At 31.8% G+C, this 126,178-nt stretch overlaps 5 protein-coding genes across 11 annotated transcripts; all 5 read right to left on the bottom strand.

The window, feature by feature from the left end:
- Positions 1 to 3,275: 3,275 nt before the first annotated feature.
- On the bottom strand, positions 3,276 to 23,300 carry LOC143054031 (uncharacterized). 3 transcript variants are annotated; one of them, XM_076226880.1, is made up of 2 exons: positions 23,134 to 23,300; positions 3,276 to 4,502 (listed from the first exon to the last, which is right to left on the bottom strand). In XM_076226880.1, exon 2 carries the CDS (start codon positions 4,474 to 4,476, stop codon positions 3,520 to 3,522), a length of 957 nt encoding a protein of 318 aa, XP_076082995.1. In that variant the 5' UTR covers positions 4,477 to 4,502; positions 23,134 to 23,300; the 3' UTR covers positions 3,276 to 3,519. The 3 variants fall into 3 exon arrangements, with proteins under 3 accessions (XP_076082995.1, XP_076082996.1, XP_076082997.1); XM_076226881.1 differs by lacking the exon at positions 23,134 to 23,300 and adding an exon at positions 10,354 to 10,377; XM_076226882.1 differs by lacking the exon at positions 23,134 to 23,300 and adding an exon at positions 7,118 to 7,199.
- A 2,876-nt stretch (positions 23,301 to 26,176) lies between these two features.
- LOC143055392 (fat-like cadherin-related tumor suppressor homolog) lies at positions 26,177 to 42,787 on the bottom strand. The gene is made up of 13 exons (XM_076228522.1): positions 42,632 to 42,787; positions 41,737 to 41,931; positions 41,057 to 41,200; positions 40,785 to 40,907; positions 40,102 to 40,296; positions 39,126 to 39,316; positions 37,959 to 38,210; positions 36,214 to 36,456; positions 35,635 to 35,960; positions 33,511 to 33,543; positions 30,981 to 31,027; positions 27,948 to 27,993; positions 26,177 to 26,705 (listed from the first exon to the last, which is right to left on the bottom strand). The coding sequence occupies exons 2-13, from the start codon at positions 41,873 to 41,875 to the stop codon at positions 26,567 to 26,569; spliced, it is 1,878 nt and encodes a 625-aa protein (XP_076084637.1). The 5' UTR covers positions 41,876 to 41,931; positions 42,632 to 42,787; the 3' UTR covers positions 26,177 to 26,566.
- A 17,519-nt stretch (positions 42,788 to 60,306) lies between these two features.
- On the bottom strand, positions 60,307 to 73,442 carry LOC143054030 (cadherin EGF LAG seven-pass G-type receptor 3-like). 5 transcript variants are annotated; one of them, XM_076226875.1, is made up of 14 exons: positions 73,307 to 73,442; positions 71,164 to 71,341; positions 70,204 to 70,362; positions 69,530 to 69,664; positions 68,535 to 68,657; positions 67,278 to 67,466; positions 65,998 to 66,185; positions 65,605 to 65,702; positions 64,646 to 64,796; positions 63,557 to 64,113; positions 62,733 to 62,771; positions 62,245 to 62,282; positions 61,356 to 61,428; positions 60,307 to 60,964 (listed from the first exon to the last, which is right to left on the bottom strand). In XM_076226875.1, exons 1-14 carry the CDS (start codon positions 73,370 to 73,372, stop codon positions 60,823 to 60,825), a joined length of 2,136 nt encoding a protein of 711 aa, XP_076082990.1. In that variant the 5' UTR covers positions 73,373 to 73,442; the 3' UTR covers positions 60,307 to 60,822. The 5 variants fall into 5 exon arrangements, with proteins under 5 accessions (XP_076082990.1, XP_076082991.1, XP_076082992.1 ...); XM_076226876.1 differs by having other exon boundaries at positions 60,307 to 60,961; XM_076226877.1 differs by lacking the exon at positions 61,356 to 61,428.
- A 9,637-nt stretch (positions 73,443 to 83,079) lies between these two features.
- Positions 83,080 to 102,167, bottom strand: LOC143053693 (uncharacterized). Its single transcript, XM_076226481.1, has 16 exons — positions 102,149 to 102,167; positions 100,599 to 100,901; positions 99,958 to 100,251; positions 98,332 to 98,622; positions 97,290 to 97,580; positions 96,284 to 96,604; positions 92,851 to 93,021; positions 92,177 to 92,314; positions 91,433 to 91,555; positions 89,471 to 89,662; positions 88,680 to 88,867; positions 86,370 to 86,595; positions 85,153 to 85,684; positions 84,874 to 84,915; positions 84,237 to 84,280; positions 83,080 to 83,799 (listed from the first exon to the last, which is right to left on the bottom strand). The coding sequence occupies exons 1-16, from the start codon at positions 102,165 to 102,167 to the stop codon at positions 83,723 to 83,725; spliced, it is 3,252 nt and encodes a 1,083-aa protein (XP_076082596.1). The 3' UTR covers positions 83,080 to 83,722.
- A 6,567-nt stretch (positions 102,168 to 108,734) lies between these two features.
- LOC143054029 (enoyl-CoA hydratase domain-containing protein 3, mitochondrial-like) lies at positions 108,735 to 122,599 on the bottom strand. Its single transcript, XM_076226874.1, has 10 exons — positions 122,506 to 122,599; positions 120,361 to 120,479; positions 119,746 to 119,875; positions 119,098 to 119,169; positions 118,455 to 118,488; positions 117,634 to 117,718; positions 112,975 to 113,084; positions 112,235 to 112,293; positions 111,609 to 111,715; positions 108,735 to 108,926 (listed from the first exon to the last, which is right to left on the bottom strand). The coding sequence occupies exons 1-10, from the start codon at positions 122,545 to 122,547 to the stop codon at positions 108,809 to 108,811; spliced, it is 876 nt and encodes a 291-aa protein (XP_076082989.1). The 5' UTR covers positions 122,548 to 122,599; the 3' UTR covers positions 108,735 to 108,808.
- Positions 122,600 to 126,178: the final 3,579 nt, after the last annotated feature.

Here is a 126,178-nt window from a genome sequence, read left to right as displayed (position 1 = left end):
AACAAAATATTTAGACGAATCTACCTATTTAAAGTTATTGTTTATTTGTTCTCGTCCTGAATATTTTTGAAACATTTGCACTCTGCAGTAAGCAAACAACTATCAATCGATCAATCGCAAATGAAACTTATTATAAGAGGCTTTAAATAGCACGTGTCCTTATCTGAGTCTATGCGTTTCTTCAATAATGAGCACTCTTCAAAATTATAGACTATAATATAATTCTTAAATAGAATCCTATTTTTTTGGCTGATAATTTTTTGTTGTTTACAGATTATCTACTTTGTTGACTTGTCTTGCTGATTTATTTTGCTACTTTTACATAGTCTCTCATTTACAGTTCTCATGAAAATAGGAAAAACACCCCCCAAAAAAAATGATTAAAATCGCCATTTCAATGCAACAATAAAGAGTCGATTGGCAATTTATAGCCATGTCAGCTTATTTTTACATCATCTTTGCTATAAAAAGTTTCTCTATTCATACATTTTTCAAGATAATTATATAAAAAAACACCAAATTTTCGTTTAAGGGCAAATACTTATTAAAGGAGTTGAGTGACAATTAAACTCTCATGTTTGCTAAAGCTTGGGGAGGCTGGATCATCGGACGATTTTTTAAAAACTAAATACCAAAGGGATGATTGAGGATAATTTTTGTTTTATTTGGTCCTGTTGCAAAAGTTAACGAATGAAATTCAAAACAAGAGAAGGGGGAAGGAGGGGGGGGGGGGGGGGGGGCTTGATTTAATTCGTAATGCCATGGTTGTAACATCAAATGTTTTAATGATGATTCACGGAATGCTTATTTTTTTATTTTATAGGGTTGTAAAAAGTGTTGAATGTGCGCAGAATTTTTGTATGAAATGTTTAATAAAGATTTGCGGTTACATTTAAAGATAATAATTACACTATATATGCCATGTTCATTGCTGTGACGTCACACAACTTATTGCAAAGGAGAAAGGCGTATGTTTGACTCTCTTGTGTAGGTAATGTATTCAGTCATACATGTCGTTAAACTGTCGTGTAATTATTATATGTAATAAAAACTAACAAATGAACGATTGTCGTAAACTTGCTGAGCACTATGTTTAGTTTACATCAAATATAATAAACCAAAAGACACGAGAGTAACCATTATTTTTGCCCTGAACAGTTAGTGTAAATGTAAGCATATACTTGTAGTAAAACTACGATTGTCTTATGAGTATGAAGGTATTTCTTAACAAGCTAATGCATAAAATTACTCAGTATGATTATCGTCTTATATCGTTTTCTTTCACGAGTTTGCATTTGGTATGTTAAAATTAAGTTATGCAATCCATTTATCACTTTTGCCTTACAGACGATTTGAGAGCAATAGAGAAGGCAATCAAAACATGCATATTTTTAAATTATAACACGATTCCTTTGCGGAAAATTTCTTTTACTTTGTCGCACATCCGCATTTTCCCCAAAAGAATAACCCAAGGATAACTCACTGTTCGTTTATATATATCTAAAACAGAAAAATTATCTGTTAAATACTGTTGAATTTTGATTACTACTACTTCCGTTTATATTAATACTAAAAAAGATAATCAAAATAATTCCAGATATACATTATGTCCTTTTCCTTATTAAGTCCATTTGTGTAATTAATTCGTTTTAATGTTGTAATTAATTATTGTGTTATATTTATGTCTGCAAGTATTTTATGAATACAATTTATATCACGGTATATATATATTTCGTGAATGTATATTTTCTTAATTTTAAAGCAAATGTCTTTTCTTTAAGACATGTGAATGAATATACTGACTTTATAATCTAAATGGATGAGGACAGCATATATATCAAAACTGTTCAGTGACCCAAAGCAGTACCGATGTGACAGTGATACGTACATTGCACTTCAAATATAGAACTGAACTGCAATTTACCAAACATAAGGATTTAGCCCTTTTCGAATGATTTCTATTGTTTGTGTTTATGTTGTACAGTTACACGTGTACACCACTTTCCCAGGTGTGGTAATGTAAAGTACTTAGACTAACCGACCACCAGTATCAACAAATTAAAGCACAGTCTTAAAAATTTGAATAAATCCATTTGTTAATCTTTTCAAAACTTGTACACGTATACATATGGATATATGTTGAAATGTTCCCATATTCTTTTATGTACATGTATGTAATCTTAGATAAGAACGTCTCTTTCAAGTAGGTTCAACTGGTCTTCAACATAAATTAGTTGTATTTCAACATGGTTTAATAATAGTATGTGAATACAACAAGAATTCAAGAATTGTAAAAATCTGTCACGAATTAACGATTGATTGATTGTTGTTTAACGTCCAGTGGCAAATATTACATGCATATTCAAGACGAGAACAAATAAACAATAAATATAGTAGATTGGATCTATGTTATGGTAGTTCTGTTTGAAAGTATGGGGAAATTTGGTCTGCCACTGGAAAAAGGGTACTATAGTTTATTGGATAGGGTCAGACATTTTTCCTTGCAACAGGCCACATACGGTACCATCAAAGCGTTGTTGCTTGAATTCATAACAGACAACTTGATTCTTTTCTAAGTTGTTATGGGCTTTCAACTATAGCTGTCAACATTATATACCGCGAGTACTCTCATATAGATATAGGCATATCTCTGATTAGTGTTTATTTGTTGTTGGTTTTTAGGGATGAGTGATGCATAAATACCCTGCCAAGTCCGGTCCGTGTTCTTGTTTGATTCTTTTTTTGTTTGAATCGATTTGATGACTTCATAGATATAAGAAGATGTGGTATAAGTGTTAATGAGACAACTTTCTAACAAAGTCATAATTTATAAAAGTAAACAATGATAGGTCAAAGTACAGTCTTCAACACGGAGCCTTGGCTATAAAAAAGGGCCACAAAATGAAAAACCATTCAAACGGGAAACAAACGATCTATTATAATCTATTTGAGCCTTTTTAAAATGATGTTTACAGTTTGTTCTTGTGTTGTGTTGTAACACCACCGTCCATGCTTAGGAGGCGGTTGGGCACTCACAAACATGTTTTACCCCGCCATATTCGTTATGTGCTTGTCCAAAGACGGAAGCGTTTAGTTCAATGGTTGTTGTCTAGCTGTCATAAATAGTTTTACCTATAATATTATTGCTTAGATATCATCCACCGCATTATAACTTGTTGTCTCATTGAAAAAATACAATCTAATTTTGGAATGCCACTCGATTATTGTCAGCCAATCAAATAAAGGGTTCTTTAGTCAGCAATTTATACACTTCATCTCTTTTTTTTTTTTATTAAAATCTAACAAACAATTGATTAATATGTATATTTGAGAAACGTTGTATATTCGATGATACAAACACTGAGAGCGCTTAGGGTTTTGTCACAATTATAATAATAAAAAGGCTTTTTGGCAACAACATTAATATGTGTTTGTGTCTGGGTGTATCTGTGTTTTTATTCTATAATACTGTTCTTGTTTCCTAAAAATTATAAAGAAATTTTCGCAAATAAGAAAAGCTTACATTTGATGTGAAATATATGTAGATTTTGGTGTAATCCCAATATGACCAAAAGAATGTTTACGTTTAGGTTCTCGCAAGTTTAAATCGTCACTGCCGTAATCAGAGAGAAGTTCAGGAGTTCTCGGACGCGGAACATGATCTTCAACTTTCAATCCCTTTGCTTTCGCTTCTTCAGCTTTTTGTAGTATTTCAATAAAACTCATATGTCCTGCAGATGTCATTCTATTGCTTTCTGCTAATGAACTATTAACTCCACCTTTGTGAGGTGTGTTTGCACTTTCTGCTAATGAACTGTTCACTCCACTTTTGTAAGGTGTGTTTGCAGACATTTGATTTGACCGATGAGTTTCAGAGAAAACGGACTCTGTTTTTCTGTCATATCGAGCTGTAAATGTATTAAGCTTTGAATCAGTTCTGTGTTCATTTCTTGGCGTAGTACTGTCTTCGTATTTGTTCCCTAGAAGTGGCACTCTAAGTCTTTCGTTGTTTACATTTTCGATTAAGGCATCGTCGTTAATTGGTTTGACTCGTGCGGCTCTTGCTGCATTCCGACGCTGTGCCTCTTTTGCAAGAGAATACATACTTCTATCAGAAAGAGATTTGAATGTACAATTGTTTGTAATCTCTCGTGGTGTGTTATTTTTATGTTGTGCTTTTATTGTATATGACGATTTTCCATGGACGCTATAGGAGGCGATATGATTGGTGGAAATGGAATGTCGTGGTGACGTCGAAGTCATTTTAGAGCGTATTATCTGTGCTTCTTTCCCCAAGTCTTTCAATATCATTCGTTGTGCTTTGTCAAACATTTTCATCTGACCGTCCAGTCTATTATTAGCTCTGTTGTTATTACGTAGAACACCATCGTTATACTCCGATCGAATGATTGCGTCTCCATGACGTAATTTAAGTCGATTTGGTTTCTCGTTAATTTTCACTTTATCAGAATACATTATGTTGTTTAAAATCAACTACTCATCTAAAAGAAAATAAGAAAAACACGTTAATACATTGTGTACACTGAAGAAGACAGTTTATTAGAATTGTGAAATTCAATTTAATCAATGTTTAAAAAGTATAAAATATTAGACATCTTAAAAGTGTTACCATAAACTTCTGTTGTTTTTGTTATGAATCAATGTATGGTTTATGTTGTTTATTGCCTTATGTCAAAGCAGGTTCCGTGTTGGTGTCGATAAATGTGTTTCCAATTAATCGAATTTCTGATTATCTTCTTAATGCAAGTAGTTTCTTTTCAAACATCGTTTAATCCATTTAATGAAATTGCTTTTTGTGTGATGAGGTTACTTTTGTTTATGTTTAATATTTTCTGGAAGTATCTGAACAACAAATTTTATCGTTTTATGTGTGTTTGATGTGCCATAATCGTTTTAAACCGATTTAAACTTCAATTGTTCAATTACATGTTTTAATACATACTTAATGAGTTTCTTTTGACGTATTAAATTTGAAAAGGTGAAGACATTTTATTCTACCAAGCTAGTGTAATCAATCTAATGTTATCATAGTAAACAAAACAGGTCCGACAGAGTCAACGTTGACGGCAGCAGTCCTTTTGCGACAACTACTGTTTTTCAGGGGTATCAGTTACGCCAAATTTTGTTTTCCAAATGTATCATTTGCGCCAATAATTGGAACTCATTTGCGCAAATTTACCTGTACACATATCTATCATAAATATTAATGATTACTACTTATTCTTATTTTTGGCTTAAAAAGTATCATATGATCGGAGATATTACACGATGAAGATGAGCATCTTGAGAGAAATGAATTGAAATGCAGTAGACAGTCCATATACAGAGAGAGAGACTAAAACTTATTGCTTTGCTGAATATTTAATACAAGATATGCCAAAAAGAGAAGAAAACAGAAGCTTTAGCTGATTATGTTTTAGCCACATATGTTGATGACACCGTGCTTTGTTCCCACCATCCGTATGGACTGAAACTCTATCTACCGCAAGATGTACAATAAATGGAGCATTTCACGAAGAATTATTATGAACTGTCTTAGAATTTCATCCTTCATTCTTTTTTGTATTTTTGGACAATAAAATGAAGTTACAAGTTACTACATACATTAAATTAGGAAGTACCCATTCAGAAGCAATAAGAATAAAGTATGTTTCAGAAAAGGAAACATTTTCCGTGTAAACTGACGGTTCCAAGTCCGAATAAAGGAGGAGGGAAGTCATTTTTCTTTTAATTGGTGCATGCAATCGCATGTTTAATTTTTGGCGCAAATGATACCATGTAATTTTAAAACAGGTGGCGCAAACGTATCATTAGAGAAAAAAGTTGTGGCGCAAAAGGACGCATTTTTGGCGCAAACGGATCTCTCCCACGTTGACTGTCTTATCTAAGTGATGTGTGTCTGTCAAACATACTTAAGAGACCTTGGAAGACTGCTGTAGTCGGATGACACTTTTGTACTTCTTAATTATTTTAACGGATTCATCAAAGTATTTCTGAGAAATCTGTCTCTTATTTTGAAGAATTAAATGATGCTAAATAACGAAACATAAAACATAAACAAAGGGTAAAACGAACGTAACACTAATTTCAGAGGAGTAATGATTTATTAATTGATAATTTCTTGGCGACTAGATAAACATAAACACAACAAATTAAATATTGTAGCAATTGTTTCCATGCACAGAAATGTTGTTAATTCTTATATTTGCTTAAAAATAATGAATATATTTAGTTTATTAAGTTATAACCTGGAAATTTATTCATGGGTTAACAGATCATTTTAGTTGAGACAATGAGGATTTCATAAAATTAAAAGAAAAGTTCAGATTAGTCATTTTAAAATTGGTCATTAGAAAAAAAAAAAGACTGAACATCACAGTTATTCCCTTGTCCCCTCCCCCCCCCCCAAAAAAAAAAAGATACACGCGACTTTTGTTTTCTCAAATTTTGAAATTTTTACCGTTAAGGGTATACGCTTTCATGTTGTTTTTTTTTAACCCCACCACATTCTGTATTTATCTATCACACGCCAGGAACCCAAAATTCAGTGTAAATGAAACTCGCTACATTGAGGACCCATTGGTGGCCTTCGGCTGTTGTCTGCTCTATGGTCGGGTTGTTTTCACTTTGACACATTCCCCATTTCCTTTCTCAATTTTATTAAAATTAAAAAAGAACATACAAGACTTATGAAGACCAGAGGCTCCTGACTTGAAACAGGCGCACACATGTGGTGGGGTTAAACATGTTTTGTGAGATCTCAACCCTACCTAAATACTTTAGTCATTGTAGAATAAAGAAACACACAGCAATACGGACAGTAAAACTCAGTTTAAACGAAGACCGAGTCAAATGTCAGAATAGGTATCAAAAGAAACTAACCAAAATGACAATAAAACAAAGGACTACTACATGTAACATTTACTAAAAGAGGGACGAAAGATACCAAAGGGACAGTCAAACTCATAAATCTAAAACAAACTGACAACGCCATGGTAAAAAATGAAAAAGACAAACAAACAACAGCACACATGACGCAACATAGAAAACGAAAGAATAAACAACACGAACCCCAGCTAACATGTCAACTCCATACCTCAATAAAACTGATTTAAAAAGTATGTCTTCATCATATGCAATCAAGTACAATCCTTTCCGTTAGGGTTTAGTATCATACTATAATGAAATAAATGAGAAGAACATAGTCCTGTATAAAAAAAAATTATATGATAAGTAATTAATTACGTCCAACTAATTTTAAAATCATATATTGCTCTCTCTTAACACGGGTCAGTCATTTATCGTCTCAACACGGGTCAGTCATTTATCGTCTCCTTCCGACAATTTGACTGATAGTGAGCAGGTTGAATTTGCATTGTCAGTATGAAACAAAGACTTTACTAATAGACTTAGTTACTTTTAAGATTAATAAATGAATAGTATATGTATGATTTTCACGTTATCTTCAGAGAGAGATATACCAGAAATAAAAAAAAAAAATACATACACACCATCAAATTCATTCTCCTCAATAACTACTTTGATATTCATTTTCTAGAGAGACCGAATCCTGAAGTGTTCCATGTTCGGAATTTAATGTTTTCTTTTTAAATTTGATAATTCACAAGTTACCGATCAATGGTTGTCTTTTGTTATAATTTAATGTTAATGGTTCATGTGCCTGTCATCGTTCAATGGTTGTCAATAGTTTTCTTGTCTTTTGTTATATGCTAATGTTTTATTTGCCTGGTAATGGTTGTCTTTTGTTACATGGCAATGTTTCATGTTCATGTTACCGTTCAATGCAGTGGTTGTCTTTAAATTTGTTATATGCTAATGTTTCATGTGCCTGTTACCGTTCAATGCAGTGGTTGTCTTTAAATTTGTTATATGCTAATGTTTCATGTGCCTGTTACCGTTCAATGCAGTGGTTGTCTTTAAATTTGTTATATACTAATGTTTCATGTGCCTGTTACCGCTAAATGCAGTGGTTGTCTTTAAATTTGTTATCTGCTCATGTGCCTGTTACCGTTCAATGGTTGTCTTTTTGTTATATGATAATGTTTCATGTGCCTAATGCAGTGGTTGTCTTTTGTTATGTGTTAATCTTACATGTGCCTGTTACCGTTCAATAGTTGTCAGTTGCAATGTGCTAATGGTTTTGTAAGTTACAAAACCATTGCCAAATCTTTAAAAGTGTCAGTTGAATTTATTCAGAAATACCATATATTATACTTAGTACGTAGAATTCTAGATGTCTTTTGTGTTTCTTTTTATTCATAATAAGTTAAAAAAAACGTTTTAACTTGACCATAGATATTTAAAAGATTTAGTAAAAGATCGACAAATTATTTACAAAGAACTAGGGAAATTAAATAGATAAATGTTTGTTTTTAAGAAAATTCAACTAGAAGTATAAATCATTTGAAGTGTACTCTTAATTTACTTCGCATTAACATATTATAGGCCCTAAAAGATATTGACCTACCAATCGTAAATTATATGTTAATCATAATCTGTAGTTGACCTACTGATATTGCCATTTTGCGCATTTACATTTCTAATTATATACATGTATATATAAAGAGAAGGTCATCCTTATGTTAAATTCTCTTTTTAGGTACTCTGATAAATATTTGTTGTTATATGTTTAACCATAAACATTCAAGCGTTAACAAGAATGAGAGTTTCATAGATGTTAGCTGAATCAATGTCCAGTCCCATAAACTATGAAGTCTCGTTTTGAAAAAAAAAATGTTTTACGTCTTGTACTGATTGGTATATAATCAAAAGATTATTAATCTGCTTCAGATTGTTAACAATGATCGAGATTCTTTCATTAATTATAAATGATTATAATCAATCAATCGATTTTCAATATATAAGTAGAATAACTTACGTTAGAAAATATCACATCCAAACAGTGATTGTAGAATACATTAGAAATGATTATATAAATCTACAGTTAACTACTATTAATAGATTAACCAACATATGTCATGAGAAATAAAAATGCATTAATTATAAATCGTGTATATTAATTATGAATTATGTATATTAATTATAAATTGTGTATATTAATTATAAATTGTGTATATTAATTATAATCCATAATATGTATTTCATTTTTTAATTTACAAGAGTTTGATGTGTAAATAAACAAATACGTATGAGAATAATCAAACCTTTAAAACGAACTTATTTTTTGTAACATCCTCAGTTTACTACACTGATGATATATTCCAGAGAAATACAATTCTAGATGATGACAAGTCAAAACAAGAATGTAAAGTGCATAATAAACTTATCTAATATTGATTGACGTTGAAAGTTTCGTATAAATTACCAAAAACTTCGGATTTAAATAATGATGAAAATTCATTGCTATATTTTAACAAGGATTTGTATAGTAAGATACAAATCCTTGATTTTAAGAAGGCTACAACACACAATATGTAGAAACCACCCTTGATTTCATCTTATGTTGTACCAATCTAGTTATCTCACATTTTTATTTCGCTTCAATGCTTAAAAGTGTTGACTTTACATGGGAAAACTGTTGATTACTTTTTGAAAGAAATATCATGAAGTTTAGCTTTTGTAAGAACCTTGTCTTAATATGTGAAATCATTAAAAGTTGTACAATTCATATACTGTATCAACTCATTCTTTCTTATATAAACGAAATGGGTTTTTACTTTAACATCGAATTTCAATCAAACTTGATATAAATATATTAACTAATTGCATTTTAAATATATCATTATGAGGAGAGAGTAGACCGTCGTTACATTTTCTTTCATATAAAAATAGGCAATCACAGTTAAAATCTCATTAGGTATTGGGGTATACATTTTTGTACATTCACAATAGTTCAAATATTAATTTTGTGATTTTAATTTCACACGGCGAGAAGTATTTAAGATGTAACAATCATTGATAGATTACGATATACAATAGGTTTTGTTCGTGAAAAGTACAACTGTAATGAGAATGCAAACGTTATTAACGAGTATGTGGGAAAAAAATAACCGTCAAGGCAAGGAACATATACGGAAAAAAAGAAGATTTATTTTAGTTAAAATCCGAGTAGCGTATTTTGTTCTAAATATGGAAAAATTTAACTCGTTTTTCCGAAACATCAGATTCACATATAAATAATGCATCATCGTTTGTATATTATCCCATAAGATTAAACATCTATAAAGAGGAAAACAGAAATGTCGTTTGACGAAAACATTAGAAGACAATAACTTGATCCTCTGCAGATGTTACAATGACATTGAAACATATGGTATAGTTATGGGTGCAATATAGAAAAAAAACTCAAACCTGCTTCTGAGAAGAATATCCAGTAAAGAACGAATTCGTGACTTATGCATAATTTATAAGTTTACGCTTATAAGGTTTGATTACATTTTCATAGGTGTTGTTTGATTAAGAATTCATGAGCGACATTCTTGATTTTTCAAGCAGTATACTTAACCATTAGCAACGTAAAGAACACATCTTTAATTGTCTCAATATCAAGATAAAACGTACTTTTTAGAAAATAACTATAATTTATGCGGTTGAAATAATCAGCAGATAGGAAGGAAAAGTAAGGACAATTTTCTATGAATTGTTTATTTTCAAACACATCAGATTAGACATATTCACAATACATATATAATATCATGCGATGTGAGAACATTCCTTTGATTTTATTTGAAGCTGTCTTTCCCATTTAGATACTTGATTAGTCTCAGATATTTACTAGATTGAACTAGATTTTTCCTATTTTTCAAAACAGCAAATTTTTTTTTATTATTATCCATTTATTTTTTTCGATATACAGCTTATCGATATGACACGACGTTCGAGATTGTCTGTTTAATGTCTCACAAAACATTTGATCCATTTTGATTAACATGATACAGTTTTATCATATTGTTTTATTTAAAATGACACGAAAATGTTTAATAATTCCTTATTTTATTACGATTTGAAATGAAATAATTCCACAGTTTTTCAGTTTTGAATTTTCGAATGATGTAACCGTTTCATTTGAATTCAGTTGACATAACTGCAAACGCAGACGTGAAGTATAAAAAAAGTTAATATAAGAATAAGGACATGTGGTAGGATTACTAATGATACAACTACAACGTACCAGCGAACAAAAGAAGTTGATTTACAAATGTAAGTTACTATAAATCAACTTAACGGCCTTCTACAAAAGCAAAGTCAAACCGTAGATATAACTGTTTAGGCCTCAACATCACACTGTTATGATAATGCTTATGTCGGCGCGGGACATTTGCGCTTTTTACATAGGACATTTGAGCTTTTGCAATATTTGGAATAATCACTTACCTCCTCTTTTATACCGGCTTTGGACCGGCAGGCTTGACCTGGCAGTTTAAAAATATTTTACAGTGTATTTCATAGTACATTCAGATACATTCAGGTCATAGCACTTTGCTATATGTTTAAAAGCTTATATATACAGCTAAAAGTAAACATTCTAAAGACTTAAAACACGCCCAGTCATCACAGGTCAGTTTTCGCTAAATATATGAAGCCTAAGGAGTGAAAATATTTCGCTCTTGTTATCTCTTCTGACTGTTTTGTCGTCAACATTTCAAATACAAAAATCAAGTTTCTCTTTCTCAGTTGTTGAATAGGGTGCCTGTTTATCAATATAACGTAATTCACCGACTGTCGTTCAATGATACTCTTCAAAAAAGATGAACATAGCAGTAAGAGTCAAGTAAATCGTGATTCAATTGTCAAATTTTCTGTCAGATAGTCTGCAAGTTTTGAACATCTAAGTTCTCTTATATATAGGTAAAAAGCGCAAATGTCCATAGAATTTGAAGTGCAATTGTCCTATCGTTTTACAGGTAAAAAAGCGCAAAAGTCCTGTAGTATTTGTTCAAGTACACGGGATGGATATCAGAAACCTACTCGACTGACCAAAAGTGCATAAGAAAAGAGAAGTTTCTGTATGAATAACAGTTAATTTCTTGGTTGACTTAGACTTACAATAAATTGTTAAAGGTGCTATGAATGGACTCTTTCTGTGTCGATAATATCACGTACCAAAACCGGTACAGCTAACCTCAAATCTTTTTAAGAACAATTAAGAACTAAGAATTCGTGATATAAGGCCATTATTAATCGTGTACTGTGCAAAATGATAGACATGTACTGTTTAACCCTTAAACTTTCTTTTTTATATTTATCGTCAAATTACTCTAGTCATTAAACTGTTGTACATCTTAGTGCCCGCTCTTCTAAAAATTAAACGAAAACCATAGACACATGAGTACACAAGCTTCTGGTACGTCCTTTGTCATTGTTTTATTTTAACTTAACTTGTAACCTTTCATGCAAAAAATATTAACTTAAGTCTTTAATCGTTATACTGCTTTAAGACAAATCTCTCAAACTTGTTTAGTATTTCCTTTCTTTGATCTGTGGGGTTTCTGAGGCAGACAGATTTTAGATACTTATCTTATCTCAATATGCATACGGAAATCCTTTCTGTTAATTGGGTCTGTGGGGTGGCTGATGAAGATAAATTTTAAATGTTTATTCTAACATGCCTAAGGAATTAGATATATTGATATTACTAAGACGACATGCCTCATATGCACGATATAATACTGTCACGCAATTATTCCACTTTTTAGATTACGGGAAATATCGAACTTGGGATAAATATCACATGGACATAATTTTTGCAGTAAACTAGATTTGAGATACGAGGTGAATATATGTTGTCGAAATATCTTTCCTTTCTGAACTTGTAGTGCACATTGTTGTTTAAAGATTCCAAATACAGACTGAAAAAAACGTAAAAAAAATACTATATGGAGAAAAGTGCAGACGTTTCGATAAAATACTTATGGCTTGAAGACACAAGACATAATCTCAGACAGAAACATAGATTAAAGGTATACATATATTTTTACTGTGCTTTTCAAATGTAACTCAATAAAACATAGTAACTTAGAAACCAAAGGTGCTCATTCATGTCACTTTTGTAGATTTAACACTTAACTGGTAACATGAATTTATAAATGCGAAAAAACCCCTGTATTTAAAGAAGAATATACAATCTAGTAATGCACAGACATATGTGGCCTAGAATAATATACAATCTAGTAATGCATAGACATATGTTGCCTAGAATAATATACAATCTAGTAATGCACAGACATATGTTGCGGAGAATATGCAATCTAGTAATACACAGACCTAGCTATGTTGCCTAGAATAATATACAATCTAGTAATGCACAGACATATGTTGCCGAGAAGAATATACAATCTAGTAATGCACCGACATATGTTGCGAAGAATATGCAATCTAGTAATGCACAGACCTATGTTGCCTAGAATAATATACAATCTAGTAATGCACAGACATATGTTGCCTAGAATAATATACAATCTAGTAATGCAAAGACATATGTTGCCTAGAAGAATATGCAATCTAGTAATGCACAGACATATGTTGCCTAGAATAATATAAAATCTAGTAATGCACAGACATATGTTGCCTAGAAGAATATGCAATCTAGTAATACACATACCTATGTTGCCTAGAATAATATACAATCTAGGAAATGCACAGACATATGTTGCCTAGAAGAATATACAATCTAGTAATGCACAGACATATGTTGCTCAGAAGAATATACAATCTAGTAATGCACAGACATATGTTGCCTAGAAGAATATACAATCTAGTAATGCACAGACATATGTTGCCTAGAATGAAATACAATCTAGTAATGCACAGACATATGTTGCGAAGAATATGCAATCTAGTAATGCATAGACATATGTTGCCTAGAATAATATACAATCTAGTAATGCACAGACATATGTTGCCTAGAATAATATACAATCTAGTAATGCACAGACATATGTTGCCTAGAATAATATACAATCTAGGAAATGCACAGACATATGTTGCTCAGAAGAATATACAATCTAGTAATGCAAAGACATATGTTGCCTAGAATAATATACAATCTAGTAATGCACATACAAATGTTGCCTAGAATAATAAACAGTCTAGGAAATGCACAGACATATGTTGCCTAAAAGAATATACAATCTAGTAATGTACAGACATATGTTGCCTAGAAGAATATACAATCTAGTAATGCAAAGACCTATGTTTCACTCTCTAGCAGTAATGGTCTGCACTACTCTGTATCTCAGCTCTGTTTATACACCACTGATAACTTTGCACAATAACAGATGTACTTGTTTTATTACTAAATTGTATTTTCTTTTATTACTTATTGTCATACTTTTATTATTGTTTGTCAGTCATTGACTTATTTTTACTATATAAAGATTACTATTTACTCATTCTTCAATATTAAATTGATTTTTGACAATTAGCTTTCTGTGTCTGTCAAATCCATTAAAATCTGGACTAAATATTTTTGATAAGAAATGATTTATCATTATAAGACACGATGACACTAAATAACATCCAACCTAACAATGATGATTTAAACGTATACCTGTTCAAAAGCCACTTCAAACTATCAGTTAAACTCTCTGTACTCTTCGTCTGTTAATTTTAAAGTTGTCAAATATGTTTCACATTACAATTGAACGTTCAACTTTAATTAGTTTATTTATTTTGGTAAGTAATGGCAATCTTTGACACAACAAGTTATCATAACGTTCACTCCTTGGAAACAGATCAATATAACGGTTAAAGAAGTTCTAAGTATTTCATTAAAACAACTTCCCAAATGAGAATACTAGAAGCAAAGTGTGAAATGATTACCCAGCAACAGATAAGACAACGTACAAGTATATCAAAATATAATAACAGCATAACAAGAGATACATTCGATAAATGTTTGATAAAGATTTTTGTTTTTGTAAACTGTACAAATAGCATTTTCATCTAAACTTTCCAGATTTAGTAACTTCATCTTAGTGATGTCGTGTATATATGTCTGATTTGATTTTTACCAATTCTGTATCAAGACAATTGATTTATTGATTAATTAAAGTTTAAATCCATGCATATGTGTACACAGTCATCTTTCTAGCTCTCATTCTTTGTATTGTTTTCTGTATTTCGCATGATCACAGTTTTTTTTAATGAAATACACAAAAACACAGTTTATGAAATATGGCCAAGTCAGTTTTTATGAAATATACCCCAAAACTCAGTTTTATGAAATATACCCCAAAACTCAGTTTTATTAAATACTCACAAGCACAGATTTTATGAAATATCCATAAACAAAGATTTTATGAAATGTCCATAAACTCAGGTTTTATAAAAAAAACTCACAAGCACAGTTTTAATGAAATACCAACAAGCGCAGTTTTTATGAAATACCAACAAGCACAGATTTTAGGAAATACCCCAAAACTCAGTTAAATGAAATACTCACAAGCACAGTTTTTATAAAATACCCCAAAAACTCAGTTTTATGAAATACTCACAAGCACAGTTTTTATGAAACACCATAAAAACTCAGTTTTATGAAATACCCACAAGCATAGTTAATGATATACCGACAAGCACAGATTTTATTAAATACCCCAATACTCAGTTTAATGAAATACTCATAAGCACATTTTTTATGAAAAACCCAAATACTCAGTTTTATGAAATGCTCACAAGCACAGTTTCTATGAAATACCAACAAGCACAGTTTTTAAGAAACACCCCAAATAAATCAGTTTTATGAAACACCCAAAAAACTTTTATGAAATACCCACAAGCATAGTTAATGATATACTGACAAGCACAGATTTTATGAAACACCCCAAAAACTCAGTTTTATGAAATACCCACAAGCATAGTTAATGATATACCAACAAGTACAGTTTTTATGAATCACCCCAATTACTCAGTTTTATGAAATACTGACAAGCACAGTTTTATGAAACATCCCAAAAAGACAGTTTTATGAAATACCCACAAGAATAGTTAATGATATACTGACAAGCACAGATTTTATGAAACACCCCAAAAACGTAAATTTTAAATGGTGCAAATTTACTCGTTATATGAAAATAAAATAAAATTGAGAATGGAAATATGGAATGTGTCAAAGCGACAACAACCCGACCATGAAGCACACAACAGCCGAAGACCACCAATGGGTCTTCAATGTTGCTAAAAACTCCCGCACCCGGAGGCGTCCTTCAGCTGACCCTTAAACAAATATGCATACTAGTTCAGTGATAATGGACGTCATAATAAACTCCGAATTATACACAAGAAACTAAATGTAAAAATCGTACCAGACTAACAAAGTCCAGAGACTCCTTTTGGGACATTTGAAAAACTGCGGCGGGGTTTAACATGTTTTTTTTTAGATTTCAACCCCCCCCCCCCCCGGGCCCCTCCCTTTTACCTCTAGCCAATGTAGAAAAACAAACTCACAACAATACGCACAGTAAAACTCAGTTTAATACCCCAGTCCCACTAGGCCACGATCGCACTACGATCTGTGAAAAAAATGCAAATTTTGATGATCGTAGTACGATCGTGTAGATCGCAGTAAGGTCGTATCACGGTCGTGGTGAGCTTTTCAAGATCGTGATGATCATGGCCAACTTTGAACATGTTCAAAACAATCGTGGTGCGGTCGTAGTGAAATCAGGTCGTAGTAGAGGCGTAGTGAGAGCGCAGTAAGGTCGTGTTAAGATCGCAAAGGTCGCTGTACCATCGTAGCGAGAGCGTAGTGAAAGCGTGATTCTATTCGGAGAGACTGCGCTACGATCTCACAGCGACGTTATTACGACCTCACTACGACCATTACGTTCTCACCGCGACCCAACTACGCTTCCACTACGACCATACCACGTTTACACCACGCTATTCAAGACCACAGTTACGATTCTAGCACGCCCTTGCCGTCCTCATCACGCTCTTCTTACGACCTCACTACGTTCATACTACGACCATCATTCTCATTGTCATTTTCACATAAAATATATCAAATCTCTCCAGGTTTTGTTTCTCTGTATGTAATTAGTACTTCTAGCCATTTCTCTAACGGCTCAACCATGCTTCTCGTTTTTATATAGATTAGACCGTTGGTTTTCCCGTTTGAATGGTTTTACACTAGTAAAACTACTAGTTTGGGGCCCTTTATATAGCTTGCTGTTCGGTGTGAGCCTAGGCTACATGTTGAAGACCGTACCTTGACCTATAATGGTTTACTTTTATAAATTGTGACTTGGATGGAAAGTTGTCTCATTGGCACTCATACCACATCTTCCTATATCTATTGACACATCTGTTTCATCTCTGCTATCGTTAACTAAAATATCGTCATTTGAGCTTGATGGACCAGCAAAGGTTGTAATTTAGGTTTTGATTGGTCGGTCCGACATCTCTGCTGGATCAGGATTCGTTACTATCAGAGCTCCATTTGCCTATCATCAACTCCTACCACCACACCCACGTGTTCTAGTAGATTTTGATGGCATGGCTAGCGTTGTTTTGTTTCATAGAAATCTACGTATTAATCAGAAATATAAGGAATGGAACTTTATTAATATGGAACACGATGTTGACGTTATTGCTGAAAACGTAGAGAGATTGCGGTATGAACGAAGTATAATCGTGGTAAGAACGTGCTATAATCGCAGTAGAAGCGTGGTAAGATCGTGTTGCAATCGGTTAACTCGGGGTCGTAGTGAGAACGTGATGAGCGTAGAAAGATCTTGATAAGCGTAGTGAGGTCGCAGAATAAGCGCAGTGAGAACGTCATATAGTCGTAGCGGGATCGTTGTAGAAGCGTAATGAGGACGTAGTAGCATCGTGAAAGCAACGAAAATTTATATTTTCATGCCGCTCATACCGCGACCTCACCACGATCTGAATTTATTTTAGATCGCGGTGAGTGTGGTGTGATCGTGGTCTAGTGGGACTGGGGCTTTAGATAAGTCCGAGTCCGATGTCAGAATATGAAACAAGAGAAAATGAACAAAATGACAATCATACATAAATAACAACAGACTACTAGCAGTTACTGACATGCCAGCTCCAGACCTCAATTAAACTGATTGAAAGATTATGACTTCATCATATGAATATCAAGCACAATCCCTGCTGTTAGGGGTTCAGTATTATACCATCATGAAATATATTAGAGGAACATAACGTATGTATTGAATTAATTATTTCCCGCAAGTTAGATGTTTTCTTTGATAACGTATTCCTTTAAAATTGTTCCTTAAAATTTGTAATTCAGCTTATGCATTGGTTTGGCAACATTCATAAATTGCGAATTTTGATTTTACTTAATTTAAGACTTTATAATGGCTTAATGAATTATAGCTGTATTTCAAGGCTTTGGTCTATCATCATACATATGACGTCACACATTATAATTTGTTTACAACCTTGAGTAACATATTATGTATTAGAATATTTGCATTTTAATCGGTCTTAAGATTAAAAAAATAAAATGAACGTAAACAATAAACAGTGAAATCAAGTGATTTAATACTAGACGAGGTCACGAGTATTGATATTGATTATTGACCACTTCATATGGTCATCAATTTTAAGGATTTTAATATCAAGGATGTTCGCTCGTCATATTTTGGAGATTTTGTCAGATTTTCGGAATCCTTTGGTTTTATCCATTTGAATGCCTTAAAAAAATTTGCGCATTAACCCCCATTTTTCTTTTCATCAATCTTTTACATATTTAATTGTAAACCATCTATAAAAGTTTTCTAAAATCTTTGTTACTTTTTGATAGTTTTTGAGAACTTAAACTTTTCAATGATAAAGGTATAAAAAAATCCAGAGAGAATATTTTCCCGTCCAAATTTCACTTGCTAATATCTCGAAAACAAGCAAACTGGCCTATCTTTTTTCTCTCGCTCTTCTGGTTTCTTTATTAATCACCCATCTATATATAATGATATTATGAAAAGCTTTTTATTTTGAAACTGAGTAGCGAACTGATGGCTTATTTAAATAACTTATTATAGATGTAGAGCTGTATTTCATCATGACGTCTCACTGAAATAATTTTTTATAGCTCCGGGTATTCTTCCGTACAATTTTGATACAGTCGCCTTAAATGTTCAAATTTTGAAGAAAGAAGAAGTATAAATGGACCAAAAGGAACCTTTTAAAGAAGACAAAGAGGTGCATTAATGATACGTTTATCATGTTAGTATCGTCTCGTGTATTACATTCACCTGGTTTATTTTGTATAGCAGACGATATTTGAACGTTTATTGTTCACACTGTATATATTATATAACATCATAAAGCTGCTTGATTTGGATTTTTAGAAAAAAAATTCTCAAATCGCTGTACGATTACGTCTATTAATACACTACTAAATTTCTCTAGAAATGTTTATAAAAAAAAAGGTTTAAACTCATGCCTTAAATAACCAAGATTTCAAAAGAAAACAAAACTTAACTTAAATATCTTCTATATAACGGAGCAAAATCTACTGGAATAGTTGACTTTAATGCCCCAATTTTGATCGAAACTAACAACCATTAAAGTGCCACTTTAACCTCTTCAAACTATTAAAGTATGATTGCTTTTTAATTCGAATATGAATCAAAATTAGTAAAAACATAATTTTTAAATCTTCTTAATTCGATTTAAAAGTTCACACAGAATGTTATTTGTTGAATGATATAATTTTTAATACTACTCCACATACGTTCATGCAACGGATAAGTACTTTTAGTATTTAGTTGGAATTTGCAGAATTAAATGTCCAGAAGCACCTGTTCAACCTTAAAATTTTTTGTATCGTTCACGGTTTTTCTTTTCGTTGTTTGTTTGTCCATTGTGATGTATAATTTTCTTGTAGATAAAACATGCTTAATATATTATATGTATGCTAAGGCCTCGTGTTGAAGCTTTTACAATCCTTCTAAGCGAGTAAAGAAATACGGCTTTAGGTATAAACAATGTCTTGGAAGATAAGTTTTAATAAGACGAGACATATTCAAAAAAGTTTTTTTTTTAAATTAAAATTAGAGATACTTAACTTAAAAAAAAAGAATAAACGCTTTTCAAAATTAGCCAAAATTATTGTTGATTATGTTCGGGTAACCTCGGACCATTGGTACATGTGTTATAAATATAACAGACAACATTTCGGATAAATTTGTATCACACCAGTAGTAAAACCGAGCAAGGTATTTGACTCCCTATCAATATAGGTAAATCGTTTCGTCGAAAGTCTTAAAGATTGTTTACAGTACATGTAGCGGCGGTTCCCCCGCTAGAATCCAACCATAAGTGGTCCCAGGATAATGTCGTATTCTTACTACTGTTAAAACCTATTTTTTTTAATACCCGAAAGGTTGATGATGAATTAGTTGATTTTTAAATGCTTGCTTCTAAATCAGTAACTTAATATATCCCGTTCATTATTTATCAATTTTAAAACCAAAAACCAATTTACAAAAGACACCAAAGCTATTTAAGCATACTTTACTTTTCAAACAAAGACCCATAGTTTTACTAGATGAGTTGGCATATCTCACAAGATGATTTATGTTAGTTAAGTAAATTTACTTATTCAGATAATGTAGTGTCAACGAAATAGAATGAATCCTTGTGATTTATCAGTGCCCTCGATAAGACGGCGGTATTTTGGTACAACCCTGTATTTCATTTTTACAAATAGACTTGAAAAAAAACTACAAAATTAAAAAGTTTGTTTATGCACTAATTTTTTTTATGTCTTCCAACATCCTTCATATTAAATCATACAATAACAGTTTCTTTTAAGTATTTTTGTAAACTCACACTTATCCGATTAGCACAAAGTGTTAACCTCTAACAATACTTGCTTCATCATAACCACAAATATTCAAACAAGTATTTAAAAATTACATTCATGAAAACACCTGTAGCAAAGTATAGGCTGTATAACTAAGGTAACAAGTATTTTAATTACAGAAAGTTGACTTTTAAAAGTTTGTTTTGGCTTTTCGGTTAAGACCTTTTGTAGTAGATAGTCCAACATATTATACGAGTTTGTCTATTTTCAATACGACAGAGAAAGGCAATGTATACTGAAAGATACTTTTTTTTATTATTATAAATAACAAATGAAGCATAGTAGAAGGGTATCTTAGTGGGGTAAAATTATTCAGATGTCTATCTCTAATGAAGGTGAATCATATAGATGAGCTCAGCCTCAATACTTTGTCCAGCGTCACATAAATTGAGGTGTCTATAAAACATTATAAATGAACAGTCAAATCAGAATGATTTCAAATTCAAAGTTTCTGAGCTTGAACTGAAAGTTATCATAGTTTCTATTCATCTGAGGAAATGTTTTCATCGTTACTAGTAAAGAAAATTATACGCTACAACTGACAGTCAAGTAGGCAAATTCGTTTGCGCTATGAATTTCAGATATGTACGAAAAACAAGCATACCTGGCATACTTAAGATCATCCCTTATCCATATACCTGAGAGAGGATATTATGCAATTAACCAATAACCTTCTCTGTAAAACATCAAACGAATAGGGAAATAAGTACACGGAGATGTAAATTAGTCAATGAAACATACACTGTTGAAATAAAACTGTATTTTCTATATACCATAAGTTTTAGACTCATGTATGAAGTAGATTCTATTTTCTTTTGTGCAACTGTACTACATATTATTTTTATTGAGAAAAAATCGTTTTGAAAAATGACTAAAAAAATGTATTGCTTTAACGAATAAGCTTTCTACTGCATTTGTAACTCGACAATGTTTGCCATTATGTCGTAATGTTCTTCTAGTGAAGTTTGATGAGCAGCCAATTTCTTCTGAAATACTTTAAATGTCTTTTTGCTATTTTATACTGAGCAGAAATACAATTATTACAACTAAGTATGTGAGTAGAGACTTATCTTTGTGTTCTCTTGTATAGATGTGGATCATGGCGACCGTGTCTTTCATCAAAAACATAATATATTAATATGATAAAGATAAAAGAATTTAGAATATGAACAATTCGTCGCCAGATTAAGAAAAATCTTGCTTTTTCTTATGATAGAAAACATCTTACAAAAACACAAAATGAATGATGTAAGATTATCTTAATATCATATTAATATTTTAGGATATATTAATACTTTTAAATTAGTGACACAAACTATTTTTGTTAACCCAACTAGAACCGTTCAAGTATTATTTATAATAAGATAAAGTTCCAACATTTAAGGGTGCAACCACAAATTTTTCAGTAATAATCTCAATTCGGTACAGTTGATATCATAGAACAATTTTTAAGAATACGGTAAGTTGAAACAAAACAAAAAAAAAAAAAAAAAAAAAACTTCAACGACCGTCGATGCATCACTAGACGAAAAAGGGATATGAGGTCATTTACTTCTTAAAATCAAATGTAAATACAGTCACAATGTGTCATTTGAATATAATTAAAAGAAATACTTTTAAAAGGTTAGTGTAGTAACGTTAGAAGATTTCTTTACGATCGAGTGCAGTACAAATTAAGTTGTCACTTATGGTCCTTACATCGGGTTGTCGTAATATACCAATAAAGGGCTCAATTGTCAATTTCAAGTTATATATATATATCTTTACTTCAAATTTATTTATAATAAAAACATTATATGCTTTAGACAGCTGAAGATACAGGATCAAGAAAAAGGAGAACATGATGTAAAGGACACGTGTTTCGCATCAACTGTTGGTCAGTTTTGCAAATATATTATACAGAAAGCACAATATACAATCAAACGAGGGAGAAAACTAATAAAATATCAAAACATATGAGTTATCATGTTTACTGAAAATTAATAACAAACATTTAGCACTTTTTCTCCCTAATATTGGAATTTAGATGATATATAATGCTGATGAAACGTTGCACTAGAGAACTTGATTCCAAAAAATGCATATGATATATCAAATAACAAAACTGTAAGAATTTATAACATTAAATTCATTGTTTTTTTAACTTTACCTCTGAGATTTTATCAATCCTTACACATACAGTCATAGCAACAAAGAATATAGTGTTTCTAATAAAGTATTAATTGTTCAATTAAACTACAATAATTTTCTTTAACCGTAAAATAAGAAATACGTTATAATTGTCCTACCTTTAACTATCGGCTCCATACCCGATCAATGCCATCCTTAGAGAGAAATTAACATCCACGTGGTTGATAAATTATTAATCAATAAATTTCCCTTTCTTAACACCAAGCAACTACAGGTAACGGTCTTCTTTTAAAAAAAACTTTAATCTTTTAATCTTTAAATGCAGTTCCTTCAACTCCACGTACAAGTTGATTGTTCAGTTGAAAAATTAAATCGGATTTATACAAACCAATAAACTAATATTTCTATAATCAATATTTAATCACCCTTTATTACATCGCTGCAGAACTAATAAGCGTAAATACACTGATTTAAAAAAAAAAAGGTGTTTTTTTTTCCGGAAGCAATACTAAAGATAAAGTATAATGATAAATTTATACGAAAACAAATATAAAGACAACGTCTAAACAAACCGACGTAGTGCATTGAAGCTGCATATTCGTTCTAACTGCTAAATCATACGATACAGAGAGCGAATAGGGTCTCACAAATTTTGATCATTTATCTAAGTCATAATGAACAACCAAACATATAATAAAACACTAATGTAACAGGAAGACGGCAACATTGAAGCAAACGAAATAACTTTGATTTCAATATTTACTTTTACATTGTTAAAATTAAACTAAACTAGAGGCTCTAAAGAGCCTGTGTCGCTCACCTTAGTCTATGTGAATATTAAACAAAGGACACAGATGGATTCAAGACAACATTGTGGTTTGGTGATGGTGATGTGTTTGTAGATCTTACTTTACTGAACATTCTTGCTGCTCACAATTATCTCTATCTATAATGAACTTGGCCCAGTAGTTACAGTGGAAAATGTTAGTAAAATTTTACAAATTTTGTGAAAATTGTTAAAAAATGACTATATAAAGGGCAATAACTCCTTAGGGGGTCAATTGACCATTTTGGTCATGTTGAATTCTCTTTAGGTCTTACTTTGCTGTACATTATTGCTGTTTACAGTTTATCTCTATTTATAATAATATTCAAGATAATAACCAAAAACAGCAAAATGTCCTTAAAATTACCAATTCAGGGGCAGCAACCCAACAAAGGGTTGTCCGATTGGTCTGTAAATTTCAGGGCAGATAGATCTTGACCTGATTAACAATTTTACACCATGGCAGATTTGCTCTAAATGCTTTGGTTTTTGAGTTATAACCCAAAAGCTGCATTTTACCCCTGTTCTATTTTTAGCTGTGGCGGCCATCTTGGTTGGTAGGCCGGGTCACCGGACACAAATTTTAAACTAGATACCCCAAAGATGATTGTGGCAAAGTTTGAATTAATTTGGCCAAGTAGTTTCAGAGAAGAAGATTTTGTAAAAGATTACTAAGATTCACGAAACATGGTTAAAAATTGACTATAAAGGGCAATAACTCCTAAAGGGGTCAACTGACCATTTCGGTCATTTGACTTATTTGTAAATCTTACTTTGCTGAACATTATTGCTGTTTACAGTTTATCTCTATCTATAATAATGTTCAAGATAATAACCAAAAACAGCAAAATTTCCTTAAAATTACCAATTCAGGGGCAGCAACCCAACAACAGGTTGTCCGATTCATCTGAAAATTTCAGGGCAGATAAATCTTGACCTGATGAACAATATTACCCCGTCAGATTTGCTCTAAATGCTTTGGTTGTTGAGTTATAAGCCAAAAACTTCATTTCACCACTATGTTCTATTTTCAGACGTGGCGGCCATCTTGGTTAGTTGGCCGGGTCACCGGACACATTTTTTAAACTAGATACCCCAATGATGATTGTGGCCAAGTTTGGATTAATTTGGCCCAGTAGTTTCAGAGGAGAAGATTTTTGTAAAAGTTAACGACGACGGACGACGACGGACGACAGACGACAGACGACGGACGACGGACGCAAAGTGATGGAAAAAGCTCACTTGGCCCTTCGGGCCAGGTGAGCTAAAAAGTTAGAAGCGAAAGATATAAAAAAAACCTTCAAAGTCATAAGTCAAAAATAAACTGACCCCTCATGGCTAAATAAGACAAAAGACAAACAGACAAACAAAAGTACAGAAGACACAACATAGAAAACCAAAGACTGAGCAAACCGAATCCCATTAAAATTTGGGGGATATCAGGTGCTACTGAAGGATAAGAAGATCCTGTTCAAAATGTTGCACCAATCGTGTTAACCATGTTAGCACACATCCGGTAATAAGTTTTATTTGGTAGGTCACATTCGGGTAAAGAGGGTCGGGATTGTAGTTATGACATTTGGAACATATCCACTGTCATTTGTAAAGGATGTTCCATAACGACCAACCAGCTGATGATTGCAACTTCAACACTTTGGAACTCTTGGTTTAAAAGCTTCCTTGCGAGCAGCAACCCTCTGTCAAGAAAATCGTGATAGGAAATACAGCACTGGAATACCGTTGTAACTGGTATACATCCAGTTTAAATCAATATCATTACTATAGATTGGTTCATACAACTTTGTCACAAAGGATGGCATACATGAGTGTTCTAATATGATGTTTTTCTGTTTTCTTTTTATCCTTTGCGTTTGTGTTATTATCCGTCTTAAAAATACGAGTAATGCTGCGGATGTCTCTTACAAGGCTTAATGCATACCCTTTTAGATATTACCATAAGTTTTTAACAAAAACCAATTAGGTGATGAATATCATTATTTATTTAATTGTACTTTTTTCAACAATGAAAGGAAATCTTTATTACCTTGTAATCTTATTACCAATCATAATACTGACAAATTTTATGAATTATTTAATTCTGACTCTTACAATGTTGTTCTTAAAATTGCAAAATTTTGTAAAATTGTACTATCTGTTGTTAATAAAACTAATATTGTTTCAACCATTAATATGTCCATTTGAAGTTTACTGTCTTCCTTTAAATGCATTACTTTTTCAAATGTATATATGTTAATGAATGTTTATAATGTTCACTGCATAACTTTGATACTTTGTTATTTGTTATATTATGAATACTTATGTAGTATTTGTTATTGTTCACATACCCCTGTTGCGGTCTTTGAGAAATAAAAAACTTGAAACTTGAAACTTGTATAATTCTCCATATCTTTTCACCCATGTATTTATTTGACCTTTACATGATACACATACATTAAACAATGATGGTAAGGATAGATATAAGCAGCCGTATAAAGACACGTACGTTGCGCAGCAATCTAAAACAAATTTAGCAACTTCAAGTATAAAATAGATAGTGGTATTTAAAAAGAAAAGAAAAGAAAAAAATGGCAACAACAAACACACACGTTCAAAATCCCTATTTCGATAGTAAAATGTTTCCATCACATTTTTGAAATATTCTCCTCTTGTGATAATACACACCATCATATAATGTTTGCATGCTCAAATATTGTTATTATTATCAGAATCTGAGGGGCGATCCTATTAAGCCTGTTAGTTCTGGACTAGTATCGTATTGCAGGAAGCCCTCTTGCATACTTGGGACTAATCATCTCCACTCGTGCATCGGAAGGGGAGAGGCGTGGGAATTGTGGCTCACCAACTTGTGGGAAGTCGGGATAATTTCTTTCCGGCCTCGAAAATCTGAAAAAGAAGACAAGTACTCTGTTACGCCTTATTTTCTCTGATTCTTTTTAGTGCCTACTTTTGAAACACAACAAGTGTTTTGCAGCAATTTGATTAACATTCCGTAAAAAGAGTATGTGTATAAGTAACAAATACTTATTTATTTCCATACATTTTTTTCATATCAATTATTATACTTTTCAAACTGCTTTCATTTTTGTGCTTTGATACTGAACTCCAGAAGCAAACACGGCATATAAATCAATAGAAACAGCATTAGGAAATATGCCATAATAATAAGTCTCATAATTCACTTCTTTCAAACAACAAACACCAAAGAAAATTTGATTTCTGTAAATAAACCTTGTAGAAACAGCGTACAACACAAATCTCTCAATGCGCTTAATTGATGTATTTACATTGTAGCCATCCAAATTTAATCCATAATCATACATGCAAAGCACATTTAAAACATATTGAAACCAATGATCTGAGACCTAATGGAAAGAGTATAGTTTGCACCTTATATAAAGGTATTTTGCTAATAATTTTAATTGAAGATAATGTTACCATGCATATGTTGTAGTCATTGTTTCTGATAGTATACCCTAAATATGCTTTATTGGTTGGGTTGAAGCCTTTGTACTAGAGCACGATATCGTATGTTATTACTATATGCATGTGTGTTAAAAAATATCTATATCTAATGGAATGATTATTTATTGGAATATCACTTGAATTCAAGACACAATACAGTTAAAAGTTTGTTTGGAGAAAGAGTTTCAAAAAGTTTGAATTTAAACCTGGCAATGTTACAATTTTGCTTCTTTCTAAAAGGATACAAAGGCAACACAACATGCTGACATTCACATTGTATACTACATTACACACTCTTCAAAATTAAAGGGGATAAAAGAGACGTGTTTGAAATTAACTTCATTTGCAGTATTTCTGAATTATCAAGCATCAGGGAAACCAAAGTGCGAATGGCCAAAACATGCTCGCATTCACATTGTATACTACCTCACATACTCTTCAACATTAAAAGGTAACAAAAGAGACGAGTTTGAAATTAACTTCATTGGCAGTTTTTCTGAATTATCATCAGGAAAACCAAAGTGCGGAAGGCCAAAAGGTGTAAACTGCATGGGATGCTTATTATACTGAAGAGAGTTTTCAAAGATCTCGGTATATCAGATAGTTTTATACAAATACAATAAGTATTACCCTCATTCTTAGCAACTTCTAAAAATAACTAACCGTGAATGTCGCATATCTTGATTCTTGAGAGAGCCGTAGTCAGAATCTACAAATAGAAATTTCAAAATTGTCGAAATTCGAAATTGGTGAATTTTTACTTCCTTATAGATCGACAAAGTATTGTTTTAACCATGGGATCATAAAAATTTCTAGGTTCAAAACCTTGCTATTTATTCAAACTGTATATAAAATAAAGATATATATAAAATAGGAAAAACGTATAGTTGGAAATTTTTAAGAAATGTTATCGGGACAATCTATACAACAAACTGGCATAATTTCACAAAAACGTCAAATTTTTAAATTCTGTTTATTTGTGAGCAAAATAAAAAAAATCTTGATATAGTGTTTTATTTTGTACCCCTGCATAAAGTAAAAGTTCTAGATAGCTAAATATAACCAAAAAGAGGTGGAGGGGTAAACACTCATTAAAGTACTAGATTTATAATTTTGTTCTGCATTTCGTTTGGCCCTCGAATCTAAACAATTAAGAGGACATGGTGTGCACTGAAAACCAAGAAAATTTGTGCCAAAACGACAAAAGTAATTTATGTCTTTGGATAAATAATCAAAGGTACCAGGATTATAATTTAGTACGCCAGACGCGCGTTTTGTCTACATAAGACTCATCAGTGACGCTCATATCAAAATATTTATAAAGCCAAACAAGTACAAATTTGAAGAGCATTAAGATCCAAAATTCCAAAAACTTGTGCCAAATAATGCTAAGGTAATCTATGCCTGGGATAAGAAAATCCTTAGTTTTTCCAAAAAAATTTTGTAAACAGGAAATTTATAAAAATGACCACATTATTGATATTTATGTCAACACCGAAGTGTTGACTACTGGGCTGGTGAATAATTCAATAAACCCATCATAGTTATAGCTTTTGACAAATACAGCTAAGGATATCTATCCCTGGCTTAGAAAATCCTCTGTATTTAGAAAATTTCAAAGCTTTCTAAAATGTTGGTTGATAATTATGACCATATCAATGACAATTCATGGCAATACGGAAGCATTGACCGAGAAATATTGACTTGAAAGTATTGACTTGGAAGTATTGACTTGGAAGTATTGACTTGGAAGTATTGACTTGGAAGTATTGACTTAGAAGTATTGATTTGGAAGTAGTCACTTGGAAGTAATCACTTGGAAGTATTGGTATGGAAGTATTCACATGGACGTATTGACTTGGAAGTATTGATTCGGAAGTATTCATTTGCAAGTAATCACTTGGAAGTGTTGACTTGGAAGTATGGATTTGCAAGTATTGACTTGGAAATATTGACTTGGAAGTATCGACTTGGAAGTATTGATTTGGAAGTATTGACTTGTAAGCATTGATTTGGAAGTATTGACTTGGAAGTATTAACTTGTAAGTATTGACTTGAAAGTATTGACTTGGAAGTATTGTCTTGGAAATATTCACTTGGAAGTATTCACTTGGAAGTATTCACTTGGAAGTATTGACTTGGAAGTATTGACTTTGAAGTTTTGACTTGGAAGTATTGACTTGGAAGTATTGGTTTTGAAATATTCACTTGGAAGTATTGACTGCTGGTCTGTTGATACCTTCGGGGGAGGGCATCGATTTAGTGGTTATAAAATCGTCAAAGATAACTTCTAAGACACACAAGTGATGACTTGTTGAAGATGACATCGGTGACTGATTAAATTCCATCAGTGTTGGATTCGGCCAAGGGTTGTAAACACTCCTCAATGCTAGCTAGGCATTCGATGTATCCACAAGCATAATTTCAGCAAAGCATGACAATATTCGACATCCTTTCATTTGCAGAATATTTGAAGAATTCGAAATCCTTTATGCATTCTTTTAGTACATGTACAAATACCTTGAATAATATAAAGTTATGGCGTGAAACCAAAGGACGAGTAAGCCATGGAATAATATGTAGCCTACGTGGGATGGATGAGCCTACATAAGTGTCAATAAATATAAGAAGTCAAAATCCTCAAACTAGTAATATGCAAACGTGAGTACTAGCACATGAACTAACATTTTGTCCTAAATAAAGTTCTGGCTTGAAACCGAATGAGTAGAAAGCCATCGAAAAATATGCAGCCTTCGTGGGTTGAACTGAGAGACGAACAAGGGTTAAATAGTGTATTGCCGGAACTACATACAAGAAGATAGGTCAACATTTTTAAACTTAAGGGTTTCCCTGAATGTACCAGCTTTATATTTATATTTTAAGACACCTTTTAAAAAAGTCTAACAAACAATTCCTTCGGTACTTTGAAACCTCTGTATTGACAGCAATCAAGAGCTTGCCATAACATAAACTTTTCATCCATGTATAGCGGAAAAAGTATACAATACGACAAATAGAAGAAATACTCATTTGTCATTGACTAAAAGGTGCGAGTGTGTTCTAAACAAGAACAAAAGTAAAATTGGACTACATCTGAGGTCGTATGGGACATGTTTATATTACTAAACCGGACTTTTCAAAACTAAGATATAATTATTCAATTGACTTATTTAATTTAAATTTAGTTTTAATTTAATTATTGCAAATAACTATGACAGAACACATTTTAAAAGGATTTGTTGTCAATGAACAGACATAAAAATTCGATTCAAATTATTGAAAAGTCCACACAAAATTGTATCATTTCAAGTCAGTTATTACCAACGCATGTACTCCATAACATATAGTTATACATTGTAAAAGAATAAAGGCTTTAAAACTACTTCAAATGATATAAACTACATTAATAAGCATGCATAGGTATTTGATTATTCAATATAAAGCCATCTATACCCGCTAAGGAAAACAATACTTTTATAAGGGATGCATGATGGTTGCGTATTTCATACCATCTCTGAAATAGTTAAATTCATCTGCTGTATCCCTGTTCATGCTGTTGTATGGTTTATTATTTGGATTATCTGGTTTATTGTATGGGTTATCTTGTTTATTGTATGGGTTTCCAGGTTTAGATCTGAAATAAACTTGTGTTGATAAATATGTATTTACACATGTGTTTTAGTGCAACTATAGTACCTAGTTCATAACTGTCACGCCGTCTATCTTCAATACGCTGTCTTGATCTGTAAATAATAAATAGTTAAAGGAACGAATATATAAACAGAGATGGACAGTAAATGAAGTCAACATTTTAAAATTCTAAGTGCACTTTCTTAATCGTGTTCGTCCGAAGATCTGTATGTATTTACTTTTATCTGGAACGCTCAAATCCAAACAGTCACACAAAACGAGTCTTTGGCGTACAAAAAAGTATATCTTGTTATCTATGATGAGTTGAGTTATCATATTGATATGGTCATATTTATAAATTAACTGTTTACAAAACTTTTGAATTTTTGAAATACTAAGGCTTTTTTACCTCAGGAATAGATTACCTTAGCTGTATTTGGCAAAACTTTTTGGAATGTTGGTGTGCAATGCTTTCAACTTCGTACTTTATACTTAATTTGGCTTTTAAACCCTTTTTGGATTCGAGCGACACTGATGAGTCTTATGAAGACGAAACACGCGTCTGGCGTATATATAAAATTCAATCCTGGTACATATGATGCGTTTATTTATTTACAACCACTGGGTCGATGCCACTTCTGTTGAAGTGTCTACCCGAGGGGTTCTCCAGTTAAGTGGTCAGCACTTGAACTAGCATTGGTATGGTCAAATTTATGAATTAACTCTTAACAAAACTTAAAAATTTTTCGAAACATTATGGATTTTGCATCCCAGGAATAGATTATCTAAGCTGTATTTGGAAAACCTTATAGGAATTTTGCGTCCATTGTGCTTTTCAACTTTGTCCCTTTGACATGTTTATCTTATTTTATTCGAGCATCACTGATGATTCTTTTGTAAAAGAAATGCGCTTCTGGCCTATGAAATTTTAATCTTGGTTTTAAATTATAATGATAAGTTTAGTGTATAAATCCAACAAACATATGACAAAAAGGGACCCTAAATAGACATATTCATCTTATATCATCGTTTGAACATTAATTTTTTAATAAAGTATTACTTTGTCAACGGAAAATTTACATAATGCAGCAAATTTACATAATGCAGCAAATTTACATAATGCAGCAAATTTACATAATGCAGCAAATTTACATAATGCAGCAAATTTACATAATGCAGCAAATTTACATTTAAAATTAAAATCGGCATTTAATCTTGGAACGTTATAATTTAATAAGACCATATTAAGTACTAATATGTAAGATTTGTGTAAGAAAGGTTAAGTTGGTCCTTTTTGTAACTCAATGGCATAATGACATTGTATGTCTTGCTAGGGTATCATGTATTTCCTGTATTAAAAGCTTCAAGTTTTCACTATATGTAAAACACTGTTACATGCTATTCAATACCATCGTCAACAACACAGAATATTAGAATAATGGATATCATTATTCATCAACATGTTTATTGGGATTACATATAAGTAAGATAACAAAAATATTAAACTCCGAGGTAAATTTAAAACTGAAGGTCCCTAATAAAATAGAAAAATCGAAAGCTTAAACACTTCAAACGAATAGATAACAACTGTAACATTCCTAAATAGGAACATGCATTTTCTTATGTAGAAAATGGAAGAACAAACCTAGTTCTACAGCTTGTTAAACATCTAACTTGTATGACAGTCGTATAAAATTTCATTATATTGACAGCAATTTGTGAACAAAACAGACAGAAACGGCACACGTGCGGATATGACGGATAATTTAAAACGAAAAAAGGTATTTATGATTACGCCATTTCAAAATAAATTAACTAGAATATAAAATATTCAAGATGATTCAAATGAATCCCGCCAGCTTAACATACTACTCGTCAAAATGTTAAAAATAGGAGAACAGCAGTCAACAATGTGCTATAATCTTAATCACTATAAAACACGTCTACTTGTATTTTTGTCCATCTGATGAGTTGAGCCTTTTTCAACTGATTTTTATAGTTCGTTCTTATGTTGTACTGTTATACCACTGTCCCAGGTTAGGGGGATGGTTGGGATCCCGCTAACATGTTTAACCCCGCCACATTATTTATGTATGTGCCTGTCCCAAGTCAGGAGCCTGTAATTCAGTGGTTGTCGTTTGTTTATGTGTTAAATATTTGTTTTTCGTTCATTTTTTTTTACATAAATGAGGCTGTTAGTTTTCTCGTTTGAATTGTTTTTCATTGTCTTATCGGGGCCTATTATAGCTGACTATGCGGTATGGGCTTTGCTCATTGTTGAAGGCCGTACGGTGACCTGTAGTTGTTAATGTCTGTGTCATTTTGGTCTTTTGTGGATAGTTATCTCATTGGCAATCATACCACATCTCCTTTTTAAAATATTTAAAGAAAGAAAGAAAATATAGACAAAGCAACAAAAAAAAACCACAAAAGATAAGAACACAAAAAAGTACCACAGCACAATAACAGAGTGAGGGGATGTATGAGTTTCAAGTAAAAGATGTTAGTATAGAGCAATGATGACACATGATAAAGATCTCTTAACCCAGTTAACGACTGACTATGACGAGTTATGGTTAAATTATATGTTACGTACCTGATGGGAGTAATTTGACGTCTTTGGTAATTCCTGAAATTAAATATTGATATGTTACAATGTACGTTGTCGCGGTACCTCGTTTCAAGCTTGTCTCTTAAATGATTATGAAAAATATTTTTCTGCCCACAATATACAGACATTTGTTAAGATATAAAACGACACACCAGCAGATATGACGAATTATTTAAAACGAAAATAGGTATTTATGATTACTTCCATTTCACAATAAATTTAGTGGTAGATAAGATATTCAAGATGATTCAAATGATTCCCGCCAGCTTATAATACTCGTAAATTTGGATAGATACAAAGAGAGATAATACTATCAATATTAGTTATCACAAAAAAAATGTGAAGTTGTGAATCCTCAAATTGATTACACAGAATATAAAATGATATGGATGGGGGATAGTGTAAAAACTGGATAGCGATTTAAAACCTCAACTGGACATATTTTTTGCATTCATAAATCTCGAGTCATACATCCCTTGTAAAGATTTATGCATTTGAGAGTAGTTATGCTAATTTTAGAACAACTTTCGCGATCTAAACTGCACCTCTTCTTGTTTAATCAATGTTTTTTTCGAGCAAATTTGTTCATAGATGTTTACAGAAAAATAAGTTTCACGTGTTACCTTCATTCGCAGGAAGAGATAACTTTAGATATTTAATACAAGATTTGCACAAACTAATTGGTAAGGTGTTAACATCCGCGTTGTATAAGATATTTTATTGACCCAAACATATCCAAATAAGAACTGAAATGAGTTAAAGTATATTTTGGCAATAAACATCAAGATATCAATTCCTTGAATTTATTGACCCAAACATATATCCAAATAAGAACTGAAATGAGTTAACGTATATTTTGGCGCTAAACATCAAGTTATCAATTCCTTGAATTTAGCAACATGCATACTATCATTAAATTGATTGCGCCTAGGGGAAATGATACCCTACAAAACTGTAAAATTCTAACTTATTTTTCCTCATTGAATTCGTTCTTACATACGACTTTATGATAATATCAAGTTATATAGTTCGATCCGCTATTGTTAAATATTAATAGAAGGCCCAAATATATAAACTACTTCTCAAATAGGGTGAACATGTGTGTTTGTTTGTGTGTAACACTTATAAAGCTCTGAATTGCACTGACGTCAGACATATGACAGAGGAGGAAAACAGTCAATGTCAAATAGTGCAGCACAAACATCAAGAACAACTATATTATTTAATTTGATTTACTACCAAAAATAGATTGCTATATGTTCTTCCGCGTGATATTCAATGATTTTGTTTAAATGTTTTCGTTTGTTTCTTTTGAACGCACTAAATTTATACAAATATTTTTACAATTCTAGAAAGAAAGGTAGGAAAATTAATAAATCAAATATATTGATGCTTTTTTTTATCATTCATTAAACCTCGTTTCAGTCTTTATTACAACTCATATATTTTAGGAAACCTACGATTACGAATACTACAGAGAAATGAGGATATAACTCACATTAAAATTTTAAAAGAAATCTACACATATGAAAAAATGACGATCACGGCTTATGCCAAACACGATGACATAAGTTTCCCCATTGTAGACTTTTAAATCTTAATTTACAGAAGACAACGACAGTAACATATATCAGCTGATATGTTTTGCAACACAATGTTCCCTTCTCCGAGTTGATTTAACAAAAATAAGGAGATAGCTAGTACTTAGTATCCAAAACAAGATATAACAAACAAAACATTTATATTCATTGACAAATCAGTTAACTCTTCACAAGTTCTACAAATCACATCTGTTACTGTATAAATTGTTTTCTTCTAGAAATGTTTAAATCTAATCGTTGAAATATATAGAACATAAAACTTCACTGATTTCTTTTGGTTTTGTAAAGATCTTGAACAAAGCCTTTAGAAATTCTTATGAATCACATGATGCAACACAACTTATACGCTCCTGTTTAAATTTTTAAGTTGATTGAGGCGACCTTCAATGTTAATCTTATTATGAGATTTGAGTAACCTTGGGATAGTACCAATTCATTAGTAGATTTCTTTCCATAATTTAATTTCTTATCCAAAAAAGATTATTTTTTTTATTTTAAATATACTCACGAATAATCGCCTCTTTGACAGCAACGTGCGAAATCGCACGGATCAGGTCCACAACAGAAACCAGTATAACACCAACGAAATAGCATATAAAGAAGGAGTCCTAATAAGACAGCACCGACAAGAGAACCAATAACAATAGCTGCTATACTTCCATCTTCTAATCCAGTACTAGGTGCAACTGTTGTCGTTGTTGTTGAGGTAGTTGATGTAGTTGTTGTTGAGGTTGATATTGTTGTCGTTGATGCTTCACGGTATATTGCGTTAACAAAAGTGGTGCCAGTTTTGGCAGGGGTTCCTTTGTCTATAGCCAAAAGGGTAAATCTTATCTGAAAAATAAGGTATCCTTTTTAAAATTAGTACTAGACTGTTAAACAATTTTGAATCAACCACAATCTGGAGGGTCTAAAAAATACCAACTATGTGAATATTAGATTGAAAATCTGTTCTCCTAATGTGAGTTTTACAATTCTCAGTTTGACGACTTTAACGATGACACAGAAAACATAGAGTGAACAACTGACAGCTTTGTCAATACACAACATCTTCCACAATGTCATGTAGAGACTAAAATTATCTTACCACTGTATCATACGCTAAACTAGTTCTTGAAGTGAAGAATACACTGCAATCTGATCCGACAGTGAAATATGTGTTGGCAATTGCATTCTGGGTACTGCCGTAACTACAGGTAAATTGGGCATTTGTGCCACTATCAATATCTGTTGCAGTTGTAGTTCCAATAAGAGATCCGACCCCAGTAAACTGGTCAGCGAAAAACGAATAATCACCACTGCCAAATTCAGGGGAATTATCGTTGATATCCTGAAAAAGAATGTAATGTAAAATACATCACTATGCAGTAATGGTAATTTTCTGAGCTGTTATTTTATCAAATTCATGGTTTGACACTTTAGAAGAATTTATTTTATATCTGGTTGATCTTTGACCAAGTTGAATCTAGTTGACTAGTCCCAGCATTGTAATTTGACTATTTTAAATCTTTTTTTTTTTTAAAGGATATGAAAATATGACTGTCACTATTCAATATTACCTACGAACGTTAGGAATAATTATGACAGTTCGCAAGACACAAAAAGTATAGATAGGGCAATACCATAAATTGCTAGGGAACTGATAAATATTACAGTTTAGTTTGACCACTACCCAGCTTAAACTAAACCTCTGAAACGAATGTCGGATTCCTCATATTTAAAGTATTAAAGATATCAGTCGTCTTATGCAAACGCCGCACTTTCATAGATCTACAATCTGTTGATACCTGTATCTTGCCATTGTACATGGTTATTGTTTTTTTTTTCTGAAGGTTGATGACGTCTATAATCTCAATCCATTGGATGTTGGATGTGTCCTGATTGATAATTTAGTCCTAGGTGCATGCTTTTTTTCATTACTTGAACAGATTTTGTTAGATGCATTTCTATTTGTATCCATCTGATAAGATACGCCGTTTTCAATTGATTTTTATAGTTTGTTCATATGTTGTACTGTTACACCACTGTCCCAGATTAGGGGACAGTTGAGATTCCGCTATAATGTTTAAACCCGCCACATTATGTTTGTATGTACCTGTTCCAATTCAGGAGAGTGTAATTCAGTAGTTGTCGTTTGATGCAGTGTTACATACCGGTATTTGTTTTTCGTTCATATTTTTGTACATTCATTAGGCCGTTAGATTTTTTGTTTGAATTAACTAACATTTGTGATTTCGGTGTCTTTTATAGTCGACTGTGTTGTATGGGCTTTTTTATTGTTGCCGAACGGTCATCTATAGTTGTTAACTTCTGTATCATTTGGTCATTTTGAACTTATCCATATCGACTTGGTAATTATTTCGAGACTCTCATATCATTCAGAGACTCTAGTGGGAATCCTTACACTTCTCTTTAATAGCTGATACTCCCATATCAGCAACTAACGAGACGTTAGGCCGTGTTAATATGGGCTAGCAGCCTTGATTTTAAACAAGTTTTATTTAACCGGCTTTAAAAAAATATGTCGTTTATATTCAGTAATATTACATAATTAATTTATGAAAAACGTACATATGATAAAATCCATTATCCCCTGTTAAAATAATTCGTTTTTTTTTTCAACATGTTTTTTTTTTATCAATATGCTCATCTCTGTACTATCCAGTATGTTGATGACAAAATAATAATATATTTGGATCATATACTTTTTTCATCTTTTTTTAACTTTATTTTTTTCCCGTTCTACCTGGCGTAAAAAGTTGTCATTAATTTTATCAATCCACCAGAAATCTTTGGAAAGAAAAGGGGTAAAATACACTTTAATAATATTACATGTATATAGATAATGACTGAGGCGTTTCCAGTTTCGCCGGTTGCATCCTGACATTTAACACTCAAATAAACTGTGGAAGGCATTGCGTTGTTGTCAATGTCGTAATCTGTCGCATAACTAATGAGTCCAGAACTGGCATCCATTGTAAAACGTTCACTGCCGTTTCCGTTTAAAAATGACAATGAATATGCTTGATTCACTCCATCACCATCTCTTATAATGAAGCCTGGGTTCAAGCTTATTGAACTAGCCTAAAACGAAACAATAGTTTCTTTAATCCAATGACACTACGATGTAAATAAACTGCATCACTGTACGCTGAATTAAGTAATGGATTATTATTATTATTATTATTATTATTATTATTATTATTATTATTATTATTATTATTGCATAGCAATATAATATTTCCCACAGAAAGTAACCAGAAAGTTAGCGTCCAATAAATTCTAATATTGCACTAGTGCAATAAATTATCAAAATTCATGACATCATCAACGACAAAATATTAGTTTAAACCAATTTTTACTTTCAAATATTATATTGCTATACAATAAAAGGGTTATTGCATGAATATTGGGGAATATTGTTCCTTGTAGAACATATATTGCACTCGCAAGCTCGTGCAATATAAAATTCTACTCGGAACAATATTCCCCAATATTTATGCAACAACCCTATATTATTACTGAATTATGATATGTTTGAAACGTCAGTTATAATTACATAATGGTATTGAAAAACTGGTCATTATCGTGATATATGGACTGCCCACAAGACAGTGGTATTGACTAAGACAGTGAAAATGACTGAGTCTTTACGTGCAATTTTTCAGTATATGAATACTAGATAAGTTAGATATAATTTTATAATTTCCCAAAACGTGTAAACAATTCATCAACCACGCTCCTCCGGTCATTAATAGAAAAACCACGCCCTACCGGTCATTAACAATAAAACCACGCCCCATCGGTCATTAACAGAGAAACCATGCCCAACAGGCCATTAACATGTTAAAGTCTGTTAACGACCGGTTTTCTGGTCAGTTTTGTTCTGTTAAAGACCGATGGAACTTTTTACTGAAGAATAAAAAATGTGGCCCCATTTTATCCAATAAGAGAAGCTAATTCTTAACCGATATGAAATAACATCAGATATATACTTACAGCACCTTCGTTCGTTGAAAGAGAATAAGTAGATTTATCAAAGAAGCATGGTTCATTTTCATTAAGAACATGAACATTCAAAATGAATGGTCCTCCAGTGGCTTTGGAATCCGTCACAGTAAAAGTAATGTTGTAATATTGTGTTTTTTCGTAATCAAACATTTTTCCAGGTGCTAATCTCAGTTGCAAGGCTGAAATGATTTAAATAGTTTCAGATGGTTAAAAATTTCTTACATATATTAACCTGCAAAAAGATTCCAGAATATACACTCAATATCTGAAATATGTTTATGTACGGTATTATATATATATACTATCATTCTGTGATTACTTGAGTCTTAAAAGCGAATTCAAAATTTTCATTGTAACATAAGTATGAAAACATTTGGAATACAATATATTTTGAAGTTGTCAAACATTGACTGAACTTGAAAGAAGTCTTTTATTTTACTTCCAGTAAATTTTGAAATTCTAAATTCATTTACAGAAATATAACGATTATTTTTATGTGTGACAGGATAAACATGAATTCAGAGATACTTTTTTTGTATTGCCGTTTGCATAAAATGTTCATTCCTTAGTTTTTGATACATTGTTTGTCTGTAATAAAAGGTTGCATACATGAAGATCATATACTTGGCCAAAATGTCAACTAGACAGCAAAATATATATTAGTATAAAATGCTCACGCCATTACATGATCTATAACATATAGTTTTTAAATTCCTCGTTTATACATAAAGGAAAAACAACGAACTGTGGTTTTAACATCCTCTGACAAAGCTGGCTTTTGTTGAATTTTTGTCATTTTTATATCACTTTCGTAAATATAGCTCCATAAGATTCATTCAAATGTTTTGTTCGATCACACAAAACTTTGAAAGTGTAAAATTCATTGTTCAGCACATTTTATCCGTTTACATTGATAATTTTGACATAGCTTTAAGATTAATTTATAATAATTAAGTTTACTTACGGCTGACTCCAGTATCAAGCTCAAACAGAGCAGTGTCAGTAACGGGGTCAATATTCATAGAGTAGGTTAATGTATCAGAGGCATCGCCGTCACTTCCGGTCAAGGAATAAATTAGTGAATTGCTAGCTAACAGTTCTGACATATGAACTGAAGGAGAATTTTTCAAGTTGGTTATTTCTGGGATGTTATTCATATCTGAAAAATATGCATACCAGTTGAAACAATACACATATCTATATTATTAAAAATTCACTTTGACTGAACATAAAGCTTTCGCTTAGTTACCATTCGTTGTATAGTCAAACATGAAAGAAAACAAGAATGTGGACCGTGAAAATGGGTGAAAATCTCTAATTTGGCATTAAAATTAGAAAGATAATATCATAGGGAACATGTGTATTAAGTTTCAAGTTGATTGGACTTCAACTTCATCAAAAACTATCTCGACCAAAAACTCTAACCTGGAACAAAAACTTTAACCTGAAGAGGGACGGACGAACGAACAGACTGACGCACAGACCAGAAAACATAATGCCCATAAATGGGGCATAAAAATTACATATCTCTATATAATCATTACAGCAAATAATGCTTTTACATAAAATAAAACAAATGTTTAAGCTAAATTCCCTTCTTTGTTTGTTTATTGTTTATGATATTCTATTATTCACCTCGTTACTTACTTGTTAGGTCAACTCTTAATGTTTCTTTAACCCATATAACACCGTCTGTAACCGTTACATAAATAGTGATAGGTGTAGTGTTCTCTAGAACTAAATTCCGTGCTGCAAGAATATTTCCATTTCCTAAAAAATATTGAAAAAAGATAGGTTTCAATTGATATGTTATCCACCAAAACTTACAAAGATTTTGATTAAATTCTTTATACGAAAATTTCATGTGAAAAATAACTAGTGTTAATTTGCACGAAGAAGTAAACCAAGACACAACTTACCATCAATTTCAAAACTTGAAGATGCCGGCACTGTCGAAATGCTGAACGACAATCCATTGTCGTTGGTCGTCAGTTCATTTTGCGCTTGCACTGTATATACTATATCATTTTGTAATGTGGCAGTGGCATCTTTTGATACCGTATCTGAAAAATAAAACATTAGTAAAACAATTTGTTTAAATTTAATACTAATGAAAGTAAAGATAAGAATATACAAAAATAGAAGAGTTTAAGGAAATATTTAACTGAACTTGTATAGATACATCTTTCTTTAAAGCATATATGCAATATATCTATTTCTTTTCTTTTTATTGTTGAAACTCAAAACACACAACTCGATATTGGTCAATATGGTTGTTAGCTATTCACTGTAGAATGAAATCAACTATGATCTGCAATGGTCAACATAAAGTGTAAGAAGCTTATAAGAGAAAGGCGTTGATGGCGTTTGTTTGTAATAACCTAAATCAGACTCAGACCGATTGATAGCTCGATAAATGGTATACACACTTTTATCTATTGAGTCTGATTTTTGGTTTATTCTGTTTTTATTCGGCATTCTTGACGCATTCCTGAATCTCTTTATTTTCCCTTTGATGTCACAAAATAAAGCGACACCAAATTAGTGAAGTGTTGAGCACGGTAGTATTGACGTTGCAGAAACTGAAAACTTGCCTTACCCGGTAAATTGGTAAACTCTACTTTGTCATTATCAATGATGTCAACTCTTAAGTATGGAATTGGGTTCGTTACAGTATTTCTGGCGTCAGTACAAGCGACAAAGACATCAAATGTCTGTTCAATGTCGAAATTAAACATCACATTAGGATTAGTGGAGGTCCCTTCGTTTTGATTTATCAGGTAAACTCCGTACCCTGAAAGCAAACATACGTAAAATTAAGTCATATATGTAAGCCCATTTATTCTAAGCAACTAACTGTATTTCGGGCATTAAAGATATTTTATGTGCACGAGCTTTACACTAAAAGTGAGGCTTTTCTCTTGTTTCAACACAAGCACACCATGTACGAAGATTGGTTGTTATCCTGCGCCTGCGCATACTGTCTTTTTGTTTTACTTCCAAAGCATTGAATTTGAAAAAAAAACAAAAAAAACCACCAAATACGTGCAAATATGTATTGTACCCTTTCTAACACCAGATATTGTTATCTTTTATATAAACTTCGATCAGTGTTCGATTTGTTACTTGTTAAAGACTGACTGATGTTTTTCCATACAAAATCAGTAAAGCGAGTTCGAGTTATGTCCCATTGATTAAAAATATACATAATCTAACGATTCAAGTTAAATTTTTGTAAACCTTGTAATGACATTTACACAAATATTGCATAAGTTTTAATGCAATAATGCATACTGTAATTTCAGTCTTCCTCCTTTCCCAAGAAATCTTCAAAATAAAAATATAAGTAAAAATGAAATAAAAAAAAATTGAATATTCCAATGAAGATATAGAATTAGTTTACCAAAAAAAAAAAATGAATGTACCAAAGCAGCATACTTTTCTATCAACTGAACTGATATTTTACTAGAAGGGAGGAAACATATTTTACTTACTTCCATTTGCAGAGTCTATCAAGACTCTGAAGTCAACATTTGTATTATTTGGTGATGGCGACACCGACTGCTTTCGGCACACGAATGAATCGCCATTGATATCTGAGACTGTTAACTCATATATCAATCTTCCTTTGTATTCCAACTCTCCGACGTTTACAGATGTCGGTAAACCATGTATAACAGGCGCCTACAATAAATGCCCTCTATAATATTTCTGAATTTGAAAACTGTAAATGATATCGAAGAAAAAAATGCCAATTCAAAAGTTATCATAAATATGAAAAATATCATAAATCCATGTATATTAATACCAAAACATATGTATACAAGTGACCTTAAAATGTTTCATTCAGTTCTGCAGCAATAATTCTTATGGCATGAAAAGGCTTTAATAAACTTCATCACTGTATAGAAAAAGGAGACGGCTAATGTAGTGAGGGGAGTTCAGTTATCGTTATCCTTCAGTAACAATACTAGGTCTGTTGGTTATTTATTAATAACACAGGATCTGCTTATCCTTCTAGATTTCATGAATTAATCCCTAGTTTCTAATAGGGGTCGTATTTCACAAATCTTAGTTTCTATATAATGTTTTATGAGTAAAAGAGTATCCGTTTTCAGTCTTACTTTGTAAGGTTTTCTTCGACTTAAAATTTTGAATGTACCTGATTTTTTTTCAGCTCTTTGTATGCTGTGAACACCATTCTATTATCAGAGAACTATGTATATGTAAAAATATCTGTGATCCAAACCAAATATTTCGAATGGCATTTTATTTTCAATTTAGTAAAAAAAAAATAATGACAAAAAAACATCATAGACAACAACTGACAAGTCCCTGACATGGACATGAATATGTTGCAGGGTTTACCTATATCTATTTTATGTGCCAGTTCTCATCTTTTAAATCTCGATCAACGGACTATGAAACACACATACAAAAAAAATACAATCAGTACAGACAAAGAATGTAACTCTTGAATACTGATATGAAAGACACATAAACACATACGATTATAAACAATATTACATCGTCCTTCAGAATGTTCACAATTATTGAAAGAAAGCTCAAAACTTTACCTGCTGATAAAAAATTATATGGTCCTACCCTCTACTCTCATTGTTTGCTTTATTTGATGAAAGATTTTATTCAGCCACGTGCATGCAATAAAGAGTACAGGAATTCACAATATTGTACAAAATTTCAAATACAAATTAAACAGTATTTTCTTTTTAAATATTGCTTTTTAAAGCTATAAATAAAAATAAATGTCGTTTATCCCCCCAAAGTAACAACAGTATGATTTAAAGTCTGTTGAGCGTAAAAGAAAGATTTCATTGATTGATTGGTGGGTTTTAATGCCGCTGCTGCACACAAGATTATATCTCGGCTAGAGCTGTTTCAAATATAATAACCAGACGAGAAAGGGTTGAAGACAATATATCTGCTTATTAGCTTTATAGACAGTTTAATCGTGAACGAAAAGATGACTTGACAATTTCCAGCGTGCACAGCGCTTTTCCAGATTTACAAAGTGTATTTTCTGTGTTTCAAGAGCTACGTTTTACTATGTTTTGAAAGCGTAGCGAAACGGCAATATACGCAACGAAGACGAGTTCATTGAAAATGTAACGGAATGTAGTTCGTTTTCCCATGATTTTCCTTTTAGAACATGAGTTGTTAAACGTTCTGCTAACGTTCGATGTTGGCGTTCACAAGCCCCTAAGCAATGATGGGCAAATGCTGGCGTGAACTCCTGTGTAACTTCAAGCAATTTACATAATTCGGCTGTACATTTATTTGTAAATTCACTACCACGATCCGATATTAAAGTTTTGCAAACTCCATAAGTAGTAAACATCCTGTATATTGCTTCACATACGGTTATGGCATCCTTATTTCGCAACGGGTACGCAAATAATAATTTGGTGAACATATCAACCGCTGTAAACACATATGTATTTCCATTAACGGAAAGTGGATAGGGGCCACATAGGTCCATCTGCCACACCTGAAATGGTTCAGCCGGCGTTGGGAAAGACACTATTTCCTGTTTTGTTTTCTTATTTGAAACCTTGCGAATTTGGCAAAGGTGACATGATTGCACATAGTCTGGAATAATTTTTCCCATTCTGGGAAAGAAAAAGTGTTCTTTTGCCCTGTCCAAAGTATTGTTAATCCCGCAATGTCCGCCAAGAGGTGAATCATGAACAACTTTAAGCACAGTATTAATTAACGCCTCGGGTATAACAATTTGATAATGATCCATCATTTTGTTTCTTTTAGCCTTAGCAACACGAGAATGAAATAGGACTTTGTCAATCAAGGCGTAATCAGATGATTTTAAAAGAACTCGCCTAGCCTCCTTTTGAGATTCGGGTAAAGTGTCATTTTCGAGATAGTCTATAATTTTTGTCAATGTGATATCCTGACGTTGCAGTTGTTTTATTTTTTCGGTAGAAATTGATAAATGTTCAAAAACAGATGTTGTTAAAGTTTTGTCAACGATTTCGGTTTCTGACTTCTTCATTGTTCGACGCTGTTTCGAAATTTTTCTCACCGATTTTTTTCTAACATTATTGTCACTTTCATCTGTATCGGCATCATACGGGTCATTAATCAATGTGTCTGCGTCATACGCATTGTCAGTTAAATGGACTGCTTGTACATCGGCACCTTTTGAAGCAATCAGTTCGGAAAAATTTTGACCGTTTGGTAATTTCACTTTACCGCAAACGTCTTCGACGAACGGAAAAAACGGATCATCTTCAACAGGGCTCTCTACAACTTCCGCTTTGCTATTTTCGCATCTAGATAAGGCATCGGGAACTTGCATGTCGTCTGCCTTTTTGTATACGATTTCAAACGAGAATTGCTGAAGTATTGACATCCAACGTTCGTAAATTGCCCCTTTAAATTGTTTTTGGTACAAAGGTTTCAATGCTTGGTGGTCACATTCCGCTATAAAGGAATTCCCACGCAAATAATCCGCACAATCAAGTATGCTCACGACCATTCCTAGAAGTTCTAATTTTGTTGGTCCGTAAGATTGTTGCCACGGACTCAACGATTTAGAGCCAAACCTAATAATACGTGGTTTTTGTGTCTCGTCATCTGGGTCAAGCTGATATAACATATATCCAATACCTCGTGCTGATGTATCTACACTTAAGCGAAAAGTCAGATCGAACTTCGGAAAACTAAGTATGTCGGAATTCACCAATTTATGTTTCAAATCGTTAAATGCTGTTTCCTGTTCACTCCGCCATGTGAATATCTGCTCTTTTTTCAAAAGTCGAGTTAATGGAAATACAAGTGCACTATAGTTCGGTATGAATTTTCTGAACCAGTTAAATAAACCCAACAATCGTCTTAATTCCTTGATATTCTTTGGTCGTGGGTAATCTGAAATCGCCTTTACACGGTCTGGTGGCGGGCGGATTCCGTCTTTCGAGATAAGATGTCCAAGAAAAACACAAGATGATGCTGCAAATGAACACTTTTTTGGTCCTAATTTTAATCCTGCAGCACGGAATCGTTGAAATACTTCCTTTAAATCGGATAAATGTTTTTCGAATGTGTCGGAAAAAATCAAGACGTCGTCCAAATAGCATAGACAAGATTTAAATTTCAATCCGTGCAAGACCTTATCCATAAGCATTTGAAATGTATTTGGAGCAGTTTTTAAACCCATTGGTAATCGACTGAATTTAAAAGTACCAAAACATGTGTTAAAAGCTGTATATTGGCTAGAGTCGTGTGAAAGTCCCATTTGGAAAAAACCTGAAGAAAGATCAATTGACGATATAAAATTCGGTATGACTTCGCTGAACGATTCGGTCAATTCTTGTAAGTTTGGTATTGCATATTTGAATTCCCTAGTTTGTGAATTTAAGAAACGAAAATCGCAACAAAATCGGAAGTCTTGGGCGCAAGGTTTTGCAGAATTCTTGGATCGCTTAGTGACTAGTACAATAGGACTTGTAATTAATAAATCTTCTGTTTCACTCACAGGAGCAATAATACCTTGTTGTAATAAATTGTCAAGATGTTCTCTCAAAATTTCCCTCTTAAAAGGGGGGAGGCGATATGGCTTTTGGTGTTTGCCAACGGCGTCCTGTTTTAGTAAAATCTTATGTTCCACAACACGAGTAAAGCCTAAATTTGGGTTATCTTCCGTGACGAAAAGATCTAAATTGTCATGCAACAAACACGCTAGTTTATCTGATTCAGTTTCTTGCAAATTTTCGGGTAAGGTAAACAAGGACTTCACTTTTGAATAGTCGGGTTTCGAACAAGTAAATTTTGAATGAGGTGAGTCAATAGTTTCGGAAACGTCTACATGCTGTACTTCCGGTATAGTATCTGAAAATGATGCACATTCATATTCGTTATTTAGTACACTAAATTCTGCTATTGTACGGCCTTTCGGAATAACGACATTCTCACTTGTTGGATTTAAAAGTTTAACCGGAACTTTCCTATTGTACGGTACGGTAACAACAGCTTTAGCTACAAGTAAACCTTTACTACACGAAAACTTGCTTTTGGAGCACACACCTTGTAGTCCCAATGTAATGTAATTCGGAACCCTAGCCCAAACAATAGTTTCTGTATTTGGTTCAAGGCTAAGTCGCTTTTGAGTTTGAACATTTGCGGTATTCAATTGACAAGACATTTTGCTAAAATCTAACACAACATTGTTTTTCATCAAATAATCCGTCCCTAGAATAAATGGATGTGAAGTTACTGGGAGAATATATACATCAATATCAATTTCCCCTCGTGTCTCTATGTACATTTTAATTTTGGCCGTTCCCGTTACTTTAATTGTGTCATTATTGGCTAGCCTAATTTCGGAACAATCCAACTGTTCAAATGATAATTTTTGCTTGTCGGAAACAGAATCAAATAAAGATTTTGACATGATATTTATTGAACTGCCAGAGTCAACTAATGCAGCCACTTTCAACTGATCGAAAAAAACATTTATGTACAAAAATTGATGCTTCTTTTGTGAACTGAAGTCTATGAAGGCACTTTCATAATCTATCCCGGACGACCGTGCCTGTCTCCCGGGTTCTGTCGGTTTCCCGAATCAAACTGTGCGCAGAAATTCGCTGTATGCCCCTCCTGCTGGCATAACTGACATTTTGCAGTCGACGAACTTTGACCCATACCGTTCCAATAACATTCACGCTGTCGGTGACCTCTACCTTGACATTTGAAACACGGTCCGGAAAAATTATTGCGGTCATTGTTGACTTGACGGTCATTCGCTGGATAATTATAATTGCGGTAAGGTGTATTTTGTCGGTTATTTGTAGCTTGTGGTTTATTCTGCACATTCATGCTTGATAACAGAGACGTTAATGTCTGTATCTGATCCTTCATTTCGGATATTTCAGATGAAGCCGCTGTAGTAGCCTCCGGAAAACTTTTGTCGGATTTCATTTCCTTTTGCGTTTTTACAAGCTCGCGTAACTCCTGAATTTGTTGTTGCAAATCGCGCACTTCAGTATTTTGACCAGCGGCGGTTCTTCTATTATCATGAAATTTGTTTTTGAACAATCCCGCGGCATTAACAGACTCGTCATGTTTCCTATAACCATAGGCTTCTGCCATTTTTGCGGAAGCGAGGGCATTTTGCATGTCTTGAGGCATCCCTGCGCGGACAAAAAATGACATTTGCTCTGGTAAGCCACTGATGAATTTTGAGAGCATTTCGTGTTCCGGCTTGGCGAGTAATTTACCCTTTTCATAAATTAAACAATAAAAATCCTCCACGCTTTGACCAGACGACAGAGACAAGTTCTGGAAAATTTCACTATGCATAAGTGCGTTAGCCCCATGCCCACAGAAATTTACATATTTCTCCTTAAAAAGAATTCGGACACTTTTCCAGTCGGATTTGCTTTCATCGCTTAATGAGTTGTACCATGTTAAAGCCGGACCTTTGAGGTGTAAATGAAAAGCAGCTAGCATGCGCTTGTCAGTCAGGTTAAATTCAGATAAACCATGCAATGTGGAGAAAGATTCAAATTCAGTCAAAAACGTATGTCCATTATCTTGAGGATATCCGTGAAACTTAGAGCACGTAGCCAAATTTTCCATTTTATTAGTAAATGTGTGTGGAAGCGACACGCCGACGCTAGGTTCTGGTTGAAATGATATTTGTGTAGGGGGGAGTTCTTCTTGAATAGAATAAGGTTCAGAAAACGGAAGTTTAACTGTTGGTCTAACTGCTGTTGAATGAGTTATTGGCGCATGTAATGAATCATGTGGTGGAGTTTGTAAAGAAAACAGTTCAGTTAAAGCATGAGCCTTCAAAAATGAGTCGTTTAAAAAAAATTGTGACACCGATTCATTTTGTTTCGAGTCTGGTCTATTTTCAATTGATTCTTCCATAAATAAAGACGATTTGGTTGGTATCTTATATCATACTAGTAAATCGAGTTATAATATTATAATTTGGCAAGACAGTTCTCACCGAAAAAATATTTGGATGAACATGGCAAGACTGTTCTCACCAAGCATGTAAAATCTACACCCATACATTCACTTTATTTATAGATCAAGGACCAAAATTCTCTTTATTTACAGTTTTATTATTAACACATAATATATATACACAAAAAAAAAAAAATAATTATGCACAGTCGGTCACCATTCGTCGACAAATCCTCAACAGCCAAAGTCTAGCAAGAGCACGTGTCACGGAACAAAAAATGTACAGATCACAGCACTGTAATTTACACTAGTTTAAGGGACCTCCACCATTCTGTATCCTTGGGGGACTTTGTATATAAAGGACACAATCAAATACGTACAAATTAGATTAGTTGTTATATTTTACTCTCAATAATAAAATTCCGCCTGCCACCCGCAGTAACAAGAAAAAAAAGCTAATATCAGTCCGGATACGGAATAACCCTTTCCGATTCCGGAGTGATACAGATACCAGACTGTGAACTAGCGACCATTATTTATAACGAAATATGTATATATAACAATATCTGCTTATTAGCTTTATAGACAGTTTAATCGTGAACGAAAAGATGACTTGACAATTTCCAGCGTGCACAGCGCTTTTCCAGATTTACAAAGTGTATTTTCTGTGTTTCAAGAGCTACGTTTTACTATGTTTTGAAAGCGTAGCGAAACGGCAATATACGCAACGAAGCGTATCGAAACGTAGTGACCCTTTGTGCAAAACTGGACCTTCCACCGTATGTTTTGAAAATTCAACAACAAACCTAGCGAAAATTGAAACGAATTAGAAACCTAGTAAGTACGTATCAAAGCTTAGCTGATCGCAAAAAAAAAAACACTTTTATTATTTATATAGACTAAGTAATGTCTGAATGTTCATAATATACAGATAAGCGCTAAAATAATTCATGTGACCTTTTCTGAAATTCTCCAGTCATTAATTCTTTTACAAAATTCATTGATTACAAAAAAAGAGATGTGGTATGATTGCCATGTTGAGACAACTCTCCACAAGAGACCAAAAATCACACAGAAATTAACAACTATAGGTCACCTTACGGCCTTCAACAACGAACAAAGCCCATACCGCATACTCAGCTTTAAAAGGCCCCGACATGACGATGTTAAACAAGTCAAACGAGAAAACTAGCGGCCTTATTTATGGACAAAGTGGGTCTCATTGGGGTCTAAGCGTGACGCGGGATTGCCGATTTTTTTGTAAGCGTGACACTTGAAAGTAAAATTATTGTGCCGTGAAAACAGGAAATGAAGTCTAGCGGGATACGGGAAATTACAACAAAAATAAGAATTGCTTTCGTACGTAGTGTAAGCGGGATACGGCGGGAATCTGACAAAACAGTAATCGGGATCTGGGATCAGAACCCCCCATGAGACCCCCTACAAAAAATTAACGAAACACAAATATGTAACACATAAACAAACGATAACCACTTAATTACAGGCTCCTTACTTAAATGTTCATAACATACTAAAGGTATGTTCATATTGAAATTGATAGAAAACCAAAAATTGGGAATTTTGGAAATAAAGGAGGAGGGATGAAAAAAAAACATTGTTCCGTCCCCAATAACCTATGACTAATGATACTTTTGCTGAAATTCTCCAGCTATTCAATATTTTACAAAATTCTTCCAAAAACACTTTACATACTTTAAACTACGCTCTAAATTCCCGCGATTTCGCGGGTGTGTTCTAGTTTTTTTAAAAACAGAATATTTTTATTTTTTTTATATTCCCGCTTCTCGCATCCGGAAATGTAATCATGTCCATTTCCCGCACCGTTTTTTTTTGTAAATATTATAAAAAGATATTAACATTTGTTTTTAAGATCACAGTCTAACCTGTATATAACGATTTTAAACATAAAAGCACCCTACCACACTGTGTAAATATCTGTGAGAATATTTGTTTTAGCATGAAACCTATTTATCAAAAGTGAGAGTGCTCCGACGTAAATTTATAACAGCGGGAATACCTGTAAACAACAAAAAATTGGTTTCTTTCCCCCTTACTTATATTCCCTATCAAAAAATGTTCGTTGTTAGAATAAAGTACAAAGAACTTCTGAAGGATTTGCCTTCAACTGCAATTATGTTGTATGCTGGCGAAACAAACTATCCATAGCCGCTGCATGTTTATGCACCTGTCCTGATTGATTCAGGGGCCTGTCGTTCAGCAGTTATCATTTGTTGATGTGGTTCATTGGTATTTTTCGGTTCGGATGTATAAATTAGATCGTTGATTTTCATGTTCGAATTGTGTACGCTAATAATTTTGGGGTCCTTTTTAGCTTTCTGTTTGGTCTGTATCAAAGCCATGTGTAAAAGGCCGTTATTTGACCTGTGTTTGTTATTATCAGGTTGAGAACAACCCTCCCTCAGACAAGGGGTCATTTTACTGATGTAGAAAAGAAAATAGAAATACCAAGGATTTGTTTAGTTCTTCTATACAAAACCTTTGAAAACTTAGAATTTTGTACTCAAAAAGAGGAAAGTTATATCATATGTTAAACAACTTTTTCTAAAAGAGGGGTACAAATATTTTGAATAATATTAAACTGTTAAAGTAAATGTGTTAACATGGTTAAAGTCCAGGAATATTACAAAAATTCTTGGACATGTTTTGACCATTTAATACCAGATAGATATATAGTTCTTTGAGAAAATATAAGCCCTTTTGTATAAACAAACATATTTTATATTGATCCCTCATAAAACATGTAAAAGGGATATTTGTAACATTAAGGGGGTTGCCCCAAAACTGATTATGACTTGGATTGAGAATTGTATCATTGTCAGTTACACAGACATAGACCAGATTTAATTATTTCTTGGTGAAAAGGGAAAAAATACTTCAGAAATTAAAGAAATGTCAAAGTACAAGTGATAAATCAAGTTTTAATATTGCCAAAACCTACTATTTCATGTTTACAAAAAAAAATTATAATCGCTCGCCTTTACTTTTCAAGCTTCGCCTCAAAAATTTTCAAATTAAATATTTTTTTATTAAAATTTTCAAATCGCTCGCTCGCCCCAAATTTTGGAGTCCAAAAATCCGTAGAACAAGAAATTAAATTGGTGTGGCCTTATGAAATTTTAAAAGTAAATGAATAATTAAAACAAGAATGCACCATCGTCTGTTTCAATCGTCTACTTTTAAAACGTCTCTTGATACTATTTAAACTTACAAATATATTTACTTTATCCCGAACTCGGCGTATGAGGACATTATAACAGTGTTTCTAAGTTGATAGATTATGTGAAGTGTTCATGAACCTCAATCTGACAAAAGACAAACTCTATGCTTAGAAGTTAATAACACTAAATGATATATAAACACTTACTATATGTATACATATAGTGACCTTCGGGGAAAACTTTCATAACTTTATAAACACATTTTTAATGATAAATCTTTTGAAATTCTATAATTTTCATAACAGACTGTGGGTGAGGAAAAATAAAATGAGATGGCTACAAAGAGGTTTTCACTCTATTTCTTCAGCTGTAATTCATTTGAATAAGAAAGCGTACGCATGGATGGGCTTTAATTAATGATCTTTTTTCCATTGAATTTTCTTTAGCAACAACATAAATGTATCTATGACCAATAACAGTACAATAAATAGTATTACCCAATGTCATTATATTAAGGTGATCATTGGCCATCAATAAATCTTTTTAAATTATCGTGATCATACAAAACTTTCTATGAGCGCTACTTCATTATACTGGATTTCTTTTAATATTTTGCTATAAAGGTGAAATAAATTTCATATGATATATGTGGTTTTGAATACATATTAAATTTTTCCTTTCAAACCAGATGGTTGTAGTTTGAAAAGTTCAATTTGAGTAGAACGGGTACGATTTAATAAAACGTATAAACTCTCTGATAAGCTGAAACTGGGACATCAAAAAAAAGTTATTTCATCTTTTTACCCATCTTTTAATAACCTAAAAAGACCATTTATAGTTTACAAAATATTATTTGTTGGCATTCAAACGGTCAAACGATGACATTTATAAAACTATGACTAATTTGTGTGTATCATGTAATTTTTAAATGGTTTCCTCATGTTCAACATTATTACCTTGATTTTCCAAATGTAAAGATTATTATGAACTAAAAGAAGGTGCATTTATATATTAGTTTCAAAACTTTTGTTTTGTTATTTCTAATGAAGATATAAAAAGAAACAAAGACAACGACATTACCATATTACAGAAAATTAAAACTAGAGCAGTATAAACCTCGCAAAATTTTAAGATTGAAAATCTTCCGGATCGTATGAGATAGAAATTTTGATGTTTTACATTTTACTTGTGCGCATATCGTGGTAGCGAATACCTCGTGTTTTGTTTTGGTGATTCGAGGATGGATCGCACCTTATTTCGAATAGACACTTGTTTATAGGTCGCATGCAACCTATGGTACACTTGACGGACTCTGAGTCAACATCTCTGTTCTTCAAGCTCTAAAAATAGTATCAGGATTTCCTAATCATTGATATTAATAAGACTGCAAATTCATATATACAGCTTCAATATGTATAAATCTAAGGAAAAAATAGTGCAATGATTTAGTCTACTTAAAAACAACCCAACGATACAAAAATAGAAAAAAAGAACAAGAAGGAAAACGTTTTTTTTCTAACGCAATTTTTTGTTTGCGCTGCACAAGATTATATTCTGTTCTATGAATGCTTATAGTTATAAAATCTATGTGAAAATGAATTAAACTCCTCTGATGGTCTTATATCATAATGGCCCACAATCTTAGTCAGAAAACCTAAACGAATTCTTATTCAATCTAACTTGTATTTCTTATCTCTTGGAATAACATCTACATTTTTGTTTTAGATAATATGTCAGACACACAAAAGAATAAAACAAAAAATAATGAAATTTGAATTACAAAACTTTAAGTTTATAACAGCTCTTTAAAGCTTCGCACAACTCAGAACCTTAGTTTACAATATGTGAAAGTAAAGACGCTGCTCATACATTCATTGTATTGTTTACAATGACTGAATCATTTTTATATAAACTAGACATTATGCATAAACCCGATATTTACTGTAAAGGATACTCAATAGTTTACTAAAGGCCTATTAACCTATTAAGATTTTGAGATAAGACGCTATATGAACGTTATATTCATAAAAAATAACATTAGCATGACAGGTTCACGTTGTAATAGAAGTACTATACAATGTTTATGTGAAGAGCATTATATGAACTGTCAACATCTTCATAAAATCATAATACTAGTATATATATGCATGCTTTCACGAAAAGATTTTTTTCTTCTATCAAATTTTAAAAAAAGTAATATAATCGAAACTTGGTCTCAATTCTACCGCATCATTACATAACCAAAAAAATAAACTGAATATTTTAACCTACATGTATAATGTACCAATAAGGCAGGCAGTCATCTGCATTACTTTGTTTATTTCAAGGGATTTATGACACATCTAGTGAACTGTTTCTCCTTGTAGATAGTACATTGACACACTTCTATATATACATATACATATATGCACAAATAATTGCCTAATAACATTAATTTTATTTGAAGTACAGCAGCTAGGATTGAAATAAAGGTATACTTTTAATTTTTTAGACGTGATGGTTCATCAACCATCATTAATTATTTATCCACTTTTGTTTTAAACTACGGCTTATAATTAAAGAATGATAACTGTAAAGCGTTCAAGGTAACAAACATGGTTGGTTTTTACTCTTTTGGTTGGGTTGTTGTCTCTTTGACACATTCCCAATTTCCATTCTCAATCTTATTAAACATGAAAGATTTCGTACCGTGTGACAACGCTGTACATGTGCACCAGGAGTACCAGAGGATACCAAAAGATGATACTATATACATGTATGGAATGAAAAGGAATGGTATCTCTGAGTAAACATCAATAATACAAAAAAAAAATCAAGAATTCATTTTACTTATACTCAAATAAACATTAAGTAATAACATAAAGACCGTAAAGTTTTTTTCTATATCATCCTAAAAAACAAATATTCAAAAGACAAAATCTCCAACTAAACAAAATACCAACACACACAGCAAATCACTGAGAACAACGGACGATTTTCCTGATATGGAACAGTCATCATACATTTGACTGAGTTCAGTGACAAATAAGATACAAATTTCAAGTTTGGAGGTGAGAGTCACAAACCGTGATCAAAGATACTGGCTACAAATATCTATTCTATCTTTTCTCTTTTTGAAATTTGACTTGAAAATACCTTAGAGAACGTAGGGTTCTATAAACCCATTACCTTCCCTGTTCCCCCCTGATTCCGACGTATTTAGTCTTCAATATAAGAAATGAATAGGAAAAATGATTTTGAAAATGTGCTATTATTATAATGAACAAACTTCACTATATATATCAACATATATAGGTCTATGTTACATGTATGTGTCGTTATTATGATTATGAGACTTTATCTCAGTGGTATTCCTTGACATAATGACATTACCATGTTTGTTTTCTTTCATGATTTTGTTTCCAATACAAATATGTTTAATCAATTCACTTAAACATTACAGTCACATACGAATAGTTTGTATCACTCATTCAAATTTCACATTCCGCTAATTTTTAATATATCCGTAATGAATAACTTAACATTCATATCATTGACAAATGTCAATATGATCTAATTTGATCAATACCTTTAATGCATCATTCAACTTACTAAATATATAAGAGTACTGTGGTGAACCTTTCAAGAGGTACAAAATGCACGAAAAACTTCTATTTTTGTTTATACGATGTTTTTGGTATTATATCTTAGTCACAAATTTGAAACTGTAATTCATTTTCTATTTCAAGCATATGTTAAAAAGATTACATGTTTTAACGGCCTCTTTTCGATGAACATACTCTTAATTTAATATAATAATAATTTAAGCAAAGTCACAATTGCACTGCAACAATTTCCCTTTTAAAATGAAAATATCTTTGCCATCATTCTTATTTCGTTAAGTTCAGTGCATTGTATTATTGTATGTAGAAACAACATATTTCGACAGAACATTAACGTATATTACATTATTGACAGTAATTTTTATTTAAACAGCTGTAATTTTTGCTTGAACAACTAAACGGGTTATTGCAAAGTGTGCTAGTAACGTGATACGGTATATATGGGGTTAGTTAATTCAATATAGGGTGAGACCGAAGTACACTATGTACTGAATTTATCTTACCGATCTAAGGGATCAAGTCTTGAACAATGTCATTAGTATTATGAACCTTTTTCTATTTGTCTATACAAAAACAAATGTCAACAATAACACCTTGTTTGCATTAAATGTGTATTAAGAATTTATTTCAATCGTTCATCAAATTCTTAGACTGTTGAAACCTGTAAGAATTGTCATCAGCACCGTGTTGTTATGATAAAGGGACGTGTCACCACTACTAACCGTGTTTTGAATTAAGCCCCGCCTACTAATCTAATTTGGAATAAACATGGTCTCTACGCGGTTGCTTTCAACCAATTGTATTCACAGAAATATATGAAAGGTAAGATACTGGTGTATATCATCACTTGAAAAAATAGATTACACTCGTAAGCATGTGATTTGTAGTGATAATTTCCGTATCAATGATATACAAAACCTGATGACAGATAGCTCGAACGTCATTTATAAACGATTACTAGTATTCTATATTTGTTTTGCCAATTTATATATCTATTATACTTTATCCGAATTTTGACTCCAAATGAAATTGTTGTTATTGTTGTTGGTGGTGTTTCTTTTTCTTTTTCTATTTTGGAGTTTCGGGAGGCGACTCTCCTGGAGTGACACTTGCACCCGTGTAGTTCGTGTCATATACAAAATACATATATACATATGTTGTTAATATTTTGCTTGTTTCTTTACGAAACTATTAGTTTCAGTCGATCATATACTCGTCATCTTGAAGTAATAAATAAAAGGAGCACTACAATTAGTTCCAGGTGGTTATTTATTGGAATGGCTAAGATTCTATTAGTCAGATTGTGTTATAAAAGTTGGAACAAGTAAATTATATATGAATGACCTGTTTGTATGAGTAATCGAGTCCTGAAAACGAGGTAACAGGAACTAACAATTGATGTTCTACTGCCAATTAAGACTATAGCCGAGCGAACCTGCAACGTCTGGGTTTCAAACTCCCAACCTCAATTTTGATAGGCTGGTGATTCAGTATATATGTATTTAATATACCACCAAGCCACTGAATTCTCACTCTATCATCGATAAATATGCTGCTGAAACTACACTTATTGTTGGCGAAGAAGCACATGATAGACAAAATGCATATGTTTATTATCCATTTACTCATTTCCTATACTTTAATCTGTATAAAAAGTTTAGTTTTGTGTCACATTATTTCCTATGTATGATGTGTTTTGAATCAATATCAGTTCGTCAGTCAATAAAAATATTACGGTATTCGAAAATGAAAGGGTTCTTGACTAAAACTGACTGATATGTAATTATAATGTTTTGTTTGTCAAACGTATTTTGTTTAAACATTCACGTGATATAATTTAGAAAGTATGGATCTAAAATGACTCTTTCATAAGCCACATACATGCATATATAAGAATTGTTTGCATACAAAATAAGTATCCTGGTATTTATTATCAGTTTACATTACAACCACTGGGACGATGTCATCGCTGGTGGAGATCTCTCACCCTGGTATCACCAGTCTATTCGTCAGCACTTTAGCGTTGACGTTAATTATCATTGTATGGTCCTAATTATAAATTAACTATTTTCAAAACTGTTTTCGAAATACTTAAGATTTTCAGTCCCAGAAAGAGATTATCATATTTTGAACACCCTTTTGGAACTTTGGTTTCTCAATGTTGTTCAACTTCGTATTTTATTGGGCAGTTTTAACTTTTTATTTATTCCAACATTAATGATGAGTCTTTTATAGACGAAACGCACAGCTTACCAAAACAATTTTAATCCTTGTATTTATGGTTAGATTATTTGACAAGACATTTAAATTTAAAGCACCAATTATGGGTTACTCTAACAATAAATATAAAACTGTCTTTTTCTCTAAAAACCCCCAAAATCAGAAATCAACAAGAATACAAAAACATTAGCAGAAAATAATTTCTGATACTTGAAATACTTGATATCTTTATGGAAAGCTTAAACTTGTATCATTAATGTCAACATTAATTTCGAGTTCGTATATAAAGGACTGTTTGTGGTCATTCGTCGTAAATTACTCATTGAAAAAGATCAACTTATGTAGTTGGTGGTGTAAGAATATACACATTGTCACATCAGAAATATATAGAAGCATATACATGTAACTAAAAACCTCTTGATCATAGAAAGTTGTGATTAAAACCACAAAACACTTACCAAAGTTGCATATAAAATGTCTGATTAAACATCACAAATTGATTTCTTGTTGCAATACACATTCAACAAAACAATGATCTATTAATAAATTTACAATTTTGAAAAAGTAAACAGAAAAATCCAACAAATTATTGCTGCAGAATACATTGTTTTACTGCTTTTGAACTTTTCCAGCGGTGTTCATTCCACCGGTTTGCTTTAATGAAAAAACAATTTTCGATCAATTAATTTTAAAGAAAACAAGAACAGGGATTACACATCAACAAAGTTCTTATGCTGAATGTATTGTACAAAACTAGTTCCTTTCATACGAAAAACAGAATCAAGTAGTGAGATCAAAGATGTTACATAATATTGTAAAGGTTAAGATACTCACTGCACAATATCCTGTTTGAACAATAACAGAACTAATGGTTAGTAATAGTATTATCTTCATTAAAACTTTTTCACTTGTAAATTTTATAAATCGGCTGATGCCTTTCCACCGTACAATACATCAAATGATTCTGAATATTTGGATGGTGCTTCGACTTTTTAAATGAAATAACTAAAATATCAAAGAGGTGTATGAGGGAAAAAAAAGTATTCAGTTTGGTCAACTTCATATTTTTAATATTCTATAATTCGTATGTATAATAAGTGGGTTCGAATTTACTTATTTAGATCGTCTATCATATCATTGTCGCCTTTTCTTCTTTCTTTTCTTTTCTTGTTTCCTTAATTCTACCCTTTTACCCTTTCGACGTTTCTAATTCCAGTTGAATAGAGATGTATATATTCAGACTCAATTTCTATTTATTTGATATTATTAACAAATAGTTAATCCTTTTATCTGCATCATCTTAATACTGAAGTTTGAAAAGTTGAATTATTCACGCCATATCCCTCTTTCAATGAAATACAGATAATTCATGCAAATGCATCAATTGAACTGAAATTTACCTTAAGTCATGTTTTGTATTAATGTTTTGAAATCATTTAAATTTTGCAAATTATGTTGATACGACTTATTGAAAAAAGTTACAATTAGATAATAGAAAAATAAATCATTACGCAAATGTGTTTTCGCATTTTAGAAAAAAAATATTTTGACATGATAGAAAGTTGTATCCTTATTCTTTGTTATCAAAAACAGCGCATGACCATGCAATTTGACAAAATAAGTGTGCATAGGTTATGTAAATATTCATTAACACATTTATACCAATAACGTTTTGAAAGAGGTTGTGTCTGTAAGGGTAAGGGAAAGACAATGCTATCAATTTATTAAATAAAATTAGTTACAAAGTGTGCTAGTGTACTAATACGATATATATGGGGTCAGTAAATGCTATATAGGGTGAGATCACAGTATGTAACGAATTTATCTTACCGACTATCTTAACGTGGTATCAAAGTGAGTAAGTCTTCAAAGTTCAATAACGTTAGCATCAATTGAGAAACTACTTCCGTTGGTTATACAAAAACAAATGCCAACATTAAGAACTTGTTGGCTTTAAATGCGTATTATGAATTTATTTCAATGTATCATCATCAATTGTTTCGTCTGTTGAAACCCTTAAGAATGCTTCTCAGTATCGTTTCGTTTTTATAAAGGCACGTAACACCGGTACTAACCGTATCTTGAAATAAGAGGTGAAATTACTGAATAACGTAAACTAAAGAGAAGTCGTAATATGCCTGTCATTTTTTCATCAAACAAGGGCAAGAATATAAAATTTGGCCTTCAACAGTATAGAACTAGTCACTTTGTTTTAATAAACAATATACAAGTAAACAAAATACATTAACTATGCGTCAGTTTGTATCATAAAACATAAAATATACATGGAGCTATTCGTTTTGATAAAAAAAAATGTAGGTGTCATTTTCGTCATTGACCTGTTTTGTTTTGTCAAATTTATTCAAAGACTTAATCAGAAAATAATATAAAATTGAATTATATGGAATAGAGCGATGAAATTAAAACAAAACAAAATGTAACCAATGAACATGAAAGACAATTGTTACAAATAGATATAAAAGATGGAGCATGACAAATAAAGATCAAAATAAAAACAATGTCAGATGAATTAACAGCTGAAAACATAACATTATCAACCATGCAAATACATTATGATGAACATTAAACAAACAGAAAACACATATGGCGAGCCACATCAATAAATAAAAACGTATTTTATGCAAATGTTGAATGTAAAACAATCTTGTCTCGTTCATTAAGAAGTTGTGAAAACTTTCTATCGTAGTTATATGATCAATAATATCCAATAGGCAATGGCCTTCCTCGCGTAAACACCACTCTGCCTGGTTCTACCATTTTACCATTGGAAGGGGTGAGTTGTGCTGATTGTGAGTTCGGAAAGTCCGGGTAGTCTCGTAATCCATGTACTCTGCTGCTGAAAGAAAATGTTGACAGAGTGTTACGTTTTGATCTCGTAATAAGAAAACAGTTTATAGAATACGCCATGCCTTCGCACAAAAATTTGAACATTTTCAAGTTTTGATTTTTTACTATTTATTGAATGTTTATTTCTAAAGTAATTTCTTCCTATTCAATGTAACCGGTATTTGGTTAATTTTTTGTAGTTGTTAGTATCAATTCGCAGACAAAAAACATTTTTTCAAGACCAGGAATGAAACGATCTCGGTTTAAATATCCCCCAAACAGTGTTTATGCCTCCTTTGACTACACTGCTTTTATGATTGCGACCAGATCGTACACACCCGAAAAAAATCCGAAACGTTTGAAATTGATATTAAAGCTTGACTGATGCACACGATACGAACCTACTACTGTTTAATTGCCTTGGTCTTCTTAATTCTTCATTTTTCAGGGATTCGTAGTCACTATCAAAATTCTCTTAGAAAAGAAGAAACAAGAAACGCGATAAACAGCAGTTAATGTAATTTTATTAATATCTAAATATATTAACCCACTTATGAGCTATGAAAAACAGGACATTTTTATATATAGATAAGATAAACACCGATAAAACGAACAAGTATTTGAGGATTTGCATCTGAAAATTTATAATTTCTTTTTCAGTAGCTTGTAATTTTTTGTACTTCTAAAGGGTGAAATCTCTCCGATAGGTTTTCTTAATCACGCTCATTCTCATTAAACTTTTTTACTCAAAAGAAATATTTTAAAAAGAGTCAATTACTTTAATTATGCATCCCCTATTTTTATTAACTTTGTATTTACATTCAATCATAGATCAAATTTATTCGTGCAGTGTATGTTCAGTTGTTTTACTACGATTTCTTATTAAGTTTAGCCATTCCAATAGATATTTTATAGTGTGTCTTTCTATGTTGTGATGTCACATTATTGTTTCAGATAAGGAAGAATATTTGGTACCATTAAGACGTTTAACCCCGCTGCACTCGTTTGTTCCTGTTATAAGTCAGGAATCTGATGGCCAGTAGTTGACGTTTGTTGATGTGGTTCATACGTGTTTCTCATTTTTATATAGATTAGACCGTTGGTTTCTCCGTTTATACGGTTTTACACTAATAATATTTTGGAGCCCTTTATTGCTTGAGCCAAGGATACGTGTTGAAGACTCTATCTTGATGGTTCACTTTTATAAATAGTGACTTGAATGGTGAGTCGTATTATTGGCACTCATATCACGTCTTCCTATATCTATTAGAAAAAGAATGAAATACTTACTATCATAATAATCAAATTCGTCAGCTCTCCTGGGATTTCTGAAGAATAAAACAAACAATTTGAAATAACATTGAATACGGTATACAGAGCTGTGGCTTAAAACGGAGATAGTTACAAAAGGAAGTAACTGAAAGGAACATTACACATAGAAAAAGCAAAACTAAACACAGAAGTCAATACACAGAAATGGACAAATAGCTTAACAGCGCTTGGAAGAAAAACTCTTTGATATATCAGTTCATTCATATCAAAAGTGATTTGCGTTTCACAGAAAGGTAGGTTTAACTTTGTGCTGCAGATAATAATAAACATATCAGTTAAATAAATCTACAGAACTCTGAACACATATTGAAAAAAAGAAATTTCTTATTGTTTGTAGGTGTCATATATATTTCATTTTTCTGTATTTCTATATAAATAGTTTATTAAAGCCTTGTGAGCTTTGGGAAATATGCAATAATATTTCTGTTTTTATAGAACATACTTACCTATATTCCTGTGGTGTTATAGTACGGGTCGGTCTGTTTCTGAAAATTAGATAATAATATTGAACAAAAATAGATAAATTAATGATTACCAACTGAAAAAAAAGCAAGAAAATAACAACTTTGAAAATACTTTATAAAGGTATATCTAAAAAAAAATGATAGATAAAACTAGATGTGTCAAAGCGACACGAATGGCCCCGTACCAAAAAGTTGTAAAATCTCCAATTTGAATATTACATGTGGACAAAAACATGATGGTAGTCTCACATATAAAAAAATCAGCTCAAAATCTGGAGGCGTATAGAAAAAAAAGTCTGTATAACTGTGATTTTCAACAATTTATTAAAGTCCAAAGCCCTTTATTTCGGCAAAAATTAGCAGAGCAGAAGGAAACTTAAACTTGATCTGTAACTCATCATGGTTAACTAACATATCAAAAATCAGCCCAATATCTGAATGCGTTTAGAAAAAAAGTCTGTATAACTGTGATTTTCAACAATTTATCAAAGTACAAAGCCCGTAATTTCGGCAAAAATTAGCGGACCGAACGAAACTTAAACTTGATCTGTAACTCATTATGGTTAACTCACATACCAAAAATCAGCCATATATCTGAAGGCGTTTAGAAAAAAACTCCGTATAATGGTTTTGTTGCGGAATGACGGAATGACGGAATGACGGAATGACGGAATTTCGGAATAACGGAATTACGGAATTACAGAATTTCGGAATTTCGGACAAGGATAAACTATATGGCACCGACAACTTCGTTGCGGGGCCATAAAAATATTTAAAAGAATAATTATGAAAGAGCTCAATGTTACCTATGTTGGCAGCAATTACAGTTTCTACTATTACACCAATTACAGAAGTCACATGGGTCAGGACCACAGCACAATCCAGTGTAGCAGCATCGAATACAGAAATAAAGGAACACTACAGCTAAAAGAGATGCTAAAATTATTGCCATCGAAAAGGCTGCTACTGCACCATCGTCATCCCAGAAATTATAAGGATTAGCTGTTGTTGTTGTAGTGACAGTAGTTGTTGTCAACTCTTTATACAAGATGTCAACCGTTGATGTTGATGTGAGGGCTGGGCTTCCTTTATCGACTGCCGTTATTGTCATTGTATACATGGTTCCATATGCTAACGTTCCATCAGGTGATGATAAAAGATATACACCACAATCAGATCCGATCTGATAGTACGTAAGAGCTGCTGAAACTGCTGATGTACCGCTACAAGTAAACTCCGCATTTACTCCCGAGTCAGCATCTGTTGGAGCGGCACTGCCAATTGTTGTTCCTGGAGATGTATACTGGTTAACTGTAAGTAGACTACTGGCAGTAGAAAAGGATGGGGCGTTGTCATTTACATCCTATTATATAAAAAAGTACAATTCAATATAGGATTTCATAATATCTAGCCCGTACACTTTACAGGCTATCTTTTTTAATGATATAGATTTAATCTTGAAGCATTAAAATATACTAAAATACATCATAGCAATTGTGATATAAATATTTCTGTTTACAGTCTGTTGGTTGAGTACTTGAATGCTAATATAAATATAAATTGAAACATTCAAAATTAAAAAATATATATATATAGATGTTTGAGTGGTATAGCAAAAGGACAAAACATAAAAGCCCAAATCAAAGAGAGTTTGACAGGTTATACTTTTTCCATACATTTATCATGATTCCCATTGTATCGTGAGCTAAAAGTCTTTATTTATTTCGATTTATCTTTACGGTGTTGTATCGTATGCTAACATGTATTGTTTGTTTCACAGGAATTACTGGTATTGCCACATGTCATCTTTCAGTTTGAGGCGACGTATGCGTACAGATTATTATTTAGTTGTTTGTTTCACCATATATGTAATAAGTTTGGTAGTGTATACTTACAGTTACTGTTATTTCGACCTGAGATGTACCAGTTTTAGATGTTGTATCGGTACAAATAACTGTCAGATACACTAGGTAGGGCATTGCACTATTATCTATATCATAATGAACAGCATAATTTATTATTCCAGTAGAAGCGTCAATAGCAAATCTGAAAATACGACAGAAATATTAAGTATTTTGAGTTAAATTAATGTTCATATGGTAATTTAAAAAACAAAGGTAACTTAATGCCATTTTCTCACATTTGTAGAATTTACTACGTCATACTTCTATAAACATTAATTGCAATATATAGCAAGCCTTTCTTTAAACCTTCAAATATAATGTCTGATGTTCGCTGAAACTGTTTTTTTTTGTATAAATTTCAAGATTGTGATAGCTTTATAATTAGAATAGATTGACATGATTCATTTTACATCGTGATCATACTGATGAAGGATGTCTGTTATCCAAAATATCTATGATGCATGATCACACAAAAAACGTAAAGATACTCAGAATCAAAACTGAAAACATATAAAAAAAACAACCATTTTCGTTCTTTCATCTCATAACGACTTGTCTACAATCTGACTTTACAGTAGCGGTATACGGACCTATCCCACTAGACAGTTAATCTTATCATAGGGGAGGGTTCGTTTAACTATCATGTGTACTCATATGCAACCGAGTCAATTGAAATGGAATCGTCTCATGTTGCCCCGATTTCTACAGCTTTCAAAACATGCAAATAAATCCCAATGGACTTCATAAGTGCCATGTTTTGCATGGTTCGTTGTTGCGTTTTATTAACAGTTAAGGCTTAAATTTATAGCCCTGTTATCCGGTCGATCCAGGCGAAGAATATACATATTAAATGTCGATGGGTAATTTTCTCCGTCCAAAATACGAATGCAACTGGCCATACTTTCAATCTTTCAATCAACTCTTTTTCTTTTGTTTTTTTATTATATTACCTGTTGCTATTATTAAAGCTCAGGAAAGAATATGAATACGTCGAAGTTCCATCGTAGTCACTCACAACAAAATTTGGGTTCATAGATCCGGTTCCACTCTAAAGAGTAAAGAATAGTCAGGCGACTTATTAATACCATAAAAAAATAATTTCATAATTTTAGCAGTCCAACACCAACGAATTCTGTATTGAATGGTAAAAATAATGACTGTCAAGATAAATAAATGTATAAAATTTCCCTTAAAACCATTCTATATAATATTGATAAATGTTCTTTAAACAGCAATTTTATAAGATACAATGATGGACTTAATTCTAGAGACGGAAGAAAAAAATGACCTTGAATATTTTATTTATGCTAGAAATAATGTATCAATACATAATCAAAACTTACGGCTCCTTCTGGGGCAGTCACGTGATACAAAGATTGGTCGAAATAACATGCTTCATGGGCATTCTGGATGTTAACATAAAGTATAGAAGTGGTGGATGCCATTGTATCATCGACAGTAAATGTTATGTTGTAAAAATTCCTTGTCTCGTAATCAAAACTTTGTCCTGATGCCAACCGTAGTTCTAAAGCTGTAAAATATAGTGTTTGATTGGGGATTAGGTTTATTTCATTTTCAATAGGTCTTAAGCTTGTAACTCTTTAATCAATGTTTTCCCTATGTTAGCACTTCGTAATTGCATTTGAGTGATACATTTTTCTAAAATTAGTAACATTAACAACCAAATGAGCAAATAGAAACAGGATTACCATGGCAACATACTGCATTATGTTCCATAAAATATTACAAAAAGAAAGACGAAAATGACACATTTTCCCAAAAATTTTGTTCAAACTAGAATTTCAATCCCTCTGAGTGATACATTTTCTAAAAACATGTTTAGCCTGACGAATGCTGTATGTTCCCAAGTCAAGCGCCTGTTATTAAATAATTGCCGTTTGCTGCTGCACATCATTTTAGTTTTTTATTTATTGTTTCATACATAAACACGACCTTCAGTTTTTAAGGTTTCAGTTGCGTTGCATTTGTCATTTCGGGCCCTTTTATTGTTTGATATGCGGTATTGGTGTTGCTCATAGTTAAAGGTCGTACGGAGCTGGTAACTTCTACATTATTTGGTTTTATTGGAGAGTTTTAGCATTAGTTATGATACTACATATTCTTCTTTTTATACAATAGGATACGCTTTCCCTGTTTCTAAATACAGTATCGCTACTAATAATGAGATTCAATTAATTTTTTTATAACATTGATGGTCTTCTAATTCCAACCAAAAATGATAACGTCTGCTAGTATTATAAATGTATCTTTCAACGTCTGTCGATTTTTGCCACAGCGTTGTTGGATTTACTTCGACTATGAGATTTAAATGTCCCCTTAGTTTCTCCTGCCTCACTTGACCTTTACGAAATTTGTGCTGGGAATCTTTCAGATTAAACTTCAATACGCTATTAGAGTTCACAATTGGATACATAAAGATTTTACTTTATTTTTTGCATTATTAGCCTTAACAATCATCGCGTTATATCTTTATTATAATTCGGGGCAAACGATGCAACTATTAATGCATAAAATATGTAAAACCCATCCTGTCGGTGAAATCAATACGCATTATAAATTAACACTATCAGTTGCAAAAAAAATATACTTTTTGTTGACTTACTGTTTGTACTAAAAGAGAACTTGGTAGTGTCTGTTACAGGAATTACATTCATGGAATAACTCAAAGCTGCTCCCACATCATTATCCTGTGAGGTCAGAGAATACAACAAAGTTCCACTCGCAGTGTCCTCAGCGATAGTTATCGTTTGTGGTGTCAGTAAGTTTGTCCAGTATGGTACATTATTAACGTCTGGAAACATTTAGGTCAGTTACCATAGGTTTATTACTTTACTATCTTTCTATTTTGATTATTTTTCTTGCTTTACATATCTTTTTGAACCTTTTAGAATCAGTCTTTCGCAGTATATTTGTTGTAGTAATCTCTTCTTTTTTTCAGAACACAGAAATAAAACGTTTCCCATTTAATTTACTTCATTATAAGTATAAATAAGATTTAAACGGACACGTATTAATCATTGCGAATATGCGTTTAACATGACATTTTTTGATACACATATAATGAGTCATTATTAAACACTGACATCAAACTAATAATGAAATATAAACCGAGAGAAAAACACACTCATAGCATAATTGATATGCCCAATACAACGAAAATGTAAAGATATAATTGTAGTTCAAAACTCCAATGATATTTTCATTGTAAGGTCGTTCGAGTTGTTAAATGTTGTAAGTGGAATATTTAGACTAACGGGAATTATGGGAATGATTTACTCAAAAGTTTACAAATATCGAACAAACCATTAGCAATCAAAATGCCTCTTCAATGTATAGTAACGTGTATCAATATTACTCAATTATCATTCTAACGTTGTTAGGAATCGCAGTTTCCGAACATTTTAATTCCATCACAGAACTTTTCAAGGAACTTAGTATTTATTATATTTGGAAAATAGGAAATCAACGTAATTGTTTAAAAGATAATAACACAATACAATTATTGGAAATTCTTGGGGAACAGTACCGGATAATATGTATCAGGAGATGAAAGAATTAATTCTGTTCTGAAATTTAAACGACGATTTATTTAATAATTATAGTTTAAGGGTTCAGAGTAGTAGACAATGGGTATTACATAAAATATTCTTTTTAGAATTACTCATTTCATTCACATCAATATCGACATTGAATCAGTTCTTTCAAAACTAATTATGTTAAAACTTTTTCTTTTGTATTTTATCTGAACATAAGGAAAGGTAAAAAGCCCACTCATTACAGGTGCTATGATTGGCAAAGGAAATTTATGTTTTTGTTTTGGTAACAGTTTTTTAAACAGATAAATGCGTTTAATTCTTACTGTGCATGTTAATTCTGAGATGTTCTTCTGCTATAATGGTTCCATCTGAGACTGTTACCCAAAGATCTGCTGGTGAAGCGATTTGTCGGTTCAAATGGTCGTTATTTGTTACCTTACCACTCGCTACAAAATTAAAAGAATGATAATTACAATTTTATGTTGACATTAAATCCTAGTATGTATAATTTATTCTAGTTTTGTATAAACAATGATTTTGATGTATTTACTTTTAAGCATCATACATGTTACATGCAATTGATAGAAAATTCGAATGGTCAGATAGTTTACATTATTTTTGTGCAATTAAAAGTAGCATAGATTGTGGTAGGCACCTCGTTTGTCTAAGAGATGGAGGATCTGATTTCTTATGCATATATCCTAGGGTTGATGTATATATTGCTATAGTAATTTCGTGGTTTTTATTAGACAATTTCTATATTTCAAACATTTCTAAGTCAATGCATAGAATTAAATCCGTCTTTAATCTGTCGGTGCCTATCATAGCCGCTTTACGGTATTTGTTTTCCAGCATTGCTGTTGAACGTACTGTTTTCTTTAATTGCTTACATCCACTTCATTTGAACGTTGATGGATAATAGTTTCATTGGCAATCATATCACATCTCTTTGTATTTGTAATACATGTATTACCATTCTTGATCTGTTGCATTTTTCATTTTTCATGTCTGAAGGCTATCATCTTCTCTGCGGCACCCTTGCAGCTTTCTGTTAGTTGAATATCAGACAGTATGCATGTTACGGAAAAGAAATGACGGAGAATGTAAGAATGATTTTAATTTTCAAATTAACCGTAACAGTATAACGAGTTCAGTTACAAATTCCAGAGAGATTGTCATCAATATAAGATAGTCATAAAGACAAACTACTTACAGGTTTATAAACACCGTAAGATTTTGATAGACTACAACCATCATCAAAAAAGCTGCCCATAATTTAGCAAGTATAATCAGATTCAGATATCAATATGAAACTCACATGCATCAATTGAAAAATCAGTCATAGGAGAGATCGTATACGATAGTAATCCACTATTTGATGCGGAAGTTGCCGAAACAGTATACAATGTGGTCCCAGCTCCCGTTATTGATGCATCGAATGACGTCGTCGATACTGTAAAATAATACAATAATTAGCAAAGTTAGCTATCTTATTTCAAGAATAAGAGCTTTTTAGAAATATCAGATTTTATTAACAACATCACAATTCGTAAAATCGACAGATTAACGTTGATTTACTTCAACTATTAGTGCATACTTATATAAAAACAAGAAGACATGATATGATTGCCAATGAGACAACAATACAACAGAACCAAAAGGAATATCAACAACAGAATGCAGATAGGGCATTGTAATGACTTCAACAACGAGAAACACGGTCTTGTAAGACTTCGAAGACTTCTGATAAAATTTGAAACAATTTAAAAAAGAAAACCAGTATATGCTGAAACAAGCAATGAAAAACATATAGGACAATCAGCAACCAATGAAAACCATCAGTTTGTCTCTGATCTTTTCTATAAAAGTGTTTATAAACAAACATAGATTGCAACACATTTGATTGATATGTAAACTGATTCTGATAATTCTGACATTGACAATGAAGATAAAGGCTACATTGGATCGTAGTATTTGAACAGAAAAACTTACCAGGCATGTTGGTAAACTGTAATAAATCATTGTCTATCACCTTAACGGTCAGAATTCCAGTACGTGGGGTCGTATTGCTATCATCACATGCTATAGTTACAGTAAACTGGGTTGTATTTGCATAATCAAAAGAAGGGCCTACTGTATTAACAGTCCATTCTGTCAAATAAAATACATACAAGAAGAAAATTAGAAATATAACATTAAAACATGCAAATGTGTGCACACTGTTTGGAATTTATATCAACTTTAGTATCATAAAGTCTGAAATTTTCAGTAGATACTTTTGTAAAAAAAAAAATGTTGAAACAGTGTTTTCGTCTTATACTTGATATATTCACCTATTTAGACAAACAAATAAATGAAAAGCAACAAAACCAGTAAATGTTCATACCAACTTTTCTTGACTTGTTTGAGTCTTGCTGTTCAAAGGAGTAATTTCGGTAAAGGCCATATTTGGCCCCAATTATAAAGTTCAATGTCACAAGACAAAAAATGATTTTAAATTGACTTAAAGACATGTGAGAAAGTTAAACAGAACTATTTTTTGTCAAAGTGTTATTCTAACACGTTGATTTTTACATCCCAAAAAGGTCAAGATAAAATATTTTGGCTCTATGTTTCCTGTTCAATAATCTATGGAAATTTACCCATTTTTTTCGTGGAAATTCAATATGAGTACAACTTGTGTAGTCATAATCAAACGCAGGAACGTCAATTTTCAACAAAATATCTTATTTCCTATCTAGTCACTGTATTAGCTATACTTTATTGTGATATTGGTCAATAAATCCTAATTTGAAGATTACGCTAAAATAGGGGGCCATTTTAGGACCTTACCAAACCTACTCCTTTCACTGATATAAATAAGGTATGTCAAATAACCAAACAAAATCAGGAATACACGAGAAATTCCATGTAAGTACAGCAATTTAAAATTTAAAAAGGGAATAGTATTACTTGATATAAGAGTGTTGTAAGTTACATCAAAGTCTCCCCAAGCAGGTGTTATAGAATCAATAGAACATGCAAAAGCATCTCCATCAGGGTCTGTTGCTGTTATCTGGTATATAATACGCGAATCTGTTTCTAATTCTCCAACACTTCTTTCTGTGGGGAGTCCTGAGAACAATGGAGCCTGAAAATCAATAAACAAGTATAAAATGAATATGAACATAGCTACACATGTAAGAAGTTTAGACCGATGATTAACAGCAACAAGGAGTAAAATATACATTGCGTGCTAATAAGATAAATAATCAACTGATAAAAGCAAGCAAAGACATAAAAGCCTTAGAGTCAACATACAATCTAATATAAGTATGTGTCGTTCTATGAAAGGGAGGGTGATGACGTTTAGTAATCTGATGCATGGTTCTGACTATACATATTTGATTTTAAATTCTTAAGATAAACAACGTTAGCAAAACCATTTTGATTAGAACATATATTATAAAAGTGTTGTATATAAGGCATATGTAATAGTAAGGCGGATAAATGTTGGTTCGTGTCAATACAGGAATAAAGAAATGTTAAAAAATAAGATTGAATTCGCCTCGTCTTTTCCTAGAAAGGAAAAAGCTCAAACACTTCTACTAATTATAATCATAATTTGAATACAACACTAAGAAAAATTCTGTGATTAGATAATAACTAATTTGAGGTAAGTATTTTCTGAATTTTATTTATTTCACAACTTCGAGTACATTGCCACAACATTGGTTTCCTATATATGTTCTTGTACATGTTTGTAACCCTATAAGATGTATTGTTCGAAGAAATGATATAAATCCTTTTGGCATTCATAAGTAAGTAAGTTAGTAAATAAGTACAACTTGATGATTCGGCATATTGACAAAAAATTTAAACGTAAGCATAGATGATCTTTTCACAGAGTATAAAAAACCATATACAATAATAAATAAAAATAAAAGACATGCATATAAAAAAGGAGATGTGGTATGATTGCCGATGAGACCGTTCTCCACAAGAGATTAAAACGACACAGGTCACTGTACGGCCTTCAACAATAAACAAAGCCCACACCGCATAGTCAGCTATAAAAGGTCCCGAAATGAGAATATATAACAATTCAAACGAGAAAACTAACGGCCTTATTGCAGCATGCAAGTAAATAGTAATAAAACAGCGATCTGTTTTATCTACTGATACTATGATACTTCTTTTTGTAAAGTAATGATCATTATGTTACTATATCTTTTATTTATATTAGTTTCAGTTGTGTATATTTATATTTTGTCTAGAGTTTATATAAATAATAGTTTATTTTTACAAGTGACAGGTTTAGTTAGCTAAGAAAAACAGGTTTAATTCAACATTTTTACACTAGGAAATGTCTGTACTAAGTCAGGAGAATGCCAGTTGTTTTCCATTCGTGTGATGTGTTTGTAATAATTTTGTGATTTAATCAGGGACTTTTCGTTCTGAATATTCTTTATGTGATGTTGTTTAGAAAAATCCTTCTAAAAATAATTAAGTGCAATTTTAAACTGATTCTGTCGGTTAGATCCAATTTCTCTTACATCTGTCTGCTCTTAAAGATTTTCTTTTTACTGTCGTTATTTTACAATATTATAAATAAACTCATTTTAGATACCAGGATTGAAATTAAGTATTTGCGCCAGAAATGCGTTTCGTCTACAAAAGACTCATCAGTGACGCTCTAATCTAATAACCATTTACTCATCTTTTACTCATCTTCTTTATGTCCGTCATATTTTCTTTGTCTTAGTTTGCTATGAATTTAGCTATGTCTAACCCGAAAGAGGATATATCCGAATCGAAATATTTGCGTATCGACCAGGGGAGATTGTCGAAATGTCTGGTGCAGTAAAATTTGTACCGTTAATGTTAATGTTATTTCTTCTAATCATTATTATTATCTTATTAAAATAATTGAAACATCCCCAATCTTCATGGACAAATCTTCATTATATTCTGTGTAAAATTGTATATCATAGTGAGGTAACTAACTTATTATTCCCCATGACGATCTAAATCGACAAAAAATAATATTTTTAAAGACACTTTTTTAAGTTGTCGATGGTCATTAATTCATAAAACAAAAAGGAAAATTGCTTACCGCACATAAACTTTCTTTCCAAAAAAACGACAAAAACAATATAGATTGTAAAATACTAAATAGCATATCTCCTGTTTAAGGTTTTGCCGTTTATGTAATTTTACATTAATGTAATATAAGAAAGGGTACGTTTAAATTTCTACGCCAATCATTTTTATTTTTGTGTTTATTAAATAATACCGTTCTTCCGCGTCACTGAATTCCAAATAAAGAAAATGAAAGACGTTAATCGAATATTAGTATGTTTTTCTTCACTTAAAAACGAAAATGATTTAATGTTTATGGTTATCATTTACATTTCAATTCTAATTATTGTTAATTCTTTACATAGCAGGAGATATATATTGATGCAGAATGTGTAAGCAGATGTTATCAGGTTATTAAATTATTAATTGCACAAAAAAATCATATCAAACTTAGACCCAAATAATATTTTATTTTCTGTTTTGCGTCAGCATGCTTTCAGGTTGTTTGTTGGTCGGAGGGAAAAAAAACCGCAAAATTGTTGCAAAAAATCATTTGAAAATTTTGAACAAGGATTTGAATGAGTTTTTTAAACATAAGTATATATTAAATTTCAAAATGTTTTGTTCTGATGAGCATTTTATAAAATGTAATAAAAAAAACCACTGAAAAACACATAATATTATTATAATATGATGTTGTTATATTTAAAATTTGCATTGAATGCGTAGATGTTTTTTGCTGTCTGGCTGAATGGAAGGTTTTACGTTTAAACACATCTTTCCTGTCAATCAATTCACTATATAGTATAGCTATTTATTAAGTGTGCATTTCTGTTAGGTGTTCTTATATTGTAAAATGATATAGTTTATTAATTCATTACTCAAAATCCTTACACGCCACAGAAAACCAAATACAACTGCACAAATCTATTATTGCTGTTCTTCAACTAAATTTCATAACAACGGTCAAATCAATTTCAAACGTGCGCATTTTCCTTAGAAACCCTTCCATGTTTTACAGCAACCCAATATAAATTTGCAAAACACAATTTGTCATCCAGGTGTGATTGAGATTAGATGGCGATAAAAAAAATTTGGACAAATGTGAGGTTTGAAGTCGAGGTACATGTTATAACAATTTAATTGTGACTGTGTCTGTTTTTCCGAGGTATGACATTAAAAATGAAATTGATAATTGATAAGGATAGGAAGTGTCTTTAAATTCAGATAAAGATACTATTAGTTACCATTTAGGAGAATTGGATGATCTATTTTTGTTACCTACGTTTAATTAATAAAGAAATGGTACAAATGGTAAAGTCAAAATCAATGTCTTAACGTTTTATTGACACTTCTGTGTTATGAATAGCAGTCTGGTATATTAACTTAGCAAAACAGGGTCGCATATTTTAAGTGAGAGGTTTAGCTCTATAAAACCAGGTTCAATCCACCATTTTCTACATTTGAAAATGCCTGTACCAAGTCAGGGATATGACAGTTCTTGTCTATTTGTTTTTGATGTGTTTTGTCATTTGATTTTGCCTTGTGATGATGGCCTTTCCGATTTGATTTTCCTTTTTTCCTTTTGAGTTCAGTATTTTTGTGATTTTACTTTTTTTCCAGTTTGTCAAAGCCATAATCCAGTTCTCTTTTTTGTTTTTGGTTGTCAACAACTGCGGGATAAAACCAGAAAACGACTGGTAATGAGAATTGTGCTAAAGGGGAGTAGGAAGTGGTTGTAGATCCAGCGTTTCACCACTAGTTTTTTCTCAATGTTCTACTTGCTTTAATTCTAGTTTAAGGGTATAATTATGTTGTGTGTGTATCGTAGTGCATATAGTGAAGTACTTATTGATATCAATACGTTATCGTTGGTTTGTCCTACGTTATATACTAGTATACAACACAACACATTTACTAAAGATAGACGAGAACAAGAAACTTTGCGTGTACAATCTAGTAGATTCTTTCGTCTGAATTTCATAACAATTTTACCTGATCAACCAAGAGTACAGATCGGTTAAAAATACTTCTGATAGGCTATTCAACTTCAGAAAAATAACTTTCGCTTCCTTTAATTTTAAATAGAGTTTTTGAATTTCCTCTCTTTCAACATATACACACACTGTATTTCATAATAAGGTTGTTTACTAAGGGGAGTGATGTTAATCTATAATATCTTTTGAAATGTTGTTTACAAATCGGTTTACCCTTAGAAATAAGGATCTAAGTACTAGTACTCTTATCAGGAAACAAACTTTTGTTCAGGAAAAGAAATTACTGGGTGTCTCACCGATTTAAAAACCAAACCAACATAATAGTATACCACTTCAAAACTATTATAATAATTTATAAAATAGCACAGGAATATACAATTCTAACAATGCATCAATGTTTTTTGTCGTTCTTATGTTGTATTTATATTATATATTAATGGTATATTTGTAGAAAATCAGTATTAAATTACAAAATTGAATAAGGATAATGGGGAATTATAGGACTACACAGGCAAATTTTATTCACATCAATTTCACGTGAATTTAAATTCATGTGAATCTCACGTGAAATTCACGTGAAATTCACATGAAAATTTTCACGTGAGTTTCATGTATAAGCTCGTTTGAGGTGAATCTAACATGAAATTTTTCACGTGAATTTCATGTGAGATTCATGTGAAATTCACGGGAGCAAATTTTGCCTGTGTATGACAAGTAGTGAATTTTAAGAGCTATATTATTTTATTCCTATCCTGTAAACATGTGTTTATAAGATAGACTATCATTACTGTATGCCGAAAGGGTAGACTTCTGAAACCTAACTATCATTACTAGCCGTTAAGAAAGTATATTTCCATTTTGTCCTTACATTAATGAGCGATTTAATTACGGTGTCAGGCTTAATCAGGGTATTTCGAATATTTTAAACGTCATCAAACAAACGATTCAAGAAAAGTACACGTTTATAACAGCAACTCAACAAGTTATAAACATCACATTTGTATGACAAGAAGAATTATCGCTTGTCCATAATTCAAAATCCTCCTATCATATTAAAACCACGTTGCTCGTTTCATCGTGTTCTGTCAAACAAACTCTATATTTCTTTGTATTTCTTTTTCATAAAAGAGTATAATATGTTTGACTGAATATTACATCATACTGATTCATACAAAAAATACAGACATTTTTTTCCAGCTAAATATTCATTTTTTTCTTTTAATGATTGTTAAATAACGCACACGTTTTATAATTGTAATCAAAATCGTTTTAACTTTATTCTAAATTTTAAGAATTAAAACGGTATGAGGTGTGTTGTTTTTTTTCTTTCTATTGTAAAAATCGTGATGCCTAATTTGTATATTTACCGACTATTTTAACGTCATTTGGAAAGGTAATTACATCAGTGGTAAATAGAAGAAAACCCAATATAGTGAAGTGCTTTTATTCGTCGAAATGTGTATTCAATTTCAACATAAAAGATGATATTAAAATATTTGAACAATAATTAATTCTATTTAGATAAGATTGTAAAGACATCGTCAAGTTATCATCAAATGTAGAAGGACTTTTCAAAATGTTTTGGGGACTGTAAGAAGGTTAACAATAAATCAAATTAATCAGTCGGGAAATTACGCAAGTTTGATGTTTTGTACATATCTTGAAAGTCGTCATATAATTAAGTTCGCACATGATATTGAATTCAACCTTAAATTGCGGCAATAAATTATACCCTTTCAGAAATTCATACAGTTACTCAATATTTCAACTGCAATTTTAAAATGGTGAAAGAGATGCAAAAAAATTTGAGATATAATTGTAAGTAATACAAGACCATAAACTGATATAAATTATGTCCATTAACCTTGCACAGCTAACACGATTTCTTTTTTTTTAAATATGGTTTTGACATACTTCAATCCTTAATGATAGGGTTTATAGGTATAATGGATATTTCAAAATTTCAAACATAACTCAACACACATCATTTAGTATAAAATTGCGACTGATCACGTTGGATGAATGCAATTTATTAATGAACATTCTAGAATGAAACCGAATATAAAATGTTTTAATATTTCAAAGATAAAATTTCAATGCAAAACATCATAACTCACGTTACAAAGATACCCTTTTATGTATTTTATTATCTATCTTTTAATTGTAATAAGTCGTACATATATATATGAGCATTACTCCTTTTTTTTATTGTAGTATCAAAAAACAGTTATTACTATTAGTTTGAATAAACGGGAGTTCATGCTCTAAATATATATGTTGGTCAACTTTTGGATTTCATATTTGGATTTGAATCTTTCTAGTGACAGATAGTCCAAAAAACTATTTCAACGAAAATATTGGGTTCTAATCAGAACTGGCTAATTTATCGACTAAGAACTCGAAATATCGATGCAAAGGATTTGTTAACTGTTGTAACTAAAACATTAAACTGAGTAAAAACTGTATCCTTGAACATTCCCATTTTCAGCCTCAAATACACTTAATGAGTTCATTTCCATTGATATCTAGGCTTATAGTCAATTCAACACATATTGTTATGTTCCCATATAGCTATGGACCACTTAATAACCCTACATCTCCAAAAGAAAAAAAAGAAAATTAATATGAATGAACGAATTCTTTATTTGTAAAGCAGTAGTTACATGCTACAGAAACACAGACATATTACATTGTAATTCATAATGAACAGCAGAGAACAATATTATAAGAAAAAACAATCGACAAATAAATAAAAATTTAGACGTGATCTTATCTGCCAGGGAGACTTCAAATAATAACACAATTGTCAAACTATCTATCTAGATTGTGCTTGATACAAATACCTTATTTTTGTCACATTTGGCCACGAATAATAATAGTTTGGTAAAAACTGCAGTCGTACAAATCTATACACAGGACACACTTAAGTAAAATGGTACACATCTTCAACACTTTTTATATTACAGCAAGTACATAATCTGTTTTTCTCTTGGTATATTTGTATATTGTGTACAGGTGAACGTGCTGTTGCGTTGAAAGACGGACAATATGGACGATTCTTGTTCCAATGCATATACACATTAGTTATTTATAGTATAGTGCTTAAATCTAATGGCTTGTACATGTTCTATCTTTTCTTCTGTTCTTCACTATTTGGTGTAAATATGTTTGTGTGTTTGTTTTAAGTTTAATTTGGAGAGTGTGATGTTGACGAGAATTTCTGTAAGAAATATGATGTATAAGACATTTATATTTTGTGTTAATAAACGCATTATAGATACCAGGATTGCAATTTTATATTTGCGGCAAACGAGCATTTCGTCTATAAAAGACTCGACAGTGACGTTCGAACAATAAAATTCTAAAAGCCTAATAGAGTACGAAAGTTTTGTAAAATACAGCTAAAGTATTCTTTTTGTGAGGTAGAAAAGCCTTAGTATTTTTCAAAAATTCAAAGTTTTGTAAACAGTTAATTTATGACTATGACCATATCAATGATTAAAACTCCACCAGTAAATGACTTTGCTGTTGAATTTGATAATGACCAGTTAAATATGATTCCAAGTACTTGTTCATTTAATAGCAATTTATCGACTGAATAGAGGAATACAATCCCTCTTTTCTTATAGTATGGTATTGACGACTTCAATTGCAGCAAGAATGATATTACATTTTGTATTATACGTTATGCAAAGCATCATAAAAAACTTTAAAAAAAAATAGGAAAACAAGGTTGAAACTTAATTGAAAATGCTAGATTGAATTTTTGATAAATGAAATAAAATAAATAAATATTATTATATTTCTCTAGGTACAGACCAATTAATATGCCATTAGTAAATACTGCAATCATAATATACATGTACATTCTTGGACATTTATCATATCGCATTCACTGCCGATGAAAAGGAGTTGTAAATACAAAAGTTTCATTCTTGGCAGGATATCTCAAGATCCTTTGAAACCTCAATTGAATATTTTTCATTACATCTTATCTATGGCAATGCAAATTTTGAAGTTAATTTATGCATTTGTATTACTTTTAATTAACGTTTTCCTTCTGGCTCATTTGCATTATGTACGTCTAGACTCTATAACTGTCAGTTGAAAATTTTTAAAGATGATATTATTTGCCATTGTTTGTTTTATGTCTTAATTTTTGTTGTACTTTTTTCATTTGTTTCATGAATTTCAGATATTTCAAAACACTTGTGTTTTCAACTTTATGTTGTATTTTTTCAAATGTTTGTTTTAATCAAAAGGATTTTCAAAATAAAAATACAAATCTCCCAGATCTGCCATCGTTACAGAATCAAATCAACACTATATAATTTTAATATCCTAACATTTTACCAAATGTGAAGAAAGTTTTTTTTTCTCGAAGTCTTTAGGACCAAAGGAAAACAAATTTTCCAGAGACAACTTCATAAGGATGTAGTAATCATCACTGAGTTAAAACGCCCACTTCATGGCGATCGATATAGCTGCTTATATTCTATCAGTCAGAGCATTACGCAAATACACCCAGTAGTCTGCACTTTAGTTTTGACATAATTGAAATGACGAATTGTTATGTCAATTTCAAGGTTATTTTATCATTTAAATACTCGTAAGCGAAGAATACAACTTGTCTAAACAATGAATACCTTAAACGAATTTTGCCTATTTGTTAAGGCCACCCTTATTGTTGTGCTCACGCTTTATATTTCCTCAAACACTTTATGTTTGTGATATTTCAGACTTTTGGCCTTGAGCATAGCTGCATACTATGATTGACATCACTTTTTGTCTAGAATGTAATTAAAAAAGAACATGACTTTTCGTACTGAGTTGTTTGATTTCCGAATGGCAGGTGTCAGCAGTAACTTGTACGTACGAAAATCAGAAAGTAGGGTTTCATTACTTAATTGTTACTTTTCATTCACTACCAAATGTCGGTGATGATATTGGACCATTTACCTATCAAATTGTTACCTGTCATAGTTGAATTTCTAAATGAATTCGTATTTATTCCAAAATTATATGTTTGGTATTAAAAAGCTTAAAATTGATTAAACTTTTGTTCTATTAAAATTATTGGTATGGAAAATATTACTTTGATTCTTCTGAAATTTATTTAGTTTGTATTGAAATGCAGAAACACAGTTTATAAATGGTTCTTCAAGAATTACATAATTGATTTTGAAAATATATATAATAATGAATAAATAATATATAACTTTCCTCCAGTAGGCGGAATCAAACTGAATGACATTTTATAATATTTCCACAACGTCATTTTATTGAAAAGTACAAGTCCTTTTAGCTTTGAAAGTAAATGCATAAACTTAAAAATTGTTTTTCCATTTCGATTTACTGCTCAATATATCACACAAATATCCCAAATGAAACTTTATTATTTTCTAGGTTGATTATGCCTTAACCATCTTTCTCCTCTCCTTTATAACATTTCCTCATTTAGGAAGGTTGGAATCCTGCTTACGTGTTAAACCCCGCCATATATATGTATGGGATCTGGCTCAAGTTAGCAGACTGTAAAAAGTAAAATCACAAAAATACTGAACTTCGAGGAAAATTTCAACACGGAAATGAAATGGCAAAGTCAAAGGCTTAAACACATCAAACGAATGGATTAAAATTTTCCTATTCCTGACTTGATACAAGATTTTTGTTATGTAGAAAATGTTGGATTAAACCTGGTTTTTAAGCTTGTGGATGTCGTTTGGTGCTGTGTTACGTATTTGTTTTTCGTTCATTTTTTTTGTACACTAATTAGGCCGTTAGTTTTCTCATTTGAATTGTTTTATGTTTGTGATTTTGTGATTTTTTATAGCTGAATATGCGTACTGGGTTTTAATCATTGTTGGAGACTGTACATTCCCCTTTAGTCATAAATTTTTGTGTCATTTTTGGTCTCTTGTGAAGAGTTGTTTCATTGGCATCAATACTTCATCTTTTTTCATTAATTACTGATAAAAGACCATCACAGCGCCTAGGCAATGACATGCAGACTTTTTCTTTGTATCCGTCCGGACATTTTATAATACCTTTTATAAACAGAAGGTTTTATATGTTTTTACAGCAATTACTCTCATACTAAAGGTGTGTATATCAACTCATCATAGATACCAGGATTAAAATTTGACACTTACGCCAGACGCGCGTTTCGTCTACAAAAGACTCGACTAAAAGTTTTGCCAAATACAGCTAAGGTAATCTATTCTTGAGGTAGAAAAGCCTTATTATTTTAAAAATTCAAAGTTTTGTTAACAGTTAATTTATTATTATGAACATATCAATGATAACTCATGTCAACACAGACGTGCAGACTACTGGGCTGGTGATACCCTCGGGGAAATAAATCTCCACCAGCAGTGGCATCGACCCAGTGGTTGTAAATAAGCTCATCATAGATTAAGTTTATTTTGGAGAGTTTGGTATTTCGTCTTTTTCGTCTACAAAAGACTCGACTAAAAGTTTTGCCAAATACAGCTAAGGTAATCTATTCCTGAGGTAGAAAAGCCTTAATATTTCAAAAATTCTAAGTTTTGTTAACAGCTTATTATAAGGATTTTGATACATATAATATCAAGTCTCACAATTATTGATAAATTCTGAATTTTTAACCTTTTAAAAAAAGTACGTTTGTTTCAAATCCAGTTTAAATGGACACGATTTTATTTTAAACATATTAACAAACAAACTGAATGTGTACATGAGTGAAAGATTTGTCATTAATGTTTTAGTATGGACTAACAGGTTATGTTCGTTGTTTATTTTGCATGACACTGTTTGTCCTCTCTTCTTTCTTTTTTGAAGTTTCACAAAATTTCATCTGCTAGTATAAAGATTTATCTTGCAAGTACGATAAACTGAACTTTTGTTTGTCAAATTTACATTATGATTTACTGTGTGCTTCCATCGACCTTCCTTTTTGCAGCGGCAATAAAACACAAACATATGTGCAACCTTAGCAAGCTGCCTGTAGTAGCGAATTCATTTTCATCCTGTTTTCCAAATATAAGTGACTATCTTTTAATTTTTTCACCAAGTTAGAAGTCACTATCGGTTGTTGCAGTTTTCAAGATCTTTATTATGTGGTTTTACTCAAAAAACGTTTTCACTATATAGACAAAGTGTTGTGTAGGATTTGGGATGACGAACTAGTTAAACCCTACAACAGTGTGTACTGTTATCTAGTCAGACTATCTTCATGATGTGTTCTTATCTCATGTAATTGTCTATATATGTACAACTATTTCTTGGAGTGTGGTTGTTGTGTGGTCAAAATCCTGTATTCTTTTTTTCTGTGTCATTGCTTAGAGATCTAGTCATGCACCATGACCTAGACGTGTGTACTTGATTATGTCGGTCTAACGTAATTTCATCACTATTCATAGATCTATAATATACATTTTATTAATTCCAAGGATCGGTTAGAGTTATATTTTAAGTGTTTTCTATTCTGTAGGTAGGGTTTTCATTAAAATGATATAACATGATACCTATTTTGTATTTATGCAAATGAATGATAGCAAAAAAAAACATGTTATTCATTATTAACTGTAAATAACAAACATAAATATGATCAATGTTGCCATCTGCTATTACGTTTCATAGACGCCAATAATTTCACAATTACCTCCGAACAAGTTCAAGCAATACTTTTTCATACAAACACGAGAACCATCTCAAATATTATAACAGTGGAGTTTGGATGTATTACTTTATGAACATGGTTGATCAGTACTAATGAATAATTCCAAATTGTCAGGTGAAAGAGATAAACAGGTAAACGCAAACATATGTTAAACAAAATTTTAATACAGTAATAAATTAACAGTATATACATTCATACATTAATAACAATATCGTTATAGCGTCGCAGTACTTTTAAAATGACAAATACAATAGTTTATCCAACATTCAGTCACCCATCTTTAAAGGTGTACAAATATACTTGTGTAATATTATAACTACAAAAAATATAGTCCTATATCATTACGTTTTATTCACTATTATTCGTTAACCATAATATGAAATAAGGAATGTTAACTGCATTTTGAAGTCCTCTGTTATGTAGGCCTAAAAGTAAAGGCTAGTTCTTTGAAATACAAAAAGTGATGATTAAGTATTAAAGTGCTAAAGTTTAAATGCAGGATTAAACATGCAAATATATATTCGGAAACTAATTCAATGAGGAAATTTAAACTGGCTGACTGCAGAAAATGTTTTGGCCTGTCTCGCTTTCCATTTTGATTGAAAATCCCAATTTAAATCAGTCAGAAAATTAAGTTTTTTTATTCATGCTTCTTTCAAAGCATTTAATCTTTTATGTTTTTCTATATTTTTTATCACACTTTCGGTTTCATACAAATAAAATGTCTTCATATTGTAGAAATATTTTCATCCTGTTTATTTTATATTTGTGTCACAGATCGGTTTGATACACATTACATCTTCATCGGCATTGGTGCATCTGTAACTTGATCCCTGGTTGAAAACATATCTCTTTTGACATTAAGGTCATCTGAAATTATTACATATTTTATTAAGCTTTTCTTTTAAAATAGAAAAAAAGAGTGCTTACTCTGAACTCCACAGGAGCTGGAGTTATAAAATATTATCAACCAACCAAGTTTTATATAAATTATTCTCTCAAAATGATAGTTATGTTACTGCTCCATTTTTCAATTGACCAATACTCTTGCATAATGATATTCTTTTGTTAACTTTCATTCATTAATAATTTTCTCTTTTGATCTTGAAAATTTCAAATCACTAAAGATAAAATATAGTAATGCAGTTGTATAGTGTTAACTACTACTTCAGTATTTACTCGTATAATATATGAAAATTGAGATACAAAAAATACAGTAAAGCATTTGATATTTACAAATATATCTACCAGGACTATTTTGTTTACTGAAACTTGTACTCATATAATATTTTGTTCCGAGTACTTACTATGATCAAAGAACTTGAATGGATCTTTCTTAGGATCTTTAGGACTGAAATGTAATTTACAAAAAGGTTTAAATACATAGTTAGTATGGATGTACTTAGTTATAGAACAAGATAAGCTAAAAATATTTATAAGTTGTGTAGCTTCTTTTCAATTTATTTATTTTTTTAAATGCCTTGGGAAACTCGACTAGGACCTTTACCTTATATTTGCATTACTCTTTTTTGGGTCTCGATTTGAGAGAAAAGAACTCTAGAATCTTCTAAAATTTTGGTAAATGACCTTTCATGAGCTATCAAAGTCTTACATGAAAAAAAATTTAGTGTAATGGTTCAATTTATCGAATGAAAAACAAAACAAGGAGTCCGAAAATATGACACAAAATCATAAACCTGACTAAAACACATCCTTATGGTCTTTGATGGAGAGTTGTCTCATTGGCAAATGTACCACATCTTCTCATTTTTCAACCATATATTTTTTACAATAAGAAAATAACGTGCATACAAAATATATCTTACCCATTTTATGTTAATTGTAAAAAATCATTTTGAAAATATTTTCATCAAAATGCAAGAACTTTTATTATTTATTATTTCACTCGACATCAAGCTTCATATATGCAATAGGGTTACTCACGTTACAATTCTTCTGGTTGGCTGTCTTGGTTTACAACAACTTCTATGGAAAGTAAAGAACACATGCGTCAACATATTTTTAGAGACAAGATATCGTTACAATAATTTTGATTGATATATCAATTCATATTTTACCATCTGGATACATATTGATAGTTTTAAGAAGTCTGAAAATTTGCCAGACACCAGAATACCAGTGTAAAAACGAATTTCCAATATATTCGATATTCTATTATTGAGAATTTAGTTTTATTTTGTTAAAGCAATCACATGTACTTACTTGCATGATTTGAATGGGTTTGTACAAGATCTACAAGGTAATCCACGGCGACAACACAAATAAAGCAACAGACCTAGAAGAAACAATGCCAAAAGAGACAAAATGGCCACCAGTGCTATGTTCTCTGGTTTATCCAACCAGTCAGTGGGAATATTAGGGGCAACAGTTGTAGTTGTAGTTGTTGTGGTCCATATATATATAACTGTCAATTGGCATGTCCCGGTTAATTGAGGAATGCCATTATCTTTTACTTTGATCAAGAAAGTATGATCTGTCCCATAATCAAAGTCTATTGTATTTGTCAAGTAAACGTTGCCATTAGCCGTCACGGTGTAGTATGGACTTCCGGTGACAGATGCACCGCTATATTCCAAAATTGCATTTACACCACTGTCACAGTCCGATGCTGCAATACTTCCTATAAAGGCGCCCGGGTTTGTGTACTGCGTTACTATCATAACATTACCGGTATTGTTACATATTGGTTTATTATCGTTGACATCTTGGACATATACTGATACAGTGGCAGTCCCTGTAATGAATTAATTTGTTGTCATTTAGAAATAACAGACATATTAGGACTGATCATGAGTACAATACAAAGCAACGACAATATAGCACTAATAAAACAAAAATAGAAAGCTACATATAGTAGTACATGTCTAATATATCACATTACACCTGTTTTTTGTTTTTGTTTTATAGGTAAGTCCTTTTGTTTTTTTCATATGCAAGGTTTCATATTGTAGTTGATTAATGTTTCCTAAAACAACCTTTTAATTTGTTAATGAACGCATTTTCTGCAAAACATATCACCATCAATTCACTCTTTTCATAAAAGGATTTGTTTGAAAAAGTTTTTATGGACACAATTGTTTTCATTTTCTTTTCATTCATGTTCTTTCCATGCCTTTTTGTTAACGATTAATAAAATTGACCAACACAACTAAATTGCGAAACTTATATTAAAAGTAAAATAACAAAAATAACGAACTCAAACACATTAAACCATTGGACAAAACTGTCACATTCCTGGCTTGTTATATGCATTGTTTATGTACAAAAACCTGGTTTTATGGATAGCTAAACCCCTTACTTGTATCTTAGTCGCATAAAATTCCATTATTTTAACATTGATGTGTTAAAACCATTTTCAATATTTTGTAAACTTAGCATGGAGGGGGTCATGGAGGACAAAATGATATGATTCAACTTACCAGTCTCGCCATATTGATCTGTGCATTGTACAATTATAGTTGCATTTTTTGGGTGTACAAATCCACAGGTATCAATGTCATAGTCTGTTTTGAAGGATATTTCGCCAGTATATTGATCAATTTTATAATACTGGCTATGTGGATTTGTGACTAAAGAAAATGTATGGTAATCGGGATCATCTTCATCAGATAAAGTGAAACCAATGTTCATTCTTCCTCCACTTACCTACAATATACAAAATCATCCTAAAATAATGGGTAAAAAACAATTGTCGTAAATAAAGGCAACAGAAGTATACCGCTGTTAAAAAGTCATAACTCGATTGAGATAACATAAATTCGGGTTACAAACTAAACCCGAGGGAAACACATCAGTGGCGGATCCAGAGGGGGGCTCGGACTTTTTTTTTTTTTTTTTGGTAAATTGATTAATCAGACTAGACTTCGTGAACTTTGCTATTTCCCGTGTACTACTATTTAATTTTTATGCGACAATTCTTGACTTATAAAGATATTTTTCGCTGGAATTTACTGATTATCAAAGTCATGTGATTCTCTATGGTGGAGTTGACCTGCAGTGCGTCGAATAAAACGTGTCTCAGTCATTTTGAAATTCAAATTACAGTAACACATTGCGTAGAAAAAATGGACTGATTTTTGCCTTAAACAAAAATTCTGGACGCAAAACAAAAATCTTGTCCACTTTTTTGCTATTTGAAACGAAAATTCCCAACAGAATTATTTGGCATTAAATGAACATGATGAATAAAAGCAGGCATATTTTTTTGTGGCAGGGGTCTATATGTCTGACCGGAATGTCTGTTTCGCTTAACTGATATATATGGAATACTTTTTTCAAGACCAGACCGCAACCTGCCTGCTGGGTGTGGCTTTATGTCTCCATTTTTCGGTCGCCATTCATAAATTAGTTGTCATTTCAGACTCATTCTTAGCCTTTGATTGATTTGGAACCCTTAACTTTACTTAATGTTGTTGGTGAAATATATCAACCAAACATTTAGATAAAAATTGCTTGTTTGTTTTTTTAACTCGTGTCGGTCATATTTCAAATTCAATCGAATAGCCCAGCGTACATTTGTTTACAACAAGAAATATGTGAGGTTATTCTAACTTAACTTACAACATACGTGGTAGAATTTTCAATGTCTATGTTTTACTGACAAATCCCACATTAAATGTATCAGCACATAGCTATGGATCCATACTATCATTTTATGATAGACACTTAATAGGGAGAATACAGCATCGAAAATTTCCAACTCTTACACCTTAACAGCAACTACAAAATATGCATGCCCCAAGCCAGGAACCGTTTAAAAAGTGCATATTTCACTTATTTTATGTTTTTAGTCCTAAAAAGGGCCAAAAAAAAAATTTCACCTCGCTCCGCTCCGCGATCTTTGAAAAACTACGCCCCCTCTTTCAAAAATCCTGGATCCGCCCCTGCACATCAACTATAAGAGGAAACAAACGAAACAACAGAACAATTGCAATAACAAACAAACAACAATGCAACATGCATAAAACAAAATGTAGAAACAAACTATTAAATAACAACTGTCATATTCTTAAATCTTTTATTGAATTCAAGATTTTGTAAGCCTAGCATTCGTTCTGACTATAAAAGATTCTTCAGTGTACCTCAAAAAAAAAAAAACCAAGAATGTGTCCATAGTACACGAATGCCCCACTTGCACTATCATTTTCTATGTTCAGTGGACCGTGAAATTGGGGTCAAAACTTTAATTTGGAATTAAAGTTAGAAAGATCATATCATAGGGAACATGTGTACTAAGTTTCAAGTTGTTGTAACTTTAACTTCATCAAAAACTACCTTGACCAAAAACTTTAACCTGAACTTCGCACTATCATTTTCTATGGTCAGTGGACCATGAAATTGTGGTCAAAACTATAATTTGGCATTAAAATTAGAAAGATCATATCATGGGGAACATGTTTACTAAGTTTCAAGTTGATTGGACTTCAACTTCTTCAAAAACTGCCTTGACCAAAAACTTAAACCTGAAGGGAACGAACGCACGGACATAATAAATGCCGAATATAGCTAGAAGTAAATGATCCATTGGGAACCAAAATTTTAAATAGAATAATCTATGGTCGGGTTGTTGTCGCCTTGACACCTTCCCAATTTCCTTTCTCAATTTTATTGTTCTGAAAATACTAGAATATTTTAGATATTGTCTGTGCTAAGCTGCTTTGTAGTAGCTGTACGACTAAATCATTATCATCAGTAATTCAATTAAAAATGATAAAGATATAAAAACCTACCCCTGCCTCATAAGTACTAGCTTCATACACTGTTTTGTCAAATCCACATACTTCTGGTATATTGTTAATGTGTACATCCAGGTAGTATGGACCAGTTGTTGCGTAGCTGTCAGTGACATATATGGTCAGTTTGTACAAATTAATATATTCATAATCAAATGTTTTTCCATTTTTTAATCTTATCTCACCTAAAAAGACACATAGCATTCAAATTTCAGCACAAAAACATTAGATCATAAGATACAGATACGTTGTCTACTTTAAAGAAGAATGACTGAAACTATAAAAAATAGTAGAAACATTTTTAGGTTTTAGCAATAATACATACAAGAGAAGCGTTGCAACAAAATGATATGAAGATCTGAAGAGTAGATTGTTATAAAACGTAACACATAGTAATTTAAGAAACTTTCTACATCGAAACAAAATGTCTATTAAAAAGTAGTTCATCTCATCTTGTTTATTTACACTGACGATCCAAAATTATAAAAAAAAACTGTATCGAAATTAAATATTTTCGATTTCAATCAATGTTTTACTCTCGTCGACCGTTTTCAATTGATTCTTAATGATAGCTTGAACTCATTTTCGAGTATACAAAAAAGATCGATGTCTTCAGTTACTAGATTATTTTATTGATCCCTTTTTTAGCGCGGCTCTTTCAATATAGTTTTGAATTAAGAAAAACGACACTTGATGTATTGGCGTTGCTTACAAAAGTTATAAAAACAACACGAATTACAAGTTCAGAATGAGAGAAGATCGCAGTACTAAAACGTAATAAAACATACTTGTAGAAACATCAAATGTGCCTACTTCTCCAATAGGAAATACGGTGTAGGTTATTGTCTGTGTTTGTCCTGTATCCGGATCGTAGACAACTGGCGAATACAACAATGTATTGGTTGCTGTTGTTTCATCAAAATAAACCTTTACCGCTTGATTTAACCCTATATTTGTAATCTCTGGTGCTGTATTTACATCTGTTGTAAGAGATGCCACATTAGTTATTTAGGCTAAACAATTCTAGAAAACCTTACTTTATTTTAAATTTTGGTGGTTTGGTGGTGCTCACTATTTAGTTATCTATGTAATGCAAATTATTCGTCTATGTCTTTTCGTCATTATTAGTTTAGATCACGGGACTTTTCTGTTTTATTGAGCTTTTTGTTTGGTGCCTTAGTTCTTCATCTTTTTTGATTTAACTGATATGTGGTCAGAAAAGTACAAGTTTATTGATTTATTAATTACTATAACCATAAACAAATTCTACAAAACAATATGGCAGTGAAAAAAATAGCTCGGGGAAGAAAATTTATTTAATCTATCAAAAACTTTACTCTGAATTTTGTATTCATTTTTCTTCAACATAAGGTTAGCACAAGTCAAAAAAAGAGGAAACAATTCTTCTGAAGGCAGTTATTTCACTTCTAATGTGTTTATTTCTTTCACAACAAGGACAGGAAATTGCTAAGGAAATAAAGCCTGTTTTTTTCACAGTCATCATATTCCGTCCTCCAACTCAAGCATTCGAATAATTAGTTTAACACTCAGTCGAACAGGTATGCTTATAATAGATGTACTTTTGTAAAATCATGTACTAGTAAAAAATTACAATCAAATTCACACATTTGATACACAATTAGCACAATTGAATTTATATGAATTTATTATGAACGATATATCTTTTATTTAATTTATTAAATTACCACTTTTTATATTTAAAGACAGAAAATTATTTTCCATTTAAACATTTATTTCAGTCAATCATAAGAAAGTGAAAAGCTTTCTTGGTCTTTTATCAATGTTTTACATACTACACAATGTCCAACATCGCGTAGGTACTTATATTAAACAAAATTAAACTTGTTTAATTATGGAGAAGTCGTCAAAAATAGTCTGAATGAAGATTCAAATTACTTTAAACGGTCCAGAACCTTACTATTCTTCCAGAATTACTATACATTCTTGAGACCATTATTACAACTATTTACTTGATATGATCTCGATCATTATCTTAAGTTTTTTATTTGTATTTTATTTATCAGAGGTTCTAATATAAGGTTTAATAGCATTTTAATAGAAACGCTTTCAGACGTTAAGAACTTTAAAATGTATAGGTACTCATTAAAAAGATGTGTTGATGAGAAGATGTACGCGAAGTGACATGAATTAATAGTTTTATTGCCTTTCAATTTCATTGGATGCTTGCATAGAAAATAAAAATCAATTCAATACTACAGTTTTTCTTCAAAAAAAGGACACCATTGATTAATTAGGTTAATTTAAATTTGCGGAACTGTTTTTCATTTCAAGTTATACTAAAGATAAAGAGTACACGCAATATCTTTGAAACTTGAATAAGATATTCATTTTACACCGTGTAAATGCTCTCAAAAGTTGAATCATACTTGTGGACAGTTTTTGTAGAAACGAATGCTCAATAAATAATTCTCCATATACATTGTTGTTCAAAATGAGAGACTGTCAATGTGAATAGTATCAGAGATCACACGGTTAAAAAATAAGGTTTATTTACCGTCAGGGCTGGTTGAACCTAACCAACATAATTCTCATCAATTTTTTTCGGCTAGTCTAAACTGCTTTCTGTATCCGTTCCAACTTAAAAGATATTGATGTTGCGAATCAGTAAAGAAATGTGTTATAAAAAAAATTTGATTGAACCTTGAAAATACAATGTTATGTTTTGTTTTGACAGCGAACATTCTTAAAGGCATGTATTTTAATCATACTTGTAAGAGTTAATCCAAGGTCTTGAATAGTGGTAATTTTGCCGTCATCAGCCGTTATTGTCACCGTGTAAAAACTATTCAGTTCTTTCTTTAGATCCTGAGTGGTCCAGATATCACAAGTTACTGAAAATGTAACAAAATCATTAATATTCACCTTCATCAACTGAACATTGATTTTGCATAAAACACGTTTACTTGTAAGTTTAGGAACATTTGTTCTTGTCATGGAAACCCTTCTATACAAGAAAATTAACTTCATATTTGTCTTATTTCTACAACGAGGATGAAAATATCATAAATTGGTCAAAACGTATTGTTATATGTATCATTACTGTGCGGATCAACCCCACATGCAGGGTTTATAAATTAAATGACCTTACTATTATTTTCGCGTTATACAAATGTTTTTGTTTTAATAATATTACTATCATGAATGAATGCGACTGCTACATATAAACTTTACTGTGTATTTCAGTATAGTGTGGTGCATAATACGATGTTAAACAAAATTTCAATTTTCTTTACGTATCCGCCATCTAGTTGTAAGTGCCTTTATACAATTAGGTGACCAAAATATAGGATAAAAAAATATTTATGCTGTTTCAAATTATTTTAGCTATTTACCATAATGCACCCACATACAATAGATACTGTCAAATAAGTTGTGAAATGTCGTTTAACTGGACACATTCATTAATATATACTTTGATATGTGTTGGTATATAGTTCTAAAAAAAACCTTACCTGGATCCATAGTAAAACTACTTGTTGAAGGGTTTATTGACATACTGTATGTAACAGTATCTGAATCAGCATCGGTAGTAACACAAGTAAATATTTTAGTATTGACAGGAGTTGATTGTGCATTTTGAGTATGAGAGTCTGCAACAGATAGACAGATAAAAAGGTTAATTAAATATTAAATTCTAAAAATTAATCAATCAATCAATCAATCCTTAAATCGCTAAAATAGTATGTTGGTACACACTCATAATTGAAATAATAATAACATGGTACCAACCATCTGTTATTTCACGGTTTCCTCTTCCCTACAGAAACTTTCACTTGACTACTTGGTTATTTTTAAAAGTGTATGTTAGCTCCTAATGTCTTTTAGGTATTAATATATCGTTGAGTGGATGTGTGATTAGCGTATACCTCATCACTACTCGTGTTCATCATAAATATATAAAGATATTCAAATTTATATACACTAGTTTTCATCACATGTATGTATCAACCATTTTATAACATTATTTGTTTTACTACTATTAGTATGTTTGACTGATAAAACTTATAAAGATCAAGACTAGATCTTTGAAAAGTACCTAGAAATTTAGATACTAAAAGTCTCATATCATATATATATATATAAAGATATGAAGCAAATGAAATCCCAATTACATGCATGTACGTACTAGCAGATGTGAATACAGGTGGTCTGTTTTCCAGAATATCAACATATAAAATGCCACTAGAACTCCTCCCTGTTCTTCCATTATGATGGTCAGTACAAGTAAAGGTCACTGTGTGTGTAGGTACACCCGTATAGTTGAAATTAGGATTAGCCGTTACCCATAATCCGTAATCTAAAACAAATTAAACTTTCAACGCTTTGTTTCATAAAGTCATATTTTTTATACAATACACTTAACAAAACATTAGAATACTAGTATGTTACAAATACTGGAATGGCTAGTATTTACAATAAACTATGACGAAGTCAAATCACAAAAATACTTAACTGCAAGGAAAATGATGAACACATGTATATAGACGTTCTTTTAAAAGTTACTCTTTATTTTGTCCAAAATACTGCTTTAATTAAAGTTTTCCCGATCTCTAAAACCAGAACGTTAATAGGCAGCAAAACATTACATATAAAAAAGTGCTCTATTTAAAAAAAAAACAACAACAACAACATGCAACGCTTACCCCGTCGACGCACCCGGTCTTGACCTTTCAGGGGAGTTGTTATTGCCTTGATTTGCATTCTTATTCGATTCTTGAGATTCATACATCGATAAAGCATGCGGACAAAGCTTCAAATAATATTGTCTTTGTATGTAAATCGTATTACTACGAATGTCTTGTAAAAGAATTGGGTATAAAGGAGCACTCAGGTAATCCCACATACAAAGACATATCATTTGACAAGGATAAGATTTTAACAAATCATAAGTCCTTCATGGCTTCAATAAATATTACATTGAACACCAAATCGGAGGACTTACCTTGTTTGTATTGAATACCAAAACTTCATAAAATTCCGTACAAACAACGGTATATTGCTGGCTCATCTTCATGTTCCACTAAAGAATTGTCCATTAGATTGACTAAAATTCTATCCGCAGTGAAAGAGGGTCTTCAGAAATACTGTGAAACTGTTTACTCGCGTAGTGGTATTAACCATATGTGGATTCTTAAAAATTCTAAAGAACTTCTAGACAATTTTAAATCTCGGTCTTTTTCTGAAGTAAGTTCTATCAAAACTTTTGATTTTTCAACCCTGTATACCACCATTCCCCATGTAAAATTGAAAAATCGCCTAAAAGAAATAATCCACAATGCCTTTCAACATAAAAATGGTAGCATACGCTATAAATTTATTACTTTGGGATTTCATTAGGCATATTTCGTTAATAGTGACAAACAAAAAGGTAAAACATGCTACACAAAAGAACAAGTGGTCAGTATGCTGGAGTTTCTTATCGACAACATATTTGTTGAGTTTGGAGGTAGACTTTTTCAACAAATTGTCGGTATTCCTATGGGAACGAACTGTGCGCCTCTCCTTGCTGACCTCTTCTTATTTTCATATGAATCGGAGTTCCTTCAGACACTTGTCAAAAACAAGAAGATCAAAGAAGCCAGGTTATTTAATTTCACTTTCAGATATACTGATGATGTTCTTTCCATTAACAATCCGAACTTTTCTGATTGGGTTCAATAAATATATCCACCAGAACTAGAAATTAAAGAGACAACAGACACGGCTTCCTCCGCCTCATTTTTAGACTTATACCTCGAATTTGACATGCACAGTCATCTTAGTACCAGAATCTATGACAAACGAGACGATTTTGATTTTGAAATTATCAATTTCCCCCACCTTAGTAGCAATATACCAACTTCACCTGCATATGGAATATACATTTCCCAACTTATTCGATATTCAAGAGCTTGCAGCTCCTAGTCAGACTTTGTAAAACGTCACCAATGTCTGAGCAGAAAGTTGATGAACCAGGGGTATGTCAAAGAACGTCTCGTCCTTTTTCTAAAAAAGTTCATCGGAAGGTACCAAGAACTTGTTGATAAATATTCCGTATCAACTTCACAAATAATACATGATGGTCTTGAAGTATAGATTTTGCGTACTGACGTTGTTGATTATCTTAATAACGTGTTATATTATTCTTTTATTTATCTTTATTAATATTACTTTTACTGTTAAGTCTGGTTTTTTTTAGATATCCTTTTTGACTTAACTCTGTGCTTATGTATCCCATCATACTTTGAACGACAAAATTATTTTATGATGTGACTCTGTACCTATGTATCTTGTCATACTTTGAATGACAAAATTATGTTATTTATTAATAGGACTTTAAAAAATAAAATAACTGTTAACCCACTTTTTTGTTATATACATTTGACGTGACTTTGTACTTATGTATCCCGTCATACTTTGAACCACACTATTATTTTATTTATTATTACTTTATACTGTTTGGTCACTTTTTGTTATATTTATTTTGCGTGACTGTATTTATGCATCCCGTCATACTTTGAACGACAAAATTATTTCATGTCTACCTGTGCGAATTTCAAACGCACAATTTTACACTAGTACTCAAAACCCTCCTTCCTTGATGGGTGCATTTTGCATAGACAAATAAAATCGTATAATATAATCAAAAGGAGGATGTTAATTTGATGTGTGCTTCTTCGTTACATTTGTTGTTTTTATAGTGATTAATATGATAACACAATGTTGACTGCTGTACCCTTTTTTTGACATTTTTAACTATTGTTTCTGTTTGTTTTGTTCAAGCATCGGTGACAATATAATGGAATGTGATACGACTGTCATACAAGTGAGAGGTTTAGCTAGCTATAAAACCAGGTTCAATCCACCATTTTCTACATTTGAAAATGCCTGTACCAAGTCAGGAATATGACAGTCTTGTCCATTCGTTTTTGATGCGTTTTGTTATTTGATTTTGCCATGTGATTATGGACTTTCCGAATTGATTTTCCTCTGAGTTCAGTATTTTTGTGATTTTACTTTTTGCCACACTTTTTTTATTATTAATATTCAATTTTTGTATTAAATCAATATTGAACATTAAAACTGTATTCATTTATTATGATAATGTCGTAAATTTCTGATATCTTAATACTAGATAATTACCAATTTTTCAAGTTTTTGAATAACAGGGTAAAAGTGATAAATGGTTGTTATAATGTCTATGTGATATTTGAATTCCCCAAATAGTAAGAATAACTTGGATAGTATTGTTTTAATAGCTATGTGGTACGCAAAACAACTGACTATATCCAAAGCAGAGATTTCATGAAATTACTTAATAAGAATTTAATACATAATTTGATGCTTTAATATATGAATGTTTTATTTCTATATCGTCTTTCAATCAATTATCTACAGGAATATTTATGTTCATGCATGCAAAAACTATCATTTAAGGAAAGCAATCTTCTTACATTCATACATTAGAATGAGCAGGCATTCAAGCGTTGATGGAGATTTTAGAATATGCCAAATGTGCCTTGAATTAAATGAATTTATACTTTGAATCTTTTAAGTGATTTCCAGGTAATTATTCTTACCATTTGGCGTTCCTGATTCGCGCAAATCGAAAGGTCCACCTACAGGATCAGTAACAACTACACATGTAACTGGTGTATCACTTTCCGGATCGGTATATTCCAGATTCCAAATTTCTAATTCCACAATTTGGTTCTCACTTACTTCAAAGTGATCAGGAAGTTTATCTACAGTTGGCGCCAAGTTTGGAGTAACATCAACGGTAAGATTACCAGTTGCTGTTCCGCCCGCTGTGTCTTGACACGTTACCGTAACTGTATGTGAAGGGGTAGTGACACCATCTAACGAATTGATAGCATTCGCATCCAGTATAACTTCATACACTGTAATTTATATATATTATGTAGCATGTAATGCTTCAATTGTATTGTGTAATTTTGGGACCATGCCTGAGGAAAGCCAATCTGAAATCACGTTTCACTTAACCAAGATGCAAAACTAATACGAGACTATATGTATCTGAAATCGTGTATTCATTACTATGGTGAGCAGTATTCGCATGTTTAAAAAATATAATTTTTGCATAAATTTTAAATAAAAGTCAGAGTAAAAATTATATATCTGTAAATTTAAAATTAAAATTATTTAATCAGCTAAAAAGATCGACATCATCAGAAAGGTCACAATATTGCTCATAATAAAATGTATTAACATACTTTTTCGCACTGCATTTACGTATGTAACTGTATAATTGATTATAGGCATCATCTAAATCATCTTTTCAATTCTGTTTAATTTTGAATAAAGTACAAACACAAATGCGAATGATCAAAGTGATGCTCTTTGTCACTTGAATAATATGGATTTGGAGGAAAAGGCGGATTAAACAATATTCATAAAATCACAACAGATAAGCATAATGTATTTCGAGAACCAATTTCGAGTTTTCCAACAAATAGTTATTTCAGAGACGACATAATTAAACAGGCAAATAAAACGGTATCAGGTCCGTTCGCGACCAATACACTTTAGCCCCCTACACTTAATATAAAACTAAATAAAACTTACAAGGTGGATTCACGTTAATTGAAAACGGACCTGCTGGTACAGACACAAGAGAACATGATATTGTATGAGATTCGGCATCTGTAACTGCTATTGGATGTATCGTGCTAGAAGCAGTTTCGGTTTCGGAAACTGTCACTGTTAAAGGCATTCCGGTTATGACTGGATCCGAATTCGGTGTAACAGATAATGTATATGTTTTTGTTGTTGATCCATAAGCATCGCTGCACTGAATATCGATTGCATAAGTTGAAGCAGAGAATGTAGGGTTTGCGTTTACGTATAGTTGGTTAGCTGAAAAAAACATATGACAGTGATATGAACTGTTTGATTAGTTCTGTTAAATGATACTTGCTTAGTGTTTTTCTTATATCAACAAATGGAAGTTTTTAACGACCTTGACTGGCTATACAACCCTTGCACGGTCGGTTTCTTATATCATTTGTTTGCATGTTCTTTTATAAGAAACCCATTGAAAAACAGCATCCGGGTTCTCTATTCCTTAACCTTATTTTCCGTTTTGTACAAAATTGAATTAAAAGTTTTATGACAGAATTGAATGCTTCTTTTTGTAAATTCATTTGGGTGTAAAACAGTTGAACCGAAGTACAGTTTTCATAAAGTGCAGAAGCGCTTCATTCTAAAAATGAGCGCACGGTCAACGCTTTTAAAACCCTATGAAATTACGAAAAAAAGCATTCAATACTTATAATTACATTTTTTCGCTATGATCATGAAAACAGTTTTTCTGTTATTTACCTGTACATTTATTGTGGAAACGTGTGTCATCATTAATGTTAAATTTCATTTCAAGATTGATGTTAGTCAAACAAAATAACGTGTTGAAACATACATCTAATGTAAATATAACAGTATAAACTAATAGGACGCATTATATTAACTTCATAGAAAGAATATGCGTCATTTAAACAATTGATTATCTTAAAATACCATTTAATGAATGTCACACAAATTAAGTTTTAAAAGAACAGCCTAAGATAAATGTATAAAACAAATTATTAAATCATAATAAAGAAAAATCTACCTGTATTGTTAAAGCCAAATGGTCCAACTGGGGTGCTACTCCATGTACAGATAAAAGAGTCGCCTTCAGGATCAGTGACAATCAGATCATGAAGCGGTGTCTTAGCAGTTGTCCCAGTTGTGAATGACCCAGAATCCGGGAGATTCGTTATGACCGGCGGAGAGTTTTGCAGTACGTTCACAGTTAAATATTCAGTCGATGACCCTGTAGCATCAGCACATATAATGGTAATGGTGTACGAGTTCTGAGTATCGTAATCCAAACCATGGCCACTGCCTAAATTTATTTCATCTGAAATCAGAAATTTGCAATACAATCTCAGTAGTTAACAACTAGAACAATGCCGTGCATTTACCTGTGAGATGATAAATATAAAATTAACCGTAACCTCATTGTTGTATAACGAATTTGATCTTGCATCTGATCAGTTGAACGAATTTTACGACCAAACATCATGGTTACCGTTCAATGTCCAGTTTACTTTAAGTCAATGCACACCACTTATTTACTATGTAAAATGAAACTCCTTCATTCTAATTAAAGGGTTCTGAAAATAGCGACATTACAGTAAACAAAAACGGTAGACGACAATTAGTATATAGAAAAGGGAAGAAAAGACAAGCAGAATCCACAAAACACTAAATTGAGTCAAGTAAATACCCCTAAAACGAGGGGTTACGACAGGTTCCCCTGAAAACTCCTCAATTTGTATTCCATTAGGGACATCCGTAGCGTTGTTTATGATAACCAATATGTTTATTATTTGATAACTATGTTCTTCGTTCGGTGCACGTGTCTTTATAGAAAGATGCCATTCCTATCGTTACAAACAATCTGAATATATATATAAGCTTGATAACAAAAGTGATAACTCCAATTTTCTTATTTCCAATGGAATTCCCATGTTAAGCCCTACATTAAAAAATGATTAATTCTGAATGGTAACGTGCAATCCGGTTTTTTTTTTTTTTTTGCATCCCTCGGGATTTAACGGTAGATTATCGTTTGTCATTAGTAACATTTTTTTATTTTGTTTTGTTACTCGTTGGTCACGTCATACATATTACTTTTCGTAAAAAATCAACCATACCCCGCCACATTCTTAAGTAAGGAGTCAGTAGTTTGTTCAGTGATTGTCGTTGGTTCATATCTGGTATATTTGTTTCTCGTAAATGGTAGTGTTATCAATTAGGCTGTTAGTTTTATAAATAATTGTGTTTATGTCCGAAACCTTTTATAGCCGACTAAACGGTGTGCGTTTTGTTTTTTTTTTTCATTCTTGAAGGCCGGTTGGCTACATCATTGATAACATCCACTTCATTTGAACTTTGGCGGATATATACTTATCTCATAAAACACCTGCTTTTTATATTGCAGTTTTATTCAATTAAAATTATGACTACTTGTGTATGTCCTCTTTTGTGTAAAAGAATTGAGAATGGAAGACGACAACCCGCCCAAAGAGCAGAAACCAGCCGAAGGCTACTAATAAGTTTTCTACACAGCGAGAAAATACCAAGTTCAACTGGCCCCTAAACAAAGATATGTAGTAGTTCTGTGAAAATGAACGTCATACTAAACTAAAATAGAAAGACACAAAGGCTTTTGTAGTATATTTTATCTTACTTGTTGTTGTATTGATCTGAAAGGTGGAGGCTGTAGGGGTTGTAGGTGCTGAGGATATACTACATGTAAACGTATCAAGATCTGTGACGCCGATAGTGTAAATACTCTTTCCACCGGCATCGGCCTCATTCACCGTTATGCTGGCGGGAAATCCGGTGAAACTAGGAGGCTGATTAAGTGTTACGAAAACACTCAAAGTCTTGGTTGTCGATCCCCAATTGTCCGAACATGTGATGTCTATAGTATATGCTGTTGTCACAGAATCCAGGGCCTTGTTTGAATGTACTTCATAATCTGAAATTAAAACTTATATAAATGCATGTTTCATATACTATACGTTATACAAAATACAGGTATGTATGTTTGTTAAGAAAGGAAAAAGATGATCATAAAATTATATCAGGTTAATACTTTTTTTTTTATCAAAATGCAATGAAACGGATTTCTATTTGTTAATCTTGTCATCGTCATTCACATCTACTTTTTAGGAACTCTGTAATCCGACAGTCAGTATCTATTAATTTGTTCTATATTATTGTATTTTAGAGAGTTGAGTTGTTGCCAATGAATTTCTACTCTTATAAAATCGTCTTGTACTATTTGGTATTCTTTTTAATAATGAATAAATTAATACTACTCACTAGGTGTGCTAAACTGCAAACTAAAAGTTGCAGTATTAGGAGTTTGAGATGTAATAACACATGTAACAATGTCAGTTTCTACATCTGTGACGGTAATGGTTTTAATATTAGTTCCTACAGCAATCGTCTGCTGGACACTTTCAGTAACTGGCAGGTTCGTGATTACTGGTGCTGTATTCTGCTGTACATTCACTGTTAATGTTGCTGATGACGAGCCGGAAGTGTCACTACATGTGATCGTTATTGTATACGTATTATGTGTGTCAAAGTCCAACCCATGACCAGCAATAAGATTTATTTCATCTGAAAGAAAATCTGTATCTTTGAATACGGACCCTTTTTGGTACATAATTTTCATGTTTAAAACAAAAATTTAGAAATAAAATTTCGGGATACCGAAATACAAGATGAAGGTAGATTAGACTGTGTAAAATACAACGACATAATCATATAAGCGGTTAGTCTTCTACCTTTATGATGGTTGGAGGTTTTGATATGTCGACAATTTTATCACACTGCTTGCATTATAATTCGTACTTTTCTACAGAAATACGACTACAAATTGATTATTTAATAGCCAGTTAATATTTATTTAGAAATATCAAATGCATAGTTAGGACAAAAATATAAACTGAATATGAATATAGTCTGCTTATTACCAGTCCAACACGCTGAATCCAATTGTTAAGTACTACAAGTTGTTCAAACATAACAATAAAAGACATGTAATTCTATACGCATACCCTCATTCTCCAATTCTTTTCGACTTTGATTTCCCAATAACGGCTGTTTGATCTTATTGCAGGGGATAACAAATTCAAAGATTTGATTTATCTTTCCGACAATCGAACCAACTATCCTTGAACCCAAGGTGTTCAAGCATTCAGTCTTGCATCATATATAATGTTCATGGAACAATTAAAAATGTACCATCGTTAAATATATTTAGATGAATTCGTTATCGTTTTTATCTTTCGAACTTACTTGCAGTGTCAATCAAAAAAGCAGATGTTGTCGGTGTTGTGGCGATGCTACATGTAAACGAATCCGAGTCCATGACGGCGATCGTATATATACTATTTCCACCAGAGTCATGCTCATTCACCGACACGGAAGCAGGCAAACCTGTAAAAGCGGGTGGTGTGTTGGCCAGTACCGTTACATACAATGTTTCTGTTGTAAATCCCCACTCGTCTTGGCATGTTATGGTCAAAGTATGAGCAGAATTTGCTGAAGCGTCTAAGCTGCTGACTAAATGAATCTCATAATCTAAGAATTGGAAATGTAATGAAATCTCATTAGGCTGCTTGATTATAGAATAAACAAAATATGTGGCTTATTATACAATGTTTGACACAACATGTGTGTCTTCATATGAAGATGCATATTTGATTTTTTATTTTGTACGTTTAAGGTATACCGGTATCATGCTTTTCTGTAAAGAGTAATATACTAGTACTCACGGAACATCTTTGTGCGATTTAGATTTCTTAGAGTGAATCCAATTACTATTTATAATAGATAAAAACATATATTAGAAAAATACTCACTGGTTCCGACATATGCCATGCTGAATATCCCAAGATTGGGGGTTTGAGAAGTAATGATGCATGTGAAATCATCTGTGTCTGTTACTGTCAGAGTTTTCACTGTAGTTCCAATAGGAGAAATTTCAGGTAAGCTCTTGGTTGCAGGTAAAACAATGAAAGTAGGAGGTGTGTTAGAAGTAAGAGCCACGGTAAGTGTTGCTGTTGCCGTTTGTTTTAATGCGTTAGTGCATGCAATAACGTTTTCGTATAAACCAACTGTGTCATATTCAAAACCTGGGTTCTTGGCTAGATAGAAATTAAACGCTGGAAATATAACAAAACAATAAGGATAAATGTGTAGTTTAATAATGATAAAATTTTATGCATTTGTTTAATATTATTTTTCGTTTTATAAAGATGAGTTGCGTTTTGCAAACTTAACTTAGAATATGATATAATCTGTCAAATTTTAAATACTAGTCTCTTAAAAAAGATGTCTTTGCAGATTAAAGGTAATTTTGACGCTTCGTTTACGTCTTTCGTGTGTGTCAAACTTTCAACAGACTATGAGACTTTCAGCTGGAATTATAGTGTATATATGTGTGCAAAATCTACTTCATAATGCTCTTTTTATATGTATATAAATTGTATGTGCACTCGGTCTACAGTTATTAGTATGTGATAGAAAAGAATCCGGAGTAAATGAACTAAAATTAGATTAAGTCATGGAAATACTTTAATCTGAAAACATTTAATTACCATGTGATTCACTTTCTAACCTACTTCTCAGTCATTTTATTCATGGTGATTTTAAATGTATTCAGCCATTAGAGTTATGATGATTACGTATCAACTTTGTAACAGTCACTTTTGATACTTACTTCCGCCATCATCATTAACGATGAAGGCTGGTACAGTAGGAACAGGTGTCGTCGACTGAACATTACACGTAAAGGTTTCATTGTCCGTTACCGCCAAAGTAAACAGACTGTCCCCTGTGGCAATGGAGGCTGTTCTACTCTCTATTATATTTATTGTCGCCGGAAGATTTGTAATCTCAGGCTGTTTATCAATTAGAATAAAAAAATATAAAAATATTGCGAGAAAGGTGTATAATTAGGAAGAAATTATAAGAAATCCAGGATTCCTGTACAACATATTAAGTCTAAAATTATATTAAAAGCTTCATGTGATGTTATGTAATTTTAAACCTAAACTTATTACAATGAAATAAGATTTAATTCTACTGGAAACAGGCAGAATCATAGTCTTTTTATGTTGAAAAGAGATTGGAGTAATGCAGAAATATTGAATGCAGGCGTAAACAATAAAAGAAAAAAAGAAGAACCTGTTGAAACATCGCCGTTCAAAAGCGAGGAAATATAATTCTTTATTTGCAAAACATACAAAAACCAATTTTGGTTATGGCAAATACATTGACAAAACAAACATGATCAAACATAATGAAAACTCGACAATAATATAGAAAAACAGATACGCCTCCGAAATAAAATAAAATGTAACGAATTAAAGAAAAAGATACGCAAAGAAAAAACACCAAAAAGCCTCTTTATGTCAATATATGTAAAATCTTCTACAACAGACTGTATATCAAATAAAATAGAATCTGGAACCTAACATAGACTATCGCAACAACTCCAAATTCCGTTTGTGTTTATTTGTCTATATCTTGCTCCTGACGTTACATGTATCATGATAGTCATACCGGTCACCATATTCTGATTAAAATTTTTGAACATTTCAAGTCATCAATTGTAAGATTGTAAATGCATGAGTGTATTTCCCCTTCGTTGTGGTACTACTAATGATATAAGAAGATGTTAATTTAATAATATGAAAAAGTTTTCATCCTTATTCTAATCAGATTCACTCATTGTCAAAGTTAAAAGTGAGTCAAAGTCTCAAATGGCTGAGTTGCAATATTTGTGACTAATGAATATAGAATGTTAACGATGTAACTGTAATTGAAATTAGACGAAGGTTGTGAATTTGGCTGGAAAATGTAAAACAAAATATTCAAATATTTCCATAAGCAAGTGCACAACACCTCCAACCTACGTGTAATTATTTTGTGAAGTCATATGGATTTCGATGAGAAAAAAATCCCCGTTGCACATCAACGTGATCATATGTACAATCTTTCTGTCCCGCCTTTCCATACTAATACCCGGCCAAAGGTTAATATAGTTGCATACAAATAGAAAGTTTTGCTCGTGGTGTAAATATATAAAGCAATCTGTGGAAATGCGAAAAGGATATTCATATATCTTAATTTAATTAATATATATTTATAAAAATTCATGCTGTATGTAAAAACTAATTTTGTATTGCTTTTCCCAATAGTTTTCTTAAATTTATTAAAAATACAGTATATTTCTAAAAATGGTGGTCATTGTTTCTAAAATATATTTTAAATAAATTGATTATATTGAATCATTATATGTTATAAAGTTTAACGAAAAGTTTGAATACTTACAAGTCCGTTTGTTGGAAAAATTATAACAGAAAATGCAAACAACCAAACCGTATTCATTCCATAAAAGTATATTATCATTATTCTTTATTTCCTATCGTTTACTTAGCTTTCAGACTAAAAATTAAATAGTTATTTCAATGTTTCTAGTATTTCCGCCATATGTATCGAAATACTGCCTGGTGTAGGATGGACTCTATCTTGATTCGTCTAAACGGTTTTGATTGTGATGACATAAATACATTATTTACATGTCAAAATAAATATAATTATGTAAAATTTAATAACTGTTATCATCAGACCCTTACAAAATTCACTTCAATAGGCTTATAATATATATCTTTGAATGACATAAATCGAAATTATTTCAAATCATTCACATGAATTCATTCATGACCGCTTTTCTCGTAACATCATATCGTCAGGTCACTCCCCACTTTGCAAATAGCTGTTTACGTAATTATTAAATGTATATATACTAAACTTATTTATTTAAATGAATTAATAAGAAATATTTTTTATTTTTCTCTCTGAAAAGATTTTTTGTTATGATAGTTAAATGCGCTTTTTACATTCAAATCGTGTATGAGTACTTATACAGGTTGCTGAATTACTTTTTTAAAATGAAAATTAAATAATTTTATATCATCAATTAAGGCAATCATATTATGAAGGTAATGAGACATCGTACATGTCAACACCGTCCTATTCACACTTACAACCAAACAGAAAATAAAATAAACAGGGGAATATGCTTCAAATAAAAGCAAGACTTAAAATAATCAATCATCGTTTTTATGTGAGATACCACTTCCTTAATGCTTATTACAATGACAAAGCACAACATTTTCTTAGTATTATATTTCAGATGTAAATAATGTTTTTCGTTACTCTTGACTTTGAAATTGTAATTATTTGTTTCCAAAAAGGATATGCGTCATGTTCAACCATACCTTTTTATGAACAGAATAAGAAAATTAAATGAAAATCCACATTGCTCATCATATATCATCCTGTTGAACGTCACTTTAAATTTCCTTTGTGGTGATATAATATTTAGTCGAGTCTACTCAATTAATCAATATTCTTCATTATAATTTTGAAGTTAAATATTTTTAAAAACATTTTAGCTTTATCAATTACTGTTATCAATGATTTTAATAGTATATGTAAATAATAAATTTCATTGCTGTTGCAAATGATATCGTATTTCAAAATAATATTAAAAATTTTAATGAGTCTCGGTATATATACAGTGAATAAATTATATTGAATGTGAATATGGTACATACCCTAAGAATTATGCTTGTTTACGCAGTAATCAAGAGGATAATATAAGAAATATTGTGTATCCAGTTTTGCTAGGCTCTTCATCAACACTATATAGAAACTTCCTGTGGAATCTAATTGAACCATATGCAGTGCAAATATTTGTCCTTCTTGCATCACCCAAAATAGATGCAAAATTGACTTTTCGTATGTCCATTAATCTTATTCTCCTATAAATGACACCCATTATAGTTAAATTGGTAAAATTGTTCGGGATCCACGTTGGTAACATCTCAAATGACAGAAACTGAAACTGACATATTTACAACCATGTAGTCCTGTACCTCCAGCGCACCTGAGATCCAAGTTTTTGGTGGGGTTCCGGTTGTTTAGTCTTTAGTTTACTTTGTTGTTGTTTGTGTATTATTGTTTGTTTTTCTTTTTTAGCAAAAGTGTTATCAGTTTATTTTCTATTTACGAGTTTGAATACCCGTCTGATATCTTTTGCCCCTCTTTTGAGTACATGACCAATCACCAAATTTTAAAACTCACAGCCTTAACTAATATGAACATCCACCATGTAAACTATTATATTAAATAAATTTACAAATATTTTATTCAAGGCATCAGTTGTTTTAGACCTATTTTTGAAAATAAAAGGGATATGTACATGTAACTTTGTCAAAATGTCCAATAAATTTATAGATCTTTATACGTTACAAGAAATTTGTTACTTGAATGAAGTATCAACCAACATGTATTGAATGAAGCAACTTGTTTTTTCATCCATATATCAAAACCAAACAAAATATTGTATACACTTACATACATTGACAGTCCAACTCTCTGTTGATACCTATATTTTGGCATCACACAATGTCATGTTTGTCTCTAAATGATTGTTAATGACCAAATGCATTGGTATTTTTAGTCTTAGATACATGATGTTTTAATAAGTTTTTGACTAGATTTCAGTAGCTGTGAGTACTCAGATATGTACTTTGTGTCTTTTGTGTTTTGTTAGTGTTTTAATGCTTTGTATCTATCTTATGAGTTCAGTCCTTTTCAACTGATTTTTGAAGTTCATTCTTATGGGGTTCATGGCAGCCTTCTCAGAACGGTAGTTACACCTTACCATGATTGGCTGCATGCAAGACAAAAATAATTTAAAATAAATTTAAACTGTCAGATTGCATGGCTTGTACACCTTTTTAATGATTCGAGCGTCACTGATGGGTGTTTTTTTTAGCCAAAACACACGCCTGGCACAAATATAAAATTTTAATCCTAATATCTATGATGAGTTTATTTAATTTTACAACCACTGGGTAGATGCTACTACTAGTAGAGTTTTTATTCCCCAAGGGTCAGTAGTCAGCACTTCTGTGTTGACATGAATTATCAATGATATGGTCATAATTATAAATTTACTGTTTACAAAACTAAGATTTTTTTTAATTCTAAGGCTTTTCTTCCTCAGGAATAGATTACCTCAGCTGTATTTGGCAAAACTTTTAGGAATTTTTTATCCTCAATGCTCTTCAACATCGTACTTTATTTGGCCCTTTTACTTTTTTTTAGATTTAAGCATCACTGATGAGTCTTTTTTTTTTTTTTTTTTAGAAAAAACACACTTCTGGCGCAAATACAAAATTTTAATCCTGGTATCTATAATGAGTTTAAGTTATTCACAATCATTCCATACATCATTCAATAAAAGTTGACCTATTGATAATATCTCAGAAACAAACTTAACCACCTTGAAATGACTATGTACTAAAATGTTAATTGTAATTACAGACAAAACCATGTGAAAGAAACAATTTGTTTTAAGTACTCACTGAGCATGAAAAAGAGGTCAAGGGCAATAATATAGAAAAATGAGACCATCAGCAAAAACAAAATATGAATGAACCAAGTATTCTTATTCCTTTTTTCCATACCAAGTTAGCATGTCTGATATTGAAGCAAGAAAAGACCTTTTTTTTTTTGACTAATTTCATTAAAAAAAGTCCCTAAATTCTTTTTTCAACCACTGTTGAGGTAAAATTTCTAGGTTCTTAATGTGAAACAAACTAAAATTTGATTTTTCAATGATTTTTATCATAAAATTATTATGTATATCACAAATTACAAACTATAATAAAATATGCTAAAATTACTAAAAAAAGTTTCTATCTTAATCATATAATTATACACTCAAAAATCAAGCTGTACTTGAATAAAAAAATATATTAAACATCAATAATTTTATAAACAACATTTTTTCTTACTTTATAAATAATTAATAAACATTTATGCAATAATTGTCATAACTTCTTTACTATTCAATTATCAAAACATATTTCTCAGGTTTATTTATGGTCAATTGATAACAAACTTGATATTGTAACAGATTTTTACAGTGTTTTACACACAAATAAGCATGTTTTACATCAATAAAATATCCAAAGTATAGTATAGCATGAAAATTTTAAAAGATGAATACTTGTCCTTTATTGTAAAGGAAAAACAAAATTTGATTAAAAAGTGTATGCTTTTTCATTAAATTCTCATTTCTAAATGAACAATCTAAATCAACAGGTTTCCTAATAATTTTGGGGATAAGTTTTGTCAAACTGATTCAACAGTTTTTCTGGTTTACAAGTACAAGTACCCTATAGGTAAATCATAAAAGATGTTAATAAAGAGTTTTAAATAAGTAATGCAGAATAACTTCCTGTAAGTATGATGTTATGTGTCAAACGATGACTAGAAAACAAACATTATGAATAATGTGTGTCAAAAGCATTAGGAATTCAATAGTACAATGTTTTCAAACCATAAAACAGAAACAAAATAATGCTATTGATGATTAATTTGATTCAGTTCATGTTTTATTTGATGATGATCCCTAAGATTTCTTATTGGTATTCACTTTAATGTACTTTGTTTGTATTGTGAGACCAGACTGGCTTTTTCTTTTCAATAAATGACTTAATTCCTTCCTGTCCATCACTGATAGATAAATTCTCCACCATTACTTGGGAAGTCAGTCTGAAAAATATACATAACAACTTTAAAACATACCTTTTAGTAAAATTGATGTTGAAAATCTCACCGTATCAATTACCATCTGACACTTTTAAAGTATTTAGTATTTAAAAAATCATGTCTCTATCAATTTGGTCATCACCATATATATATGCTAAAGAGAACTCCAGTAATACAAGCTTCTTTTTAAAGTAAGAGTTATTCTAGGGGCAAAGCTACATATGCAGAAAAGAATACTAGAACCAACCAAAATCTATTTTGGAAATGAAATGCAATTTATACAGTAACAACAGGTTTTCAACTAAATTAATCACATGATTTAAATTTTAAGCATTCTTATTTTTTGAGTGTACAAGATATAACTGAACTGTCAATTTATAACCTTTCAACTGGAATACTATTTATCAGATATCAATGGCATACATGGCTGTTGATCTAGACAATTATTTAAACAAAAAAATGTGTTTTTGTAACTGTGCAATGGGAGACAATCATGTTTATAATCTTAACAACTGTAAAAAATGTAAACAATTCAACTAGCAGGCAAATTTTCCTTTATCCAGAGTTCTAACAAGGAACATTTTTTGTATTATTATTACCTATTATTATTACCTTTTATTAAAGCAAACTTTATTAATGGATAGGTGCAAATCTTAGAAGCTGCATAATAACTCCATAATGATGACTAACCAGAGATTAAAGTTTCACAACAAGAGAGAACTTGTTTTCCATATTTATTTGTGCCAGCAAATCAATTTTTAATGTTTATAGATTTGCATCTCAATAACATAAACTGTACTACTAGCATTCTGTTAATTTCCATATTAAAATCCAGAACTTTATAATTTCATATATAAATGTACTGTGTGATGTGTTATAAAAGGTATCTGCTACTTACACTTAATAACCAATGCATGATATAAAGAAAATATTTTTGACAAAGCACATTACGTTATTTTTCAAACCAGATGCTTCGTAAGGCACAGCTTTATATGACCGCAGAGGCTGAACCCTGAACAGTTGGGCCAAGTATGGACACAACATTCAAGCTTGATACAGCTCTGAATTTGGATTGTGATTAAATAGTTGACACAGCAAAGGTTTCTGACACAGAATGAACTTAAACAAATTTAATTTATCTATTATGGTCCAATATCCAAAATCTAAATACATGGACATGGATTGATTCAGCATATCAAAGAATCTAAAGTATTCAATTTTTGATGAAATCAAACAAAGTTTAATTTGATAACAGGGCCCAGAAATCAAAAATCTAAATACATGATTAGATTTAGCATACCAAAGAACCATACATTCATATTTGTTGAAATCAAACAAAGTTAAGTTTTGGACCCCAATTTGGACCAACTTGAAAACTGGGTCCATAATCAAAAATCGTAATACATGTTAAGATTCAGCATATCAATGAACCCCAAGAATTCAATTTTTGTTAAAATCTCACTGTCCCAAGTCAGGAGCCTGTAATTCAGTGGTTGTCGTTTGTTTATGTGTTACATATTTGTTTTTCGTTCATTTTTGTATATAAATAAAGGCGTTAGTTTTCTCATTTGAATTGTTTTACATTGTCAGTTTGGGGCCTCTTATAGCTAACTATGTGGTATGGGCTTTGCTCATTGTTGAAGGCCGTACGGTGGCCTATAGTTGTTAATTTCTGTGTCTTTTTTTATAAGTTTTATTTTGGACCCTTTGGACCATAATGTAGACCAATTTGAAAACGGGCCCAAAAATTAAAAATCTAAATACACAGTTAGATTTGGCATATCAAAAGGACCTCAAGAATTCAAGAATAAAACCCCATTGAAATCGGTCAAGAAATAAGCAATTTATACAAAGTATTAGAAAAGTATTGTTTTGGTCCCTTTTTGGCCCCTAATTCCTAAACTGTTTGGGCCATAACCCTGAAATCAATCTCAACCTTCTTATTTTGGAATGGAACCTTGTGGTACAATTTCAGAAAGATCCAAACACTTACACACAAGTTATTGTCTCAAAACTAGAAAAATACCTATTTTGACCCCTTTTGGGCCCTTGTTCCTAAACTGTTTTGACTAAAACCCCAAAAATCAATCCCAACCTTCCTTTAGTGGTTATAAACCTTATGTTAAAATTTTATTGATGTCTATTCACTTATACTAAAGTTATCATCCAGAAACCATCCGTCTTAGGACGACGACGTGATACCAATATACGACCAATTTTTTTAAAATTTTTAGTCGTATAAAAATAAATAAATGAATAATTTATAACCAGTTACTACAGTTACACTTGTTTGTGCAAAGAACTATATATGACATTATTTTTATTATATAAAAAAAAGAGAAGATAGAAGGTTTTCATGTACAATGATGTATAAATATAGATTCTTACATTTTTACCAGTGGATTATATTTTTTTGTTTGAATGAATTTCTTTAAATATGGTAAAACCTTAATATACTTAATAAAAGATTAATATCAGAACAAATGAAAATTAAATAGAAGTTATTTATAACTGTGGGACAATAGCTAACCCTTATATATCTGGAATTTTGAAATCACATTGAAGGCTCTTCATGATCATCTGCAAAGGTACAGGAATACTAATTTGTCATTATTTGCATCAAAGAAAAGAAAAGAACTCTTGCTAACAACTGTATTATTTATTAGCTATCATTCACATACTTACTTGTATGCTTCTTTTCTTTCTAAATTCATTTGTGCATAAAATGTAGCTTTACCAAGGGCTATAACACTTCTACTGGACTCACATATTCTTTCTGCTATCTTCATTGTCTTAAAAATAATCAAAACATAAGCTTACACCAAAGCACCCATCAGACCTGTCTAAAACAAATCTTTAACACAGTAACATATCTTACATTCAGGCAACACAGACATCTGTTTTTGTATAATAAAAAACAATAGAATAAAGTATTAAATCCTTATAATTTCAAACATCTTCCATAAAATATAACAAACTCTAGCTAATCGTAACGTGCACTGTGATGAGCTAAAATATTATTTTCAAATAGGTTTTTCAAAAATCATTTGGAGATCCTTTTTTATGGGAGGAATTTGAATTTCAACAGGATTTACCAGTTAAAGTTGCATTTAAACAGAATTAGCAAAACATCTTTAGTAAGTGGCCTAAATTTCTATAAAACTGCAAATTAGTTATTAAATATATCAACATGTTTAAGATTGATGTGAATTGGGTAAGAGTTACTTCCCTTTGGTCATCATCTTCAAATCTATCTTTTTTTTTTCATTAACTTTGTTAAGTGTTTTCTTTAACTGTGTTACAAAATGTACCTCTTCTTCCAATTTATCTTCTGGTACAACTTTACTCACTAGACCATGCAACAATGCATCTGAAATATAAAATAATCAGAAAATCAAAAATAAAAATAGATCTGACTAAAATGGTTGGGTTGCCGAGACTGTTTCTTAAACAATGGAGAATGTTTTATACTGATCATTTAAATGTTTAAAGTATGAAATGTAAATTTCTCTAACAATTCCTTAATATCAGGTACATAACTTCAACATATGTGTAATCTTCCTTTGTAGCTTCAGAGATCTGGTTTGAAAACTGTACGAGGAGATGATTACACAAAATGCATACCCATCTTTCATGAATTTTGAAGAAAGTTTACTTGATTGCTGAAAACTATAGACTCTAAAGATACTTTGTAGCCAACCTGTATCATTGTGTATCTACAAAAATGCCTTTAATATAAGAATAAAATATATTCATGATTAAAATTCTTTTTTTTTTTATTGTGTTGCTAGTAAACTTTTTTTGTAATAGTTTCTATCTACTACAGGTTGTCTTTTTTCAATACACCATCATTTTCAAGATAAGAATAACTATTGAAAAGTTTGATTTAATTTTAGCCAGTGGTTTCAGAGATGATGATTTTTGTAAATGTTAAAGGATGACAGATGACAAACGACAGACAACAGACATATATATAGTGATGGCAAAAGCTCACACTGGCCTTTTTAAATTTGCAATTGTAATTTTTATAATCAAAGAATATATGTTTTACCTTGAGCTGATATAGGATGGCCAGTAAATAACATTTCCATAGCAACCTTTCTTGGTACAGCCCTTCCAACTGCTACTGCAGGTGTAGAACAAAATAAACCAACATTTACTCTACAATAATATAAATAATTGGTTCAAAGCAAAATAAGCCAACATTTAATCTACAATAACAGACCTGCCAACTTTTGAAAATCTCCATAGGGAATTTAGTGTGCAACCAGATTGTAAGGGGTACAATTTTTGCGGCGTTTCTGTGTGCTTTGTTTTTTAATCTTGAAATAGCCAATATCTGGGGTTTTTTTCTTTTGGTATACTAATGATGAGCTAATCAGCCTTAATTTCTTTCATTTGTATGATTCTTGTGCTTATTAATTGGCAAATTAACTTGAGAAAAGACAAAAATGGCCTTTAACAACAATGTATCCCTAGTACATTGATGCCCAATCTGCACTATCATTTTCTATGTTCAATGGATCATGAAAATGAGGAAAATCTCTAATTTGGCATTAAAATTAGAAAGATGATATCCTAGGGAACATGTGTACCAAATTTCAAGTTGATTGGACTTCAACTTCTTCAAAAACTACTTGACCAAAAACTTTAACTGAATCAGGACGGATGGACGAACTGACGCACAGACCAGAAAACATAATGCCCATAAATAGGGCATTAAGATAAGGGATACAAAGTGAAGACCTACCTTTCCCCCCTCCAAAGACCTTTTTATCTAGCCACCATGACTCAAAAGACGTAAACCTAAATGTCCTAAAGCTAGAAGAATGAAGACTGATTTTGAGATAAAATTGAGAAAGGAAATGGGGAATGTGTCAAAGCGACAACAACCCGACCACAGGGCAGACAACAGCCGAAGGCCACCAATGGGCCTTCAATGCAGCCAGAAACACCCGCACCCGTAGGCGTCCTTCAGCTGGCCCCTTAAAAATATGTATACAAGTCCAGTGATAATAGACGTCATACTAAACTCTGATATTATACACAAGAAACTAAAATTAACAAGAGGCTCTCAAGAGCCTAAATCGCTCACCTTAATTCTTTTGGTTAAATCTCTCATCAATGATTATTTTGGCTTTTCAATTTATTTAAATGTTTTTTGGATTGTCCTATTTTCTTCAAAAGCCAAAAAAAATAATCATTTTCTCCTATGTTCTATTTTAGCCATAGGAGCTATGTTTCTTGACATACAAGGAAATAAAATATAAAATTTATACTAGATACTCGGAAACTCATTTAGCCTAAGTTTGGCTGAAATTGATACAGCAGTTTCAAAGGAGAAGATTTTTTAAAGTAAGTCAACATGATGAACAAATTGTGAAAAAAGTCTTTAAAGGGCAATAACTCCTTAAGTGGTCAATTGACAATTTTGGTCAATTGACTTAATTGAAGATCTTACTTTGCTGAACATTATTGCTGTTTACAGTTTATTTCTATCTATAATTATATTCAAGATAATAAACAAAAACAGCAAAATTTTCTTAAAATTACCAATTCAGGGGCAGCAACCCAACAACAGGTTGTCTGATTCATCTGAAAATTTCAGGGCAGATAGATCTTGACCTGATAAACAATATTACCCAATGTCAGATTTGCTCTAAATGCTTTGGTTTTTGAGTTATAAGCCAAAAACTGCATTTGACCCCTATGTTCTATTTTTAGCAATGGCGACCATGTTTGTTGATAGATCATAACTTTGAATACAATTTTCAAACTAGATACCCTAAGTAACATTCAGTTAAAGTTTGGAAGTATTTGGCCCAGTAGTTTCAGAGGAGAAGATTTTTGTAAAAGATTACTAAGATTTACGAAAAATGGTTAAAAATTGACTATAAAGGGCAATAACTCCTAAAGGGGTCAACTGACCATTTCCGTCATGTTGAATTATTTGTAAATCTTACTTTGCTGAACATTATTGCTGTTTACAGTTTATCTCTATCTATAATAATATTCAAGATAATAACCAAAAACAGCAAAATTTCTTTAAAATTACCAATTCAGGGGCAGTAACCCAACAACAGGTTGTCTGATTCATCTGAAAATTTCAGGGCAGATAGATCTTGACCTGATAAACAATATTATCCCATGTCAGATTTGCTCTAAATGCTTTGGTTTTTGAGTTATAAGCCAAAAACTGCATTTGACCCCTATGTTCTATTTTTAGCAATGGCGACCATGTTTGTTGATAGATCACAACTTCGGATACAATTTACAAACTAAATACCCTAAGGAACATTCAGTTAAAGTTTGGAAGTACTTGGCCCAGTAGTTTCGGAGGAGAAGATTTTTGTAAAAGATTACTAAGATTTACGAAAAATGGTTAAAAATTGACTATAAAGGGCAATAACTCCTAAAGGGGTCAACTGACCATTTCCGTCATGTTGACTTATTTGTAAATCTTACTTTGCTGAACATTATTCCTGTTTACAGTTTATCTCTATCTATAATAATATTCAAGATAATAACCAAAAACAGCAAAATTTCCTTAAAATTACCAATTCAGGGGCAGCAACCCAACAACAGGTTGTCTGATTCATCTGAAAATTTCAGGGCAGATAGAAATTGACCTGATAAACAATATTACCCCATGTCAGATTTGCTCTAAATGCTTTGGTTTTTGAGTTATAAGCCAAAAACTGCATTTGACCCCTATGTTCTATTTTTAGCAATGGCGACCATGTTTGTTGATAGATCATAACTTCAGATACAATTTACAAACTAGATACCCTAAGGAACATTCAATTAAAGTTTGGAAGTATTTGGCCCAGTTGTTTCAGAGGAGAAGATTTTTGTAAAAGATTACTAAGATTTACGAAAAATGGTTAAAAATTGACTATAAAGGGCAATAACTCCTAAAGGGGTCAACTGACCATTTCAGTCATGTTGACTTATTTGTAAATCTTACTTTGCTGAACATTATTCCTGTTTACAGTTTATCTCTATCTATAATAATATTCAAGATAATAACCAAAAACAGCAAAATTTCCTTAAAATTACCAATTCAGGGGCAGCAACCCAACAACAGGTTGTCTGATTCATCTGAAAATTTCAGGGCAGATAGATCTTGACCTGATAAACAATATTAACCATGTCAGATTTGCTCTAAATGCTTTGGTTTTTGAGTTATAAGCCAAAAACTGCATTTGACCCCTATGTTCTATTTTTAGCAATGGAGACCATGTTTGTTGATAGATCAAAACTTCGGATACAATTTATAAATTAGATACCCTAAGGAACATTCAGTTAAAGTTTGAAAGTATTTGGCCCAGTAGTTTCAGAGGAGAAGATTCTTGAAATAGTTTACGACGACAGATGACGACAGACGACGACGACAGACGACGACAGACGACGAACGACGACGGACGCCAAGTGATGGCATAAGCTCACTTGTCCCTTCGGGACAGGTGAGCTAAAAATCATACAAGACTAACAAAGGCCAGAAGCTCCTGACTTGGGACAGGCGCAAAACTGAGGGGGTTAAAAATGTTTATGAGATCTCAACCCTCCCCCTATACCTCTAGCCAATCTAGAAAAGTAAACGGATAACAATTCGCACATTAAAATTCAGTTCAAGAGAAGTCCAAGTCCGATGTCAGAAGATGTAACAAAAGAAAATAAATAAAATTACAATAATACATAAATAACAACAGACTACTAGCAGTTAACTGACATGCCAGCTCCAGACCTCAATTAAACTGATTGAAAGATTATGTCTTCATTATATGAATATCAGGCACAATCCCTCCCGTTAGGGGTTTAGTATCATACTATCATAAAATATATGAGAAGAACATAGCCCATGTCATGCCAACAACTGTTTTTTTTTAAATTTGTGTTTAATTCCGATGCAAAGACCCTATAAGTGAATTAATATTAAAGCCAAAAAATGCAATCTTTAATGACCTGACAACAGTATCCCAGTATGAGTAAATGGTTAAAATTTGAGTTATCTTTTTTTGTGTTCAGAGGTGCTCCTTACCAGCGGAGTCTTATACACAGTAGGAGTGAATACAAAATAGAATCAATTTTAAATCAAGTCGATCTGGACATAAACATGTCTGATTTCAAAGTTTTAACAGATTTCAAGATCAATGCTGTTTTTTAATGAGTTCATCATATTTTTCGTCTTACAGATAATTATGATTTCGTCATGAAACTATGGTAAATGTTGCAAATTGAGATCATATGATAAATTGATTAATATTTTAAATGTCGACTGACCGATTTTGTTTACAAATTAATTGATTTTGAGGATAATTATGACCTATCAGATAAGCGGTTTACATGTAACAACAAATTATGACACCTGTTGTGAAAGCTGAGTAGCGTAGGGTAGTAAACTTGTCATAATTATGTCCCCAGGTAAAATAATAGATTTGGAGAAATTGATCAGAAAAACTTCAAAATCGGTTACAAATAATTATTTTGGGTATATTCTGTTAAAATCTTTATTTTGACTAGTTTTGCAATCCCGATATCGGGATTCAGGTTGAAGCATGAAAATCGGGACAGTTGGCAGGTCTGCAATAATACAATAAATGTTGTAGGACTATACAGACCAATGTCTATTTACATAAAAGGTTCAAAGCAAACAATACCAAGCTCAAGTCCAACCCTGATCATGTGACATTTACAAATCAGTACTTACCCCGGAGTTGCATACTGTGACTTTTCTGAAGCTACTGCTATATCACAGGTAGCAACCAATTGACATCCAGCTGCTGTTGCTAGCCCTTTAATACATGTTAATTCACAGTTAAGTTACTCAAAAAACACAACGATTTCTTCATAATATCCAATATAAGTTCTAACTTTGCAGGCCAGCTCATTTTCTCTATATATATATATAAAATGGTAATTAAGGAATATTTCTTTAGTTGCTTAGGTAAGAAAAAAAACTTCATTCTAAAAGTAGTCTGTGTTTTTCAATGTAGTATTGTGTATGGTTAAACTGGCAGCAAGCCCTTAACTAATGTTGAGGACGAACAAGATCTCATACAACTCTTTACATAATTTTGTTGTTTTATCTCATTTAAAAATCCTGAGTCATCTCTCATCTTCCTTTGCTCTTACTCATAAATGTTGTGGGCATAGCAGATATTTATGAAAGCATGCAATCAAACTGGTTGTAATCACTGATGGGATAAAGATTTTTCTTAATTCATACATTGCATTGTATTAAGAAATATTTTAGATTGATTTACCTCCCTTTGTTCATAAAACAAATTCAGAAAAAATCTTTGAACAAGAACAAATGAGGCAAACACCAAGTGGTAATAAACTTGTAGTTGTGTAATAACAAATGTTACTCTAGTATCATATGGACTAGTAAATACATGTTTTGTAGATGTTCTTGTTGAATTGATGTCTCATTTTACTCATATCCTACTCCTATGGGTTGACTATTCACGAGGATTTTGAATGGTCAGTTACTAGTACCATACTGTTTCCACTTTATATGATTCTCACCTGAAACTTCAGCTATTACAGGAACAGGTAAATCCTATAAAGTATGATATTTATAAGTTATTGTCATGTATATATGAACTTTTTAAGACTTAATCAGGGACTGCTTAATTTCCTACTTATAGATCCAAATTTGTTTTCTTCATGAAACTTTAAATTTTGACAGTGATAGAGAAGATGGGTGCTAGGTTTTAATGAGACAGCAGACCAACAACAAAATAGGACCAGAAGAGACATCAAAATATTTTAAAAGGATATCAACATATTATAATGATATTGTACAGTTTCTCAATAAATTTCTTTAAAGATACTTTCCTTAGATAACCATACTAGAATGAAAAAAATAGATATATCTAGAATAACTAGTATAAGTTCAATAGATTATATGTGACACAAAATATCTGTGACCACGCTTGGACCTAGATTGCTCTATTTTCTTTAATGGGTTTTTGGCACTTATAATAAAGAAATTCATGTGATTTTCTCTGCTTTTGTTTTTATCTTCTTAACAGAATTAATAAGATTCAAACAAACTTCTAAAGCATCAAGTTTAGAAGTTTGTGGCAATATTTATTATAATTTGACTATTCTGAGTAATTGTTAGCAGGTCATCAAACATCTACATTTTTATATCAAAATAAATTACCTGAATTGTATTCATCATCTCTGAGCATGATTGGAATACCTCAATATGATGCTGTCGTCCATCTTCACTTCTCTACAAAGTTTTAAATATATCATAAATATGGTGCACGATAAGATTAATAATTTCAGTAAAAAATTGAAATTAAAAGAAATATAATGTGAATGCAAAACAATTTCCTTAAAATTACCAATTCAGGGGCAGCAACCCATTAACCACTTGTCCGATTCATCTGAAAATTTCAGGGCAGATAGATCTTGACCTGATAAACAACTTTCCTCATGTCAGATTTGCTCTAAATGCTTTGTTTTCAGAGTTATAAGCCAAAATCTACATTTTACCCCTATGTTCTATTTTTAGCCATGGCGGCCATCTTGGTTGGTAAGCCGGATCACCGGCCACATTTTTTCAAACTAAATACCCAACTGATGATTGTGGCTAAGTTTGGTTAAATTTGGCCCTGTAGTTTTGGAGGAAAGTTGTAAAAGTTAACGACGCCGCCAGACGCCTGACGACAAGTGATGAGAAAAGCTCACTTGGCCCTTTGAGCCAGGTGAGCTAAAAAAAAGAAATTATGGCTGAGATTTTTTAAAGTATCATGTTTTCTGAATCAAATGTGTATACTGCAATTATTTATATCAGAATACATACCAGCTCTTTCAAATCATGACCAGCACAGAAGACTTTCCCTGGAGCTGTAATTATAATTGCTCTTAAGTTATCAATGTCTCTTGTCAAGTCATCTTGTAATCTCTTCAACATAGACAAGGATAAAGCATTTCTACAAAATAAAACAAATAATAGTTTTCTAATTTAAAGTGTTTAACATTTAGTCATGTCAGATCCTTTTCCAGCTTTCTATAAGTTAGGTGTTTTGCTAGCTGAACAGTGACTTACATTGTATATCTTTATATCATGTATATCCTCTTCTTTTGGTCTCTGGTTGAAGGATGTCTCATTTACAATCATAACACATCTACATGTACTTATTTTTATAACTACATGTATATGGACATATTCTATCAATTTAAGTACAAATAAAACAGGTTTAAAAGTTTTCAGGCCAGATTCACGTCTGTAGACAATGCCATTGCAAAAATCAAAAATGATAAAAAGATAAACAGTACACAAAACAAAGAGTGATCATAGGTAATTGACATAATTTATAAAATGTAATATACAGTATACATCATGTACATAGATATTATAGTAGAAAAGTTGTCTACTGACTTGTAACAAATCATCTATCTATACAAGTATGTTTACCTTTTCTTTGGGTCATTTAAACATATTTTTCTGATGCCATTACTCTCAGTACAGATTGTCAGTGGCTGGTTTGAACATTGTAGACAACTAGATGATAAAGAGAAACTCCTCCTTAGAATCTGTAAAAAAAAGAAAAAACTATCATTCTACATGTCATTTGCTGGTCAAAAGAGACCATTTTTACAAAAAGGACCAAATCAATTAATTGATGTACTATCATGACTATAAAAGTATAAATTTGTGCTATAAATTTGAGGACAAAATTGATCCTGTTCAAGTTTATCTCACCATTAGAGTAAAAAATAAAAACCTTTAGGACACATTACTACTTTGGCCATATATACTGACCGGCTTTAGAAACGCAACACTAGATTATTCTTTTCAATTTTCATTTTTAATTATGCATTTTTTTGTAAACAAACTTATGAATAGAAAGTTCTGTCATTACCTAAATGTTTGAAAAAAAAATGCCGTTCGAAACTTGATTTGATTACATCATTTTCGATGTTCTAATATTGTGGTATACACTGAAACCTTGGTTTTCCCCTTACCAATGAACGTGTCACCGTCAAAAGCAATGACTGCCTGTAACAAACGCCAAAATGATTGTCAGAAAGGTCAACCATTTCTGTTCGGCACGTATTGGTTTCTGTTTTGCACCTTCTGATTTTGCCGTTGTTCCACCCACTACAATGTGTTTTGTCAATTATGCGGTTTAAACTTTAAGGCTCTAAATGTTTTTCTGCAGTCGATTCTTTGCCAGTTCAGTTAATGGGAAACAGTTATGGCATTAATCTGTGCAAAATTTCATTCATCAATTTGGTTAGCAGTTGACGTTGCGGCCGTAGATCTGTCTCACAAATGACGTTGTCTAATCAAATTCTATTGAAGTTGCATTGTCACTACATGTTGATCTAGTCTTTGGTGGTCTTCAACAAATCCAGTCTACCGGTATCATTGTCGGAAGGACAGTAAGACGAGTTTCTGACGTCAATTTTTTGTGTTGCAGCACGTTCACGTTTTCCTGTTTGCAGAATTCTACTGAGTTGATTCAGCTTTTCATTCCTGAGTTTTGGCAATATGGAGATGCAACATTTTTTAAATGATTAAAGTGTGTCCAAGGATTGAACGAACTGTTTCACAAAGAAAAAAAAACGGAAAAAATCTTTTATTGGCTCGAAATTTCTCTTTCTGAAATTTCGTGCGATCTAAAAAATCTGGTATGTTCAATAACCACAGGTAAATCAGATGTTTATTTTTCGAAAGGGAAGACATATGATGAGCATGAATAGTAGTTGTATGAGGATCAAACATTATTTGGTGAAAATAATTCTACAAAATGAGTGTTGCGTTTTTAAAGCCAGTCAGTATATTTACCATGTAAGGTATTTTTTTCTATCATTCTATAGCAAGGCCAGGGTGTTATTATTTACAGTGCAGCAATCTTGGTCATGAAGTACATTAGCATGATTATTATGTTAGCTGTTAGTTCAAGGAAATTTAAATATGTCATTGTATGTACAATGTAAGACAATCAAGCTGATATGTTTTGACATGATGATGAAATCGGGTAGAAATGTCCTTTTAAAAGGAATAAGAATGGGGAGTCCTATGAATATAAAAATAAGGAATAATTATAAGGAGATATGGCCTAATTGCCATTGGCTACAGCGAAGTCAAAAAAATATAATAGCCTTTCAAGTCGTCATAACTATTTGAACTACCTCCATGACCTCTGTTCCAAGTTCCGATGAACTGACAGACAACAGACCTTAAGCTAAAGTTAATGATTGCTCAACTGACTCTGCAAAAGCGGCTATCAGAAAGAATCCATGACAAATAGACCCACTGCCAAATCGCCCTGCAGTCGAATTGCACAACTTTTTCACCAACTCGCCCCACTCCATAAAAAATCGGTCCACTATTTTTTACTAACTCACCCCACTTGTAAAAAAAGGTAAAATCCCTTTGAAAATAGGATGGATAACTTGCCCCACTTGAACTTCGGGCACTTTGGTGAAAAAGTGGGGCGATTAGATGTGTGGCCATTTGCTAGTGGGGCGATTTGTCCTACCAGAAATTACAATTTACTGTTGTGATTCAATAACTCAAATTAATAAAACTATGCAGAAAAACTATGTTTACACTAAAAGTTGCAAAGCCAAAGTTCACAAAAATTCTTCCCATCTTCAGGGGAATATAAGTAAGGGGAGGGAAACCAATGATAACATGCTGTGAAGATCTTAATATTTTTCTTTCTTAGCAGTAAATTCTCCACTATCTGGAGCACCACATGATAAATGCCACGTCATTAAAGTATTAGTATTTTGAATCTTCTGCATGTACTGACCAAACTATATTTACAGAAACACAGTAATAAACACATTTCAGACCCACATCTGTCAAACATGCAATCATACGGTACAACATTCTTAACTTTTAAAAAACTTGAGTTTTTATATTGTTTAAAAGTCAGTCTTTTCAAATCATATACACTAGCAGATCACATTAGCTTTCACGCTTAAAAGTCGATTTCTTGTGCGATTTATATAAACTGTTCTAACAACTGTTTCTGTTACCTTTCACTCGCCGCTGACTGAAAAATTTTCTCTGTTCCGGCTTGACCCACTAATTTCCTGACAATCTGTGCTGACAGGTGATCATGTCCCAGCTTGTACATCCAATTCTAAGATGCATGAGCTTTACATTTTATAAACTTGTTACAATAAGGTAAAAGTACTAAACCTAAACGATACAATTAGACTACTAGCGCACCTTACCCTTTGACCAGCCGACCCAGTCTCATGCAATATGTATGCAATAAGATATCGAGTGTAGTACGAGTATATGACTTAATATATATATTTTTTATTTATATATAAAATTAATTTTCAATTTCAAAACAATCCTGTTAAAATAAAACAAATGAAATGAAAACTATTTATTTAATAAAAGATAAAATGCGCGGACATTTGATTTATAACGCAGGTTTATAATAAGTTATGTTTTTTATGTGCATTTCTATAGATATAGGAAGATGTGGTGTGAGTGCCAATGAGACAACTCTCCATACAAATAACAATTTAAAAAGTAAACCATTATAGGTTAAAGTACGGCCTTCAATTCTATACCCATTTATAACCGGTCCTACTAAAAAGCGCCCGGGAGCGCCCGGGAAAAGAAAAAGCGCCCGGAGAAGGAAAATTAGCGCCCGGAGAAGAAAATTAGCGCCCGGGAGAAGAAAATAATAATATTTTATAACAATTTTTTTTTTCCTTAAAAAATAACTAATCATTGCTTGTTTTGTCCTTAATATAAATGGGGATATGTACGATGCTACATCTAAAGTGTTGTTGCACTTATACATTTTAGATTTCAAAATTGTACATAAGTAAGAAAATAAATATAAATAAGAGTATATAGAAGAATCATGAAAGACATTGTCCTCGATCAAAATGTATATTTTGTTATTTAAAAATAATCGGTGCCTGAGGTCTAATATTTTCGCAACTGCAAGGTGAACACTTTTTTATACAGATGCTGAGATAGATTTATTATATCATTTTATAAAACTAAAACTGCTTCAACATGTTCAATGGCTATGCTTATCAGGGTTTTAATGCTTAGACTTAAATTTAAACCAAACACCTGTTTTCTACCCCCTTGTTTTAACTACGGTACATTTATAGTACTGCTTTTTTTTCATGTGCTGATTTATTATGTGTACCTCTTTTAATTTTTGATTAAATTAATATTTATCTGTGAAATTTGGGTTGTCTTATACATTTTTCATTTTGATATCGTTTTTGAAAAACATGTCTTTTGATGTCTTACATTTTATAAATCTTCCGCATAAACTGTGATCCATTGTTATCAATCTTTCGAAAAGTATTCATATATTATTGTTAAAATTGAAATATTCATACTTGTTTTTGTGCTTTATTACAAATGTCTATTATCTGAATTTGCAAATTAATTGTCTAAAATAAAAAAAAATCAATTTTCATCTCTTAACAAATTTGTCTCATGCCAATAAAATATCTATATATTTTCCCCGGGCGCTATATTTTCTTCTCTGGGCGCTTTTTCTTTCCCCCGGGCGCGTTTTCTTCACCCGGGCGCTCCCGGGCGCATTTTAGTAGGACCCTTTATAACGTAATTTATCATATTCAAATCAAAGTGTACAGCTATGACACAAATATCCACAAAAGACTTTAGAAATTCATATTTTAGTAAAAATGATTTAAAAATACTACGAAATGATTTATCATCATCTTGTTTAGATTTATTCGCTTCTGCTGATTCATTAAGTTGTAGTTTATCTGCACAGAATAGCAATTTTTGATTTATTGCTTCCTAACTTAAGTTTTGTATTAACTTTTCTAATTAATTTTGGAATATTACCTCAGTCCTGTAATACTATATACTAGTACATGTTAACTTGACTACAAAATTGGTTAACACTTATCTTGGTCAACTGACTTATTTCTGAATATAATATTTTTATATTCGAGTTGTAAACAACAGCAAGGAAGATAGCAGATAAGTATCCCAAATACAGCTGACACCAGGGCCGGGATAATCATTAAAGACTGGCTGGCATTCTCAATATATATATATGTGGAAATGTCTCTATCCTAATAGCTTCGAATACATTTAACTATTACATATTCTGCTGGGTTGTTGTGACTTTTATCTACCTAGTTTTATTTGTATCCTATGTGAAGAAAAACGTAATCTTGTAACACTTCTTCTCAGTTTAAAATTTATTTATCAATATGACAAAGTTTTCAAAACGAAAACAAATATTTATATACATGATGCATATTCAGATTTTCTATATTTTTTTTGTCTAGTAGGAAAAGAAAACATTCATGTAGCAATTTTGCTTACATATACCATAAAAAAAACCCAAATATAAACTTGGTTGCTTATAAAGGTTCTATGTATTTAGGTTTTGCGTTCATAGAAATAGTGTAAATTACACAAATCAGAAACGGAATTAAAGTTTCACTAGTTTTTTACAACAATTAATCACCTAATATCATTTAAATTTTCTACAAATAATCTTTGATATGTTCTGCAAATTTAATGTCAATATTTGAGTCAATAGCATGTTTAACAGTTAACCTCTCTTCCGGTACAGTTCCATTACACGACGTCTCATCTTAGGGACAAGCCTTCAAAACGTTAGTGGAGGAAATCAATTCCATTCATCAACAGTTGCCACTTTTAAATCGACAAGATTTTTCGAAGGTGGATCTCTGCGATTGAGATTTCTGCCAATGACATCCCTGACATGTTTGCAGGGCTGCCAAGTCTCACGCATGTTCATGGTTTTTTGGCGGCACTTTCCTTTGATCTATTGTTTTTTTCACTTTGATCTTTTCAATTTTGGCCAAATCTCACGCATTTGCTTCATGGAAAGTTGGCATAACTGTGTTTGATAGGGTTTATGTATGGAGAAGGCCAAGATATAGTGTAAATGGCTTTTTGTTCTTTGGACTCGGTTACAATTCTTGCCCTACGTGGTCTACATGTGTATGTACAGCGCCTTAGAGTAATTTTTATTTTTTATATAGGGCGCTTTATAAATTTTCATTATTATTATTATTGTCTAGCGTTGTCGTCCATGTACAAGGGTCTTGACCATGTTGACGCAAGTGAAGGATATCAAAATGGGCGTTTATGTTGCCTTGAAAAATACGATACCCAGCTTACGACGGTATAAAAAGCAACCCCGTACTTTAACACAACCAGCACCCAATGAGTCATTTGGCAAATGTTATTTTGGTCATAGGCCGTTTTATTTTCCCGC

This window comes from Mytilus galloprovincialis, chromosome 12 (genome assembly GCF_965363235.1).
Source record: "Mytilus galloprovincialis chromosome 12, xbMytGall1.hap1.1, whole genome shotgun sequence".
Classification (NCBI taxonomy): domain Eukaryota; kingdom Metazoa; phylum Mollusca; class Bivalvia; order Mytilida; family Mytilidae; genus Mytilus; species Mytilus galloprovincialis.
This window is presented reverse-complemented; position numbering and strand designations above follow the sequence as displayed.

Coding starts and splice junctions, on each gene's coding strand:
- LOC143054031 (XM_076226880.1), bottom strand. CDS start 4,476: ATGTATTCTGATAAAGTGAAAATTAACGAGAAACCAAATCGACTTAAA.
- LOC143055392 (XM_076228522.1), bottom strand. CDS start 41,875: ATGTTTAATTTCGACATTGAACAGACATTTGATGTCTTTGTCGCTTGT. Junction 41,201..41,736: donor AGAGTTTACCAATTTACCGG/GTAAGGCAAGTT, acceptor TTTATTTTTCAG/ATACGGTATCAAAAGATGCC. Junction 27,994..30,980: donor GCGTGACAGTTATGAACTAG/GTACTATAGTTG, acceptor TTCTATTTGTAG/ATTCTGACTACGGCTCTCTC.
- LOC143054030 (XM_076226875.1), bottom strand. CDS start 73,372: ATGCTATTTAGTATTTTACAATCTATATTGTTTTTGTCGTTTTTTTGG. Junction 67,467..68,534: donor TCTCAGAATTAACATGCACA/GTAAGAATTAAA, acceptor AAATGTTTCCAG/ACGTTAATAATGTACCATAC. Junction 64,797..65,604: donor AGCTTTAATAATAGCAACAG/GTAATATAATAA, acceptor TCGTATTTTCAG/ATTTGCTATTGACGCTTCTA.
- LOC143053693 (XM_076226481.1), bottom strand. Junction 89,663..91,432: donor CCTTGGATTAACTCTTACAA/GTATGATTAAAA, acceptor CTCTTACAACAG/ATGTAAATACAGCACCAGAG. Junction 85,685..86,369: donor AGATCAATATGGCGAGACTG/GTAAGTTGAATC, acceptor AATTCATTACAG/GGACTGCCACTGTATCAGTA.
- LOC143054029 (XM_076226874.1), bottom strand. CDS start 122,547: ATGGGAAGAATTTTTGTGAACTTTGGCTTTGCAACTTTTAGT. Junction 119,170..119,745: donor GTCATGATTTGAAAGAGCTG/GTATGTATTCTG, acceptor AAAACTTTGTAG/AGAAGTGAAGATGGACGACA. Junction 108,927..111,608: donor GAAAGAAAAGAAGCATACAA/GTAAGTATGTGA, acceptor TATATTTTTCAG/ACTGACTTCCCAAGTAATGG.